The sequence below is a fragment of the Heterocephalus glaber genome, unplaced genomic scaffold, assembly GCF_053883595.1.
Source record: "Heterocephalus glaber isolate CG9 unplaced genomic scaffold, H.glaber_assembly_v1.0 deba00000937, whole genome shotgun sequence".
NCBI lineage: Eukaryota > Metazoa > Chordata > Mammalia > Rodentia > Bathyergidae > Heterocephalus > Heterocephalus glaber.
In genome coordinates this window covers 4,875,274-5,017,437 of record NW_028258173.1, presented here as the reverse complement: position 1 = coordinate 5,017,437, position 142,164 = coordinate 4,875,274, and the positions used below count along the sequence as shown (strand labels likewise).

The 142,164-nt window shown below is 47.5% G+C and overlaps 1 protein-coding gene, 1 long non-coding RNA gene and 1 other non-coding gene across 7 annotated transcripts; all 3 read left to right on the top strand.

Annotated features, from left to right (window-relative positions):
• The first annotated feature begins 37,385 nt into the window (after nucleotides 1–37,385).
• On the top strand, nucleotides 37,386–40,131 carry LOC110345095 (uncharacterized). Of its 2 annotated transcripts, XR_002388165.2 has the most exons (3): nucleotides 37,388–37,561; nucleotides 37,791–37,887; nucleotides 39,823–40,131. It is a non-coding gene; the product is annotated as an uncharacterized LOC110345095 (long non-coding RNA). The 2 variants fall into 2 exon arrangements; XR_002388164.2 differs by having other exon boundaries at nucleotides 37,386–37,887.
• LOC147828747 (small Cajal body-specific RNA 16) lies at nucleotides 37,926–38,112 on the top strand. The gene has a single exon (XR_015450307.1).
• A 34,893-nt stretch (nucleotides 40,132–75,024) lies between the features above and the next one.
• On the top strand, nucleotides 75,025–127,455 carry Sec14l1 (SEC14 like lipid binding 1). Of its 4 annotated transcripts, XM_087208418.1 has the most exons (18): nucleotides 75,085–75,202; nucleotides 77,176–77,268; nucleotides 91,855–92,047; nucleotides 108,549–108,698; nucleotides 108,815–108,946; nucleotides 110,072–110,200; nucleotides 111,026–111,257; nucleotides 112,829–112,938; nucleotides 114,615–114,804; nucleotides 116,592–116,680; nucleotides 117,678–117,748; nucleotides 118,176–118,347; nucleotides 118,659–118,793; nucleotides 120,826–120,960; nucleotides 123,163–123,414; nucleotides 124,505–124,683; nucleotides 125,103–125,204; nucleotides 126,904–127,455. In XM_087208418.1, the coding sequence occupies exons 4-18, from the start codon at nucleotides 108,588–108,590 to the stop codon at nucleotides 126,917–126,919; spliced, it is 2,055 nt and encodes a 684-aa protein (XP_087064544.1). In that variant the 5' UTR covers nucleotides 75,085–75,202; nucleotides 77,176–77,268; nucleotides 91,855–92,047; nucleotides 108,549–108,587; the 3' UTR covers nucleotides 126,920–127,455. The 4 variants fall into 4 exon arrangements, with proteins under 4 accessions (XP_004860844.2, XP_087064543.1, XP_087064544.1 ...); XM_004860787.4 differs by lacking the exon at nucleotides 91,855–92,047 and having other exon boundaries at nucleotides 75,025–75,202; XM_004860791.4 differs by lacking the exons at nucleotides 75,085–75,202; nucleotides 91,855–92,047 and adding an exon at nucleotides 87,005–87,056.
• Nucleotides 127,456–142,164: the final 14,709 nt, after the last annotated feature.

Below are 142,164 nucleotides of genomic sequence, written 5' to 3'. Positions count from 1 at the left end.
TTTGAAAATATTGAAAATTCTGCATTGTATCCCAGCTTCTGAATGCACTATGACTTATTTGACCAGTCTTAGTGGGGACAGCTCTGCGCATACTAAATAAGCGGCCTGTGTGGTGGGATATCTTGAGGCCCCTAGTGCTGCAGCTACTTTGCCTGCTGTATGTTGAGAAGAGCATAAGAGCAGTAACCTCTCCAGCTCCTGTCTGTGGTGTCTCAGTGTGCAAGCACACGTGAGCACATGTGTGTTCCCACACTTAGATGTACTCTCTAAGAGCTTATACCCCTTAGGTTTCTTTCCAGACGAATTGGAAGCAACCAAAACAAACACATGTATATGCCCATTCACGACAACATCATTAGCAATGCCCAGTGGTAGCACAACCCCAATGCGCACCAAGAGTGGACATGCAGACATGAGGTGGGGAACCATTATTCAGCCATAAAAAAGAATGAAGCTCTGACACATGCTACAATGTGATCACTGCAAACATGATGCTGAGGGAAAGAAGCCAGACACAAAAAGCCACATGTATGAATCCATCTGTATGAGAAAAACATCTAGAACAGGCAAATCCATAGATATGGAAAATAGATCGATGGTTGCTGGGGAAAGGGGAGTGTATTAGTCAGTTTTGTGTCACTGAGACAAAACCCCTGACATAAACAACTTATTAAAGGAGGAAGGATTTATTGTGGCTCATGGTTTCAATGGTTGCAGTCCATGGTCAGCTGGCTCCATTGCTTTAGACCTATGGCAAGGGCCAAATATCACAGTGGAAGGGTGTGACAGGAAAGCTGCTCACCGCAGGCCAGCCAGGAAGCAGAGAGAGGGAGAGTGTAGGAAGGGCCAGGACAAGATAGATCTTTCAAAGGCATGCCCCAGGGACCCCCTCATCCAACTAGGCTGCACCTCCTAATAAGCCCACGGAGCTATGAGCGCACCTAGAGCCCTCTTGATCCAGTCACCTGTCGGGCTCTAATATGTGAGTCTTTGGGAGACACTTCACATTTAAACCATAAAAGAGAGAATGGAAAGTGACTGATGGGTATAAGGTTTCTCTTCTGGTAGTGAAAATGTTCAGAAGTAGGCACAAGTGATAGTTACACAACATGGTGAATGTGCTAAATACCACTGGACTGTTTGCCTTAAGATGGTTCATTTTATGTTATCAATTTTATTTCAGTCTAAAAAAAGAAGCCGGGCTGGGGATTTAGCTCAGTTGTTCCACTGCCTGCCTTACAAGTGGAAGGACCCAAGTTCAATCCCCGGTACCTCCCCCCGCAAAATAAATTTAAAAAATAAAAAAAGAAGTCATCCCAGTGGCTCCTCTCAAGCCAGGCTTTCACATGAATGCTCTCTCTCTGGCCACATCATTTCCTCCCATCCCGCTGGCCCTTCCCTAAGATGTTGTGAGCCAAATTCCATTGTCAGTACCTGCTCTCCTCAGCCTTCCTCTCTCCTTCCCTTGCTTTGTTCCAGGACCTGTATTTGGCTGAGAAATGACTTCAGTCACCATGTGGGATCTGGATGGCCTTCGCTGAGGACTTTGGACCTTATTTTTAGACCATGTCCAAAAGGGAAAAAAAGCTCAGACAGCCCCGAGGCAAGGATTGGACAATGGCCAGGCTCTCTGGAGATTCTACTGTCCTGCTTCGAAGCGGAGAAAGGAAAGTGGTGATGTTAATCCAATAATGAGGGTTTGTTTGTCTCCTTAAGCCTTAGCCAGGAGCAGAAATCTCTGCCTTCTCCTGGAGGACTGTGAAGGAGCCTCTGCATATGAAATTTACCAGGAAGCAGCCCACTTCCTCCACCCCACTCCACAGGGGCTTGTGAGAGCACTTCCTGCTCCTCTCACATCTCCTAGTAATCCATGCAGCCATGACCTGGAAAGACTTCTACCCTCGGATGGTCCAATTGCTGCACCTCCTGGTGCACTGCAGCCCAAGGCTTGACTACTTCTAGGACCAGCTGCCAAATGGTCCCAGAGACCCCTCATTTTGACCCTTAAAACTTGGACTCAAGGAAAAAAGTCAGGATTCACTTCTACCCCACATCCTAGCATCTGCATTTTAACATCAACATCCCACCTCTGTGTGTGGAAAGCTTCCCACAACACAAAGGTAGCGGGCTGGGTGCTAAATGTCACCCATCCAGGGATCTGCCATGCTGTTTGGCAACCGCTTATTGGCAAATCAATTTAGATGCTTTGAGCTGCAGTCACCAAGGCCTGAATCAATTTGGCTTTATTAGGTAGGGGCATTGCTAGCTCACAAAGCAGGAACTGAAGGGCAGGGAGCAGGCTGATACCAGCTGGTTCCAATGTTCCCCTGCTCCACTTTCCCAGGGATGGCCCATGGCCCGGGCTGGCTCCCCTCAGTGTGGCTGGCTGGCTGAGGCCACTCTGGGCATCTGATGCAGACCCAGCAACATCCAGGAAGTCCTGGAAACTTTCCTAGAAGTGCTTCAGCAGACTTCTCCGCACTGATTGGTCAGAATGCAGTCACCTGACCATCCCCGACCCAATCACTGGCCATGGAAACAGGATGCCTTTGATCAGGTTACACCAGTGGTTCTCAAACTGAAGATAATTGTTTGCAGGGCCGGGGAATTAGCTCAGTGGTTTTGCCGCCTGCTGCACAAGCACAAGGACCCGAGTTCGATCCCCAGTACGGAAAAGAAAAAAAAGATGATCACAATACCTTATGATTTTTTCCTAAACAATTATTTTTATTTTTCCTAATTCACCCTTGAGACATCACTGCATACACTGAAATCTCCGTGTGTGTTTGTGTATCTGTGTGTGTGTTACTGAAGACTGAACCCAGGGCTTTAGCACTGAGCCACATTCCCAGCCCTTTGCATTATTATCATTATCATCATCATCATCATCGGGAGAAGGAGGAATTCTGAGACAGGGTCTTGCTAAGTCACTAAATTGCCCAGGCTGGGCTCAAACTTGCAATCCTCCTGTCTCAGCCTACTGAGTGCTGGGAGGACAGCCGTGCACCACCACACCTAACTGAAATCCACATATTTTAAAGATACAATTTGATGAGTTTTGACAAATGCATCTCCCAGTGTCTCCCACACTCTATCATAACACAGAACACTCCTCTGACCTGAGAGTCTCCTCTAGCCCCTCTCAGTCCTCCATCCTCCCCTCAGAGGCAACCTCCCTTCCACTTCCTGTCATCGAAGAGTAGCTTTGCCTCTTCTAGAACTTCACAGAAATAGAATCACACAGAATGTACTCTTTTCTGTCTGGCTTCTTTAACTCAGCATAAAGCCAAATAATTCTTTTTAAGCAACTTTAATTTTCCATGCAGCCTGTGTGATGGAGAAGGCTTCTCCATTTGGAATTTTTACAATGGAATTCAAAATAGCTTTGTTTTGGCCGTGCAGCTCTTCCCTGTCCCCCTTCCTCCCCCCGGAGGCTTCCAAGGCCCTGTTTGATACAGAGAACTTCAAAGGGGCCTCTGAACTTTGACTTTCAGGGTTTCACCTTGGATGTGCGAGTGCCCGGGACAGCTGCAAGAGGACTGGAGATCCTTCGGTCGTGTCTGGGACACAGGAAGGGCAAGACTCCGTGATGGACGAATGTGTTCCTTTCCCAAGGCCACTGCAACAAATGGCCAACACTTCGGTGGGCCTAAAACAACACAAATGTATTGGCTCACAGGTCAGAAGGCCAGGTGGCTCAGCTGGTTTCTCTGATGTAGGTTTTACAAGGTTCAAATCAAAGTGTCAGCCACGCTGGGCTCCTAGAGGGAGGTTCTGGAAAAGAATCATTTCCAGTGTTGTCAGTTGATCACCAAATCCAGTCCCTTGAGGTTAAAGGACTGAGGCTTCCTGCTCCGGGCGGGGTGTGAGCTGAGGACCCCCTGCTCCCAGAGCCTTCCCTGGGTCCCCTCCAGCTGTCATGCTGCAAATCCCTCTGCCTTACTCTTCTATATTTTAATTTTTTTCTTGAGACCAGGTCTCCTATGTTGCCCAGGCTGGCCCTGAACTGCCAGGCTGAACTGATCACCCTGCCTCAGCCTCCTGAGCCGCTGTGACTTCCGGCATGGGCCTTGTGCCCAGCTGCCCTTCTCTTCTGACTCCACTGGAAAGAAGTTCTCTGCTTTTCAGTGTCACCCATGTGACTAGATGACCCCACCCATAACGTAACATAATCTCCCCAAATCAAGGCTTTTAACTTCACTTATAACTGCAAAGTCCCTTTTGCCATATCCAAAATGCAAGAGTCACCAAGATCACTTGCCAAAAAGGGCCAACAAACACAGGAAAAATAAAAGTCTGTTTACCACAGTGCAGGACCCAGGTGGAACCAGCTAAGGGATGAGGCCAGGCCTGCCCTTCCATTGTCCAGCCCAGTAGGGTTGCCTGCCAAGGAGGCATCAACTGTCACAGCCCCAGGGACAACACACAAGGAGCGATGCCAGCAGGACGTGGTGTCCTTAGGTCTTAGGCACACGCCCGTGGCCCTCCGGAGGCCAAGTGGATAACGTGTGACCGAGGCCCCAGAGGCCGCACCGCAGCATGAACCTCCAGCTGGTGGACAAAGACACCACGTGGGCAGGACAATCCCAGGACTCAGAGAGCCCTTCCTGCATGTTGCTGATGTACTCCCAGGCCCCCTGGGATTCGGGAATAGACTTCTTTGCAGCAAGGAGACATTATTTTGTGGGCCACAGTGAGGACCGGCCGCCAGGGCCTAATAGTTGCACATCCTTTCCTGCCCTTCTCTCTGATCAGATGGACTTTTACAGGAGCCCTGCTACCTCCTCCTGCCTCAGCCTCCTGAGGGTCGGATTATGGCTACACCTCCGTGCCTGGCTTCCCAAATGATTTTATTTAGGGATCCCTATTTTCATGCAATCTTTTTATAAGGCTTCACAAAAGATATTTGGGGAAAAGCAGAGTTGGAGCATGCGCAAATTTTGCAGCCTAAAAGTTTTGGTCTTAAGCTGAGAAGGCAGCTAGTGCCAGAGCACTTGCCCAGTGTGCACAAGACTGTGGGTTCCATCCCCGGCACTGCCAAAAATAAAAAGGTTTCTTTTAAGCTCTTTATGATAATTTCCCCTTCTTGTCCTAAGGTTGACCATTTATACTCTTAGTGAGCATCTTTCTTGTATCCAGCGGGCTGGTACCTTGGGTTTTCATTTTGTTTCCTTTCCTAGAGGGATGAGAGAACTCGATCAGATAGTGTGCACTAAATGCTTGGCCCTCCTCTGTATGTGATAAATGCCAGCTCATATTACCATAATTATTTAAGAATGAAAAAGCCAGCCGGGCATGGTGGTGCATGCCTGTAATCCTAGCACTCAGGAGGCTGAGGCAGGAGGATTGCTGCAAGCTCAGGGCCAGCCTGGGCTACATTGTGAGTTCAAGACCAACCAGAACTACAGTGTGACCCTTTTTAAAAAAAAAAAATGAAAAAGTCTTCAATAACCTTCCCCTTTTGGCTTTTTGTCATTGTTAACACCAGGTGCCAGGAGTGAAGCATCTGACAGGATGGCTGTGATTTGGGCTCAGGAAAACTGAATGCGGTCAGGTTTGTAAGCCCAGTACAACTGGTGCACCTCCCAAAGTTCCCAGAAATCCAGATCAGCTACCCAAGAGGGAACCTGTTAAATAAAGGGCACTGTGCTCAAAGTGACCAGGACGCCTTGTATTCTGTCTGTCTGTCTGTCTGTCTCTCTCCCCGTTGACCTCACCCACAGCACCCCCACCCTCCACCCTGAGAGGACCCACACCCACCTGCTGCAGGCCCCCTCTCCGGTGTCCCCAACATGGTGGGCCCATCTCACCAAGCTGCCAGTGGCTAGGTACCCCCGGGGGAATGCTTGGGGCTCCGGAAAGCCACCTGCTTCCAAATGGGGAGCCCAAGTGGACTCCCCAAGAAACCGTTTTCCTCTTTCTCTTCGTGCTAGGAATCTTGCCCGGGCCCTGAGCGTGCTCAGCGCCCCACGCTGCCTCCCTTCTCTGAACCTGAGAGGCACCCCCCCCCCCATCGGGGTCCCAGCCATCCTGACCGCGCAGTGACTCTTTGGTCCCCCTGCCTAGGACCTTCAGGACACAGCTGGCCTTGCCGCCTTCCCTCTCCCCCTCCCCAAAGGCCAGGCTCCCTCTGCCCCTCCGGGCTTCCCACCCCGGAAGTGTACCCTCCGCCCTGAGCTTCAGACCCGGGCTCGGTCTCTACTGCCACCTAGTGGCCACGCAGCTCCCCGCAGGCAGGAGTTGCAGATGGGGCCTGAGCGGTTGGTAACAGGAGCTCCGGACCAGCTCATCCGCATCTGGGGCCAACTTCCGGGTCTCTAAAGGGGGCTCACCTCCCTCTCACCGGAGCAATAAAAAGACAGACATAGAGGTGGCTTGGGAGAAGACTCAGGGGATCCACGGAGAGAGGCCTGGAGGAGGGGTCTGCTGGAGCTGAGCGGCGGCAGTCGCCTTCTTTGGGGGGGTCCAGGGCCCCAGGAGGTGTCCAACCCGGGGGCCCCTTCTCCGGCCCGATCTGTCGCAGCCCAGGCAGGGGACTGGCGCAGGACGTCAAGGGAAGGACCTCCTCCCCACAGAGCCCGGACTTCAGGCTCTGGTTTCTTGGCCAGGGACCACAGCCTTGTTTAGTTTTAAGTGAACGCATCTCAGGAAAGGACTGGGTCTCACCCCCCTGTCCAGGGAAAAGACGTGTGCTGCTAAGCGGACGCTCTTGGCCAAGCAAGGGCCCGAATGTAAGAGCAGAGAAGATCAGCAGAACAGAGCCTCTGTCCTTGCTCTGTCAGCTGGGTGGGGACAGATGGTTGATGCAGCCGGAGGAGGGGCAGCAGCGGTGAAGGAGGGTTAGGGGTCTGCAGTAACAAAGACCACCCTGGGGTGGTCCACACAGGGTAGTAGATGCCAGTGGCTGGACATCCTGCTAAGGACCCAGGCTGTGGGCACTGCCTGCGGGGGGGGGGGGGGAGGAGGAGGAGGTGCAGCCCCATGGAGGTGGCACGTCCCCCCCCCCCGGCAGGCAGGCTCCACGCCTGCCCTGCAGAGCCCAGACCGGGCAGTGGGCTTCGTGGCCTGGTGACAGCGCAGGAGAGATGGTAAGGGGAGGCCGTCCCTGTCCAGGGGCGGGATGTGTCACCGAGGACGAGACCTCTGAGGGGCTAGGAGGAGGGCACACGATCGGGCAGGTGACCAGGCCTCAGGTCCTGACCTCGCTGCACACTCTGGAAGTGGAGCTGCACCTCAGGTGGTCCTTCACAGACCTCGGGAAGGAGTGCGAACCCTGGCAAATGGGGCCCCTGTGTTTGGCCCTTGGGGCTGTGGTAGCAAATGACAACTGAGAGGCTCAAGGCACCAGAATTTACTCCCACAGTGCCGGAGGCCGGAAGTCTACAATCCAGGCCGTGGCAGGGTTGGCTCCTTCTGAGGCTTTGAGGGGCCTGTGGCCCAGTGTTGGTGGCAGTCCTTGGCCTTTGTGGTCACACAGATGCTTCACCCCTTCTGCCTGTCTTTTCACGCCCGTCCCTGCCTGTCTCTGTCTCCTCTTCTCATACAGACACCGGTGATGTTAGACTAGACTGCGAGTCCCTTCCAAGTTAGGCTGCAGCACTCCCCACCTGGAAGAGGCTATGGAGGAGTCCCACAGAGTGTCCCCAGGTGCCCACCAGCCCCTGGGGACATATCGGCAGTTGCTAGCTGCAGCCACATGGCACCAAGTCAGGTGTGGCGTGTTCACGTGGGCAACAGATGCCCCAGAAGATGCCCATATGGCAGCTTCCAAGGGACCAGAGTCCTGACAATTGTTCTGCATGTGAAGGAATTTTCTGGCTTTCTCGGGTGAACCTGTCCACCTCTTAAAAGTATGTCAAGAAGGGCCAGGGATTTAGCTCAGTGGTTCCACCTCCTGTCTCGCAAGTGCAAAGACCCGGGTTTGATCCCTGGTACCACAAAAAAGAAAAGTATGTCAAGAAAAGTTTTCTGCAGGTGGTGATTTTTCAGCCAGGCTTTAGGGCTGTGGCACCCAGGGAAGATACTTGAGTGTCCCCAGGAGGACCAGAGCAGGTCCCCTGGTGGAGGACCCTGTGATCAGTGAGCAGCATCAGGGAGAATACACTCTTACCTCCCTGCTGGGGCCAGCATGTCCCCCGGGGCTGAGCCAGGCAGATGAGGGGACACTGGGAGAGGCCTGAGAAGTGAGGGCTGAGCAAGGCGCCCGTCTCTCTGAAACCTAGCTCCTGCTCAGCCACAGTGGGCAACTGAGGGAGCCTTCGGTACTCTCCAGACCACACAGCCTTTTCAAAGGCCTTTTCAGTTTCCTGTGGCCTCCATTCCACAGGTGCCACAAATCAAGAGGGCTTAAGCACCAGCCAGGGATTCTCTCGTTGTTCTGGAGCTGTGGTCCAAGCCCACTGTGTGGGTCGGGCTGGCTCCTTCTGAGGGCCTGGAGGGAGGGTCTGTCGCAGGCCTCTCTCTTCCCTATGTACCTTCAACATCCTCTTCTTTCAGTGCTCATCTGGGTCAAAGCTTCCCTTTTTTTTCTTCAGTTCTGAGGATTGAACCCAGAGCCTTCACACTGAGCTACATCCCCATGCCCTTTTTTATTTTTCATTTTGAGACAAAGTCTTTCTAAGTCACTAAGTTGCCCAGGCTAGGTTCAAACTTTTGATCTTTCCTGCCTCAGCCTCCCAGAGTGCTGGCTACCATGCCCGGCTCAGATTTCCCCCTTTTACAAGGACACTGGGGGGGGGGGGGCAGGATTTAGCTCAGTGGCACGTGCCCGTCTTGTAAGCGCAAGGACCCGAGTTCGATCCCCGGTACCAATAAAAACAAAAGTAGACTTACAAGGACACTGGGCCTTACCTTCGTAACCTCATCTTAATCTGATTATAGCTGCAAAGATTTTCTTTCCAAATAAAGTCCGTTTGCAGGTCTAGGCGTCAGGATTTCAACCTGTGCACGGTGGAGAAGGGGCACAGTTCAACCCACAACAGCTGCCCATGCCTTTTCTCTGACGACAGCCAGCCAGGGGTGTGCGGAGCTGCCCAGGGCTGAGCACCAGGCTGTCACATAGGTGGGTGGCCTCGCACGCCCCCTGCGGAATGGGACAGGCTCCTCTTCGAGAATGTTCCATTCGGATCAAAAACAAAGCGGCTTGGAGAGTCGCATCCCGGGCTTAACAAAAGACAGAGCAATTGGGTGACCAAGCAAGACACAGCTCTAATTGGCAGCTGCACTTTGTTTTCTCCCCCGAAGCTGCTTCTCGGAATTGGAAAACAACCGTACATGTTGGAGCCATGACATGAAACACTTTTTAAAAAACAAGCCAATGTTCTCAGAGACCATGGCTTTTGTTTCGTATGCTGGGTTTTCTCAGTCAGCAGAAAACACTGTTTGCAACTGACAGGGGCACAGAGGGGATGAGTGGAAGACACGGCCTGGCAAGCGTCCTGAGCGACTTTCTCTTCTATCATACCACAACCTTCAAGACACAGTGTTTTCATCCGAAGTGTGGTTCCAATTGGGGGGGGGGGTGCTTTCATCTCTCCCCCATTCCTCATTTTCTCTCTCTCCTTGTCTCGGGAAGCACAGGGAAGAATTTCGCTCCATGTGGCCCGGTTTGTGATCCCGTGGAACACCCTGGAGTGTGGGAACCCCGGAGTGTGGGGACTTCCGGCCCAGCTCATGACTCCTGTGCAGGCCAGGACGCACACCAAGGGTACAGGGAGCCCACACCCCTTGGCAGGATGCAGGGGGATGCAGAGACTTGGGGCAGGGACCTGTCTGCCACACTGTGTCCCTGACTTCCTGCCCCCAGAAGCTGAGCTTGGCGCCAGCCATGTGTCCCAAGTGCACTTTGTGCACAAGCTGCTGCACAAACACTGCACCTGCCTCACCGAGTCACCTGTTGGGCCAAGGGCTGACACCCCTACCCGATGGCATCGGCCAAGATGGACTTATTGCCCGGGCTTCGGAAGTTCCTTTTCCTTTGAACTCTTTCAAATGCAATTGGAGGCCCTGGAAGCTAAGCTCTACCCATCCCTTTCCATATCTACCTCCAAACCCTGCCCTCTAAATGTTTTCTTTTTTTAAACAGGGTCTGTCTGTGTAGTTCAGGCTGGCCTTGAACTCACAGTGATCCTCCTGCCTCTGCCTCCCAAGAACTGGGACTACAGGTGTGCACCACCACAACCAGAATCTACCCCTAAATTGAATGGAGGAGATTTCAATAGCAATTTTTATGGGTGATGGTGGGAGGTCATCCCAAGGCCACCAGCCTCAGGGATGCTCTGAGCTCCTGGACTTCAGAGGCCACCCACGCTATTTGGCAGAGAAGGGAGCCATATGGTACACGGAGAAGTGGGTGTCAAACTCTGGCATCTGTGTAGTGATGCGTACCAAACATGTCGGGAAACAATGCCTGCAATGCCTTGGGAAGTGTTTGCTGTCAGGGTTGCTCCTTCCCTTCCTCATTCAGTCAAAAAATATCTTCAGTGCCACTCAGTGCTGGACCCTGCTCTGATTATTCAGGATACCATACTAAAAACAAAAAACAAAACCACTTCTCTCCTGTCTTCATGGAACTCACACTGTACAGAGGCAAACAGACATAAACAAAAAATTCACACTGATTTCCCTTGGTGACTGCATGGATCTTGATGTTGTTCGTCCCCCAGGCTTTCTGTGTTCGAAGCTTTTGGCGCTGGTGGGACCTCTAAGAGGCAAGGTCTAGTGAGAATCCCTGAGGTCACTGCAGACATGTCCTCAGGACATTTGGGGGACCCGGTCTCTCTCTGGCTTCTGGTTTAGTGACGGGATCTGCCCCTCATGCACACCCTCCTGCCATCTACCCCGAGGTCCTCACCAGAGCTGAGGTGATGCCCACACCAAGCCCCTGGAACTCCAAGACTGTGAGCTGAATAAGGATCTTTTCTTTATAAAAGTATCCTGTCTCAGGTACTTTAGTAGAGTAACAAAAATGGACCAATAGAGTGACCCATCAGCAAGGTATCACTAATGGATGCAAGTGTGCCCTACCTGGCCATCGTGTAAGTCATGGAAACACAGGCTGTCATGTGACTCTTCACCTCTACCTGCTACTCCAGCAGGTCGTACCTTGTTCCGGCCTGTGTCACACGAACATCTGGACACTCATTGCTCTAGGAGCCCATGATGAGAGGCAGAATATCAGCTCCAACAATGGGATGGTGGTGACACACGAGTCTACGGGAGGCTTAGGGTGGCCCTGTGTGACCATCAGTCCTGATCTATCAACTCCACTGGATCAGAGAGTACCAGGCAGACCAGTACACATTCCTGGGTGTGTCTGCAGTCGTGGAGGCGTGGCCTTGGATACCTCATACGGTCCCCAGCCGTTCCTCTCTGGCACTGCTCCCCTCCTCTGCTTCCCACCTACCATGAAATGAGTAGCTCTGTTCCTCCACATCCTTCCCCGGTAATGTTTCTGCCTAGGAGCCAGCTGATTATAGACAGCAAATGTGACCAATTAGCCCACTCTGCCTTTTAAATTGTGGTGTCAGGCATTGTGTCCTGCAGCAGGAAAGCTGACTAATACACCCCAGTAGAAAAAGACCCTCGATGGCTTCCTTGTAACAATCTCTTTTGTGCAGTATCCATGCAAAGAGAGAGAGAGAGAGCCCTGGCTTCAGGTGAGGTGTGTCTAGGGAGCCTTATCCGGATTCAATTGTTCTCTCCCCCACTGTAGGGAACAGGGAAAGGGGACGTTACCAGAACCTCTGCACTAAGTCCTAGTCTCCTGTAAGCCAGGGCAGTACACAGCGAATTACAGGAAAGGTAGAAAAATGAGACTTTGAGAAGAAGCTGAGCTTTGGATCTGATCAGTGCTGCTCTGGGCAGCAAAGATGAAAGCCCTTAGCTTGCTGCACCTTTTATTCAGTACTCAGTACATCGGGAGAAACAAATGTAACAAATGACTTGCAGAGAGTTCAGTACATCCCCGTAAACAAGATGGTAACAGTCCAAGAACAAAGAGGAATTGAGTAGATGTTTGTTCCTCCCAGGATGTTTTCAGCTCCCAGGATGTTTCTTGTCCTGGACAATCACAGCATCACGGATCATTGAGGTCTCAGTTGTGACCGGAGGCCAAAATGCAATTATGTCTCGGAATTCCATAGCTGGGCTGTAGGCGGGAGAACTAAGCTAATCCAATGATTTTCCCCTAAAATTATGTAGCATTGCTCCCGACTTATCTCCCTTTCTTTTTGTTTTATGTGAGGGTGTTTTTAGGAAAAGCGAGCACACCCAACAATAGCTTGTCCCTATGTATCGTGAGGATCTGTAGTGTGTTTGACTGGCTTAGCTGTCTATAATAAGCATAATTTCTCTCCATTGGGGCTGTAAAAGGATTAAAAATCTAAATTTTTTTTGGTAAACATTGTTGGCTAAAAAACTTAAAACTTGTGTTGAACTCAAATAACTATTGTCTTTAGTTATACTTTTCTACTGGGTGTTTAAGACCAAGTTACGGTGAGACCTATATTAAATAAAATCAACCTCTTGCTATCTATCAAGGTCAATTAAGTCTCCGCAGGCACTGTCTTGGAACCATGCATAGAGCCTCCTAGCTCCTCTGTCAGTGTCAGCCATCAGGATATGTCTCGGCCTTGCTTGACCATATTGCTTTCTGCAAAAGCATGGGAGATTTTTTTCTCCAGGTGACATTCCTTTGGCACACTTTTTGTTGTACCTTTACTGTTTTGGTGTTCAGCAACCTCCCTGCTCAGGAGGTTGGGTGACTCACCAAAGATGTAGGATCTTGGAGAAGGTTCCCTCATGTCCTGGATCTTTTTGCTATTGTTGTTGACCTTGGAGGGCCAGGGCCAAAATATTGGCTGCCTTCTTAGCCCAGATACCTCTTCAGTTTTGGTCTCTCAACTTTGGTTGTTGAACACCTAGAAGAGAAGATCAACAACATTAGAACTGTAAGAGGAGTAGTGAACTCAACTATTATAATTTTACCTGGATATTAAACATTTTGGAATAAAAATACAGTTAAACTGTTATTATTGCCAATTATGGTTGTTCTTGTGGTTGGATCCCTAAGTAGCTATCTTTTTATAGGATGTCATCTAAGGAAAATATATGAGCCTACAAGTGTGCTTATTATCATAGCTGGCTGGAGCATAAGAGAAGGCCAAATATCTGAATCAAAAGGTTATTACCATAAACAATGTTAGAAGAGCCATACAAATAGAGGGCATGCATACATTTTGTACACCAGAAAAGGAGCAGTAATAAATATCACAATTATATAAAATCTTATGTTCTTCAATGTAGTTTTTTTTTTTTTGGTACCAGGGATCGAACTCGGATCCTTCCGCTTGCAAGGCAGGTGGTGGAACCACTGAGCTAAATCCCTGGCCCCACTTCAATGTAGTTTGGTACCAAAAGCATCTTTCTAATAACACTCTCTTGTTTATGCCACAGAAATTAATCTTTTGAAGATGACCAATGTAGACATATCACAATAACATTTTTAGAACTTAACCAATATAAACATTTTATAATAACATATTTAGAACTTAAACTTTAATGATAACCAGTGTAATCAATTTATAATAACATAGATAATATTTATTGTGGTGTGTCTCCCATAAGATTATGAAAATTACTAGGGGGTCCCTTTAGTGAATCAAGACCAGAATAATTATTTTCTGGGTGGCCGCTTCTTTGTTCACCAAAGGGAGTACCCACGGTCTCTATGTACTTTGACAAATAAATCTCGATGGCGCTTTGATCAGTTAGCAACCTGGGGGAAGAAGGGCATGCCTTTAATTTAATAACATTTATCTGTAAGCCAATCTAATAATAGGTGAATATCTTTTAAGGAAAAAAAAATTTTTTTTCGAAAGGTGAAAAGGAAGAGAGAAACAAAAATTTGAGCTCAACTGTACAGACGGACAGACAACGGACAAACATATAAGACAATTTATAAAACTAGAGTGCACTCAAATATATTTGGCCAAATTGAATTATAATATCCCTTTTATGATTTTTAAGTTTATAATTGTATATAAGACTGGTCAAAAACTTTTGTAGTCAATTAACAGAGATCTCTTGAGATTAGAATCAGAAGGAATGCAAGCACTTTTATATCTGTAAATATAAAAAGAACATTTTCAAGTTGTGCTCCCCTCCTTTTTTTAATCTATATTTATTCTTCCTCTGGGGACATCATCTCAATCCTGGACCCGGCTGTGGATTTGTTGGTCGTTGCTGGTGAGGTGGGTCGCTCAGGTGCAGCTGGCTCATCACTCTCAGCAGGGGTGCTATCACCCATTCTCCAAGATGTTGGTGGTTCCACCAGTGAGACTCACGGACTCACATTCCGGGAGGGCAGCCACAAGGTTTCATCATTATCTGTTAGGACACAGGCAAAACCTCTCCCCCAAGCTATTAAGGCAGGAGGAATATTTTTGACATATGGCCTTTTGTAATCTTAAAAACAAGTTTAATAATTTAGGCTCTGAAGTAGAGCAGACCATAGCTCCTTCCAGTCTTTGAGTCAACCAAACTGCATAAGAGGAATCACTTAAAATATTAAGAGGTTGGGGAGGGAAGTTTTCAATCACAAATATAATGGCTAGCAACTCTGACCTCTGAGCAGAGTGGGGAGCGTTCGGGGGGAAAGAAGATCACCCCTTTGCCAGGCCTTAAGGAGAATGGTACCTACACATTCCCATGCTATTAAATTAGTTGTCCCTTCCTGGGGAAAAGATGGGACGTACATTTGTATGTCTTTTAACAAATCTATCACAGCATCCTTACGTACTGGGTACATAGCTTGCTTTAACAGCGACTTACATACTTTGGGAAAGTTATGCTGCTCCAATGACAGAGACTGACCCATAGTTGTAACTCTGCCGAGATAGAAAATTACCCCCAGCTGAACACACTTACCACCAGTGTCCCTCGTCCGAGTCCAGAAATTGTCCTGGGAGATCTGTGTGCTGTCTCTCTTACTCCAAGTTTGTCTCACAGGTGAGTTCACCCCTGGATCTGATTCACATTCAAGTTGGGCGCCAAATGTAGGGAACAGAGAAAGGGAACGTTACCAGAACCTCTGCAGCAAGTCCTAGTAGCTGGGCTGTAGGCAGGAGAACTAAGCTAACCAAATGATTTTTCCCTAAATTATGTAGCATTGCTCCCGACACCTCACTACCCAGTTCCACTGCCTTCTGCCTACAGAGAGAGGCCTTTCCAGCCAGTGAGAGAGACGGTGCCTATGGGAAGTGTGGGGCTTAAACACTCTCCCCTTCTAAACAGGACCCAGAGGTGATGTGTGGCGGGGACCTGCTCAGCAGAACAGATGGGTGACGGGTCATCCTGGAAGGCTGGCATCGGGCAGGTGCTGCAGGGTCACGAAACTGAATTTGGCCATGAGCACTGACATCCACCAACATCCCCACCACAGCTTGAAAAGTGAGAGCCCCTGAGAGACAAAAACTGGACTTAAATGGTTATCTAGAGAGTCCTTCCTTGAGTCTATCCCCTTCTCTTTTGGTATTTCTTTCTCTCTTTCCCTCCACCCTTCCTGCCTTACTCCATCGTCTCTGTGAGGATGAACCTCCGTTCATGTTTGTGTCTTGTCCTCTCACCTGAATTGACAGAGGTTTCCCTGACCCCAAGGGTGAATCACCCAAGTGACTATCGTCAGACAAGAGTATTGTCAGCCAACTGGAGGGGGAAGGCCAAGATTCAGAGGCAACAGAAACCTCCCTTTCCCTTTCCTTTTTATACCCACTGTAATTCTATTTGGCTCCTAGATATCAACATAAAAAGAAAAAAAAAAGAAAGCAGGACAGTAGTAGAAGAATACCTAGATAAACATTTTTAGATTTTTTTTTTGGTACTAGGGATCAAACTCAGGACCTCACACTTGCCAGGCAGGTGTGGTGCCACTGAACTAAATCCCTGGTCCTATTTTTAGATTCTTTTTTTTTTTTTTTTTTTTGGTACCAGGGATCGAACTAGGGACCTTGCGCTTGCAAGGCAGGCACCAGAACCACTGAGCTAAATCCCTGGCCCAATTTTTAGATTCTTGAAGTAGAGAAAGCTTCCTAAGTGTGATGAATATAAATCCAAGTCAGCAAATTTAGGAATACAAGAACATTTCTTCCTTTTTTTGTAACTCAACTTCTATTTCAAGCAGGCCAGTGGGGCCTCAGCTCCACAGGCAGGGTTGTGTCTTAACCCTGGAATCTTAAGCAGTGCTGGCAGAGGGAGTCTGGTCTGTGGCCCTGAGTGAGGCGCAGTGCCACTCCCCAGCATCACCCCAGTCCTCCAGCCCTGGGGTTCCCTCCATTTGCCCATCTGCCTGGGGTCTTCATGTACAGGACTGCTAGATTTAGCAAGAATGAATGAATGAATGACACGCAGTTATTCTGGATTTTGAATATTCATGAAAAACTGTAGTATAAGTATGTCCCAAATATTGCCCCCCCCAATTAATTATCTGAAATTCAGATTTAACTGGGCTCCCTGAATTTTATCTGGCAGTACCACTCCCTCAGGATAGCGGTAGAAGCCAAGGTTGTAAGTCTGCACCAGCATCGTGGACAGAGCCAAAAAAAAGGGCCAGGAGAGGAACCAACAACAGGAACGGGCCAAGGACTGAAAACCCAAGCCCAGGCCTCCTGCCTAGGGAGCCATCTTGGGTCACGTGCTCACTCCGGAGCCAACCAGGGGATAGCCTGCCCTGATTTGCTCAAGCCTGGGGACTTGCACTAATTGCTAGCTTGGCTTCCAGTGCCCTGATTGGCTGAGACTCTGACCCACCTTTGAATCTGTCCGATGGGATCATGGGGTGCCAGGACTGTTGGAGAATCTCAGAAAGCGCCTGCTTTCTCTAAAGAGAACTAAGTCTGTCACAGCCCTGTCCAGCCGGTGCCCATCAGTCCTTCTCCTAGCTTACAAGAGGAAGGCCACTAGCTCTCCAGGCCATGCTTCCATCTCTCACTTGATGTTCAGCTTCACCTCTTACCCCATCACTCCTTACCCTATCCAGTGGCCCCAGTGGTTTTCCTCAGGCCCCTCTACATGGGCCACCTGTCTTCCCCTTCCTTCACCATCAAACCTAAGGCCTTTGCCCTGAGTCACATCCCCAGTTTTGTTTTGTTTTTTTCCATTTTGAGACAACCTGCCAGGCTGGGCTTAAACTTGCAGTCCTCCTAACTCAGCCTCCCAGAGTGCTGGGATTACAGGACTGTGCCACCACCTTCGGCTCCCTTCCCTTCTTAGGACCCAGCTCAGGAACCACTTCCTGCCTAACTTTTCCCCACGCAACGCCCACCCTGAGCAGAACCCTGTAGGGTCTCCTGACACACTGTATCATCATTGTTCTGCTCTTCCTCGCCAGATCTGAGGAGTCCTGGAAAAGAGGGATCGTGTTTACGTCACAGATATTTGTGGAATAAAGGATTAAGTGAACAAAGGCCTTTCCGTGGACCCGCAGCTGTGCCCCACCTCCTTCCTGTCCCCACCCAAATCCTGCGCGAGTTACCAAATTCTGTTCATTCTGCTTTCTCAATGTCTCTCTTTTAAATTTTTAATTTTTCTATCTTAACTCACAATAAACATCCTTAATATTCAAAATATTCCTTGTTTCCAAGAGAGACACATTTTCTTGTCCTGAAAATAATGTGCATGTTACAGTAGAGACAAAAATAAGCTAACCCACCAGATAGCACGGGTGCCGGTTACCCCTGCCTATTCTTGTACAAATTTAACCTTGTGTACAAAATATCTCACCATCCTCACCTTGTTGAAGTTATGTACATTGTTAACAGTAGGTAATGTTTGGTTGTATTAAATAGAGTTCACTTCCTTATGAAAAACATATCCTATCAGAGTGTCCTAAGGGGACACACACACACACACACACACACACACACACGCATAAAAGTGAATTTGTAAGGACACTAACACAAATGTTTCAGGCTACAAATTAAGTATCTCTGAAATCCATTGCCTCCTACTCATTCTGACCCCTTGAGTGAAAATATTGACTTTTCTATTGCAGCCTGGAGAACAGATTGGGGCAACAGAGACAGAAAAGACCCTAAGAGGCTATTGCAAAACTCAGCCAGGAAAGCAAAGCGAGCTCGTACTGTAAAGCCAGTCCCATCCTTCGGTGGTGAAGGTGAGGGCCTCAGACAAGTCTTCAGATTCGTCTGAATTTCAAGATCAAGATACTTTTCAGCAGGATGAAAAGAAAAGTGCTCTTTGCCCAAGAAAATGGGAGGAAGAAAGTTCTGGGTCCTTTCTGTAATTGGGCTGTTTCCTGATATCTCTTGACCTTGACCTTGACCGTGAGTCTATCTCATCCTAACTGTGCCTGAAAGGCTGGAAGAGAGTGACTACCGGGAGTAACGTTTCTCCTGAGAGCAGCTGTGTCCAACCTGCAGCCTGTGGCCTCCTCTGGCCCTGGATTGCTAGTAATAGGACCACATGAGATTGGAAGCTTTGAACAGGATCATGAGGTTTTTAGAGGCCTTTTCTGTGACTTGCTTGTGTGGTTCTTGAGTGCAGACTGTGTGGGTGAGAGCAGGAAGCTCCACTGGGAGGGCACAGTGCGGGGCTGACTCCACCTCCTGTATCTGCCACACGTGGTCATCCAATCAAAACCTCCCCCTGTATCACATGACCTGCATACAAGTCAATTTGACAAAGAGCAGCAGTTACTGAGAGTAGTGTGTGCCTGGGAAGACAGGCATTTATTATTATTATTATTATTATTATTATTATTATTATTATTAAGCAGACATGTATGTTTTCTTGTTTAATGATTAAACTTGGGCTTGTTGGTTTTGTTTGGGGTTTTTTTGGTACCGGGGATTGAACTCGGGACCTTGTGCTTGCAAGGCAGGCAGTGGCACCACTGAGCTAAATCCCCGGCTGTTGGGGATTTTTGTAAGTAATTTAGTAAATTAAAATATTTTAAAAAGGAGCCAGGCATGGTGATACACTGCTTTAATCCCAGAACTCTGGGAGGCAGAGGCAGGAAGATCACAAGTTTGAACTCAATCTGAGCAATTTAGCAATTTAGTGAGACCCTGTCTCAAAAGTTTTGAAAAAGAGAAGTGGGACTGGAGATGTAGCTCAGCGAGAAAGTTCTGGGTTCAATCTCAGTACTGAAAACAAAGGTGAGTTGGGGTTTATTACTCATATACATTAACTGTATCATTATTTTATATGCAGCCCAAGGCAATTCCTCTTTGCTCCGTGCACTCCAGGCAAAAGTCAGAAGGTTGGGCGTCCATGTCTTAGAGTCTAGAAATTGGGACTTTGACAAATCTGAAAGGTTTGGAGATGGAAATAAAGGATCTTGTTTCCTACTGTGAGCATCAACGACGGAATCCAGTTCTGGGTCTGGAGATGTGGAGGAGACCTGACCCTTACCCTTGAGGAACTTATAGGCAAATTGTAAAACAGTAACCCTGACACAACGTGCTGAGAGTGAAATTGGAATCCCCAGGCCCCAGAGTAAGCGCTCCAGAAGCACAGGAAAGAGGAAACAAAGTGTTTGAAAGTTGGGGCAACAGCCAGGAAAGGTTCAAACCTGGTCTTCCATGGTGCATTTCAAGGTGCAAAGCCGGGGAAGGGGAGCAGATGTCTGGTGCCCCCGTGTGTGGACCTTAAATGCCCCCAAATGCCTGTGGGTACAGGCTTGGTCCTGGTGCCGTTTTATTCCAGTGACAAGGAGGTGGAGCCTGGCGCGAGGTCCTCAGGTCCTTGCTTGGGGCACCCTTGTGGAGGATGGTGGGCCCCAGCCCTCCACTCTCTATTCTGCCCTGGTTTTGTTCGGCCCTGCGCGTCCACTGTGCTGCCCTCACCACAGACCCGGAGCAGCAAGGCCAGCCAGACTGGGAGCCAGAGTGAGCCGTGCACCTCTCAAGTTGGTACTCCGGTATTTGTCCACAGGATGGAAAGCTGACTACTACGGGTTCCTTTGCGCTTCTCTTGAGAGCTGTGTTTTCAGTCTCCTAACCTCTGTAGATCACAGGTGAAACCTCGTGAACCTAACTCCAGGCAGCTGCAGGTTCACCTCACTCACAGAAGCCCCAGAAAAAAACAGCACATGTGGGGCCAGTGAGTCTCCTTGCAAGTTGCCTTTGCTCTCTGGACTCTTCTTTCTTTCCTTTCCTTCCTTCCCCTGGTGGGGAAAAAAAGGTTCAAAACCAGCCTGTAACACTTCTCCCTGCAGGGGAGGAAGGGAGACTGGATGGAGGGAAAGTACAAGGATTTTAACCAAGTATTTGATGGTGTGCTGAGCAGTCTCAGACTTGGGGGACAGACATAAAATGGTTTTCTACAGTATTTTCTCTAATCAATGCTTTCAGCCACACTCTGTCACATTCCACTTTCCATCACTAACCGATGTCTCTGGCAGATCTCACTGTTCTTTTCTGATCGATTTTAGTTATTAGAAATCCTTCCAGTTTTCAACCACAACTTCCTGTCTAATTCGAAGCTCGGGAGAGTGAGGAGGTTCCATCCCCTATACCCCCATATGAGCAGCAACAAGGGCTGCCCAGCTCTCCCACCTTGGTCTGGTACCATCGGCCCAGGAAGTGCCTACTCTCCTGGGTCTCCATGGAAATGCCAGGTCCATCCTCCTACCCCACGTTTCCTAAGGTGACATTCAGACTCATGCTGAATGTCAGAGAGGGATGCTTTGTCTCCCTTCAAGCCCTGCCAGAGGTCCAAGCCCTTACTACCTTCCTGGGTCGAGTGTCTGCTTTCGTCCATTTTTGCTCCCGTATGGAATATCTGAGACTGGGTAACTGATCACAGACAGCAGCACATTGGCTTGTGGTTCAGGGGGCTGGGAAATCCAGATCCAGGGCCTGACATCTGTTGAGGGCCTCCTAGCTGAGTCATGCCATGGTGGGAAGCAGAGGGGTCTGGGAGGCATCGGCCATTCAGACCATAGCAGCGCCCTCTTGAGGACAGCCTGGGACTCCTGCCTGTCCTCCCAGTCTGGGACATTGACTCGGAGCCACAGGAAGCAGTGAGAACGCAGGGTGCCTTCCATCCCCCGGCACCCAGTGTCCACAGCTGCCCTGGCCACCCTTGCCCTTTGAGTGCTCCAGAGGTAGGCAGACCAGAATCTAAGCTCACACAGGTGCCGTACTCCAGAGAGCTCAGCCACAGCCCGTGGCCCACCTGCTCCATTCCCCACTGACCTGAGACAGGAACACAGGCTGGGAGTGGCTGCCCTCCCTGCTCACCTGCACCCCGGTGTCTAAGGGCCACCCTCCCTCCTCGGGAGCCCCCTTGTGTAGTGGTCAGTGGGGAAGTCCTGCTCCTCACCTCCCTCTGCTGGAGTGCTGTAGGACAAACACTTGGGACACTTACTAGCCATGTAAGACAGAGCCTTTGTGTTATTTAGTTTACCCTGAAAGAAAAAATTCCACTGTCTCCCCCATCTGACAGTGAGAAAGTTGAGATTTAGGGGTGACACGTGATGTATCCAAGATCACACCATCAGAAGTGTGCATTTGGGCCCGGGGATTTAGCTCAGTGGTTCTGCCGCCTGTCTCGCAAGCGCAAGGTCCCGAGTTTGATCTCTGGTACCAAAAAAAAAAAAAGAAGTGTGCGTTCGTCAGCACAGAAGGGCACTGTCACAGCAAGGATGGGCCAAGTCCAGCCCCTGAGCTGAGAGTGTGTTTGTTGCTGCTGCTGCTGCTGCTGTTATTGTTGTTTTGGGGGTTTTAGTTTTTTGTTATTTTTTGCAGTGCTCACACATGCAAGGCAAGTGCTCTACCACTGAGCTATAACCTAAGCCAAAGGTCTATATTTTTAAAAAAGAGAGAGAAGGAGCTATTTGGGCGCTGCGGGTGTAGCTCAATGAGTGGTGAAGCACGTGCATAGCACAAGTGAGGCCCTGGGGACTATTTAGTGGTACGGGAGAATTGTGTATGTGAAATTCAACATCTGTGCATCCACAGAGCTTGCAGGGATGGGGCTTGCAGGCCCCTCTGCGCTGGCCTGGCAGTGTAGATGCTGCACCAGTGGAGTTGAGAGCAGCAGATGCCTCCAGCCCTTTACAGAAGTTTATCACCTTCTGCCACTGCCGACTCTTCTCTTTCGCAGTCCTGTGGGTCGGTGGGGGCTGTTGCCAGGCTGTGCGGGGAGGGGGAGGTCAGCTCGGCCCCATCTTCAACATTCTGAGACAACAGCTGCCCAGGGCACATTCTGGTGGCAGGTGGAGAAAGCAAAAGAGGGATGAACAGACACATGATGTCACTGAAGGCCAGCTCACAGTCAGCTCCTCCCGTGTCCCATACACTCTGTCAGTCCTGCTAAGTCACATGCCAAAGGGTGAGAATTAACCATTCTGCTATCAAGAGGAAGTAAAGAATTGAGCCAGGGGTGGTGGCGTGCACCTGTAATCCCTGTACTCCTGGAGGCTGAGGCAGGAGGATGGCAAGTTTGAGACCAGCCTGGGCAACTCAGTGACTTAGCGAGACCTTGTCTCAAAATAAAAAATAAAAAAGGACTGGGGAAGTAGCTCAGTGCAAAAGATCTCACTGACCACAGTTGGGGACCAGATCTTGAACCCAGGGCTGTCCCACTGAAGAATCAGTGAGCTTATCCTTCTGCTGTCCTGACTTCCAGCCTGGGAAAGCTATTAGGTGCAAAAGAGGGAAAAAAAAGAATAGAAAAGAGAAGGCAGAAAGATTCTCCCATTATCCTCCTGCCCACCAGCACCAAGGGCTCTTCCTGGGCGTCCCTGGGCACCGTGTCCCAGCATGTCACCTTCTGCTGGCAACCCATAAAGCCAGCGACCTTAAACAAAACCAAAATGGCTTCTGAAGACTCTGGATGGCCTCCTCGAATGCTTACAAGATCAATGCATTCTTCTGAGATCCCACTGTCACTAACAATGTCCAGGGACAGGAAGTTGAAAGATTCAGAAAGTCATCATTTCAATTACCCAGCAGGCATTTTTGGAGCTGGCTCCTTGCAGAGTCGAGATCTCAGTAAGCTGTGTGTGTCTGGAAGCCCTCGCAAATGACTAGGAGAAGACGGGAGACTAAAAGTTTACCATTCCCCCTCCACTGGGTTTCTCTCCGCAGCGGCCAATGGTGGTGAATTCCAAAGGCTCCCAGAAGCAGGAGCAGTGAGTATTTGCTGTGCTGAATGAGGAGGCTCCAGGGAGAGGATGACGAATTAAAAAAACCAAGCATTATGGCAGGCAGACAGCTCATGAGCCCCTGCAGCCGCAGCTGATGCCGCATGACACAGGGAAATCAGACACTTGCTAAGAACCTGACAGAAGGGAGCGAGGAGTCATAAAACATCTACCCGCTGCTCATTCTGTGGCTGCTGCGCTTAAAGAAAGACAGGAGGAAAAAGGAAAGGTAGCAAATAATACAGCGGCGCTGACATGTTGTAGGATGCAGAAGGAGTGGAGTAAATTTTCTTTTCAAGATCCACTGAAAATCCAAGAGGCCAAGAAACAGTGGACGGAGAGCCTTTGAATAAGCTCATGTCAGAAATTTTGTACTTGACGTCTCCTGGGTTCAAATCTCTCTGCACACTGTCCTGAGTGATGCTCCATAAGAAAGCATATTTTGCTGGGCAAATGTTTTTGCTTACACGGTAAAGGAATAAAAATTACCATTTGATGAGAACAGACCTGTGCCAGCCACAAAGCAGTGCAGACGCTGAACATACCGAGGCCCTGCTACCCAGCAGGAAACAGGAGGAAACGGGAGAAAGGTTCACTAATTCCTAAGAGGTCGTGCTGGTGTAAGTAACAGAGAAGGCTTAAAAATCGGGTTTGGCTAAGTCCAAACTGCTCTTTTTCATTCGTTACCCAGCCTCCTAAAAGAGCAGATTAAGATACTTCATCTCCAAGCAGACATCGCTTGGCTAATTTGTGTTGCTATAAAATGTTCTTCGCAAGGTTAAAGCTCCTCCCAGTTATGAGTGCCCCGAAGCTCTGGTTCACCACACCAGACCAGAGAGGAAATCAGTCCCCACACGCCCTGCTCCCATTGTTACTGTGGTTATGCTGGACTCCTCCGCTCAGCAATCCCACCCCTGCCTGTTTTCCCACTCTCCGCCCACAATACTTTTACGAACATTTTCAAATGTACAGTAAACTTGAGAAAACTCCGCCACAAACTCCATAAACCCACCACCTGGATCTCACCATCAGCATCCTACTCCGCTTGCTGTATCGTGTGTCTGTCCTTCTAGCCCTGCACCTTCTTTCTGATGTCTTTCAAAGTAGATTGCTGTCATCCATATAGTTCCCCTGCATAATCTAGCACACCTATAATTAGCTAGAGCTTTATTTTTATTGATATTTTTGCAGGTAAAATTTACATGCAGTGACGTACTCAGCTCTTAAGTGTCCATTTACTGAGTTTTGAAAACTCATACACTGTGTACCCCAGATCTCTCCTGCCACAGTGTGACCATTACCCCAGAATGTCCCACCCCGTCCCACTCAATCTCCACCTCCAACTTCCAGATAAAAGAGGAGTAATATGTGCACCCGGATGGGAGATCCATTGGTCTCACCGTATAACATCGTCTGGAAATGTCAGGTATGCTAGTACACGGGGCCGTGTCTACAGACACAGGAGGAGGAGATACTGGCTCAGGAAAAAAGTGGGCCTTTTGACAATTCTGCCAATGGGGGCTTTGCTGGTGGGGGCGGGGGTCGCTGGGATTTCTTCCACTAGAGAAGTTGTGAGAGTTCTACTGAATTGTATGTCATTTTGGGCCTCCTTAGGCCAGGGGACCAGAGGAGAATGAAAGGATTTACTCTCCCGGCAGAAGAAATGGATTTACCGCGCGGTGCTATGGCTGCCACAAGCCCATGTAACGGGGAGGGAAGAGTATGTCTGGAAACCGAGTATTTGCTTGAGTACCTCTAGGTCCGTGCATTCCTGTAAGGGCTGTGCACTGGCAGTTTCAACAACCACAGCCCAGTAAGAGTAAGGCGAGTAAGGACTCGCAGCTCTGTAGACGCACGTCTGGGTTGCTGCGCTAAGAAATAAACCTGGAGGGGCCAGGGATTTAGCTCAGTGGTTTCGCCGCCTGATGAGCAGACTCAAGGACCCGAGTTCGATCCCCGGTACCAAAAAAAAAAAAGAAAAGAAATAAACCTGGACCAGCTGGAGTGATGGTGGAGAGAAAGTAAGAGCTAGAGAGTCGGTGGGGACGCCTGAAGGATTTAGCTTTGCCCTTGGAACCAGCTGCAGCCGCAGGGAGGAGAGCCTGCTCTCCCGACCCAGCAGTACAGAGTCTCCTCAGCAATTCGGCTGACCACAGCTCAAAGGGACTCTGATGAACTGGATGGCAGGGAGGAAGGCGGCTGGACGCATAGTGCATGGACAGCCGGCATCTGCACTTCTGCATCAGCCCAGTCCCCAGCTCTGGCTCTTTGCAGACGCTGAGCAGTCTCCTGACAGTGCGTCCCCGCAGGCTGGGAATCAGGGCAGGGGCCCTGCCGCTCTGGTGCAGGGCTTCGGGCTGTTGCAGTGAAGATGTCCCCCCAGACCACAGCTATCCAAAGGCTCCAGGGGGGCTGGATGTCCCCTCGAAAGATATCTCACCATGGGTGCCACCCTGGCACTTCTGCTGGCAGTGGGTCACAGTCCCGGCCTGGCGAACCTTTTGCCAGGCCACACAAGAATCTGTAGTGGAGGCAAATGCTGGAGGAAGTCACAGACTGAAAGCCACAGTGTCCCGGGCGACCCCAGCTCTGCAGTCACCATTGCTTCTGCCTATCTTCTCGTTACACCGGTCAGCCCTGCCAGGTGCAGGAGGGGACTGCACAGGGTGGTGAATACCAGAAGCACCACTCACTGGGGACATCTTGGAACTGTTCATGGCACCTAGGAGCAACCCAGAAGGACCAGGGAGTCACCGTGGACCCAGTGGGGACAGGAGCTGATGGGTAAAACTTCCCCTCTGCTCTTCCAAGCAGGTGGTTTGGAGATGCATTTCGAAAGGTTTGGTTCCTGGGAAACTAAAGCACCCATCACTATGGTGATGGGAACGAATGGGGTAGTTTTTGGTACTAGGGATCAAACCCAGATCCTTTACACTGTGCTACATCCCCAGCCTTTTAATATTTTTTATTTTGAGACAGGGTCTTGCTAAGTCCCTAAGTTGCCCAGGCTGGGCTCAAACTTTGAACCCTTCTGCCTCCTCCACCTCCCAGAGTGCTGGGATTACAGGCGTGCCTGGCACTGTACACTCCTGTACTGGTTTTGTCTCCTCCCTGCACCTTTTTTCAGTCCCTTACTCCTGCTTGCTGTGGTCTCTTCCCAAATAAACAAGATCTGGCCTCTGACTGTGAGTGAGTGTGTATGTGTGTGTGAGGGGCAGGACTCCGGCTAAGACAATTATGCATTATTTGATGGTGGTTGTTCAGTTATTTATTGAGGGACATTTATCTATACTAAAATGCAGAGCTTGTAAGTGTACAAATGCACACACATCCGTGTGACTCCCAGCACCAATCCGTCAGTACAACATGGGGTACAGCATGTGGTTAGCATGTGCAAGGGTTCCATCCCAGCCTCCCAAAGTAAAATAAAATAGTAAAGGTACCATTAACAGCACCCTGAGAAATTCCCGTGTCTTTTTTCTGTCTTTCTCCCTCTGCAGAGAGGCCACCGCTATTCAGGTTTTCATCCCTATAAATTAGTTCTGCCTGCGTTTGAACTTTACATAACAGAAGAGCTATGCAATGTTTTTATTTGTGAGAAGGATGAAAGGGCGGCTGCACGGTCTGCGTCATTCTTGTCTGGAGGCTGAGTCTACCCGCTCTCTCACCTGCCCTCTCGAATCCAGGCAGCCCTGGCGCTTGTCAGACGGCAGGACGCTGCAGAGAGCTGTGGTGGCCACGAAGGCCTCACGTGTTCAGAGTGCGGCTTTGGAAGCTGCTTGGTTCGCCGGGTCGCCGAGGAGCTCAGAACTAAGCGGTCAGAGGAGGGGGTCAGTGGCGGGGGTCAGTGGCGCGGTGACCCGGGCGCATCTCCCTGCTGCCTCCTCCCTTGGCTCTCTGCTTCTTGACCACCAGGACGTGAGCAGCCGTCCTCCGCCCAGGCCCCTCCACCACGCCGTCCTGCCTCCGACCCGCGCGGACCATGTACTAAAACCTGAGCCAAAATCAGCCTCTCCTCCCTTAAGATGCGAGTGTGGGGTGTCGGGTGTTGGCGACCCTGGAGACTAAGACACCAGGCCCGTGCCCTAGGAAGTTCTCCGCTAGCGCATGCGCTGTTCCGCTGCTCGCTTTGGGACTGGAGCTGTCGGGAAGGCTGGCAGCAGCTGGGGTGACAGGGCAGGGAGAACCTCGGAGGCCCAGCGAGGAGCCCTCGTAGGGCAGAGCACTCAGAGCCCGATTGAAGGTCATCGAGAGGCTCTAAGCACCTGGATTAAAATCAAGAAAGCTGAAGGGCTGGGGATTTAGCTCAGTGGTTCTGCCGCCTGCCTCACAAGTGCAAGGTCCCGAGTTCGATCCCCGGTACCAAGTAAAAAAAAGCTAGGGTGATGCTGGGCATGGTGGTGCACACCTGTAATCCCAGCACTCAGGAGGCTGATGCAGGTGGATCACCAGGAGTTTAAGGCCAGTCTGGGACACATAGGGAGATCCTGTCTTTAAAAAAAGGAAGCTGGGGGAAACATAAGAGAAAAAGGTAAAGGAGGTACTAGAATAACAATGATTCTGGGCATGGTGGCCTACACCTGTAATTCTAGATCTCAGGAGGCTGAGGCAGGAGGATTGCAGGTTCAAGTCCAGTCTGGGCCACTTAGTGAGACCTGTCACAAAATGAAAAAATAAAAAGGGCTAGAGCTGGGCATAGCGCACACCTATAGTCCCAGCACTTAAGAGGCTGAGGCAGGAAGGTTGCTATGAGATCAAGGCCAGCCTGGGCTACATTGCAAGATCCTGTCTCAAAAAGCCAAAATTAAAATAAACAATAAACAAAAAAAGAAAAAACATAACCAACTGAAGCAAGAAAAAAGGTAAAAAGACATCAAGAATGAGAAAGAAAAATTGGATTACTAGAGTAGAGATTTTTAAATTATGTATAAATGCTATGAACAACTTTACATGAACACATCTGAAGATTTAGATGAAATGGCAATTTTTAAAAAAAGACTATAAATTATGAAAATTGACATAGGATAGAAAACCTGAAAAAAAATAATGTTAAAGAAATCGAGTCCAGGGCTGGGGATTTAGCTCAGTGGTTTTGTCGCCTGCTGGGCAAGCGCAAGGACCCGAGTTCGATCCCCAGTACCAAAAAAAAAAAAGAAATTGAGTCCATATTCATATATTTCCTTACCTCCTACTCCGAAAACACCAAGGAGCAGAGAATCCTTATCCTTAAAACATTTGTTGCAGGGAAAAAAAAAGAGAGAGAGTCAAGAGAAGGGAGCAAGATCTCCCAATCTAACCTAAAACCAAATCTGGACAAAGGCAGGAATGAGAAAGGGAAATTAAAAACCAGCTCACTTGTGAAGGCTGATGAAAAATACCCGAGTTAAATAACAGTGAATTTAACACTGCAGATAAAAAACAGAACTTACCATGGATCATTCCAGGAATACAAAAATAATCCACCACATTATCTCTTCGTGTTGTTCAGATCAAAGGAGAACAAACATGTGACCCTCTCATTAATCGTAGAAAAAATACGCAACAAAATTTATAGTCATTCGTTCTGTCTTTCGAAGTCCTGGGGACTGAATCCAGGGCCCAGGGAGTAACAGCCAAGTGCTCTGCCACTGAGCTGAATCCCCAGGCCTTTAAAAATTTTATTTTGAGACACAGTTTTGCTAACTTGCCCAGACTGGCCTCAGATTTACAATCCTCCTGCCTCACTCTCCTGAACACTTGGAATTACAGGTCATTTTCGATTTAAGAATACTCTAATAAGGTTGTGGTTGTCACTTAGCTGTACAGAGCTTGCCTAGTAGGCATGAGGCCCTGGGTTTGATCCCCAGAACCACCAAAACCAAAACAAACCAAAAAACACTAAGAAACTTGAATTAGAAAGGGTCTTTCTGATAAACAGGACTCAAAAAAAAAAAAAAAAAAACTCTACAATTAAGCTGGGTGTGGTGGTGCACCCTGTGATTCCAGCACTCAGGAGGCTGAGATGGGAGGATCACCATGAGTTTGAGGCCAACATGGGCTACATAGTGATACTCCTCTCAACACCCCCCAAATGTTTACAAAGTCAGTGGTACCTCCATATTAGTAATAATTAACAGAGCAAATATACAAAATACAGGTGGTCCCTGACTTAAACAATACTGCAACTTATTTTATGATGGTGCGAAACCCATGTGCATCTGGGAGAAAACACTTGCGATTTCGAACTTCGATCTGGCCCTAGGCAGTCACTTGCCAGTGCTGGACAGTGTCATGAGCCCTCTGACAACAAAGGAGGCTCTGCTCAGGCTGTGTGGCTAAGCGATGATATCTTCTGGGTCCAACACACTAAATGCACATTCAGTTTACAACATTTTCCACTTACGATGGTTTAGAAAGCTGTAATCCCATTGTAAAGTGAGGAGCAGCTGGAATACATACAAATCATAACCCACGGAACTATTGGAAATCAGAATTCAAAAAATAAGTTCCTATGATTTGTTTGATTATTTTTCCAGTATAGGGGATTGAACCCAGGGCCTTTGCACTGAGCTACCTCCTCAGCCTTTTTTTATTTTTTATTTTGAGACAGAGTCTTGCTAAATCACTAAGTTGCCCAAACTGGGCAATCCTCCTGCTTTAGCCTCCCAGAGTGCTGGGATTACAAGCACGGCTGCCATGCCAGGTTTAAGTTCATATTAATAATGATCAGTTGAAATTATTTGCAATAAAACTTGTAGAAGCTACACCACACACATGGAGAACATGAAGTTGTTTTTTTGCTGTTGTTGTTTCAGACAGTGTCTCACTGTGTAGCTCAGGCTGGCCTTGAACTTACTATATAGCTCAGACTGGGCTCAAATTTGCATAGATCCTCCTGCCTCAGCCTCCCAAATGCTGGTATCACAGGTGTGTAGCACCACACCTGGCACGAAACAGCTTTTCAAAGGGCATAAATGAATAGAGAGAGACTCCATATTTGCTCATGGGAAGGGACACTCAAGATAAATAAATGTCATTTCCCCAAAAGTAATATAAATATTCAATGCAATTCCAATCAAAACTCCAATAGAATTTTTCATGAAACTTGACGAGGTGATGATAAAATTCATAAAGTAAAGCAAAAGGGAAAAATGATGGAGACATTTCAAAGATGCAGAATAATAAAAGGTGTCCCTGAGCAATGCCAGACTGGCAGAGGGCGCTGGCACCTTGCCTCATGGGACTCCAGGCCTGGTTTTACGGGGTGCAGTAAGGAGGGCTCTGCCTGGCTTCTGGGGCCACCCAGACCAGACCGGCAGGGTCTGCTCCAAGGCCACTGCTCCATCCTAACAACGTGCACATCCCTTGAGTTGGTTACTGTTCCTACCACCAAATAATCCTTAAGGATAGAAAAGAAAGTATGCCATAAGGAGACCGGGGAAACAGCTCACGTTCCTGAAAGGAAAAAGAAGAACAACAGGAAGAGAAAGAACACAGCTGTGTGGCAGGGCAGAGGAGCTTTGGAGTGGACACTTGGGGTCACAGGCATGATGGTCTTGGCCTCGAGATCTTTGAGTGATTTTTTTGTTGTTCTTTTTGAGACAGGGTCTCCTTATGTGGTCCAGACTAGCCCTAACTCTCTATGTAGCCCAGGCTGGTCTTGAGCTCACGGTGATCCTCCTGCCTCAGCCTCCTGACTGCTGGATTATAGGTGTGTGCTACCATGCCCAGCTCTTGAATGGATGTTTAAGAAGTGAATTTGGAAGCCATTAGACAGAGGTGACTCCAAAGCCTTAGTTTCCTGAGTAAGCAAACTGAATTCAACTCACTGTAATGATAGAATTTAAGTTTAACCAATCAGAAACCACCCCTAGCTACTGTTCCACTTTAACCAATCAAATGTTTTCTTTATCTTGCTTCCCCAGATACCTTATGAGATTTCCCCCATGCACGCTTATCCAAGCCCTGAACCACGTGCCTGTGCTGAGTTCGTGCTTTAGCAGTGAGTGGGGTGCTGGGGTGGTGTCCTGGGGACCCCAAGGGATCCTCAGAAACACTGGGTGAGTGCCTGCCCTTCACCCACAGACACTGTACCAGGTGCAGGGACACAAACGTGCCACCCAGCCGGCGGGTAAGTGCTGCCCTGCGCTGTGCTGAATACAGCTCGGAGGCAGCAACAGATCCCTAGAGTGGGGGTTGTGCTGAGGGATCAAGGAAGGAGAAGCACCCTGCTCTCCCCAGCTCATAATTTTCAACAGAAAATTGAAGACATTACTCTCAAATAGAAAATGACCATAAGAGTCGGTGGTGTAGCTCAGTGGTAGAGTGCAAGCTTAACATGCACGGGGCCCTGGGTTCTACCTCCAGCCCTATAAAATGTAAAAACAAAATAAAATGGATATGTGTAGATAATTTTATTCAACTTGTTAATTAATGAGGGAACTGATAAATGGGGGGGGGGCTGTTTTGTTGTTATTGTTGTTGTTGTTGTTGTTGTTTTGAGACAGGATCTTGCCATATAGTCCAGTTTGGCCTTGAACTCACCAAATACCCAAAGCTGCCCTCAAACTGTGACAGTCCCCCTGCCTCAGCCTCCCAAGAGCTGAGATTATAAGTGTGCACCACCACGCCTGGCTTCGATAAGATGCTAAGACCAGCTGAAAGGAGAGTTTGAAAATCAGCAATGTGTCCGAACAGTCAGGAATGCTAGAGTGCATTTTCCAATAGAACACATCTGGCCAGTGACCTACAGCCAGGTTTAATGCCACCTCGTCTAGAGGACAGAAACCAATTGTGTCTCTGTGGGGAAGAACCTATTTGCAGTGTTATGGACAAGAATTTTTATTTCACCCATATCTGAGTTGTCAAAATAGCTTAGCCTATAGAAAGTCCATCAAAGGGCCAGGCTCCCATGGAAACAGACAGCCCTGAACCCCAGCCCTATGCCCCGGTCTGGGCAGCCTCTTGTGACAGGAGCTTTCCTGGTCTGTTCACCTGCAGGGCCATCCAGGACACTTTTCGTCTGCCACACGGTCACCCAGGGAGCTTCTACATTTCCTGACTTCCAAGCCCCACCTGGACCCAGAAAATCAAAACTCCTGGTGCCTGGCTTCAGCATCCTCTCACATTCCCAGTTGATTCCTGCTCTGCGGACTTCATATTACTTCACTTTCCATTGCTATACAAATACTTGAGGCCAGATACCTCGTAAGGAAAAGTCCAGTTCCAGAGCTTCAGGAGCCTGGCACTAACATACACTTGGCTCTGGTGAAGGCGTCATCACCAATGGCACCATGATGGTGGAACCATGTGCGAGAGTGGACAGCAGGCACAGCTGGAGGAGCAACTCGGGAAGACGCCAGGCTCCCTTGCCACAACCCATTCTCATGGGAACTAACCAGGGTCCCATGATAACTACACTAATCCCTCCCAAGGCCAAGGGCAGCGCCATCCATACCCCAAACACCTTCCACCAGGTATCACCTTTTAAAGGCTTCCACCTTCCAACACTGGCACATTGGCTTCCAGCAAATGGACCTTTAGGGTACAAACCAGTCCAAGCCATAGCAACAGCCAAGTGTGTGCTACAGGCTGGCTGTCCTCCTGGCTCTGCTCCCTTGGTGTCTTAGCAGAGGGTACTGCAGCCTCTGGGGCTCCCAAAAGCTCCCTACTAGCTCCTAGAAGTGGCTGAAAGGGGTGGGCAGGACAGCCCCCCTTCCACTTCCCCTCCTCCTCTGGCATCTTTTAAAAGGATGAACCCACAGTTTGAGGGCAACAGATGAGAAGTCTGTTGTTCTCAGGAAATTGGATCTGGGCTGTCTCACAGAGTGACAGTAATTAGAGGCCTCGTAAAGTGCCCAGCTAAATAAATTGCTATAATAGCAAGGAGCCAGCTGCCAGCCAGAAGCTTGCGACCACCGTGTGGGGGCTTTGGGGCTGTTCTGTGTGTTGCCCTCCAAGCTGGGTCCTTTTGATAGACGAACTCTAGATGATACAAGGGAGATAATAGAACTTGAAACCTGCTAGATGTCAGATATGCTGAGTTCGTGTTCCCCAAAATAGGAGAATGAATTCTAAGGAACAACAGAGGTTAAAAGTAGGAAATATTTATTGAGAGGGAGATATTTTAGCTCCGGAGAGAGACAGGAGGGGACCCCACTTCACAGGGGAAGTTTTATAGGATCATGAGGTGGGTACAACATGGGACAAAATTATGATCAACCAACGAGATTATTATAAGTATAGTCACTTGGGCAATATCGATCCACTGGGGAAGCAAGTCACATAGCAAGTGTACATGGCAAGAACAAAGAACTTTTTAAGAAAAAGATGGATCTGGAGGTCTTGCTCACCCACCGGGGTGACTGATGTCTATCTGGACTTCAGTAGACCGGGTGTTACCAGTTATCTTGTCCTTTGGGGAAGTATGCAGGCCTGGTCTGCATCTTTATCTCGAGGCCTGGCTTCCAACAGATGTGTCCCGAGCCACAGTCATATTCTTATCTTCTGCACTGACTCTGTCGAAGGCCCAGCCCTTTCTGCCTGCCTAACTAGTGGTCTATAATAACTTACAATAACTTCCACAGGAAGTGTAATGGACCATGTCCGCTTTCAGCTACAGATATGACTCCGCCTGGGCCATCCCTGCAGGCCTCCCCCAGAAGATCACCCCCAGGGAAGTGGTCTAGCAGACAGGAAGTGGACTCAGCCATTACTGCAACTGGCCCATTTTCCTGGTAGCCACAACCCTGAGGAACCTGATGAACCAGAAGGTGGGGAGGAAGTGGTAGGAGAGATGTGAGTTAGGTGACAGGAAGCAATGGCTGAGTGGGATTTGGCCTCTGCAGTGACCTTAAGGACATCATTGGGTCCAGCAGACCCTGGCGGCAGTCAGAGAGCCAGGAGCTTGAAATCCTTACCCTGTTTCTTGTTTGCAGTGACCTCAAGGAAATCATTTGAGTTTTTCTGAACCTTTAAAACCCAGGCACAGAAATACCTAGTTCCTAGGGCTGCTTCAAAAGGAAAGTAAGGTCAAGAGGTTGAAAGGAAGGAGCCCAAGGCCAGGCACCTCGCCAGTGGGCGATGATGTCAACTTCCTTCCCTTTATATCTGAAGAATTCAGGACTTGTTAAGATGAGCGGAAATCACTCTGCTGGCTACTAAGCAGCACTCCGGCCACCCGGGGACGGCCACTCCTCTCACAGGACTTGTGCAAGATGCCTGCCTGCCTGGTGGGTGTAGGGTCCTGTCACTCAGCTGGCCATGCCCGGCCTGCTGAGGTCAGAGGCTTGGAAAGGAAAGGCACACAAAGGTCCTGCTGAGACCTGGACCCCGCCCTTCAGCCTCCAAACTCCCGGGCTTGCATCTGTAGCAGAGACACAGTCGTGTCCACAGCCATTCCCCTTCCCAGAAATAGGGACACCCACAAAACCAGTCCCCCAGCTATGTTGCTGTGTCCTGACCCAGAAACCCAAAGTTCCTGGACCACTCTGACTGACCAGCTGCACATGTCCCTGAAGGCTTAAACCTGAGTTAGGGCCTGCAGGTTGTTGATGGAAACACTGAAGGATCATGCAGGTTGTTAAACACATGGGAACCAGGCCTGGCCCTGAGCTGGAGTCCTTAACCTCATAAACCCCTATCCCAGCCCTCCGTCATGGGCACAGCTGGGGGACACTGCTTCTGTGATGTTCATCTGTATGTCAGTCCCCTAAGAAATTCCAAGGACACACCACACTGGCATTTAGGGCTTCTTTCTTTGGAATCACAATGGTCCCTTCTTGGGATGGTTTGGGACACTCTCCCGCTGAAATTCCCTTACAGCCACTTGGGGGTGACTCTAGATGCATGTTCCAGAATTGGGCAGCCTCACAGCTCATCCTTGGCTCATCCTATACCACAGTTAAAAGGCCACATGTCCTGGGGTGCAGCTCAGTGGGACAGCGCTGGCCTAGCATGAGGAGGCTCAGGGTCTGATCCCCAGAACTGCAATAAATAAATACATAATTAAGAAGCTACATTTGCCAAACTCACCTGTAGCTGGGTGTGACAAACCAAGGTGTTGGCGGGGCTGGTTCCTCCCGGAAGCTCCAGGTAAAAATCGATTTTACTTATTTTCTAACATCTAGCAGCAGCTGCATTGCTCAGCTTGTGGCCTCTCCTCTACCTTCAAAGCAGTGCACAGTGTCTTCAAACTGCCCTGCCTCTCTCTGCTTCCCTCCTCACATCTCTGTCCCTGACTCTCTTCTAGTACCCTGTGATGGCACTGAGTGCATCTGGATGATCTAGAATCCTCTCCCATCTCAAAGCTTCTGACAGCACCACATCTGCCGCACCCCTTTCCCCGCGCCAGTGGTGACCCACAGGTTCCAAGGATAGGGAATGGGCATCTTTGGGTGACTGTTATTCGGCCAGTACAGGAACCGCTTTTTTCTCTTCCCAGATCCGTAATACTGGCACCTCTGTCCCTCCTGACCTTGCAAAGACAATAAACCTCTGGCCGTGGGGCTCTGCTTGGATACAGCCCAGCCTCGGGGGACACACACCAGATCTCCCCCAAGGGCCCTCTCTTGTACACTGCAGGAAAAGCTCGCAGGGTCTTTGGCTTAGCAAGAATCTGGCCGAGGATAAGCCATGGGGCTCCCCAATTCTGGGAATTCTCCTGGAGTTCCACCCCCTTGCCTTGGTTGGGGGCATAGCTCCTCTTCCCGTGAGGCCAAGGGGGGTCACAGTGTCCTGTGTGTAGAGAGACAGTCCCACTCAACAAGGGACCAGAAATGCTCACTGAAAGATGCACAGCAGAGCCATGCACCACTGCACACCTGTAATCCCAGCTATTCAGGAGGCTTAGGCAAGAGGATCACAAGTTCAAGCCCAGTCTGGGCAACTCAGCAAGACTGTCTCAAAGTAAAGTTTCAAAAGGGCTAAGGATGTACCTCAGTGGTAGAGCACTGGTCTAGCATGTGGGAGACTCTGGGTTCCATCCTCAGTACTGCAAAAAACTAAAATTAAAAAAACATGATGTGTAATAAATTGCCCCAGGTGGCAAAGGACGCATCAGATAAGAACAACAGAGGGGCTGCATAATCCCAGCACTCGAGAGGCTGAGGCAGGAGGGTTGCCATGAGTTCAAGGCCAGATTGAGCAACATAGGAAGACCCTGTCTCAAGCCAAAGCAAACAAACAAACAAAAAATGATAGAGACTTGACACCAAAGAGGAAACCATCACCAAATCTGGCCTGGAAGGACATGGTCTCTACTGAAGGGAAATATCTGAGATGGTGACCAGAGAGTGGGGATAGCAGTGATGATCCAGGTCGTCAGAAGAACAAGGCAAACGGGGCCCGGCTCTGGAGAGCTTGAGGGCCAAGTCGATGCTGAAACTATACACGGGGCCACAGGTAGGTCGGGGGCTCTGCCTGGCCTTGGAGAAGGCCGCGGGGGGGGGGGGCCCGCGGTGAGCTCCTCCCTCACGTCTCTCCACAGGTACTGAACTCGTCGGCATGCAATCTGACTTTTTTCCCTAATGAAGTAGAAATGCAGACGAAGGAAAAGCAATCGTTTGGAGCCTGTTCAGCAAGTCACACAGAGGACAGGAAGACCCTACAGAAAAGAGCGTTTGGACGTTTCTGATCGGATCTGTGACCGGTGGCACCACCCAGAGCCACCACCAGGGCCACGCGGGACCGCAGAGTAGATGCCTTTACTGTCGGCTGCCCAGGACACCTTCCCGGCTTCAGGTAGCTTCACCCCTGCTGACTTTGGGAACTGTTCCTCCTCTGCTCCAAGCGGCAAACTGTAGTACAGCAAAGCCAGGCATGGGGACACACGCTTGTAATCTCAGCACACGGGAGGCTGAGGCAGGAAGATCTTAAAGTTCGAGCCCAGCCTGGGCAAGTGAGCCACTTGGTGAGACCCTGTTTCGGGAAAAAGAGAAAAAGAAAAAAGGCTGGGATGTAGCATAGTGCGAAGGACCTGGGTTCAATCCTGCCCCGAAGAAAAGAAAGAACGAAAGAAGAAAAGAAGGAAGGGAAGAAATAGGATGTTCCTTCTTCCTCCAGAGGGCCTTCCCCTCTAGCCAAGTTTCGCTCCCTATCACCCTATCTCGCCAGCAGCGGCCCCTTTAAGGCCGCCTTGGAGGACCCAGATTCACAGAGGGCATCCTCTAGCTGCTGTCTCGATGGTTAGTCACCACTTCCGGTAGGAAGTGCAATTTCAGAGCTACTCCTGCCGGTAGTGGCTAGTGAATCAGACACGTGGTTTATCCGGAAGGAGGGGCAGCCCTCTCTCGCCTCCTGCTGGTCGCCGACCCTGGCCCGCAGGGCGACCGAGGTGGCTCTGGCGGAGGCCCTCGTCGGGCCCGGCCCTGGGACACTGAGACCCCAGGGCTCTGGCCAGAGACCGGTGGCCCCTCGGTGGGACCGGAACTTCCGGGGCTGCTCCCTTAGCGTCTGGGGTTGGGCGGGAGATACAGAGGGCATCGGGCCGCTGGCAGCCACCGAAATAGGCCTAAGGGATTGTGAAGAGGCGCGGGGCCAGCGGACAAGCCTGCAGTGCCCCCCGGCTTTGCGCGGGTTTTCTGGATTGTGTAAGCAATGAATGAAACTGTCTTCGTAAAGCACGTTTTTTCACTCTTTTCCCCAGGGTTCCTCCAGAAAATGAGAACTATCCATTCCACGGCAATTGGATGATTGATTCCTCCTGATGAGTTTTCCAGGTGACCCCAGTTTGAGTGACCCAGGTATGTCCGGCACGGAGTCAGTGCCCCAGGGTGGAGGGACGGTCTGGGGAAAGGCTCCTGTGTGGTCGAACCCGCCCCGGGGTGGGTGCAACCTCGTACCAGGCAGCCCCACCTTGACCTAGAGTAAATTCCCAAGGGAAGCCTTCCCTGGGTTTTGAATTTGCAGTAACAGGTGTGAACATTCTAGCAGCAGTTTGATGATCATGTATGATACTGCAAACAGGACCTACCCAGCGAGGAGAAAAACATTTTGTTTGTTGGTTTGTTTTTGTGGTACTGGCGACCGAACTCAGAACCTTACTTACTAAGCAGGCACTGCGCCACTGAGCTACATCCCCAGCCCGAGAAAAACATTTTGAACCGGAGACCAAGTAGTTTTCAAAATCCTGTAAACCGTATTGATGTCATTTGTTTCCTTTAAACGTTTATTGATATTTTTGGTCAGGCACCATACCAAGTATGAGGAATATAGGGACGAGTAAAACAGTCACAGCTCTTGTTCTCAGGTAGCAATAGCCCAGCTGGGGAAACAGGGTTAAATGATCACACGTAAGAGGGTGTAATTCAAGCCAAGCTGAATGCTCTGAAGGAAAGCACTGCCCTCTAGGGATCTATGTTGCAAAGAGCCTGGTGGAAACTGGAAAGCTTTCCTTAGGAGGAGACTTGAGCTGGACTCTGTTGGATGAGTAGGAGTTGGCTGGCAAAACGGGACAGTGTGTGCGAGGGCCCTGTGGCCTTGCAAGTGTGGCTGGTGGAGGAACTGAAGGAAACCACTAGCTCAGAAGGCAAGCTGGAGAACAGTGTAGAACAAAGCCCAAAAGATGGGGAAGGGCCAGACTGCACAGGGCCTGTGGCTCATGTGAGGATTTTGGGTTTTTGTCCTAAAAACTGTGAGATACCACTGCAGGTTTTAAGTAAAAAGAAGATATGTGTAACTCTGATTTCAAAAGACTGCTGTGTAAGAACAAAAGTGCTGTCCAACAGAACTCCCAGTACTGGTGGAAATGGGCTGTCTGGGCTGTTTAGAGCAGCCACAGTGACTGAGCATTTGAAGTGTAGCTGGTGTGGCTGATGTGCCGAGTTTTTAAATTTTAACTCAAATGTTAATACCCAAACATGACTGGTGGCCTCTGGGTGGGACAGTACAGGTCTGCACGTGTTGGAAGGAGTGGTGACCTTTGGTAGTGACAGAGACAGCGTCCAGTTCCCAGAGAACCTCATAACAATTTCTCCTTGGAAACAGTGGAATTTTTAACGTTTATTTTCTTGGCTGTAGTACAACCTGCTTCTCCATGAAGCAGCATCCTTCCTTCTCCTGGCTGTTCATTTGGTTGTCAGCACCCAGATCGAGATGTCCCTATCCACAGCAAATTTAAGTACTTAAAGTGGCCACATTCTCTGTCAGACACCTTGGGAGGAATGTAAAGAAAAGTACAGTCCTCCCTGGGGATGTATCTCAGTGGTACAACCTGTGGTCAGCATAGGCAAAGCCCTGGGTTCAATCTCCGGCACCAAAAAAGAAAAGTATGTCCAGGTACAGTGATACTGGTCTCTAATTCTACTACTCAGGAGGCTGATGCAGGAGGATCACAAGCTTGAGGCCAGTCTAGGCAACTTAGTGATACTCTGTCTCAAATTAAATTTTAAAAAATACTAGGGATGTTGCTTAATGGAAGAGCAAGTATGGAGACCTGGGTTCAATCCCCAGTATCACAAAGGTGGGCGGGTGCCTGATGTTGGAAACTAGAATCCATTGAGGGAGATATCAGTAAATGCTGTGGGACAAGGAGCATTTTCAGTGGGGCCCATCCCAGACATCACAGTCTGGGTGGAAAGTGGATTTCCAGCTTGGGAGAGTGTTCCATGGCACCAACAGTTTTAAATGTTCAGACTCAGTAAAGGAGGATAAACTGACAAAGTGTACTTTCTTTGCAGGTCAGTTTCCTGGGAGATGGGTGCATATGCTGCGTGAAAATATGGTTTCGGTTCTGCTGGTTCTGTGTCATTGTTTTGATTTAGGGCCTTCCAGGTTGGTTTCTTTCCTTGAGACGGGGTCTCTCTGTGTAGTCCAGGCTCACGTCAAACTCATCATGTGGCCCAGGCTGGCCTCAGACCCACAGTGATCCTCTCGTGTCAGCCTCCCAAGTGCTGAGATGACAGTGTGCACCACCATGCCTGGCTTGGTTTCATTCTTCACCATGTGCTCTGTGAGACGGATATAAATAAATGGAGTCCAAACCCAAAGAGTCGTTGTGCACTCTGTGATTTCTAAGCCCAGTGGTTCTGTGTGTGTGTGGCCTCCACTGCTGAGATACACACTCAGTAGCACTGTCTCCAGCTTTTTTTTTTTTTTTTTTTCTTTTGGTACCGGGGGTTGAACTTGGGTCCTTGCGCTTGTGCAGCAGGCGCAGCAGGCGGTGAAACCACTGAGCTAAATCCTCCCCCCCAATAAATGACTGTCAGGTGCGGAATTCATGCAGCCTGGGGGCCGGGAGCCCAGCACTGCAGGACCAGATGGTGGGAGCTGGGTTCTCCTGGGAGAGCACTATTTTTTTGTGTTTGTTTGTTTGCTTTGGTACAAGGGATTGAACTCTGGTCCTTGCACTTGCGCAGCAGTCTGGGAAACCACTGAGCTAAATCCCCCTGCCCTTTTTTTTTTTTGGTACTGGGGATCGAACTCCGGTCCTTGCGCTTGTGAGGCAGGCGGCCCTCCAGCTGTTGTGGAGAGGGACTTTGCCACCTTCACACCTGGAAGTGTGGGCACTGGAGGTGCTCTTTGACCTCAAGGACCGTGAGCTGTTGGGAGAGACAATGCATGTGGGCAGATGGCCAAGGTCTCAGACCACTGGGAAGGGAGTGGCCCCCATGCCTCTGGGTGGTATTAATGCTTCCCTTTGGGTGGGAGCTGCCAGGAAATGACTTCTTGGACCTGGTCCCACCGTGCTACATCACGGTTACTGGTAGCTGCCCCAGCTTCCTCAGATGCATTTCTAACCCCACACAGGCCCTGCTTCAGCTCGCTGGCCAGGGTCCCAGTGTCAGCAGGGGCACTGCCAGCCTGCTGCAGGGGTAAGCTACTCCCTCCCTAGGCCCTCTCCACCCCTGGCCCAGGGTCCTCAGCAACAGCAGAACCACTACCAGCACCCATTTCACACATGGGTTTCTGTTTTGGTTTTTTGGGGGGTACTGGGCATTGAACTTGTGTCCTTGCGCTTCTGAAGCAGGCGGCAGAACCACTGAGCTACTTCCCCAGCCCCTCCACGTGGGTTTCAAATCCACACCCCAGGAGCTGTCTGCTGTCCGTCAGTCACTTTGCTGTTTGGGCCTCGATTCAGTAAAGTGGGGACAAGGACAGGCAGATGGCCCCTGAAGGCATGGTGAGCAGGTCCATGGTGCGCCCCTCCAGGTCGGTCGCTGTGCTGGAGCTGCTTCAGGCTTCTGGGTTTTACCTTCAGCAGCGACACCCAGGCATGGCGAGCAGTTACTGTGGTCTCTACCTGCTTACCGGCGGGGGCACAGGCTGACTGCCTAAATGGCCTAAATGCACACCTGTGATACTGGGACGACAGTATGGGCCCATATTTCTGGACTAGACCTCTGAGGGCCAGTTCGGGACACATCCTGGTTGCGAGTGTTTGTCCTATATGCAGAACCTTGGCTCCCGACAGCGGCCCCAGGCACTGCCATGTCTGTCCTCGGCACTGAGTCTTCACACAGCTGTGGCACTGAGTCTTCACACAGCTGTGCGTCCCTGCGCCAAGGTCATCCACCAGCTGCTTAGTCTTTGCTGGAGGGTTCAGCTGGAGCCTCTACAATGGGTGTCCGACCTTTTGGCTCACCTGGGCTGCAAGGAGTGATGAGGAATTGTCTTGGGCTGCGTATAAAACGTGTAGTTAATATATATAAACAATAAGACTGCCTTTCTAAAAAATATTTTTTATTGCATGTTTTAAAAGGGCAAGCAGCCTCTGGGCCACTGGAGGCTGCCCCTGCAGTCCTAGGCTTCTGGAGCAGTGACTGATTCGGGCCTGGAGAATGCTAGTGATGCAGGCCCTGCAGGCCCTTCGGGTGGAGGGTTCAGAGCCTGAAGGGCTTTCCTTGCTATCCACCGAGGCTCCCATGAGTCTGCAGTAGGCAGGGACATTCTGGGGAGAAAGAGTGCCAGGAAAAGGGAAGATCACTGCCTGCCTGTCTCTGAGTTCCTGCCGGTTCAGCTCTGCTGAAATTCTGCCCCGAGGTGGCTTTGTACCGTTCATCTCCTCTGCCTTTCCAAGTGACACCGTGACAGCAGCTCCATTGATTCTCCCACACAGTAATGGGCTCTGCTGACTAGCACGCTGGGCGCCCTCATGGTGACAAGGACACCCACACTGCCTAGGAGGCTCAGGAGTGCGCTCCAGCGTCTCCTGCTCAGTTCCCTTCCTGCAGGCCTGGACGTGGTGACAGGGACTTGTCTACTCCAGTGACCATGTGTGTGTTTCAAGTTGGCCACAGCATGTCCTGGACAGGCCTAGGTGGTGACTTTTTGTTCCTCTGGATTATATAAGGGGGTTGCCATGGGCGGGAGTGCCATCTTTAAAAGGGAGAGTGCCTTCCATGGTAAGAATGGATCCTGAAATCTGGGGGTGTTTTTAACTGTGAAAGATCACCGAGGGACACACAAGGCATGTATCAGAGAAAGTATAAAAGTGGAACTGCAGAATGCTTCCAAGTTAGGAGTTTGAACTTCTCTCTTCGTCCACTAGAGGATGTACTCCTACACCAGACTGCTCTCCGGTGACTTGCTACACAGTGTGGGTTTGGGTTTTTTTGCTCTAAAAAAAAAAATTCAACCAAGACCTTTTTTCACCAGAAAGCTATGCAGAAGATTCATCTTTGGGGTGGGGCTCTTGTTGAGGAATTGTCAGCAGGTTCCAGTTGTGCTGGGCTCCCAGGAAGTGCTTATCAGGTCATGAAGCAGCTGAAGCCAGCCTGGGCACGTGCATCTGGAAACGAGCATGTTCTCATCTCCCTGCAGAGCCACTCCCGGGGCCTGCTTTCGGGTCAGTCACCAGGAGGGTTTTCCTGCTGAGGAGTCTAGGGCCATACAGAGCAGTCTGTGAAGTCCCAGCCAGTGGGTTAAGGTTTTAGAAGTATCTCTGGCAAAGAACATTGCTCTTGCTTGAAATTAAAAGGTACATACCACCAGGGATTTAGCTCAGTGGCACAGTGCCTGCCTGGCAAGCTCAAGGTCCTGAGTTGGATCCCCTGTATCAAAAAAAAAAGGTACAGGGCTGGGGATTTAGCTCAGTGGTTTCGCCGCCTGCTGCGCTGTGCTGTGCAAGCACAAGGACCCGAGTTGCATCCCCAGTACCAAAAAAAAAAAATCAAGGTGGAGCAAAGTTAGTACAGAGACACCATGATTTAGATTGCTGATTGTTTTCCATTAGGAAAGTGCTGCTGAATGGGTGAAAAAGTAAGAGTACTATGTGTCATCTAAGCCAGATTAACAGCTTTCTGATGGATTAAACAAATGTTTAATTGAGCACTTACTGCTGGCTGCTTTAGATGAAGGCCTGAACAAAATAGACAAACCGGCTGCCCTCAAGGAGCTACCATTCCAGTACAGGGAAGACAGGAAATAAGTCAGAATACAGAGGAAGAGAAAGGAAGTAGACTAGGAAGAGTGGGGAATGGTGTTTGCAGTTTTAGATAGTGTGGCTAGCAAACACCCAGGGAGGTGACCTTTAGGAGAATCTTAAAGGCAGGAGCTGGACAGGAAGAGCCCTGCATGCTGAGGGGGCAGCGTGCACGCTGGGGCATGGACACGAGGGGTTTTAGAAGGTGTCGGCGCAGTTGTAGGGCCTTACAGTTAAGGAAAGTGGGGGCCTGAGCTCACTGAGCCGGCCAGGCTCCACGCGTTGGGAGCACCGCTTTTCTCTTCGCGGCTGTAGGAGCTCACCCTGACCCATGAGATGTGGGACACGGGAAATGTCTTGTGCATGTGACAGGGAAAGCTCTGGGGACAGCTGGGGCCACCTTACGGCCTCTGCCTTCACTGTGTCCACAAAGCCAGAGACCCCATCTCCACTGCAGAGCTCAGCCCGGGTCTTGTCATCGTTTTGCCCATTTCCACCTCTACAGCAGCCCCGAGGACAGGAACCCTGTACATACTTCATTTTTCCACAAAGGATAGATTTGTTTCATTTAAGTCATTTAAATTGCCAACAGGAAGATTATAAACAGCGAGTTCTCCTATAATCTTTACAAGTGGAAGCCTGTTTGGGCTTTACATGGTTCACGTAAAACAGTTATTTGTTCTGTGTTTCTTGCTAGAGCAGTTATGCAGCTACAGCAGGAAACTAGTTCTGTTACTGCAAATGTCATTAAAGCAAATCCGAGTAAGTCGTTGGAAGGTCACTTGACTCCAGACTGTCAGCTCTGGACAGTTATGTAATGGTTATGCAATGCCAGCAGACCACAGCCACTGGCAAACATTTAGGTTATTGTATTGGGTCGACATAAGACTCCTACTTTCTTTCAACAGCACACCCTTCTTAAACAAACGAAGACTTGGATTTTCAGTGCCAGCTTCCACTAGAGGCCCGGTTAGCCATATTCTCCCTTCTGTGCAGGGCTGTCCCCGTGTCTTGGTTTTCCTAAGTCAGATTTGTGACATGAGTCTACTGGACAACTTGGAGTTTTGTTGTTTTTTGTTTTCTGTGGTTCTGGGGATTGAATCGAGGGCCTTCACGCTGAGCTACAGCCCCAGCCTGAGACAAAGTCTAGGCTGGGCTTGAACTTGCAGTTCTCCTGCTTCAGCCTCCCAGAGTGCCGTGGTGACAGAAGTGTACCGCCGTGCCTGGCGGTTGTCATCTTATATTGAGATGAGCAATGGCAAAGGCACACATCAGGCGCCTTCACTGATGTCCCGTCTTCACCCTTCTGAAAGTTAATGGGAAAGACAAAAAGGAGATATTAAGAGATCAAGGTGAGACAGAGGTTTTACTTCCGGTGACTTGGCATTTGTTTGGTTTTTAATTCTCAGCACCACCACCCGCAGATCTTTCTGTTTCTGAGTAAAGGGCAGCTAGGCCTCCTTTTGACTCTTCTTGGTCCTTGCCTGCTGACTTCCTTTCTGGTGGCTTCAGAGGGTGTCTCCCTGGCCACCCCAACTCCCCTTCCCCACACTTCCAGTGCACCCATCCTTCTGCTTTGTGCTTCGGTTGAAACTGGCTTTCGGGGTTCCCTTGTGATGCAGGCCCAAAGATCACCCACCATCCTCACAGCAGTGCTCCCCCCATGTGCTCCCTCCTCATTTTCCCCTGTGTCATTTTGCTTTTTCTTTGGGCTTTGAGCCTCCTGCTTATTCCTTCCCACATTTCCCAGGGACCTCACAGCATTACTTTAGACAAGATCAGTCACATGAAGTAATCTGTCCATCCCAGTGTTTTCTTCAATGCGTGAAAGACTTCTCCAACAATTTAATTATGAGTTAAAGTTTTATTACAGCCTTGTGTGTAAGGGACACTGCCTTAGTAGACCAAGTCCGAGGTTCATTTTAAGGTAGGAGTATTTTATAAGAGAATATAGGGGCTGGGGATTTAGCTCAGTGGTGCTGCCACCTGCCTTGCAAGCGCAAGGTCCCGAGTTCGATCCCCGGTACTGGAAAAAGAAAAAAAGAAAAAAAAAAGAAAAGAAAATATAAAGGCGGGCTGGGGTTGTAGCTTAGTGGCACTGTGCACAAGGTCTTGAGTTTGATCCTGGTACTAAAAAAAAAAAAAAAGAAAGAAAGAAAATATAAAGGCATTATCGTGCATTATCGTTGTCAGGCTAAATACAGATGGAATCACTAGGCCTGGGGACGCAATTCAGTGGTAAAACGTGTGCCTAGTATGCGTGAGGCCCTGCGTTCAATCCTGAACACCACCAAAGAAAATGAAGAATTGCTGGCCAATCAGCCAAGAGAATGAAAGGATAAATAATTAGATAACTGGTTTCCTGAAAACTTACAGGTTATGCCAGTTTCTTCCCAGAAGGAAGTTATAAATTAGACCGGGTAGGAAGGGCTCTGTCACAAGCCTGTTTTAGGCCAATCTTTTATTTTTAATTTTTGTTTTCATTTACTTATTTACTTATTTATTGACTTTTGTGGCTCTAGGGATTGAACCCAGAACCTTTGCTTGGTTACATACATCTCCAGCCCTTTTTATTAAATTTGGAGGATTTCATTAAAGTTGCCTAGGCTGGGCTCAAACTCAAGATCTACCTGCTTCAATCTCCCAATTTATGGGTTTACAGGCATGCAGCATCACACCTAGCTAGGCCAGTCTTTTGCAGTGCCTCATTTTGACCAGGCGTAACCACTGTCTTAGTTAAATCTCTGTCTAGAAGGCCCATCTTGTGTTTTGGGTACAACGTGCAGAAAAAGGCCAGACATCTTGTTAGGAAGCAGCTTCTTGTCAGCAGGTTTGGGCCAGGGCCTGAGGGGATGCGTTTCTCACCAGCTCCCCGGCCAGGCTCCCCGATGGCAGCCTGGTCATTCTGGACAGGTGGCAGGACTCCCTCAGACCCAGGACACGTGCCGTCCTCCCCACGAGCTTGTTGAGGTGCGCATTCATGCGGTCGCCTTGCAGCCACATTTCTTGGCACTCTGTTCCCCTAGGCTTCTGCATGGTGGGGTCTGAGGCTCCTTGTTCACAGGAGTGCAGGAAGCGGCGAGGAGGAGCATGGGATACCCTGCTGTTTGCAGTCAGGTGACAGCTCAGGTTGGGCTCATCTCTGAGTGATAGCAGTTCAGAGGGTAGGCTCTGGAGTATTGGAGGAAACATCCCTGAGCGATGAGCCTGAGAGACTTAGCCACTAAAAAGATTTACACACATATGAAAAAGCTGAATGGGATGGCGCAGACCTGTAATCCTAGCACTCTGGGAGGCTGAGACAGGAGGATTGCAAGTTGGAACCTAGCCTGGGCAACTTAGTGACTTGGCAAGAAAAAATTTAAAAAATAAAAAAAAATTTAAAGGGCTGGCTATGTAACTCAGTGTGAAGGCTTTGGGTTCAATCCCTGGTATTGCCCCCCAAAATAAATAAGTAAATAAAAAGATTTATACACATTTGAAAAGGACTCAGAAATTCTGAAAGAAAAGGGAGGAGGGTCTTATCCCTTATGCTCAACAGGGAGAATTGTGCTGCAGTTTCTCTGCTTGCCTTTACGTGGTATGATTTCTAATGCCGGCGTTCACTTTCGTCTGGACCTGAGAAAAACAGGACTGTCCTAGACTTTCTTCACTCACTGCCTTTCAACACCGTGTGCCCTGAGACCACGAACCACCTACACGGCGCTAAGCCACCGCTGTGGCCGGCTACCGGAAGTGAAGTCACTGTACGGTTGCTACCCGGTGGTTTCTCGTGGGAAGTACAGTCCTTCCCGGTGTGACATTCCTGGTACAAACAAGATGACAGATTAGATGTGTCTAATTTTATCCTAGGAGGGAGGAGGGCGGTTGTCATGGAGCCTTTGCAGTAGCTGCTTTACCAGGAAAGGAGGGAGTTCAAGGACTGCAAGGGCCTGGGTCACTGCGTCTCCACCCTAGGCATTATTTCCTAGGTAGCACCAACCTATGTGTTGTATTTTTACCGAACTGTGACAGACTGCAATGTTCTATTTAAAGTTTAAATTTAATTTTGCTCCAGGCCGGGGTGGGAAAGCCTAAGTTACCAAATCTGAGGGCCCCTTTCCTCACTTGTGACACAGGCTGCACACCCACCTTCTACAGAGGTCACAGGGACTGTGAAGGATGAAATGTGTAATGCTCACTGAAGGGCATGGGGCGGAGCCTCCACAAATGCTAGAAATAAGGGGTTGGGGTGACAAGGCTTAGTGGAAGAGTGTGTGTCTAGCGTGTGTGAGACCCTGGGTTCTATGCCCAGCACCAAAACAAGAAACATTTCCAATAAAAAAAGCCCCACCACCACCACCCCTTTTTGAGACAGAATCTCCCTGTGTAGCCCAGGCTGGCCTCAGACTCATAGCAATCCTCCCGCCTCAGCTTCCTGAATGCTGGGATAACAGGTGTGCACCACCACACCTGGTTTAAAAAGGACACTTTTGTCTGCCTGGTTTATATAGGAAGGAGAGTCCAGGAATTCAGAGGCTAGGGAAGGAGCTGGAGCATGGGGTTTGGAGAGGTGGGGTGGGAGCAGCTCCTGTCCACAGAGAGCTGTCAGGAAAGAGAAAGCTAAAAAGTGGTTTTTAAGATAATTTTGAGACATCTAATCAGCACAGGGTTGTCAGATTTAGCAAATAAAAGTGTAGGGCATGCAATTAAATTTGAATTTCGGATGAGCAGCCAAGGATTCTTATAGTACAAGTAAGTCTTAAATATTGCATGCAGCATGTCTGCACTAAAAAAGTACATATCTGAAATTCAAAATGTCCAACTAGTTGGCTTTGAGTGTCACTCCCAACTCTAATTCAGTGAAGCCTAGGTGATTTTCAAGGTTTCCCTGGACAGCACTGCCTTTGGCACCCTGCCAAGCTGAAACAGCTCTCAGTGCTGCTCCTCTTGAACAGGAGGTGACCCCCTATTGCAGTTCATCTGTGCACCCAGCTCCTGGAAAGGGGTGATGGTGGAGAAACAGCCCTCTGCTCCTCCTGGGCTTCAGAAAACAATTCAGTGACTTAGGAGGAGCCCCACAGAGCCCCACAGATGCCCGGCTCCTGGCGTGCTATCACCCTCCAGATTCCGGTTCCCAGGCTCCAAAGTGACCCGAGGAGCCGCTGTCCCAGTGCTCCTGGCCCAGCCTCAGTGCAGGCAGCACACAGTCCCTCCCAGGGGCCCTCCGGGGAATGGGGCTGCCCAGCCAAGGCCCGCAGATCTGCTCTCCACCAGCTCCCCTTCATCTATTTCCGCATGCCACTCTATTCTTCCTGGGCTTCTCACTCCTCCAGGAAAGTTTGCTTTCAACTAGAGGCGCTTCCAGGACTCAATTTCAAGTTTGAACCGTTGTTTCTGTGACAATCCTGGCCCCGTACCTCCCTCGTAAGAATCAGATGGAGGCTCATCCCAGGCCCCTCTTTGTTCCTCTCCCTTCCTCTCCCCTCCCCCCTTTCCCCTCCCCTTCCCCTCCTCTCTCCCTCCCCCACCCCTTCCTCCCTCCCTTTCTCCCTCTCTGATTTCTCTGGAGGTCAGATAAGGTCAGTTTTGGTGTGGTGACCTGAAGTTTTAGCATGGTGACTCCAGTTGGTCTGGTCCTTTGGGGCCTAATACACAAGCTCCAACACATCAGTGGCCTCTTGTGATTTTTATTTAACAGCAGCAGGAAACCTAGCCTCCCATGACCATCAGGGGCATCCTTTTTTGTATGCTTTGTTGTTGTTTTTTTTTGGTACGGAGGATCGAACTCAGAACCTCACACTTGCAAGGCAGGCACAGTGCCACTGAGCTAAATCCCTGCCCCTGTATGCTTTGTTTTTTTCAGTCTCCTCTTGCCTAGAAAGGAGACTCCAGGATGTGTTGACCACTCACTCACCCCTGTGTGCCTGGTGCACCGCACAGCACCCAAGTGTGCACACAGTGTTTGTGAAAGAGAAAGCAAACAGTGGCCTGCGATATTGGGCGTCCCTGCCCCTGGCTGACCCATTTCCCGGTAAAACAAAGGGTTCTGGGAGGTCATGCTTGAAAACTGTTCAGGACCTAGTAGGCTTGTAATAAATTATACTGATGGGCTGGGGGAGGGCTCAGGGGTACAGTGTTTGCTAAGCACATGTGAAGCCCTGGTGAAATCCTCAGCACCATAAATGAATAAATTATGCCGACCATCCCCTTTCCATCATATATTTCCCATTCCCCCATATTTTACAGAACATTCAAATTAACTTCCAAGGATTAAATGAAGGTGTGGCTACAGTAAAAAGATATTATCTTCTCTGTCATTCTGTTCATTCATGGGGGGCCTGGACATTAAACTGACAAAAGCCAGATTAGAAAGAGAAAAGACTGAGTTTATTATTGAATTACACAGGAGTTCATCAAAAAATGTGATTCAAGGACGGTTTAGAATTTGGGCTCTTATATTCCACCTTAGCAGGGGAGAGGACTTTTAATGTGGGAGCTGAGTTCATAACAATGTCTGTTTCAGTGATATCTTATCCTGGGGAGTCCAGGTTAGGTCGTAGAAGTCAGTCTTCCTAGTTGTAAAACTCCTAAAACACTCCAAGGAGGGATTTATGACCCTTGGGACTCTTGCACCCTTATCTGCTTTTAGGCAGATAAGGGGAATTTGGGAGAGAAAAAGAAAGGGGGAAAAAGACTTCTTATTCTTTATTCTGGATATTCCTTCCCCTACTTTATCCTTTTTAAAAGTTTTTTGGTGCTGGAATTGGAACCCAGGGCCTTGTGCATGCTCTACCACTGAGCTACACCCTTGGCCTTTAAAAAAAAAAGAATCTAATTTTGCTATGAATCAAGGAAATCACCCTCTACTTCCCTTCCTCCAAGTAAGGGGAAGTTGAAAGTTCCTGAATCCTCTTCTGGGTTAGGAGAGTAGCAGGCTCGGGCCTCCAGTCCTGGAGTCTCCACCCTGCTGTGCCCTTACCTCTGCCCGCTCTGTCCCCTCTGTCTCCTCTGTCCCTGCTCCGGTGAGTCCTTGCCTATGACCGGAGCAGTGATGTATGTGTCACCTGGAAGAGTTCACTTATCCCCCAAGGTGTGTAATTTACCACCCAGGAAGCGCTTATGTGCTGGAGCAAACAGCTGATCAATGAAGAGTTTTAATGACTTCAGATTCTGGGGTAGGATGAAGAATCTTATTTATTCAGCAAGTCACTGCAGACCCACAGGGGAGAGAACAAAGCTACACGCAGAAAATAGCTTCCACTTAAGCACCACTTAACCGGGGCCACTCCACTCTCAGGCTTTGCGTTCTCTTCATTTAATCCTTGGAGCAGACTGCTGAGGCTGGTGTCCTGCTTGCCTCTGCCTTGAAGATGAGGACACGGGGCAGGGACGGTCACCGCCAAACTCACTTAGCCAGTGGGTGCTGGGCTGTGCATGGGGGCGCCATTCTCTCTGGACCTAAATAAAGAGTCTCCACGACTACAATCAAAGCTGTTCTAGAGGCTGAGGCAGCAGGACTGTGAGTTCGAGGCCAGCCTGGACACCTTAGCAAGAGTCTGCCTCAAAATAAAAAATGAAAAGGGCTGGAGACATAGCTCAGTGTGAGAGTACCCCTGAATTCAATCCCAGTATCACACACATACACACACACACACACACAAATGTCTCAGTCATGTGGGGTTTTTTTGTTTTGTTTTGTTTTTTGGTACTGGGGATCGAACTCAGGTCCTTGTGCTTGCGCAGCAGGCGGTGAAACCATTGAGCTAAATCCCCGGTGAGTCACGTGGTTTTAACAAACAAAAAGTGTACAAATATTAAAACTATTTTAAGTACAAACTATCTATATTTCCATTTGTGTTTTGCTCAGTTAATGAAGCCATGGAAGGAGAGGGGATTGAGAAAGCCCAAGGGCAGGAAAGACAGAGACATCCATAGCCCAGACCAGGAGATACCGCGGGTGTGAGTGTGACCCACCTGTCCCTCCACGGAGTCCCAGGTGATGCCCAGTGGTCCAAGGTGCCAGCCTTAGCTTTCCAGCTGGCAACAGCCTGGGTTTATTCCACAGTGCAGTTCAGGCTCAGCTGGTTTTCAAGCTCTCCTTGGTGTGTACCAACACTGTCAGCAACACCTAATGTGCCTTTGGTAAGGGACTTTGTCCCCTGGTTGTATGTTTTCCACAGTCACCAAACGTGATGATTTGAAGTTGACATTTATGTCATTTTTGAGCCCAGCTCTACCACACACACACCACCAGATGCGTGTACATACACTCAGTCAATTTGCCCCTCTCAACAGTTCTTCCAGCCTGTTGGGTAAGTGTGAAATGGAAACTAAATACGTTCAATAATTTTCTTTTCTGCCAGTACTGAGCATTGAACCCAGGGCCTTTGCACTAAGCTATGTCCCCAGCCTTCTTTATTTTTTATTTTGAGACAAGTTCTCACTAAGTCAATAAGTGCCCAGGCTGGGTTGGAACTTTTGATCCTCCTGCCTCAGCCTCCCAGAGTGCAGGGATTACAGGCATGCACCAACATGCTTGGCTCAATAAATTCTTTTGATGATTAAGAGTCGGGACTGTCTAGCTCTTCCACTGGCTCTGTCTGGTGTTGTGGCTTTCTGTGCTAAACCAGGTGATCACAAGCCCCTTCCAGCAGGTGGGAAGCCTGGTTACAGGAGCCGGATCTCCTCTGGCCTGAGGCAGCTCTCCAGTCCTCCTCACAGGCAAGTGAAATGCAACAGAGGCTAAGACTATTGAATATACACGCATCGCTTCATATTCCAAATGACTGCTCATCTCCATCCTGCTAAAATTGTGGTCATCCCGAGAATAAATTGTTTGTTTGTTTTTGGTAACGGGGATTGAACTCTGGACCTTGCGCTTGCAAGGCAGGTGGCAGAACCATTGAGCTAAATCCCCGGCCCCTCGAGAATAAATTCTGATGGCTCAGTAGTAACTGCCTCCCTCTGAAAGAAAATGAGCTGAAATTAACTGTTCAACAGTGTATTTGCTCTTTACCTTCTGTACCTTTTATTTTATTTTCTGGTACTGGGATTGAACTCAGGACCCTGGAATTGCAAGGCAGGCATGGTGCCACTGAGCTAAATCCCCGGCCCTGTACCTTTTATGTTTTTATTTTATTTATTTCGTTTTTGGTGCTAGGATCAAACTCAGGGTCTTGTGCATGCTAAGCACACATTCTATTACTGAGCTACACCCCAGTTTGTCTTTTTTTTTTTTGGTTCCAGGGATCAAACTTGGTAGCTTGTATGTTCGAGGCAGGCAGCGGCCCCACTGAGCTAAATCCCCAGTCCCGGCTTGTCTTTTTTATGCCTACCTTTGGAAGTATGTGGAGTTCCACATACCCTGAAACAAAGGAGAGTCCAAAAGTACTTAGTGTCTGCTGATTTCCAGTCATCAGACAGTTCACAGGTTGTGCTGCTATACTACTTAAATGCGTAAGATGCTAATCTCATAATACTCCTGTTTTTAGAAAGTGATGTCACACCAGGTAGGCTTGCAAACTTTTTTTGGAATACACTGTGTCCCCCAGGGTTCTTTATTCCATTATTTCTATACAAACAGTGCAATAGTTGGAACTAACTGCAGACCAACAGCTCAGTGGTTCACTGTTGTCATGTTACCCAGAACAGTGGCGTGTCCGTGTTCTTCTTTACTTGGTTTTCATTGAGAAACATCCTTTGTCTTCCAAGGAATGCATAAGAGTTCCTGTCTTAGAACTCAAAGCCCTGAATGGTGACTTTTCCTCCGGAACAATTGGGCCAGTTGATGGTGCTCCGAGCTCTGAGCTCCAGAGAGGAAATGCATTTGAGTTGCCAGGTTTCGGGGAGAGGAAGCCACCTGTGTTGTGGGACTATAAGAAAAACAACTATTTCCAAGAGTAGTTCCCTCTGTCCCTTTTAGAGAGCCTCGTGGTTATGGTCATGGTTATGGTTATGGCCCAGCTATCGGTTATGGAAGTGGCGCTGGGAACAGGCACTTGCCGGATGAAAACGACACTCAAAGAGCCAGCCAGCAGGTGGTGTCATGGATTTTTACCACTGGCAGATGTACTGCTATGGAAAACAGAAGCCTGATGCATCTTGGATATTTAATCCTCAAAATAGCCAAAACTTGGAAGCAACCAAAGACAATCAATTACGGAAATTATGGTATAGCTGTACAGTGGAAAGATGCTGATATTTTGATGAGTGAGGGGAAAAAATGGGTTTTAACACACCGATTCTATTTATACAAAGTCCAAAATCAGGTGACAGTGAGAGACGTCCGGAAAGAGTTTATTTGAGGAAGAGGCCTGTGGGCCAGTTAGGGGACAGGAAGCTGTTGGGGCTCTCTCCCTATATTGCTGCACAGGGCAGTTAATGTGGTGTATGCGTGTCTAGAAATACACCTAAAATGTGTGCACATCAGTGTAATTTATAAAGAAGGAAACGCTGTGTACCTATGGTGTGATTTCACTGACAATGTGTAAGAGCAGGAAAACTAGGCTAGGACTTTAGACATTGCAATAAAGGGACTGGATGTGTAGCTCAGAGACGGGGTACCTGCTTCACGCGCGCAAGGCCCTGATTTTGATGCTCAACACTGGGGAAAAACAATTGAGTGAGGAGAATTCCAGAGGGTAGCCAGCTCTGGCCCATGTGATGTTGGAATTTTTTATTGGGGCTGTGATCGTGTAGGTGTGTATTTTCTGTGACACTCTAGCTGTACACTGGGGCTTCGTGTGTGTCTGCCTGCATGCTGGGGATTGAACCCAGGGCCTTATGCATGCTAAGTACATGCTCTACCATTGAGCTACACCCCCAGCCTCAGATTGTGTTTTTCTATTTGTATACTGTCCCTTCATGATATTTTTTGAAAAAGTATTATTCTGGGGTTTGGTGTGAAAGTATATCAACAGAGAGAAAGGACCTGGATGGGCACCTGTGTTCCTTTCCTGTGGTTACAAACAGCACGCGTGTGTCATCTTGCAGAAGTCTGACTGGGTCTCACTGATCTACAGTCATGACTCCCTCATGATTACCCTCGGCCCACCTAGCTAATCTAGGCTAATCTCCTTTCTCTGGTACCGGGGATTGAACTCTGGGCCTTGCACTTGCAAGGCAGGCACTGGAACCACTGAGCTAAATCCTAGGCCCATAGGATATTCAGGATCTTTTTTTTTTTTGGTACCAGGGATGGAACTCGGGTCCTTGCACTTTCAAGGCAGGCGGCGGCGAATCTCCTTTTACAGTCGGCTGATGGGCAACTTTAATTCATCTGCAACCTTAATTTTCCTTTTCCTTATGATCTAACTTAGTCACAAGTTAGAGGACGTAGACATCTTTGGAAAGTGGTAAATAAAAATTATAGGAGGCCACTGTTTGGAACTAAGCTCTCACACCAGGCCCCGACAGATCAGACTGAAAACCAAAATGGAGTCACTCATGTTAAATTCCACTTCATCAAACCAAAGCCAAGTTCTTGTCTGGCCTGAGAAATCAGAAGAATGAGAGACAGCCAAGTTTTCCTAAAAGGCCAATTGGCCAGGCAATGAAGTTTCTTCTGCCTTTCATCTTTACATCCTGATTTAATCCTTATAAAAAGTAACCTGAAGTATCCTTATGTTAACCAGTTATTCTCCTATTATCCTCTTTGTCCCTGCCTTAAAATGAAAGTAACTTTGAAATGATCGACATGCCTTTTTTTTGTTTTCATTTTTTGCATGCTGTTGGATTGACCTTGAGGCCGTAGAACTGCTAGGCAGGTGCTCTGCCACTGAGCTATTCCTCAACCCTGATCATCATCATCTTCTTCCTCTTCCTCCTTTCCTTCTTCTCCTTCTCCTTCCTCTTCCTCTTTCTCTTACATGGGGTTGAACCACTCAGGGCCTTCACACTGAGCTACATCCCATCCCCTTTTTAAATTTATTTATTTATTTTGAGACATGGGTCTCACTAAATCACTAAATTGTCTAGGCTGGCTCGAATTTCCGACCCTCCTGGCTCAGCTTCCCAGAGTGCTGAGATCAGAGTCCTGAGCTTCCACAGCTGGCTTGCTTTCTGTTCTTTGTCCTGCTTGCTTTCAGCCTTTCTCTGTCTATAAGACCAACTCATTTTGCTCAGCCTATCAGAATACTTTTTCTATTTTACGGAGTGAAGAGTTGCTGGATTCTAAAACCACAAAAGAAATCCGATTGAGATGGGTAAAATAACTGTCATAATTTTTGTCCTTGGAAAGGGGACGTTATTCTGCAAACCACAGACAGGTACACAATAAAAGGCTCAGAATGATCATTTCTAAGTGGCAGCATTTTCCTCTATCCCTTTTTCTTATCTGTATTTTCAAACACTTTCCTGGAAATACACATATTCTTTTTGAGATGAGACATGTTAAATCTAAGTTATCTATACTGAGTATTTATTTAGGTTTGTTTTTTGTGTTTTGAGACAGGGGATCACCATGCCATCCAATTCAGCTGGCCTCAAACTCATTGTGTAGCTCTGGCTGGCCTCAAACTTGCAGCAATCCTCCTGCTTCAGCCTCCCAAGTGCTGGGATTGCAGGCAGGTAACACCAGGCTTGGATGAGGATATCTTTATAAAGTGTGCTGATCTACCTCCCAGGACATCTCTGAGCAGCTAGTAATGAACCTGAGGTATGTTTAATATTTTAAAAGCCCTTTAGGCTGAGGCAGGAGGATCACCGTGAGTTCAGAGGCCAGCCTAGACTATATAGTGAGACCCTGTCTCAAAAAACAAAACAAACAGGGGCAGGGATTTAGCTCAGTGGTTGCAGTGCCTGCCTCACAAGTGCAATTTCCCGAGTTCAATCCCTGGTACCAAAAACAACAACAACAAACAAACAAAACAAACAAATAAAATAAAAATCCCTTTAGGGGTGGGCGAGGGGTAGCTCCCTGGGAAAGCCCCTGGGCATCGCCAGCACTGCAAAAGCTAAAAATACATAAACTAGAAGCCTTTTCGCCTTCAGCAAATCACCTGTTGTGGGCACCCTCGCAAATGTGCTTTTTTCCCAAACAGAGTCATCCTTTCCAGAACAACATGTTTCCTGCTTCAGTTTTTCAAATGGTAAAGTTTAAAGTTTTGAAACAAAAGCATGCTTTACTAGAGAAGATTAAAAGCACATGAAACAAATGAATTCTACTCTGAAAATGGAATATTGGTAAATCGTTGTTAATATCGTCAAGTCCCTTTGTGCCAGCAAGGAAGGCCACCTTTGTGGCATCTCTGAGAAGTCGGCACCACCTCAGCCCATGGCTCTCCAGGGCCTCCCCATTTTGCCCACGAAGTCCACCCTCTCTCTCGTGTACTTCCTGGGACACAAGCTGAATCTACCTTAAAACACATCTGCTGCAGCAGACCGAATAAAGAAGTGGGACATGGTGGTGCATGCCTATAATCTCAGCTATCCCGGAGGCTTGAGGCAGGAGGATTGTGAGTTCTAGGCCAGCCTGGGCTCCTTAGCAAGTTCAAGGTCAGCCTGGATTATGTAGCAAGACCCTGTCTCAAAAAACCCCAAAATCAGGGATTTAGCTCAGTGGTTCTGCCACCTGCCTTGCAAGCACAAGGTCCCGAGTTCAATCCCCGGTATTAAAAAAAAAAAAAAAACCCAAATCAAAAACAAAACAAAAATAAAAGAACTGGAGATGCAGCTCAGTGGTAGAGCTCATGCCTAGTGTGTGTGAGGGTCTGGGTTCAATCCATAGTACCAAGAAGAAGGAGGAGAAGAAACATCAGCCACGGCGAGTGTGTCTCACTGCAACCACCCTGAAATGCTGTTGAGAAAGGCTGAGGTTTCCCTGTCTTTGGGACAAGTCACCCTTGTTTTCCCCTGGCATGGGAGACTCACCTCCGATTCTGCTCACAGGCCTCATATATCCCCAGGCAGTGCCTCCCTCTCAGGGGAGCCACTGTGGCTGCCAAAAACAGGTGCAGGTAAAATCAGCACCGGGGACCTGAGGGAAAGGGCTGCGGCATCCTACACAAAGCTACTGAAGAGTCCACCTGGCCCTTCCCTGCAGGCACAGATTTCCCATAAACCATGCATCCCGGTGGTGCTTTACACCCCAGATCCCCGCCACAAGCAGCAGGAACGGGGTCTCTTCTCAGTTCCGGGTCTCATAGTTGCTTTCTTGCTCTGTCTTCAGTCACTAGTTTCCGAAAACGGTCCCGCTTCCGGCTCCTTCCCATGCCTGACCGTCCACCAGTTACAAATAAAACTGTGAAATGCAAATGTGGGTGTTTCCTTTACAAACTCCAGCCAGGTGTCTGCAGCTGTAGGTTTTGGTCTGTGCTCAGCCCTGTGGTTTACCCTGGGCGGCTGAATCTGGGTGGGGGCATTCAAATCAAGGACTCCACTTGCTCCAGGCCCTCTGGGGCTTAGCTATTGTTCTCAGCTCTGTGGGGGGCTGTGGAGGGGTCTTGGGCATTTCCTGGGTGGCTGCCACTTCCTGCTGAGGCTGCCCAACTCCAAGAAAAGGGACATTTTCAGCATTGGTGATCCGGGGAGTTCCTGAAACTGAAGCAGAGTGTTCTCTTGCTTTCAAAACACAGCGAACAAATCTCTGTTTCCTAAATGGAAAGGAACAAAATCAGCACTGAGAGAGGTCGTGGGAGATGTTTTCCAAGTACCTCAGAGTACTTGGCAGGAGGAAGCAAAAACACTCATATTTAAAATACTCCTTGTCAAGGCTAGCCTGAAGTCAGATCATTGTGTGGTAAAGAAAAGAGAAAGAAATGTAGACGTTTGGCTTTTATGTTTTAAAAGATCATAAAAATTCACATTAGGGCTGGAGGTGTAGCTCAAGGGTAGTAGAAAACTTGTCTAGTATGTGGGAGGCCCTGGGTTCTGCCCCTAGCACTGCAAAAAAATTTTAAAAATGCATATCAATATAAGCATTTGAGCCCGGCCTTGTGGCGCATGCCTGTAATTCCAGCACTCAGGAGGCTGAGGCAGGAGGATCATGGTGGTGCATACCTGCAATTCTAGCACTTGAGAGGCATGAGCTTGAGGCCAGCCTGGGCTACATAGCATGTGCAAGGCTAAGCTGAATTATGTAGCAAGACCCTGTCTCAAGAAAAACAAAAACAAAAACAAAAAGAAAGAAATTGGTGTACCCAAAGAAGTCCTAAATAAGGCAGAACTCTGAGACCTGTAAGAGCGACCTGAGCCAAACCCAGACACAGGTCCCAAGAAGAATTAATCCTGACCTTGGATCTGGGTAATACAGAGAGGAGCTGAGCCACAAGGGATGGTGAAGGGCTCAGGAGGTCAGGGCCAAGAGAGAGGACTTTCCAAGAGAAGGGGGGCCCAAGGCGGACTTCTGGGGACAGAGCTGGAGAGAAGCGGGTGGGGCTCCTCTGACAGCCCTGGGCTCCAGGGTGGGCGTCAATAAGCTCTCATAACCTCCCCTCCCCTCCCCTCTCTCTGAGACAGGGCCTCTCTGTGTAGCCCAGCCTGGCTTTGAACTTGACATCCTCTTTCCTCAACCCCCCAGTACTGGAATTACAGGGGGTGCTCATATGTTTATTGATTTATTTATTTTGTTACTGAGAGTTGAACCCAGGTCCTTCACACTGAGCTGTATGCCTAGCCTTTTTCTTTCTTTTCTTTTCTTTTTTAAAAAATTTTACTCTGAGACAAGGTGTCTTACTATGTGATAAATCACCAAGTCTGGGCTTGAACCTTTGATCCTCCTGCCTCAGCCTCCCAGAGTGCTGGGATTACAGGCACACACCACTAAGTCTAGCTTCATCTGTTTTCATACTGTGCTTGCAAGTCTTACAACTAACACACACACAAAAAAGCAAAAAATAAAAAATAAAAAAATAAAAATTTAAGACTTTTTATTTAGAATATCAGAATGTTTATTTGTTTGTCTTTGTGGCTTTAGGCTTCACATGCTGGGCAAGCTCTGCACCACTGAGCTACACTCTCAGCCCCTGGAAGGACATTTTGAAAACAATAACAGGATGTTTGAACAATCTTGGAATTTCGCAGGCTTTTCCACAGCAGCGCAGCCTCCCTGTCTCTCCCAGGAGTCCTCTCACAGGATACTGGGTATCCACCGGGTCTCTCGTCCTGCTATAGAAGTGAGGGGGCCAGGGGCCGTGGGTGGGAGGATTTGGGGGCCGTGTGGAGGCCAGCACCCATCTTTATAAAACTGGATTGAAGCACACTTTTCCTTTGCTGTGACTGGCCATCTCTGGTGTCTGTGGACGACTCTGCCCAGCAGGCTATCTGCGGCCAGGGCCGCAGACCTGAGCGTGGAGCTGCTTTGTGAGTGCACTGCAGAAACCCAGTCCACACCTTCGCCAGAGACTGGTGTATTCAAAAGCCCTAATAAGCTATTCGCATGCACGGGCTGAAGGAATGTTTTGACAGCTTAATGGTGATTGATGTGCTCCATAGCTTTTTGACAGAGCTGGTGAATTATAGAGCAACTTCGCAGATCAACCCGAGATGAGATGAGAGCTCTCCCTGTGCAGCTGGCTGTCACCAAGGAATTGCTTGAGAAAACCCAGCCCCCCTTGACCCTAACTATCTCCTGCTGGAAGGAGCATTCAGTAGGGCTGAGGGATAAGACAGGTTTTGTTACAAGGGCATTGGGGGACATCTAGGTCTTTGGGACCTCTCTGAGACAATGGGTCCTTCTCTCTCCATTCTCACCTTAGGGGAGACTCTGTGTACAATGACAGAATGATTCAGCCTTGTACGATGGACCCCAGCATGGTGCACCCAGCATGATAAGACCCCAAATACAGGACTGGCCTGACAGACAGCAACCTCCCCGCACTAGGCAGGTGCTGAAGCCCCTTTGAACCCAGCACCAGGGGCTAAAGGTGTGGAGGCCAGCGGCATTTCGTTGGGGTCACTTCAGGACCAACTAGATGCCAGGGATCATTTGGTTTTTCCATCTGGGCACACTGAGCGGGCCATGTCAGTGCCCTAGGGCTGGGGGCCAGGGCACCGGTGCCACTGAGCTGCCCAAGGCTCTTCAGGAGGGGGTGAAAGGCTGCTTTTTCCTGTTTCTCCTTCCTCCCAAAGCCCTCATAGCCCAGCAGTCTCTCAAGAGGGTCTTTAGCTTCCTGGCTTTATCTCCTGCTCCTCAAAACTTGACCCCAAGTGGGGTCCCTTCTGAGCATGAAAGGAGCATTGGTGCAGGTGACTTTTAGTCAGTGGGTTGGCATCACCCGAAACTGAATCGGGCCAACCAGGCTGCCTGAGACCCTAAATATAAGGGGCGGAGAGAGGAGGGAATATGACTCATTGATGAAGCCTCTAATCTCCACCCAGCATAGGACTGTCCTCTGAGCCTCGCACGTTCCTGGTGACAACAGACACTCTTCTGTTATGTAATGCTCTCCTGGGTGTCTCCAAGTTCCACGGTAACCCAAATACAGAGCATGCCCCGGTGCCCATCCAGGAATGCCATTTAACACAAGGACAGCCTCGGCCCCAGCCAGAGAAGAGTGTGCTTTTCCTAAGTCAAGGTCATAATTCTGCCTCCTTCCTGTAATTGTGCTAAAGTGCGTGCAGGTGGGGCACCTAGAAGCTGCCGTCTATATTTAGCTCCTGTTAGCGCTGCATGCCTATACAGCATGCCTTTTTTATTATGCAAGGAGAGCAGACAAGGTCTGGCAAGGTAATCCCGGGGGGCTTATAATGGGAAAGGAATAACGAGTACCTTCCAATAACCATCTCACCACTGTCGACAAGATGAAGACAGCCCTGGCTTTGCTGGCTTCCCAAGGAGGCTCTAGAGAGCTGGCTTAGCAACCAGAAAATCAAACCTTTGCACACAGTGATACAGGAGGGGAAATAGAGTCCAGAGAGGATCTTGAGGCCACCTGTTCTCAGGGGCACAGGTTAATCCCTGTGGAGAACACCTGCTGCTTTCGGGAGTCCAAAGGATGAGTCTTAAATCACATGTGGTCTTTGTCAGCATTGCATTAAGCAGACAGTCAGCTGAGAGCAAAGCCCAAGGAACTGATATCCCTGGAAGACAGCAGACCGGACCGAGGTGGAGCATGCGAGCTCTCTGTCAGGATAAGAAGCAGCATTTCTTCTATCCACCTGCAGTATAAAAGAATATGTACTTGATGAGACCATTTACACCGAGTGAATGCAAAGTATCATCATCAGCATAACTGCAGGTAACTGAGAGCGTCGTTATCCCTAAGAAGAAGGCCACAGTATAGCTTCTCTGAAGGGGCCCTCATACTCCAGCAGGTCATACTTCATGCCTGGATTACACAAGCCAACCTGCACTTATGCCTGCTCCTTCTACCATCCTTGCAAAGGCTGCACTTATTAGAGAAGTTGGAGCCTTCATAGGCACATCCTGATCCCATGCTAGGGGAAAAGCAACCACTTAGAACCTGAAGAGCAACTTCAGGAATCTGACCTTGGGTTGACCCTCCCTCCGGCTGGATTTGCCCTTACTAAAGCTTTCTTTGACTGCACTGGAAACCCGTTTTTGCCTCGTTTGTTATATTGCCTGGGAGGTTATCAACTGGCAATTGAAGTTAGCAAGGCTCTTCTTCAGATGTGAAACTAGATGGGTCTGTGAAACAGGCACACCAGGAATGGGCTCTTCAGTCGCCCACAGTGCTCCTCCTACCCATCTCTGAGGGAGAGGACAGATGGACGCAACTTCATGGCAGGCATGCTTGTTGGGCTTCCTAAGCTGGGAAAGCACCCCTAATTTTAGGCTGCCCCAGCACTTTTTTTTCTTTCTTCCCAGTGCTGGGTCCAATCCAGGGCCTCACACATACCAGGCAAGAGTTCTGCCCTGAGCCTCTCGCACACTCCCTGCCCCAGAGTTCTTGGGCTTCTCTCCTCGATCTGATTGTGTCACTTTACCCTGCAGTAACAGGAAACCTGCTAGGGTGCAGAAGTGTGATTTAGAGTCAACTGATTACACGTTCCTGCAGGAGACCTTGTCTCACAACTGGCTGTGGAGGAGGAGGAGGCAGGGACAGGGCATCCACCGCATGGGCACGGATTGCAACACACAGAGCATGGTCCTGGAGCAGGGCCGGGGCAGCCAGCCCCTGGCTTGTCCTCTCTCTGGGGGAGCCAGTGTGACACGGTATGTAAGTCATCCCCGAGGCTGCCTCAGGCCTGGATTTCCAGCCAATCTGCGGCCTCTGCATCCCTTCAACTCTCGGCTTGAGGTAGCTGAGTGGATCCTGTGACAGCAACTAGGAACCCCTGGCTACAATAAAGACAACAGGAAGCAGGAAAAAGAGATATCAGGAAGTGGTAGATGAATCCAGAAAGAGACAAAGGAAGTCAGCAAATATTTCTGCACAATAGCCATCATTTGTTGCTGCTGTACAATACGTATGAACTCTTACAACTCTGCTAGGCATTATTACAATATTCCCATTTCATGGATGAGGAAATCAGCTCAGAATGATTAAGGGGCCTGCAGAAGGTGTGAAACTGCATTACCCATTCCTTTTTCTCCTCCTTCTTCCGGTTCCAAGAGCCCAGGCATTTCGCTAGACTGAGTAACACCATAGTTCACCCGTCGGAGCTTAGAAGGTCAAGGTATTCATCAGACAGGAGCAGACTATACATTAGAAAACACTGACACACTGGAGAAAGATCCTCAGGAGTTCCTTACTAAGGAGATGTGACTGCAGGAACTATTTACTTTGTGCTCTCAGGAATCAGGTTCTTTGAATTTTTTTTAAAACAAATAGTACGTGTATTGCTTTTGTAGTCAGCCATTATCTTATGTGCCTCGTGTAGGAGGAATGAAAAAGCAAGAAAACAAATTGTGGTTATGATTACATGGTAGGATCGCACGTGATTTTTATTTTCTCTTTGGCATTTCCACATTAAATTTGTTTCTAAAATGAGCCTGTGCACAGGTTACTTTCAAATACAAGCAGAAGAACCCTCTGGTGCGGACTGAGCTGCACCATAAGGGTACTGAAGAGGTCACATGACTGGAAGTCTAGTTCGGAAGGAAGACCCAGGCATGGCAGGAGCCACAAGGTCACCAAGGACCTGCTCTGCTCCCTACCTCTCCTCTCTGCAGTCTGAGCCTCCCTTTGTGGGTGCAGCATGGCTGTGGCAGCGCAGCAATCAGAGTGGGCCCAGCAGCATCCAGGAACAGAAACGAGGCCTTCTTTCCTGGCGTCTCTTTTCTGGGAGTGTGGGAGCCCTTCCAGAACTGCCTACATGAGGTCACATACCCATGTGCTCCCCACTCACTCCTCAGTGGGTCTCTCAGTGGGGGACGTGGCTCAGGGATAGGGCATCCGAGAAGCCCTGGATTCAACCCCCTGCACTGGAAAAACAATGTGCAGCCCCTGGCAGGAAGTCCATGTGATGGAAGTGGACAAAGTCACCAAAGTCGTGGCCTTGGAAAGGATGTGGGGAAACGGAGACAATCTGAGTGTCTGCTATAGAATATATTATTTTATAATTTTAAAAAATGTCAGCCAGGTGTGGTGGCACAAATTCTAGCACCAGGCAGGGAGATCACAGGTTGGAGGCCAGCTTGGGCAGTTTAGTGACACGCTGCCTCAAATTTTAAAAAAAGGGAGGAGGTGCACGGGACATATAGCTCAGTGCAAAGCTCCTGGGTTCAATTCTGAGTACCGGACAAAAAAAATCAATTTGAAACATTTTTAAAACACTCTTGTTCCTCCATTCATGAAAACTTCTGCTTTTCTCGGAAAATAATCATCACCTAGGTGCGGACAAAACCCTGCCCTGTTTCTGCTGCAGGAGCTGTTCTGCCCCTGGGAATGTAGGAAGCAGACAGGTCCCTGGCAGCCACGGGCCTGCATTTCCTCAGGGATTCCTGTGGGTCACAAGAGGCAGGCCCCTGGCCCAGGCACCCTACCTCTGCTAGCAACCTGCCTTTCTTAAACTGTGGTGGCTCAAAATCAAGTTTTGTCTTCAGCTATGCAAAGTGCTAAGCTTTAATCCACTGTGATTCAGTGCAGACTTAAACACTGACTGGCTTGACCAAGATAAATGAATAGTCTTGCAGGGATCGCAGCTCTGCACTGTAAGTCCAGGAGGGCTGGGTAAGTGAAACGCTGGAGGCAGCTCAGGTTTCAAACCCATAAACCTCGGTGTCCTTTCTGAGGGTTGGAACTGGCTGCAGGAGAAAGCATTTATTTCCTTCCATTTGCCGCACAGTTGTTGGGCTGCTTAAAGCAAGAGGTAGAGAAATTAAGAGACCGGCTTTGATGTCTTCCACCAGAGAATAAGCTTTGATTTTCATTGAGATCCTAGAAGCTTTTGCTGCTGGGACATAAGAATAAATACATTTAAAGAAGAAAAAATAAGGAGGAAAAGAAGAAGAAGAAAAAAACCTTAGTGTTCTCAACATATTGAGGGCATCTCTAATTTCATTCATCATTCTAAAACTTAAACTTTATCTTTAGGTTCCAAAGTTGCAAGGGTTTTGCTTTATTTTGTTTTCTTCCTTTTCCTCTGTTACGTCACAAACAAGGCACTTGGGAGCTCTTATAAATTTCAGAATACTAATCAGGTGAGCCAATAATGGAACATGAAGTTGTACAGGTTATTGCCACTTGGTATTTAAAGAATGTATGAGTCAACCAATTCAGCTGCTACACAGGAAACCTCTGGGAACCTGTAAGGCCATTTGGAGGGGTGATCAGTACTGGGAATTGAATCGAACCCTTCACACTGAGCTGTATCCCAGGCCTAATAATTTATTTATTTTTAAATTTTAAGACAGGGTCTTGCTAAGTTGCCCAGGTTGGGCTGAATTTGAGATCCTCCTGCCTCAGCTTCCCAGAGTGCTGGGATACAGGTGTGTACCACCATGCCCAACTCCAAACATATTCTTGGTTTGTCTGTGCACTAGAGTGTGCAGCCACCCACAGGTACCTACATCTGCAGGATTTCACACTGGGCCTTCCTGAGCAGGATGATGCCTGCTTTTGTCCTATCTTATATACTTATGGGGGTAGGTTTTTCTTTTTTCTTTTTTTTTTTGGTACCAGGGATTGAATTCAGGATCTTGTGCTTTTGAGGCAGGCGGCGGAACCACTGAGCTAAATCCCCGGCCCCTAAGGGGTGGATTTTTCGCCATCACAACCAGAAAAACAGATCTTAAAACTGGTGAGCTGGAAGAAGGAACAACACCAACAAAATCAGAAAAAAAATGGCGTGGGACAGAAAAAAGTGAATGCACTAGAAATATCCCATATGTTCTGTAGACTGAGTAGTAGGTTCAAATCCTCCCTTGGACATTCTTTATCCATTTACCGTGTCTGTGCCTTGGTGCTCCTGTCCGAGAATTGGGTTGCTATGAGGATCCTGCAGTGGGCCTGATACCATTGGTACAGAGTGGAAAGAGCTATTTTCACCCTTGAGGGAGCTGCTAATCATCTGTAACTAAATTAAATGGGGTACTGCATTTAGATGTCATATGGAAAGAGAGTAGCTATCAGCTGGCTCCAAAATCCTGAATTATCCGTAGCGATTAAACAATCAGACCTCCCTGTGCCTCAGTGTCCCTAGGTGTGGAGTAGCTCAGTGTCCTAAAAGTGGGTTTCTTACATGCTCTCCTGAACCACAGAGAGGCCAGTCCTCAGTGGAGCCCTGTGCATGCCCGAGTGGTCATGCCAGGTGAGCGGCACTCCTCTCCAGGTGCTTATGAAACTGAACAGAGGCTGGCTTTTGCTGCCAAGGACCATGGTGGCTTTGTTCCCAGGTCCTTTGGGGCCAGGATCTCCAGTGGGACAAACAGGCCAGCCTTGCCTTTCATAGGCCTCACTCTGCCTCTTGGGCAATGGTGGCAGGACTGCAGCCCATCTGTACCAGAGGTTGCCCGGGGACTGCGGGGCTCTTCTCTACCCTTCCTGCTGGCAAAGGGTGTCCTCTCCCCCAACAGAGGTTTGCTTCTAGCCAGCTCGACAGGGTTGGATATGGGCTCCCAAGAGACATGCATACCCAACTCCTAGCCCCCCCTGCCCCCCCGTTGTGATGATGCCCTTATTTGGAAAGTGTCCTTTAGATGTAAATTAAAGATCTTGAAATCTTGAATGAGATCATTGTGGATTTAGGGTGGGTCCTAAATTCATTGGTTGTTTAGCTTTATAAGGGAGATCCAGCACTCAGGAAATTGAAGCAGGAGGATCACAAGTTCTAGCCCAATCTGGGCAACTTAGTGAGGCCCTGTCTCAAAATAAAAAATAAAAAGGGCTGGGATGTAGTTCAGTATGAAGGCCCTAGGTTCAGGGGCGGGGGTGCGGGGGGAGAGACAGAGAGACAGAGAGAGAGGAGAGAAGAGAGAAGACAGAAGAGGGACGAGGGAAGAGGGAAGAGGAGAGATTTGGCCTAGGGAGTCATAAGGAAGAAAGCAGAAGGAGAGATTCCAATGATGTGGCCATAAGCCAAGGAACACCTGTAGCCACCAGAAGCCAGATAGGGAGCTTGTAAAATAGTGCATTTCTGTTGGTTTATGCCACCAAGTTTGTGCTCATTTGTTACAGCAGGTATCAGGAGCCAATGCCCCAACTGTGGGCACTTACGGAGCTTTGCAGGGAAAGTTCGGAGAGGGTCCTTGTATCCTTGAGGGTACAGAGGGAGGTCACATGGGCTCTGGGTTTTCTATCAGTGTGGTTATACATTTTTGGGACACAGCAAAGCCCCTCACTAATGACTGTCCTGCAGGAAGCTGGAGGTCATGCGTTGGCTGTTGCAGGAGGCAGAGCTGACAGGCACAGCGACATTTAGGACGAGTTACACATTCACACTTTAGCATTTTAAGGTTGAGTGCACTGCCTGACCTTGGAGGGTCACAGACTACGGTGAACTGCTCTGCTATGCTAGATGACTGGCTCTTGTGCAGCCTCTGAGCCCTGGAAGTCCATGCAACTCGTAATTAGTGGAAGGGAGTTTACCAAGAAAGACTCCAGTATCTTTTCAGCCTCTCTGTATTGAGAGCTATATACATGAAGATTGGTCTTTTAGTTATATTTTCCCATTGGTCTTTTACACAATTTTCAAGTCATTTTTCTGCTTGGGGAAAGCCTAAGATGGGGAAAGGACTTCTCTAAATATAGAGGATGAGACTAGTAACTAACAAGAAGGGTAGGCAGGATGATAATAATAATCTTTGCACACAGAACACTTCGGAGGCAGAGCTGGAGGATGCTTGGCTGTGGGAGGTATTTACAAAATGTTTTCATAAACATTTTCTTATCCGAGATTAACAACCCAGCGAGGTATGTTTCCTGACATCAAATTCCATCAACATCCAATTAGAATTTTTTTCTTTGCCTATGGAAGAGAAAAACCCTGAAAGCTGCTTTGGGGTGTGGAGATCACTCTGTCAGGCATGCAGGGCCCACTGAGGTGGGCAGGGCCGGCAGACGGAATTGTTGGGGAGCCGTGAAATGAGCAAACGTGCGCCTCTTTAGGAAGACTCCCTGTGTGTGTAAGGTGGTAGAGCCATAGGGTGTCTGCCTGCGAGATGCCCCCAGATAAGGACTGGACCTGAAACTGGAGGAGATTTGGGGGCCTCAGGTGTCCTCTCTCTTCCCCATGTGAATTAGGAGGGTGCTAGCCTCACTGGCCTGGCATGTGTGCCCTGGGTGGTCCAATCTCTGTCCACAGTACTGAAGGTGGTCTTCATGGTCAGTCTTGGGAGACTGCTTTAACTAATCAGATTTAGGGGGCCGGGGATTTAGCTCAGTGGTTCTGCCACCTGCCTCGAAAGTGCAAGGTCCCAAGTTCGATCCCCAGTACCAAAGCAAACAAACAAACAGATTTAGGATGTTCTGGTTTTTTTTTTTTTGTCCTGCAGGACTGTGGATTGAACCCAGGACTCTTGTACTCACCCACAGTCCCCACCCTTTTAAAATTTTTCTTTTGAGACAGGGTCTTGCTAAGTAGCTGAGTTGCCCAGGCTGGGCTTGGACACCCAATTCTCCTGCCCCAGCCTCCCAGATTGCTACGATTGTGGAAGTGTGTCACCACACCCAATGGGATGCTGGGATGCTTTGGTTTTTTATTCCTCACCATCCTCCTTCTTTATGTGGCTTTCGGTCTGTCCCTTGTCAGTGCTCCATTCTTTCCTTGAGGTCCATTAGAAGCTGCAAGTGCAGCTCCACCTCCAGCCACATGACCATAGCAGCACAGCATGGCCTCCTGCTGGACTTGCATCCCTAAGTCCCAATCAGCATGCAAAAAAAAGCATCACACAGCTGCACCAGAGCAGACAAAATGAGGACTACATATTACAACACAGAACACCAGCCAAAGTGACCTATGCTCCGTTTTTCTATTTTCAATTCTCTGAACTGGAAGCTAAAAGGCCTTGGGGTCTTCCTTTGTTACCCTAAATCTCATCAGATGCACACTGTGCCTCCCACTGCAGAACTTCTCTGCCTAAGCTGAGCCACTTCCCCTGGCTTGATGTCCTTGCTCAGTGACACAGTGTACAGGAGCTGTCTAAAGGTGGGGGTGGGGTAGGGTATGGGGAGCACCATGCCTAGAGGGTGCTTCCGCTCAGTCCTTGTGATGGAGAGATGTGTTGAATGCACTCAGAATAAAGGCTTAATTGAAGGCTCATTCAGTTCAACCCAAACGGTATTTAATGGGATTCTTAAAAATGTCACAGGCTATGAAAAGTAGAAGGAAATGAGTGGCTATGGTCTCAGTATCCAAGCAACTTACCATATCACAGAAGAGACAGACCCAGTGCTTATACGGTCAGTCTAATTTAAGGTGACACACCATGTAACGGAAGTGGTGAGCACATGGGCCAGTGGAAGAGGAAGAAGGAAAAGCTTCAGAGAGCAGCAAAGTGGGCTGCTCTAGAACTTGACATTCTGGGTTTTAACTGTGTCCTATCATGTAGGCTGAGCACCTTAAAGAGAAATCTGCTTTTAATTTAGTTTTGCATTTCTGGGAATCAAACCTAGGGCCTTGTGCATGCTAGGCAAGGGCTCTACCACTGAGCTACAGCCCCAGCCCAAATACCTGTATTCCTGCCCTGTTATCCTCCTATGCTCTGGTGCTTAACATGGTGTCTGAATAAGGTAAGGTGCTCAACCCACGTTTACTGAATTTAAAAAGGAATGAATATGTGAAAAAATAAGAGTGGAGATGAAAATAAAATCATTCTGGACAAAGGATAGTTGGGGACAAGATTTATAGAGGACTTTGAATGACTGGCTTTGGAGCCTGAATCTCATTCTCTAGTCAGCATTGTTTGGAGCAAGGGAGTGAGTTCATTTTTGTGTTTTTGATAGAGAATTCTGCTGGCACTGCTAGGCAGGGAAAATACTGGACTTATAGGAAGTTTGGCCCCCTTAACTGAAATGAAGTATTTTAGAAATATAGGAAGCTGGATGACGATGCTTAGAGAGCTGGCTTCTTGGCCCCAAGTTTTCCCAACTTGTGAATGATGCAAAGTATTAGCTCAAGCCCACTGGATTACTGCCAGGGCTCAATTAGGAAATTGTGCCTGTAGGGTAACCTAGATTTTCAGTACTTTTCCAGTCTGGAAACCTTGCCAGATGGCCCATGTCAGGAGACTCTGTCATGCTTTGCAAGGCTGCCTTTAACTCCTTTACGACCAAGTGGGAAAATGGTCTCTTCTGGAGGTGTTTCTGCCACAGTTCATCTAAATAGTTGGTCCTGACTCTTCACATCATTCAGAGGGAAATTCAGGCTTGCCTTCTTTTCTTTTGCTGTGGTGGTCAAGAAGTTGGGCTCTCTCTGGAGGCTGAAATTTTAATTATACCATCACTTGCTTCCGGCATCTATCCTGCAGTGACTCTACCCTTGATGCTCTGGTGCCACCAACTTCCCAGGCTTCCCTTGAAGTGACTTCACCATTGCACTAAGAGCAATGGGGAGGAGGGGACTGAGAAATTAGTAATAATGTTCCCAACTCAGGTTAACCCTGTTGGGAAAGATGTCATCTGCCTCAGTGCTTCCTGTCCACTGATGCTGGTGTCCACATGGCTATGAGCAGAGTGTTGATCCTGCATCCTGATGTTAGCCAGAGGTGACCAAATAGATGACAGCTTCTGATTCAGCCTCCTAACAGGTGACTCAGCTCAGCAACCCACAGGAGTCAGAGTGCCTTGCTGTGGATACTGGGACCTAAGGGATCCTTGGTCTGTGTCCTACAGGCACCTGAAAAGTGGGGCCTTTTCACAGTATCCATCTGCCAGGTGAGAGCTGGTAGCAGACGTGGAAAGTTAACCAATAAAAGTGCTGGTCAATGGGCCAGGGATTTAGCTCAGTGGTTCCGCCGCTTGCCCTGCAAGCACAAGGACCTGAGTTCGATCCCCGGTAGCAAAAAAAAAAAAAAAAGTGCTGGTCAAGCTGGGTGCCATATCACATGCTTATAATCTGAGTACTCTGGGATGCTGAGGCAGGAGGATCACAAATTTGAGCCCAGCCTGGGGAACTTACAGACTTAGTGAAAGCTGTCTAAAAAGGGGCTGGGGATTTAGCTCAGTGGTTCCGGTGCCTGCCTCGAAAGCACAAGGTCCCAAGTTCGATCCCCAGTACCAAAAAACCCCCCCAAAACAAAACAAATAAAAAGGGGAGGTGAGGATATAGCTCAGTGCAAAGGTCCTGGGTTTAATCCCTATGCTCAAAAAAAAAGAGTACTTGTCAAGTTGTGAGCATGGTCAAGTGCTCAAGATGTTTGGGAATCCTCTCATAATAGCAGGCCTGGGGAGGAAATGGGAGGAGGCAGGCCAGTACAGATGAAAGTACAGTACTCTTGTCTCTGCTATGGGGCTGCTCACCCATCCAGCCTGCCCTCCCTGTGCCTGATATGTGATGCCTTTCATAGGCTTGGTGGAGGGACTTGCACAAGCATTAATTCCACCCTTTTCAGCCCACAGGTGACACTATTAGCCCAAGGAATGGAGATAGGAGTAGTATCACTTGAGCAACTCTTGCAACCCATAAACAGTTCTTAGGCTTGTGCTTCTTTTTGTTGTTAGAAGATTGCATTCCAGCATATTGACTGAGTCTTCATGCCACCTTCCTTGTGTCCATTCCTTCCTCAACCCTCTGTGGCTGTCTTCTGTTTCTGAATCCTCATGAGTTTGTACACACACACACACACACACACACACACACACACACACACTCTGCCTCCAAGGAAGCAGTCTTCAAAGCAGGAAGTTTGACCTTCACCCTTTCTTCCTAGTAGCTAGCTCAAGGTAGAAGATAATAGCAAAGCAGCAAGACCCGAGGAACCTATGTTCCCAATAATGAGACACCTACCCCCCATCACTTAAGTATCAGGACTGAGGCCTAAGACTTCCTTTGCAACTATTTGATCCAGACTTCTTGTTCGGAAGATTAGACTATAAACCAATAGTCTAATCCTGTTTCAGGAAATTCACGAAAAAGAATTTATTCTAACAAAGATTGCTCATCTTGGCGAATAATACCCTCCTCAAGCTGATAGATTGCTCCCCGGGACAAAGAGCTCACTTATCAAATAGCTGATTACTTATCATGATTCAAGGCCTCTTTGTGTGCACCAGGCCTGAACAATTACACCAGAAGCTTGGCCCCATCCTTTGAGATCCCTGCAGTGAGAGGCCTGCTTTCAACTCTGGAGCCACAATGCCCAAACCTGGAAAGAACTGCCTGGACCCTGGCTTCTGACACACCAAGAGTGTTCTCAGTACAACTGGTCACTTTAGCGCTGGCTCAATAGGTCACTCTGGTTATAGCAGTTGACAGTGACTGTGGGGGTGGCTTATCAGCCCTGGACCTCATTCACTTGAAAGGGACCTAAACTTCTACCTCATCACTCTTACTTTGGGGTTCTGGTCACTGGCAGCCTAAATGATCTCGGCACACGTCCCTCTGTCCCCCTCCATGCCTCACAGTGACTAACCTGTAGTGAGAGTTCCACACACATATGCGAAGAGCATAAGGACTAGGTCGATTCATGTAACTCTAGGGTACACTCATCTGTAGAAATGCTTATAGATGTTGGATACCAGCCCAATAAAGTTGATTTAAAAACAACCAAGCACTTAGTTTGGGCCAGGGATTTAGCTCAGTGGTTCCGCCGCCTGCCTCGCAAGCAGAAGGACCCGAGTTTCATCTCCGGTACCCAAAAAAACCAAAACCAAAACCAAAAACCAACCAAGCAGGGGGCATGAATGTAGCTCAGTGGTAGAGCAACTACTTACCATGCTTGAGTCCCTGGATTCAATATCTAGCAGCACCAGCACCACCACCACCACCAAACAAGCAAAAACAAAAACAGAAAATAAAAGTATCATAAGTTATACATCTAAGCAAGCGTTGTTGCCTTCAAATCTTTCACCTTAGAAATTTGTTCATGTACCTTAGAGATACAGCTATGTTTGAAGCTTTAAAAAAATATTTCTTTTGTAATTATATCTTGAGTTTTCCATTTTGGTGGCAATAAACTGTTTTTGGTTCAAAACCTTTTTGCATGGATAATTTCATGCATATTCAAAAGTGGATAGAATAGTATAACGAACAGTTATCAACTTGTGGCCAATCCTGGTTCATCTATACTTTTTTTTTTTTTTTTTTTTTTGAGACAAGGTCTCACTATGTAGTTCAGACTGGCCTTGAACTCACTATGAAGCCCAGGCTGGCTTTGAACTTGAGATCCTTCTGCCTCAGTCTCCCAAGTGCTGGGATTACAGGCATGTGCCACCATGTCCCGGTCATCTATACTGTGATGTGTCTTTCTCTATCTGAATTATCTTGAAGGTAATCTCATGCATTGTTTTATCATTTCACCCAAAAATATTTCAGTGTGTATCCCTGAAAGATAAAACTCATTTAATTTTTTTCTGTGGCGCTGAGGATCTAACATCTCCAATTAAAGCTAGTTGGAGCCACATGTCCAACTAAAGTCTTCTTTAAAGAATACTAGATATAATTCCATTATCTTACCTCAAAAATCAATAATAACTTCCTAATACCATTGTTTGTTCAAATAATGCTTGAATTAGCCTGTTTAAAGTTATTTCTACCAAGCCAGGTGTGGTGGCCTATGCCTGTAATTCCAGCACTTCTGGGAGGCTGAGGCAGGAAGATCACAAGTTTGGGCCCAGCTTGGACAATTTAGCGAGAGCCTGTCTGAAAATAAAAAATAAAAAAAGGCCTGGGGATATAGCCCAGTGTGGACTCTGGGTGCAATCCCTAGCATCAAATATTTAAAAAACCCCAATTTTTACTATTTTATTTATTTAAATCAAGATGGAAACAAAGTTCATATATTGCAATAGGCTGATGATTTGTTTTTTCTTTAAAATTTGAAAGATAACATACATAGAAAAAGAATATAAATCATAAGTTTATGGCTCAATAAATTTTGCAGTCTCTTATTTTTATTTATTTTAGGGCACTTTTTGGATTGTTTTCCATGGTGTCATTCAGCATGTTCCTCTGTTCTCTATTTCCTGTAAACAGGTTATTGGGTCTAGTAGGGACTCAGATGAGGTCAATTTCCCAGCCAGACTATTTCAGTGGATGTTGTTCAAACCTACCAGGAGGCTCATCATACCGGAGCTGCCTCTTTTTCAAAGCATCTTTTGAAGGTGGATGTGATTTGTACACAGGCAAAAGTCAGTCAAAGTTTAGCAAATTATGTGGGTGATCAAGCTAGAAAATGACGGTTTGAGTCGAAAAATAAGATGTGATCAAGTAATGAATGATTTGCTTGTGTGGCTGGTAAACAGGCCCTGAAGGAAATTCCAAAACAGTTCTAAAAATGTTCTGTGCAATGGCTGCCTCCAATGCACAGCCACCCCGGGTGACTAATGTGAACGGAACAACAGTGAAATTGAGGGAGAAACTGTTGGTCATGGAAACAGCTTAGCTGTGTGGGTGGGTGTGCCAGGTGTCCCCTCTTAGGGACTCCTGAACGTCTCGATGTGTGTCCTGACACCAAGGTTTTGCAATGGAGCCAGGACTGATGCGCTCTTGCTGAAATGCGAGAGTGCACAGCAGCTCAGCGAAGACCCACGTCTCCGTGTTTCGGTCCCATCCCACAGCCTCATCCCACAAGAGGCGTCCACACGGCAGGCAAGGATGCCCCTGGGCTCCGCAGTCCAGCCCCGCTGTCTGCTTCCTCCCCATCCCCGGCGAGACTGTGGTCAGAGCACGAAGGAACACAGGGACAGCAGCAGAGCGGGAGGGCCGAGGTACTCGGTCGGCCGCAGACTTACAGTCCCGGCTCCGCTGCCCGGCTCCCAGCCTTTGTGTCTCGCGCCACCCCCGCCCGCTAACCGCGAGGCCGCCCCTCGCCATCGCACCGCCCCGTGATGCACAAGTGGGAAGAGCCGCGGTGCCTCAGAGCCGACGTCCTCCAGAGCGTCTCCCACGCCCTCCGGAGGTGCGCTTGCGCAGTTCGGATCCAGCGCCGTTGCTACCCTCCCCCTCCCTAGCAACCGCCTCTCGCTCCCCCCTCCACCTACTCGGCAGCGTCTGCGCACGCGCGCTTTTTCCGGCGCTCGGCCCCGCCCTCTCCGTCACCGTAACAACCATTCGAGCCTTCGCCGCGCCCCTCCTTGCTCCGGTCCCAGTTCCCTCCACCGAACCGGCGGTAGAGTGGCGGCCGCCGAACTGTGGAACAGCAAGAACACCGCGGAGCCGCCGGCATGAGCGTCCCCCGCCGCCCCGAGTCCCCAGCCCGGCCTTTCTGACAAGAGGTAGGCGCGCGTCGCCACGGCGGGCTCCGAATGCGCCCCCGGCCCTCGCCCGCCGGCCCGGCGCCCCCCACGCGGCCCCGGGGCTCTCCCCGCCCGCTCACCCGTGTTTCTCGGCCCCAAGCGCGAGCCAGAGCGGGCCCTCCCACCCCTCCCTGCGGATCCCCACTTCTGGGAGCCCCTTCTCGCGGAAATAGTTGGGGTCCGCAGCCGGCTCCGGCCCATCGCCGCCGCGGTCGGCCGCTCAGGACCCTCCGGAGCCCCTTGAGGCTGCGGGCAGGTGGCCCCCGCCCGGGTCTAGTCCTTGCTAGATTTTGTAATAGGGGCAGCCCTGGTCCTGGGTGACACCTGGTCACTCCGGATGCCCGCGCAGGGTGTTTATCAGAACCTGAGCATCCGAAGCTGGGAACTGGTCGGGGTTCAGAGAAGCTGGTGAATTAGCAGGTTCTTCAGTGTAGTCACTTTGGGCTCCGCCACGCAGTGGAATCCGGAATGGATGTCACAGTTGCTTAAGCGAGCATCGCGCATTCTTGCACCCTCTTCCCAGCCCTGTCTATACCCGGTAATCATCCTCTTACCTGGGAGGACCCTTAAAAGTAATTTTCCCAATTAAAATTTAAAAATCTGACTTCATTCCCGCTGTGTACCAGCATTTGTAGGGTTGGCAAAAGTAAATAGAACGTGGTCCCAGCGCACCAGGACGTGTCAGTCCCAGAATCAAGATTAATGTAGGCTTGGAGCTGAGTTTGGAGGAGAGCTTGGAGTTTCGCTCTGATTTTCATTCACCATGTTGGAGCTGGGAACTGTTTCAAGATCGTCAGTTCCAAACCTCGCTTTTCACAGAGGAGATCAGGGAAGAAAAGTAGTTTGCTCGAGGTTACTCAGTTGATCCTTAGCCATTTTCCGACCGTGGAATAGTTGTTTTCCAGCATAACCTGCTCCTGAGAGATACAAAGAAAGTTCCAGATCAGTTTGAAGTAAACATTAATAATACAGATAGCAATTTTCTGAAATAAAATACATCTTCATCACTTTAGTTTTACAGCTAGACTTTGGGGCCCTTGAGGATATTCAGTTTTGTACTTTTGAATATCCTCTCACCATATTCAGTATAAGATAGCACTCTTAATGATTATCCTCGACAGGACAGGTAGGATCATTGGATTTATTTTTGTTCCTCTTTTTTGTTTTTCTTTTTGTTTTGTTTTGTTTTTCTTCCTCATTTTCAAATAAAGAGTCCCAGATGACTTCAAACACAAGTGTGTTTTCAGAAGAATCCATGTAGGCTGGCCCTGGAGAGTGATTATGTAGTTTCAGGAGTGTTTCTGTACAAGTAGGCACGAGCAGGGGAGTTGGTTGACTTACACCACTGCTACAGAGGTTAGAGATTCCAGGGAGCCCCTGTATCCAGGGTGCTGGGCCCCCTGCCATTTGATGACAGTCTCTGATACTGTAGTGTACACAGAAAACAAGAAACAACAGTTCTCTTTGAAGCTAGCTTTCAAGGTGAATTCCATAATTTGAGATAACAATAGTGGGTTTTTTTCCCTGCTTTCATTTTTGTGTATTTTCCGGAGCTATTATGGTAATATGTTACCATTTCTATTTGGCTCTTAGTAGAAGTTGTTTGAGAGAAAGTGATTAGAATAATAGAATCCTAACATGTTATTGCTGGACAGTACCAGCTCATTTAACCCACTGCCAAGAACCAGTGCTGCTGCTGAGGGGGAATCGGGGCCTCTACCCTCAGACCAGTTTGCTTTCCCTCATTCCGCTTGGGCTTTCTTCATTTTTCTTTCACTGTTGTTTTATCACTTCCTTTTGCTCTTGTGTATTTCAGTATCTCTTGATTTTGATTTTTGTGTGGTGTGTTGTGGGCCTGTTTTCATCCTTAGAAGGTGAGGTATGATATGTTAATGCAGACTTAATATTTTCCTGTATCGTGATTATTGATCACATGTGTTTATGTTTTGCAGGTGTGAGAGGATTACTATTGTACTGCAATCATGGTGCAGAAATACCAATCACCAGTGAGGGTGTATAAGCACCCCTTTGAATTAATTATGGCTGTAAGTACTCTACATTTCACTTTATTCTTTGACTCCTATTTTTCTCAGTATTAGACTTTGATTATCTGTAAACTTATATCCATTGTCTCCATTACTTCACTTAATTCTATTCTTATGCTTATGAACTGTATCTAGAATATATAACACATTTTTAAATATAAGCCTCTGAAAATCAAAATCTGCAGTTTTTAAAAATGCATATCAGAGTAATGTGTGGATTTGTGTTAATTCTCTTTTTGAAATCAAAGAAGTGGGATTCTTAATACTTCCTGTGAATTTTGCCATTTTTCTTTTTTTGTTTGTTTGCTTTGTTTTTTTCATCAATTTTTTGTTTTTTTGTTACTGGGGATTGAACTCAGGATCTTGCACTTTTGAGGCAGGCGCTGGAACCAATAAGCTAAATCCTGGGCTGTTTTGTTTTTTTGAAACAGGGTCTCACTTTGTAGTCCAGGCTGTCCTTGAACTCACTAGGTAGCCCAGGCTGGCCTAAACTTGCAATGATCCTCCTGTCTCAGCCTCCCAAGTGCTTGGGTTACAGGTGTATGCCACCACGCCTGGCTCATTGTTTTTCTTTATCAAAGTAGCAAAGGGATTTGGAGTGTGGTTTCTTCCTTCTGCTGCTGGTGTGGAAGAGTGCTCTGGTCATGGATGAATTCAGGTTGGGGGCCTCAGAACTGAGCCTTGTCGGGTAGAGTTTTACTGGGGCTATCAAGCCACCCTGTTTGAGTGAGTTTTCCACTTAATAGGCCCATGAGTCAATTTAGAATCCCACAAGTAGGGGAAGTAAGGTCTTTTTATTACCAACCTGAAGAATTTGGCTGAAAATATTTTACTAGAGATAAAAAGCCTTTCCCAGTTACTTTTAAATCACTATAGGATATTGTTTCTCTTCTCTTTTGTGTTATTACTAAGGGGATATCTCTGTCTCTGTCTGTCTATTGGTCTGTCTCCAAATCAAATTCAGTGGTTTAGATTCATTGTTGACCTTCTGGGGAAATTTGATTAGGTTCTTGTCCAGTTCAGTTTGCGACCAGAATTATGGGAAGAATTAAGTTCATGAACCCTGAGGTACCGCTGTATATTCATGCAGGATTCATACAGAAAAAACACTTCTATCGTGAACATACACATTACCTGAACACACACCTGTGCTCCTTGTGCTAAGATCAGCACACAGAACAGGAGCAGCCCTCCATGAAGTCCTGCTCTACTCCTTTGGGTCCCTGCTCCTCACCCTTTCCAAGTGAGCCGAGATCTTGACTCTTGACACTGCAGGTGACTCTTGCCTGTTTCTGTTCTTTACAGAAACTCAGGTGTTTTTGATCTGGCTGCTTCTCCTTAGCGTTATATTTATGAGATTTGTCTAGATCAATAAAGTCTTGAAAAACACAATAATGGGCCGGAGGTGTGACTTAGTGATAGAGCACCAGCCTAGCATGCACAGGCCCTGGGCTGCATCCCTAGTATCACAAAAAAGCAAAAGAAAATTCAGGTCCTCTCAAGGGAACAAGGGGAGGTTTGTTTGATTACTTTTAAAATTGGAGTATAATTTGCATATAGTGAAATGGTCAGTTATTAGCTGTACAGATTCATCAGTTTTAACAAAAATCACCCATACCTCTCTTAAGACAGGACACATTTACATCCTTTAGCCAACAAGTTTTTTGGACCCCTTCCCTGTGAGCTGGGAGACTTGTTTGTGTGGGTGGTGTGAATATTTCTTAAAAACAGTTCTGCCTTTCCCTTAAATATGTTTAAGTCGGGTTGCCCAGTGTTTTACTGAATGACTTTATCAGCAGGGTGCTTTCCTATCGGCATGCTCTGTGTGGATTTAGCTTTGATTTCATGGAGTAGAGACCCACTGCAGCCAGTTTGAAAGGGAGGTTTGTTAGTGGCAACACATGTGGTATGACAGGAATCACACACAAGTGCAGGAGTTCTGGCTGGGACAGGCTGGAGCCTGGCGTTAGAGGGTGGTTCCTGGCGGCTCGGGGGCTCCTGCAGCAGTTGTCCCTGGAACCTCACCCGGTCGCACTCCATATGCAGAGCCTTTTTGTCCTGCCACCAACTGGCTTCTCTTTTCCCTTGAGTTTCTCCTGCCCTGTGGCTCCAGCTCATGTGCTTTCTCAGCTGGCCAAAACCCTTCTGGCTCTGGTTCAACTTTGTGGCATTTCTTGTGTTCTTCTCTGCTTCTAGGTGACCTGTTCTGGTCACATTTCCTAGTTCACATTCATGAGAACCTCCACCTGGTTCACTTCTTTCCCTGGACCATGCCAAGGCCAGAAGGCTGTATGGGGGCTGCCTGACCCTTGTTCATCTCTGCAGGCTGTGCAGAAAGGGGCAAGAGGTGTCTGACAGTAGGGCAGAGGCTCTGTGCCCTCTGTGTGAGGGTTAGGTGCTAGCATCGGGCTGGCTGTAGAGGCAGCCGTAAGAGTCCAAAAGTTGGTCTCTTATCCTAACACTAGGTTTAATAAAGAGGTATTTTTATTTTCTAATGTTCAGCGCTTCCTTGTTTCCCTTACTTTACTATATTCAAAACTGAAGTTTGCATTGCAAATTTTATGGATTAATTTACAGAATTCAAAATTCAAATTCTGAGCTGACCTCAGTCTTATCAAATTAAGCCATTTACAAATTGGCTTTTGTCTTAAGCAGTGGTTAATTTTCTTTTGAATTGTTAGGAAATATTTTTGTTTTGGTACCGGGGATCAAACTCGGGTCCTTGTGCTTTCAAGGCAAGCAGCGGTACCACTGAGCTAAATCCCTGGCCTAGAAAATATTTTTTAATCTGAAAACGAAATATAGTTACCTTTCTCCTTCCAAAACTAAAATATTTGTTAAGTGGTTATGATTTTTGAATGGTGTAATTTGTTCCTTTTTCCAACTGTAATTGTGTGGTGTAACTTCCTCAGTATTTAGTTTACTTTTTTCTCATTAGGAAAAACAGTGGTGTATTAGAGTTACTCTGAGGTGTCCTTTTCAGCTCCTTGTTCACCGTAAGGAAAGAAGTACACAGTTAAATCGAGGACTGCGCTAATGGCTTTGACCGAAGTGTTTTTGAGAACCTCAAAAAGTAATCCTAGGCATGGTGAAGTCAGAGCAGTGTTTGGCAGCTGGTAGGCATGCGGTAATGGGTAGGTACATCTGAGTCCTAATTTATATGGGCTCTGAGAGGAGAAAGGCTGGGAGAAAATGAGCTCACCCAACTTAATGCTCTTTTTGATTTTTTTTTTTTTTTTTTTTTTTTGGTACCTGGGATCAAACTCAGGACCTTGCACTTTTGAGGCAGGCGGCAGAACCACTGAGCTAAATCCCCGGCCCTCTTTTTGATTTTTTTAAACAAGAATTTAATTGTAATTTAAGATTGCCAGAAAATTGTTTAGGTAGAAAGTGCCTAATGCAAATAGGTGAACAGTAGGGTCAAACATGTGAATCGCATCGCAAATGATTTAATGAAAATTTACTGTTTGGGATTGGTAGCGTTAAAAATCAAGTTCTCATGAACTCATTTGAATTACAGAATGGTATTTAAGCAAGCAAAACTGAGGTGGAGATTTTCAACAGGCGTCTGCGGCCTTCAGAGCCTACCTTTTGTTAGATGTTAGCAGGGGAGTGGAAAGCTAGAGCGGTAAGGAGTTGGAGAAATCACTGAGCTCAACCCTGCTTTGTTGGTTGTGGTGTCTGAGACTGAGGAGGTAAAACTTGCACATTGAGTGGCAGAGATTTGACTGTTCAGTTTAGTGCTGTTTTTATCACACTGGTTCTCTCTGCCCCCTAGTAATGTGTATCCTGAAGCATTTTATGAAGGTTCTTATCCATGAAGGTGTCTTTGAGTCTTCTAGTGTCAACCAGACACGTTTCCCAAGGCTGCTTTTCCTGGCTTTTGAGGGGGAGAAATGAGCCAGCGAAGGACACTCCAGCTGCTTGAGCCTCTAAAGGGTTTAGGGTCTCACTGGGCATTGGGATGTGCCCCACAGACTAGGAGCTTAGGACAGGAAACACATCTGAGACACTTGGTTGGAGTGTTTTATCTTGGAATTTCTAGGATAAAACACAGGTTTGAAAGCTCAGGCCACTGTGGCCCTTTCTCCTTGTTAATGGCTCCCTGGCTGAGAGTTGTGTAAGAGAAGGGAAACCTGAGCCCACCTCCATAGGGCTCTGCCTTGGTCTCTTTTTTTTTTTTTGGTACCGGGGATCGAACTTGGGACCTTGTGCTTGCGAGGCAGGCGGTGGAACCACTGAGCTAAATCCCCTGCCCTGGTCTCTTTATCTTTTTTCTGCTGAGAACAGCTGACACATGGTAGAAGAGGCTCCAGTGGCCTCTGTGTACTGAAGACCTCAGAACCTTGTCCTGTCCCTTTCTGTCAGGCCTTCAGTGAGCAGAGCAGGTTTGGTCACCTCATTCCTTCCTCTCCATCTCGCCTATCTCAGTTCCCCTGTTCTCTCCGTCCTGCTGCCTCCCAGAACCCCTTCCTCCTCACTGTCCCTGTGAGGACAAGCGTCTGTGTAGCCTGAGAGCTTGTCTCTGTGGAAAGAGTGATCAGAGGTTACCTGATCGCTTTCCTCCTCATATCATTGAACCTTTGGTACCCATCCTAAAGGAATGCACACACTTTGCATGCTGTGTAGGGGATTTCCTGCTACCTGGCCTCTCATTTCTAAACCCCTTTACCTTTTCTTCAAGGCCCTTCCTCCCTGTGTTCTGCCGTGCCTGTTTCACTTTATTTCACACATTGTGCAAATTTCCCAATGCGAACATTAAAATCTATTCCATGCTGCCCTGGTCTGCTCTAATGCAGTCTTCTCTGCCTGCCCCCACCCTCCCCTTTATACTTATTTGCCTCAGATGTTTGCCTTTCCCCATCTGTCTCTCCAGCTCTTCTTCTTGTCCTACCCCGCTTCCTGACGCCTTTGAAGGGGTGCCTGGTGTTTCTCCCCTCCCTCTGATGTGTTCTTGTTTTTCAGTGCTGGGGATGGAACCCAGAGCCGCATACGTGCATGGGAGGCAAGTGTGCTACCACTGAGCTACACCCCCGCCTCTGACGTGTTCTTGATAGTATGTCAGCATTAGGTGTTTTGGCTTGTAATTGTACTTGGTTTTCTTTTTTAGGTCCTGAATGTTGTTTTCCAACTATTTTTCATGTTCCTGCAGGGCAGTGGATTGATCCTTAAGGTGTTGATACTAAGCACATAGGCATGCAGATGTGTGTGATCAGCCGGATTTCTATTTTTCACATTAACTTTGAGTATAAGGTCTTTGTCAGTGGAAACTCAGATCTAAAAAGTAACTGCAGACCAGGTTTCAGACAAGAGATGTGTGTTTCCATGGACAACAAGTAACATACTGTGATCCTTCAGTTAGACAATGCCTCCTCCTCAAAGGGCAAGGCCCTTTGTGATGAAGTAGATTAATTTTTTTATGTTCTTCATAAATTACGCAAAACCTTGTTGACAAACACTAATAGCAATTTAAATGGTATGTCTTTCCAGGTTGAGTAACCAAAAAACCTATTTGCCGTCTAGTTGTTAATTAAATGGCATAGTAAACAAAACTTGGTTTTGCTCTTCTTGTCCTGTTTCATTTTGTTTTTCTGTCTCTTTAGGGTCTTCCTTTTTCCTCTCAAGGGTCTTACGTCTTCCCACTGAGGCTAGAGGGAGGAAGGAGGAGAAAGAGATTTGCTCAGAAACTAGTGTAAATCTGGGCCTGCCACCGACTAATTCTGTCCCCTAGTAAGTAGGCCAGTGGCCAGCTGAGCTGTGAGGGAGTGATGGGATGAAACAGACTCCAGGGGTGAGGGCAGGTGAGGCAGTGCCAGGTGATGGTCCTTCCTGTCCTCTTTGTGACATCCTGCCCTTTCCCCACCTCCTAATACCAGACGAAGGGAGTCCCTTTATATGGAATAGCGACTCTGCTGTGAATGCATGTATCTCTTTTAGGCCAGTAGGCATTTAGATTTAGATTTTATTTCACCCGTGCCAGTTATATAAAACAGCTAGGGAGACATGTGGAGACTGATAGTCTTACTTTCCCGTAGCCTGAGGAGAGCTTGCTCTTCCTTAAGTCTGCTCTGGTTTTGTGGGGTGAGGGAATAATATGTAGAAGTCTTTGGGGTGGGATGGTGTGGAGAGATCTGAGACAGGAGCACCTCCGGAGGAGATACCCACTCCCCATACAGCTGTGTCCAGCTGTTCGTCTGGCTGGCTGGGTGCTGGAATCATCCTGCTTTCCCCCTTTCTTACTCCATGTGGCAGCCAGCTGTGCTCTCAAGCTCCATTCATTCATCCATTCCTTCCTTACCTGAAAATATTTTGAGCTGACAGTCCCCTTTTCTTTCTCCCTCTCACCCAAGTCCCGTGCATATCAGATTCAACATTGCTTTAGTTACTATGATGTATTTGTATTCTACCTTAATTTTCTCAAAGTACATCTTCTTCCTCTTGTCTTAAATTTCATCTCTGTGCCTGTTTTTCTATTTTGGTTTCCAAGTCCCTGATGGCTAGGTGTGATACTAAAATATTACCTTTTTCGGCCTGGGGGTGTAGCTCAGTGGTAGACCGCTTGCTTGGTGTGTGGGAGGCCCTGGGTGTGATCCCCAGCACTGCAGAGTGGAAGAGAGAGACAGAGACAACTTTATCTTTTATTGAAGTATCATTAGATCTTCAAGCAACCTAGTGTACAATAAATGTCTTTTTTTTTTTTTGAGACCGGGTCTCAGTAGTTTGCCCAGGCTGGCCTTGAACTCAATCCTCCCACACCACTTAGAGTTCATTTTTGCTTAGATAAGCACTGTACTCTGCGGGGAGGCTGGCTCAAAACCCAGCTTTGTTCAAACCTGGCAGTGAAGGAAAATGTTCAGGGTCTCTGATGGGGAACTCAGGGTCCTGGTTGTCTTTATTTGTTTGTTTTTGGTTTTTTCAGACAGGGACTCACTATGTAATCCAGGCTGGCCTCAAATTTATAACGATCCTCCTGCCTCAGCCTCCCGAGTGCTGGGATTATAGGCGTGCACCACTATGCCTGGGTGTCTGGTTGTCTTTTAGTGGAGGCTCTTCTCACTTATAAAGGTTTTGAATGTCTGTAGTGTGAGTCCTGTTGCATTTAATAAAAGCTTGGTGTTAAAAAGGGGCAAGTACTGTCGGTGCTCAGTGCACACCCTTCACTGAGAGCTGGACATCCCTTCCTTCCCCTCCCAGCCTCCCATGGTGTCATAGCCCTTGCTTTGAATTGTATCTAATGTGCCAGGGAGAAGTGGTGATGGTGCTGAAGGAAAATACGTCAAGGAGAAATCAGGTAGGATCAGACTGAGCTCAGTGTCTCTCTCATTTACCTGCTTTTGTTAAAAAGTAAATAGAAAGGGCCAGCTCAGTGGTTCTGCCGCCTACCCTGCAAGCACAAGGACTTGAGTTCAATCCCTGGTACCAAAAAAAAAAGTAAATAAAAAAACCGAAAGCCTTGTACTATGGATAATTTTAAGCATACACAAGTAGAGAGAACTGTACAAGTATCATGTGCCTATCACCCAGTTCCGATACTGTTATCATCTTGAAATAATTCTCATTTTTTCTGCCTACCTTTTTTTTCTAGTACAGTTAAAGCCCTCAGATATCTTGTTAATTCATTGATTAATATTTCAGCATGCATGTCTGACCATTAAGGACTTTTTCAAACACAACCCCCATATTATTTTCACACCCAATAAAGATATTAATAATTTCTTGATATCTAATATCATATCCTTGTTCATATTTCCTCACTTGTCTAAAAAAGTCTTTGTATAAATTGTTTAGATCCCACTTCAAGTGAAGTCATTTGCATTTGGTCAGTATGTTTCTTAAGTCTCTGATTTTCTCCACCATTCTCCCTTCCCTTTCATTTCCTTGTAGGCCATTGATTTGTTAGAGAAACTGGGACATTTGTCTTGTGCACACACCTCAAGCTTTTGCGGATTTAGTTGTTTCTTACACCTAATAGGCAGAGAGGGCCAGGCCTCAATGCAATCAGTTCAGCCACTTTTCACCAGTTCTGTTTAAGCATAGCTGATAGAAATTGACACTGATAATAGTTAAAATGGGCTGATGCTCTTTTGTTCCCATTATGGTTCTAGGTAATTTTGCAAATAAGGTGCAAAATATCTTTACCCAAATTAAACTGGGGCATTCTGTTTGTAGTTCCTTTTTAACTCACTGACTTGAGCCACACACCGTATTTCATCCAGAGAGGAGTGAGTTGATTGGCAGGTTTCTGTGCAGTATGTGCCCCACGCACTGGGCAGAATGTAGCCCTCGAGGAATGAGCAGCTGGTGTATTGCACTGGACCAAGCTTTGCAGTGGTGCTGCTCACTCAGTCTTTTCCTTTCCCATGTTTCTTTCATTGTAGCTTTGAATGGGGATATTGAGCTGCATGGGGGAAGGATATTCCGCTCCCTTGGAGAAGTCTACTGTAGAGAGGGACTGGGTTGCATCTATTACAATTGACCCATCTTTCTCTCTTGATTTTTAATTTATACAAGAGTGAAACAGTTCTAGTGGAATTCACTGCTAATTAAATGCTTGCTTGTTGGGGCCAGGAAACTCAACATACACAGCTGGGGGTCCCTAGCAGCAAGACTTTTATTTTACTTACTTATTTATTTATTTTGGTACCAGGGATTGAACTCAGGACCTTGCGCTTGCAAGGCAGGCACGGTGCCACTGAGCTTAATCTCCCACTTAGCTAAATCCCTGGCTATTTTAAATGTCATAAAAGAAAGCATATATCACATGTGATTCTCTTTGAAAGGTGCAATTTCATGTTAGAAATACTAGCCTTTTTTGTTGTTGTTGCAAAGAAAAGTCTGACCAGGTGTGGTAGTCCCAGCTAGTACAGAAGGACTGCCTGAGCCTAGGAGTTCGTGATGCTCATGGTGGGTCATCTCATGGTCACTCCAGCTCACCATGTTGCCTCTTCACCACCAGAGGGTTTTGGGTGTGAATCAAACCACCTTGCTCATCCTGAACATGCATGAAGCTCTCAAAACTGGATTTGTCTAAAGTATAAGTAAGTCTTGGGATATATACCTCCGTGTCCTGCATTACTTCTGGGTATGACAGTTTTGACAAAAGGTTTTGTTGGAATGTATTATTCTTTGGTTAGATTTATATACTACTTAGATCATGTTTCAGAAGTTGCAAATCATGTTTTGTGAGTAAAATAGGGAGCACATTAAGTGAACTGCAACTTAATGTGTATAATTACTATGGCTGCCTAAAAAACATGTCCTGGATTGTGGTGTGACTTTTTTTTTTAAACGGTATTGGGGATTGAACCCAATGCTGTTACACTATGCTACATCCCCAACCTCCTCACCCCCTTTTAAATTTTCAAGACAAGGTTTTTGCTAAATTGCTATATTGACTAGGCTGGGTTCAAACTTGCCTGGCAGAGTTCAGACTCCTAGAGTGCTGGGATTACTGGCATGTGCCACCATGCCCAGCTTCACTTAGTGTTCTGAGTGACGTTCTCTCACAGTGATAAATATAGAGGATATCAAAATTACCATTTCTACAATTCTCCTGCAGAACATAAAATTATTTTAAGTAAAATTCTTGAGTCTGATAAAATGGTAATTTTCTTTTTAAGACTTCTCCACGTTTAAACCTGAGAGGTTGCTTATTATGTGATTCTTTTTTCTTAGTAAGTTATTCTGTGACATGAGGTAGCCCAATCATAAAATGTGTTTCTTTTCTTTTTCTTAGTTTAATTCCTGTGTATGTATTGAAAACCAAGCCCAGAACTAAAGGCTACCAGGTACATATATTAAGAAATAAATTGATTTAGGTAATTGTTGGTGTGTTGCAGGACACACTTTTTTTTTTTAACGTTAAATTCTTTTATTGGTACATTGTAGGTATACAACACAATTACATTTCTCATTGGGAATTGTACCTTTACATAATGCATCTTGGTTCTTATTTTTTCCCCATTCCTAGCCCTCCCTTCACCCCCTCCACCCTTCCCTATTTACAAAGACTTTATTTCCATTTCTCAGCATTTTTCCTTTCCCTTCATTCCTTTCCCCTGCCCCTCCCACTACCCCTTCCCCTTTGGACCTTTTCTTCCTATTTTGCATTATCGATTATTCATTCTAACCATTGGTACATTTTAGGTATACAGTATAATGATGTTCATCGTTGGAAATTTGCACCTTTACATAGTCTCTCTTGGTTCTTATTTTTCACCCTTGCCCAGCCCTCCCTTCAACCCCTCCAGTCCTCCCTATTTACAAAGATTTTGTTCCTATTTTTCCATTTTCTCATATTAATCCCATTCCCTTCTATCCTTTCCCCTAGCCCTTCCACTTCCTTCCCCTTTGCCCCTTTTCTTCCTATTTCACATTACCTATGATACATTTTAGTCCTTATTTACATTTTCAGTTTCTCACACCAGAGAAACTATTCGGTATTTATACATGTGTGTCCTATTTATTTCACTTAAGAGTATCGCCTCAATGTGCATCCACTTAGCTATAAATGTCTCTAATTTCTCACTTTTTATGGCTGAGTAGTATTCCATTTTATAAAAAAACCACGTTTTCTTTATCCAGTCTCCAGTTGATGGGGATTTGGGCTGCTTCCAAGTTTTAGCTATTACAAACTGTGCCGCTATGAACATGGGTGCACGTATATCACTGTGGTATGATTCTTTTAATTCTTTGGGGAAGATCCCCAGCGGTGGAATAGCGGGGTCAAATGGGACTTCTAGTCCTAGTTCTTTGAGGTATCTCCATACTGATTTCCACAGTGCTTGCACCAGTCGACACTACCACCAGCAGTGGAGCAGGGTTCCTCTTTCCCCACAGCCCTGCCAGCATTTGTTATTGGTTGATTTCATGATAGCAGCCATTCCTTCTGGAGTGAAGTGGAATCTCAGCATTGTTTTCATTTGCATCTCTTGAATGACCTGTGATGTTGAACATTTTTTCATGTATTTATTTGCTATTTCTACTTCTTTGTCTGAGAAATGTCTGTTCATTTCAGATGCCCATTTTCGGATTGGGTCTTTAAATTTGGAAGGTCTGATCTTTTTAAGTTCTTTATAGATTCGAGATAGTAGACCTTTGTCTGAGGAAAAGCAGGTGAAGATTTTTTCTCACATTGTGGGTTGTCTCTTCACACTGCTGGTGGTTTCTCTTGCTGTGCAGAAGCCTTTTAATAAGAAGAGATCCCATTTGTTGATTGTTTGTGCTAGTTCACGGGCAACTGAGGTTTTGTTTGTGAAATCTTTTCCTACACTGTTGAATTCAAGAGTTCTACCTAACCTCTGTTCCAACTGGTTCAGGGTTTCTTTTTTAATATTTAGATCTTTAATCCATTTTGATTTTAGTTTAGTGCATGGTGAGAGATAGAGGTCTGGTTTTAATCTTTGGCAAGTTGAAACCCAATTTTTCCAACACCATTTATTGAAGAGGGTATCTTTCCTCCAGTGAGGGTGTTTGGCTCCTTTATCGAAGATGAGATGGCTGAGTGAGGACACACTTTTTTTTTTTTTTTTTTTTTTGGTACTGAGGATCGAACTCAGGTCCTTGCGCTTGCGCAGCAGGGGTCGAAACCACTGAGCTAAATCCCTGGCCCCTACACTTTTTTAATATTTAGAAAGCTGTTCTCCAGGTACTTAGCTAACTGTGTAGCTCGGGCTATCCTTGAACTCACTGTGTAGCCCAGGCTGGCCTGGAATTCTCAGCAGTCCTCATGCCTCAGCCTCCCGAGTGCTGGGATTACAGGCGTGCATCACCATGCCTGGCTCTGTTTTCATTTTTCTTTCTTTCTTTTTTTGGTAGTGTTTGGATGGAACTTAGGGCCTCATGCGTGCTAGACAAGCACTTTATCACTGGGCTGTATCCCCTGGCTGTTTAAATTTGCTAACACAAATTTAGTTTAGAATGAAAATACTTTTTTTTTTGTATCGGGGATCGAACTCGGGTCCTTACACTTGTGAGGCAGGCAGCGGAACCACTGAGCTAAATCCCCGGCCCTGAAAATTCTAATTAATCTAAATTTTGATTTTTTACCAAATCAAAAATTTCTTCCCTCCTTCTTCCTTCCCTTTCTCTCTCCCTCATTCCTTCCCTCCCTGCTGAAGCTCAAACCCAGGGTTTTTCTGGTATGGTATTTCTTTTTTTTTTTTTTGGTACCGGGGATCGAACTCAGGACCTTGCGCTTGCAAGGCAGGCGCCAGAACCACTGAGCTAAATCCTGGGCCCTAAACCCAGGGTTTTTCTAATACCAAGCAAGTGTTCTACTATTGAGCTATACTCCCAATCTATTTTTGTTCTTCTGAGTGTGATTTAAATAATAAATGCTTCAGGGTCTGTGATATTAACTTGTATAATAGTTATTTAATAAACAGTGTATGAATTTTCCTGATGGATTAAACCAACTCCTACTGTCAGCCTACTGATTCCATGGAGCTTTTATTCTGGTTCATGAAACCAGATAATATTTCCATAGCTCATTGCATTCTTTTATGTGGGCAAACACATGGCATTTTTAAAAAGCTGACAGCTGCAATTCCCTGGAACACCAAATGCTTTTCTGAAGTCCATGAATTTATCTTTTACACTATGAAAAGTAAAACAGATCTCATCCAAGTCCAGCTTGATTGGAAGGAATATATAAAACTTCTATTTTTTGTCAGAGATATATTTATAATCAGCTTGTTCTTTATTAGACCAAGGGCCAGGGATTTAGCTCAGTGGTTTTGCCGCCTGCTCTGCAAGCGCAAGGACCCGAGTTCAATCCCCGGTACCAAAATAAATAAATAAATAAAAAGAAATCTTTATTAGACCAAAAATTTGGGTTGAGAATGGGTTTTGAAAGTCATGGCCTGTTTTGGATATCATTAGATTTTTTTCATCATCTTAAGATTGTTTTAAATACAAAAGAAAACACATGAAAAACAGAAGAAAAACTTCTAACACTGTAGTCTTGCTTGCCTAAGGCTTATGTAATTGTGACACATGAAACATTTAACATTCAAGATTGACAGAGACAAGGTATCTTATGTATAAATATCTCTTCAAAGATGTGTACACCTACTTTTTTCTAACTAGTGTCCTTTAATTCTCCAACAGGGATTGGCCAGTGTTGTACTTTTATTTTAATATCAACAATAAAAACTAAAAAATTCTGCAAAAACAGATCCACATCTCCTGGATTCCATCATGCTGCTTATGGCTAGCAGACAGAAGTGGTTTACTTTACGTTTTATTTTGTGGGCACCAGATGATGCCATTTTAATGGTTGAATGCAAATACACAAAGAATAGAGGTAGAATTAACATGCAAATGAAGTGTTTGGGCCAAGTATAGCCTAAGCTACTTCACAGACCTTGAGCTGTACAAATGAAGATTTAAATAGAGAAAAGCAGTGGGAGCAGTGAGTCATTAGCCAGCTCCTCTAGAACAGGCCTGCCCACTTGAAGGCAGCTGTGCCCTGCCGGACAGCTCCCATGTTGGTGCTGAAGGAGAAAATCGTCTTCAAACAGGTCACCTTCCCATTTTGTTTTTTTTGAGATGAGGTCTTTGCATGTTCTTAACATTGCCCAGGCTGGCCCAGGACTCCTGGGTTCAAGCCTCCCAAGAAGCTGCTACCTGCCTCTCTTCACCTAGCTTGTTTGCACCTATGTAAGTAACACAATAAAAATAACCAGTCAACACTAAAGGTTCATGGAAACCTTTCCTTTTTTTGGCGGGGAGGGTGCTAGGGATCAAACTCAGGACCTTCCACTTGCGAGGCAGGTGGTGGCACCACTGAGCTAAATCCCTGGCCCTTAAAAGGGTTGTGTACATTACCCAAGTTTGGTAAGTGATTTTGGAGTCATAGAGGTTTTTGTTTACTTTAGTGAATCCAAATCAACCAGGTCCTTAGCTGGGTTTTATTTGATACCCAACCAGTGATTGAAACTACCAGTGATTGAAAGAAGGGGAATAAACATTCTTGTATTAGCCTGTCTATTTGTGTTAAATGTGAGTGGTTTGTTGACTTAACTGTTTCTAAATCTGCGAAGGCAGCTCTTCTGACACTGGGTGGTCTGAGGAGGTCGCCTGGAGAGGAGATGGGGACCTCAACTCACTCCTCACAGGGTAGGGTGTAGGTTCATTGACTTATTTACATCACAGAGAAGAATTACAGGATGCATCATTGAGAGGCCTCAGAAAGGTTTATTAGGCAGAATGAAAGAAGTTCACACTCGGAATAATCGCAACCCCTCGAAAGAGAGAGAGAGATACATGATTGTCTGGGCCCGGGGATTTTGATGTGGTCTTGGTGTGTCCTCAAGACATACAGGATGTGTATTCTTAGTGTCTGTCAGTGTACCATCTGGTGGACTGGTTAGAATGCAAACCACTCCTGTGCACTTGAAGTTTAGAGATGTGCTGCCCACTTAGTAGTGCTGCTGCTTTGAGGATAGTGGTCTGGGAGGAAAAGGGCAGGGTCAGTTTATAGGCGAAAAACACGGACTTATTTACAGTAAGTCCCAGACTTAGGCACATTTGAGTTGTGAACTTTCACAGATACGAATGGACCTCTCTTTCAAACATTCACAGATGGAAGCAGTTCTTCCATTGTGCTAGCTGTGGAATGTGCAGTGGCAGCAGAGCCATCTCTACATCCTCCGCTCTCAGAAGGCTGGTCTGATGAGAAGAGGACTGCCCAGCAATACAGCCCCAGGCTCTGGTGTGGCTGACCGGAATCCTACCACTGAGCCACCTTTTACACAACAAGTAACGTACAGAAGATGTAAGAACAGTAGATAGCATTTGAGGAATGCTTAAGCTCTCACTTAACTGTTGATACTGAACTTTGTGGATGGGCTCTTCCTTCATCCTCCTTTATAGATTTGTCAACTGAGCTGTGAGGTGCTTTGCCAAGGGACCATGCCTGGCTTGGTGAGAGCTGACTGCATGTATGTGACAGCCTGGAGCAGGCCCTGGGCACACTGTCCGTGCTGGCCCCGGCACCTCCAGACATGGGCCTACAGCAGACAGACACGTGCTTCCTAGTTCCCCCAGGGCCCAGTTTGCAGTCTGTTTTAAAACATCTCCCCTTTTTTCTTCCTCTAACCTCTTTCCCCCTCTGAAGTGTCTGGTCTGATCCGATTCCCTGCTGGGCAGTAAGACTGTCCCCATGGCTTCTCAGTCTTTCCGTTCTCTTGAACTGGAGGCCATAGCTTCTAGGCAGTGCAGCTGGGATTTCAATCAAGGTCCGGTGAGAGCTCAGGCTCTAATTTAGTCTTAAAATGACAGTGGTCTGAGAGGACACTTGGCCGTGAGTCATATGCATGGTAATTGGTTGGGTGAGGATAGGAATGGTGGGAGGGGATTGGATGGAAAGCTACTAGGAAAATGGATTTAAAATAGCTCGAGCTAGGCGTGGTGGCAGTGGCACACACTTGTAATCCCAGCTCCTGGAGAGGCTGAGGTCCAAGGATTGTGAGTTCAAGGGCGGCCTGGGCAATTTAGTGAGACCCTGTCTCAAAAAATAAAATGGACTGGGAATGTAGCTCAGTGGTAGAGCACTTGCCTAGCATGTGTGAGGCCCTGGTTTCCATTCTCAATACTGCACCCATCCTCAAAAAAGAAGTGAGGCCATAGTGCTGGGTGTGCCTGTGGCGCACAGTTGTGCAGGGCTGCCCTGAAGGCTTTTGTCCTCCGCACAGTGGATGACTCCCTGTGGGGCTGTGGGAATTAACATTTATCCAGGCCACCATGGAGCCCAGCAATTGTGCTCCTGACATGAATTCCTTTTCCTCCAACTAGATTGTGTTTCTTCATCCTGTGGAAAGTGTTTCCATTAGCATGAGGCCTAATTCAGGGCTACCTGCAAATCGGGAACTTTTTGGGAGAACATTTTCTTATACCCCTTCTCTGTTTCATGAAGTCTCTTCATAGTTTGTTTGAGTTGTGTTTATCTTCAGGGCCATATTTTCTTTTTTTTTGCGGGGGGGTACCAGGGATTGAACTTGGGTCCTTGCGCTTGCGCAGCAGGTGACAAAACCACTGACCTAAATCCCCAGCCCCTAAGTGCCATATTTTCTACTTCCAGCAACTGAATATAGTGTAGCTAATTAATGAAGTAAATAACTAACTCACTCTGTGCGTTTCCTGTGTTCATGTTATAAAGGGAATATTTTGATCTCAGTGTCTAAATTGAAATAAGATCATTTTTCTATCTTTATCTTCTGTTGGCCTTTACTGAATGAAAGAGATCCATATGCTGTTATTTGTACTTAGCTCATTTTACAAAAAATAGCTAATTATTTTTATTATTTTTTTAAAATTTTATTTTGAGGTAAAAACTCTCTGGGTTGTTCAGACTAGGCTTGAACTTGTGATCCTCTTGCCTTAGCCTCCTGAGTAGCTGGGATTACAGGCGTGTGCCTCCAGGCCTGGTTTATAGTTGTTTAATTATAAATTTAAATCAGCTGGTTTCCAATAAAGCCACATGACATTTACATCTTATGTTTTTAGTGTCATGGGGTAATAATTGTTGTCTTGGTTTAGTGAACACATGGATTTTATTGGTGGATTTCCAAAGTATAGTAGAAAAGCTGAAGTGCCTAATGAAAAGCTTAGGGGTGTGTGTGTGTGCGCGCGCGCGCGCGCATATTTGTGTGTTTTGGCTGTCTTTTTGTTTCGTTTTGTTTTTGAGACAGGGTCTCACTATGTAGTCAAGGCTGACCTTGAACTCACTTTGTGGCCCATGCTGGCGCTGAAGTCTTTCTTCCTGCCTCAGCCTCCTGCATGTGCACCACCATGCCCAGCAAAACCTCTTTTTTAAAGCTGTTGCACTATAAGGGCTCTCTTTGTTTTGTTCAGAGCTCAACTGCTTCCTGGCCTGTCCGACTGGCAGTGTCTTTACTTCTTCCTCTGTGCTTTCTTCCCTAGAGACGCTGACGTGGAGCAACAAACAGCAGCCATGTTTGTGGAGCGTTGTGCTCGTTCTGTCAGGGCTAGTTGAACAGTTTACCTTTAACCTTTTAACAGTGCTGCGGGTTGAAGAAGATGAAGAAACCAAAGCCCCCTGAAGTCAACTTTCCTAGGGTGCCACTGGTGGTGTGACTGAAATGCGAAGCCCTGTCTCTTTCCCTGGCCCATGCTCTGGAATAGAATGTTTCCTGTCTGTAGGGGATAGACCCATTCAAATCCTAGCTGGCCTCACTTCTCTCAGCTTCTGTTTCCTCATTTTAAAATGAGGAGAAACCCTCATTCTGTGGAAAGATTAAACCTATAAACCCATTCATCTGTGAGTTATGCTGTGTAATTATGGTGTGTGTGTAATAGACTCTCAGCAAATACCATGTTGGTTTGGTAATCTCCTCTGTGACTTGTTCCCTTGAAGAACGCTGTTCGTGGAGAGGCCCTCATCCTACACTTAGGCATCCTCTTTCTTTTTGTTTTCTTTTAACATGAAGAATCAATCAGTATTTACCTTTGGCCAAAGTATTGCTTGATGCCTTTTTTTTCTTTCTTTCTTTCTTAGTACTGGCATTGAATCCAGGGCCTTAGTGCTGAGCTGCGTCCCCAGCCCTTTTTGTTTTTCAGGGTCTCACCAAGTCTCTAGCCCAGGCTGGTCTCAAACTTGCAGTCCTCCTGCTCTCCCAGAGTGCTGGGATTACAGCTGTGTACCACTATGCCCAGCTTGATGCCTTTTTCCAGGTTTACTTTTTTTTTCTTTGGTACCAGGGATCAAACTCAGGACCTTGCGCTTGTGAGGCAGGCGGCGTCACCACTGAGTTAAATCCCCAGCCCCCAGCTTGATGCCTTTTTAAAAACTAAATAATAGATTTAATTTTTTAGAGCAGTTTTAGGTTTGTAGAAAATGGAGGGACAGTGTAGAGAATTTTTATGTAACTAATTTTTTCCCTTTACAGTTTCCCCTATTATTAACATTTTGTGTGGTATGTTTGTTAAAATTGATGAACCAGTATCAATAACATTATTTTTAACTGAACTGTAAAAATAGTTTAAAAATAGTTCAGTCTTTGTATATGCCTATGGGTTTTGACAGATGTCCAGTGTCTTTAGCATTACATAGCCTTATAAATAATCATAGTTATTTAAGAATAAAATATTTTTCTTTCAACTTAAGTGTATTTTTTCAAATGTCACACAGTTATTAGGACACAAATGCTTTACAAATTGTTTGGACCAAATAAAAAGTTGCTGAGACTTAAAGGGTGCTGTGGACCTTCTGACTTGGAGCACCATGTGACAGAGCTCAAGGCGAGATGTACCCAGATAAGCTGGTCAGAAATGTCCTGAGCAATTATTTTAGCACAGTGAAAACCTTAGAGCAGGAAGCCTGCAGGCTGACCTCCACGCTGCAATCTTGGGGTTGTTAAGAAATAGAACAGACACTTAACCTAGTGTGAGCCTTATTTTTCTAATTTTAATTAAATTGCAGAAGATGCAGTTAAGCATACGAGATTATAGTATAATGTCCTGTCAGTCTGTTAGTATTAACAAAAATTTCCTAGTGGTCTTTCCCAGAAATTCTTGAGGAGGAAGACATTACAAGTACTTCAAGATAAAATATTTTAGGAGACTTTGTTAAACCAGGGTTTCACCTGTGCAGTTAATAGATAGGTATTTGGTTTAGCAAAGTGAGAAGAACTATATTGTGGTTTTAACTTGGGTCAACCTGGAACTTTTATCTAAAGTGAGATATGAGAGGTAATCTTGCTCTAACCAAATGGAAACTTGCTAATCTTTTAGTTGATTTAGGTGATTATTTTTATTTTGAGCATAGTTCTTTGTTTTCATACTCATCTTGTGCTTATAGCCATGATTCAACTACTTGAAAGCCATGAAACTGCTGAATACAGTGAAGTATTGATACACACTTAATTATCCCCTGTGAACCAGGATCTGTTTGGTAGGACACGTGACTGTCATGCGTGCAGTACTTCCCCCTGGAGTGTGTAGGGTGCAGGGCTGACACAGTGCTGTGTGGGTGGTGTCTCGTTTCTGCTGTACTTGCCTGCTGCTTCTTTGTGCCCACTCCTCTGTTTCTTTGCTCTCTGCTTGGGGCGGTGGAGGGTGAGGGTGGTGCTACTACTTGTTTCTAGGATCCAAAGGGCCAGTAAATATATGGAAGGAAATCTCGAAATGGCTAGAACTGTATTTAGTACCAGTTTCTTATGCTTCTAGGGGGAGACTGTGTCAGTAATTTTGGTTCTTGGTCCTTCATCTGCCTTGCCTGTCAGAGCTGGGAGAACACTGCCCTGCTGGATGGAGCCCTGCGCAGCATGGGGATCACTCACCTCAGTCGTCTTAAGAGTCCAGGAGGAAACTCTACTATTAGATGATGATTTTTAGTTTTTGTTGTTGTTTAACACAAAAAAAACTTAACGTGGATGAATCAGATTAGTGACCTTTCCATGGAACTAACATATTCTGGTGGGGAGGGTTGCTGGGGATGGAACCAGGGCCTCATGCAAGCTGAGCACCCTGTGTGAGCTGAGCCACACTCCCAGCTCCAGAATTAAAACTTTCATGTGTGAAGTCTTTTAACTTGGGGGGTTTCCTAGGTTGGTACTGTGTTACTATTGTCTGCCAACCAAATCACGTGGAAGTGTGTCAGAGGGCGGAGGCTAAGGGTGGCATTCCTCCGTGCAGGGTGGAGGGTGGACTCACTGAACATAGCTACCTTGCCTTGGAGTTTGAGTGTTTTAGAAGAAATGTAGAAGTTTCTTTCTCCTATCCACTAACACAAATATATCATGTTAGAATTGTTGTGTAACTGGGAATGTAACTCAGTGTTTACCTAGCAGGTGGACATCCTGGGTTCGATTCTCAGCACCAAAAAACAAAGAAGAGGTAAACAAAGGAGTAGGTATGTGAATGGGAGAGACCGATGTGTTGATGCATAATGTCTCCCTGTTCGCTCTATGTGAGACATACTGAAATGGCTCCTTTATCAAAAGTAAAACTAGTTTGTACCATTGTGCGATAAGCTGAGAGTGGGCATTGGGAAGGAGGGATGAAGAAAGGATGTGCTCCTGGCCAGAATGCCTGACATGCTGGGAATTGCCCACCTTTGTGCATGATGTGTGAGCAACACATTTTCCGTCAGTCCTTCACCTGGACTGGGTGCCTTCCACAGTGCTCATCACGCTCATGCTTAAATTTCATACATAGCTCCTAGCTGAGCCTGCCATTCTTGAGTTCCTCTGGCCTCCACCTTGAAGCTCTTGGGTGCCATTTCCTTAACCCTGACCACCTCACTGGCCGGCTTTAGGGTTCAGTCTTAGTTTTACAGGCACAATCTTACCTCTGAAAAGAGGTTGTAAGGATCATGGAATTTAGATCTTCCAAGATGAAGTCCATAATATAAACTTACCATGTTTGACAGTAGAGGAAATGGCTTGGAGTCAATACAATTTTTATGTATTTCTATTTAGTTTCAAAATAGCACTCATATTTTTTCATTTGATCTCACCAGTGGACATTCCAGAGCTGGTTTAGCTGTAGCACTCCTGATGGAGTCGTGCAGGCTGTTTTAGGGCTGCAAGAAAGCCAGCGGTGCACTTAGACTAGTTGGGGAAAGGCTGCTGTGGTGCGGCTTTCAGTAAGTATTTGGATGCATAAATGAAGTGTGCAGTAACTGGATTATAGCTTTTCCTTAAAAGCACTCAGGTTTTTATGAACTTTAGTTTCTATTAATACTTTATTAAGTGTGAATTCATGTATTCACTAAGAGCATTGTAATTTGAAACTTGAGTTTACTAGGGGAACTGAACCAAAGAACCAGTATTTTCTCCTAGGAGCCTTCTGTCAGGGGACAAGAGGTGGGACACCAGAGCCCACTGGGGACTGACCTGTGGTCAGATGCAGTCTTCCCTGGGCAGTGTCCCTCTCAGTGTCTTGGGTGTTCATATGCTTTTGGGTTGCAGCAGTAGAACGTGGCACTTGAAGCTGCTCCTGTCCCTCTTCTTGTGATTGAGCCTGCTTCTGAATGAGCTGTCGTTTCATGTCCGGGTCTGGCAGGCCTCTCCTGAGCTGGTCTGGGTTTGCTTCCTTTTCTTTGCTGGTGCTTCTCCTATAGGGCCTTCCTTTGCCCTGAGTTCCTTCTTCTTCCAACCCGCCTCTCTTCAGGGCCCTGGGTGCATGTGCTTTTTCACAAGCCCAGCCTGGAGTGATTTTTCCCATGGCTTGAGCCACGTTATCACCAGCACATAGAGTTGATGTGTGTCAGTCACCTCCTCCCTCAGCTTCTTTTTTATTGTCCTATGCAGTTACAAATTTCCTCATCTTATGTCTAATTAGGGCACGTTCCTGTATCTACAACTGTTACTGGGATCTTTACCATGGGGCCTGCATGTGACCATTCTTCAGACATCAGTGAATCATAGAACTTGATCTCTGAGGGATTGCGGTTAATTTGCCACATTTTTTTTCTTTTTTTTTGAGACAGGGTCTCCCGATGTAGTTCAGGCTGTCCTCAGGCTCATGGTGATCCTCCCAGCCTCTGCCTCCTGAGTGCTGGGATAAAGGTGTGTCCCACCGTGCCCAGTGGGTTTTGCCACACTTTCTTAATTTGTTGAACATTTGTTTCTTTGTGCACTGGTAGCTCCTAAAAAGAGATTTGAGGCATAGTTTGTTTTGTTTTGTTTTTACTACTGATTCTTTCCAGGGTAAAATGAGATATATCTATAAATGAGTTTGATGGTCATGTCTAGTGCCGTAGACTATCCCAGTTGTTCAGTGAAAAACAGCTGGCTTGCTTTGCTGGCTAAGTTGGGTATGAACATAGTTCAATTTAAAGGTTGGTCCTTTAAATGGAATTTTTAGGCAGAATGCAGCATTCAGCTCATTAATTCTCAAGTTGAAACGCCTTCACTAAAATATGGTTTTATTTAGCACAGTTCTAGCTTTTAATATGTCAAAATTGCATTCAAAGGTTGGTGTAAAAAACCGAAAATAATTTTGCCAAGCTTCCAAATTGCAGGCTCAGAAACGCTGAAAGGGAAAGAGTTGTGGGCGTGAGGAGGTGGTGGAAGCTGTTTACCCAGAAGGCAGCTTTCCTCTCAAGGGGCAAGTTGATAAGAACCAGTTTTGTTTTCATTATTGAAACAATTGCTGTGTTTAAAAAAAAAAAAAGTGATTACAGTAGTTTTCTCTTACGAAAGTAAGTTTTCCTTTAAAATGGAGACATCAAAGAATATTCTTCCTCTGAAGAAATTATTTCTGCAAGGTTCATTTTGTTTTAGCTTGTCCTGATTTTGTTTCCATGGATGTTGGGTGTGATCAAGGATTGGCTGGATAACATCACAGGGAGTTTTCAAACACAGAAGATATTGGGAATTGCTGCTGCTCTTTGGGCACAGTGACCTGGGCCGGGGAAGCATTGCAAAGTGGGCCTCTCCTGAGCGGAGATCAGAATGCAGGGCATGCTGCTATGGTTCCCTGGCTCACACAAGTTTTTAAAAGTAGCGGGTGCTTCATGAGGAAGAAAGCCCAAATTGCTGCCTTCCCTTCGGGGGGTGCCTGCTTCTCTCCTTCACACCTGGAAGGAGGCATGCTGCCCCTCCTGTCCCACACACCTGGGCTGGAAGAGCTTTGAGCAAACCAGTGTTTGTGTACATTTCCATGTATAGAATGTGGTGTGTTGTGTTTCATCAGTCACATGCCAAAGACAGTAAAAGCTGTAGGTTGTTTTCTTGATTTGTACCAGTCTGTGTATACTCTTTGTGTAGTAAAAGCACTTTTTGTTTCATGTGGGGACTTTTTCTCCTAATGCTACCATTTTCCTCTTATTGTTTTCCCAACTTTTTATTTTGAGATTTTTATTTTTTAAAAATTGATAGAAAAAAGCAGTGCACACCTGTACACATTCACTCAGATAAGCACATCTCCTTTATCTCTCTCTCTCTCTCTCTCTCTCTCTCTCTGTCTCTCTCTCACATACACACACATTTTTTTTAGTAGAAACATTTGAAAGGAAGTTGTACATATCCTGTACTTTACCCCTAAATATTGAAGTATGTGTTGTCTAAGAATAGCTGTTCTCTCACATAACTGGGATCAGTATCCTACCCAAGGAATTTTACACCGGGAGAATAATTCTTTACTGTTTAATACATAACACGTAACACATGGTCCTCTTTCTTCATTTGTTCCTCAAGTGTTCTGTGTAGCTGTTATTCCAGTCCAAGAGCTAATGGATCATTGGTTTGGGCAGTCCTGTCTCTTTAGACTCAAGACATGTTCATGCATGTTTTTTCATCTTTTAGGACACTAACTTTTGGGGGGCTTCTTTTCTAAGAGTCCTCTTTGAGTGTTCCGGAATGTCCGTAATTTAGATTTGCCTGAGGCTTCCTCATGGTTAGCTTAGGGTTACTGTCCTTGTTCCAAGGACTGCATGGGTCATGCATGTGTCAGTTGCCTTATGGCAGGTTATCAGACTGACCCCTCATGGGTCCTATGTCCAGTCATTTGGTTAAAGCCATCTTTCCATTATAAAGGCACCTTTGTCTCTTTGTAACTAGTGGTCTGCAGCATGACAGTTGGAGTTTTGGTACTGGTGATTGAACTTGGGACCTTGCACTTTCAAGGCAGGCAGCGGCACCACTGAGCCAAATCCCCAGCCCTCTTGTGTTTCAGTAGTGTCCATTGATGATCCTTGCCCACATCAGTTACTGTGCATTGAAGGCTGCAAAATGGTGATTTTCTGTCTTTCCTTCTGTGTTTATTAAGTGACAGTTTTTTCCACAAATTTTCCTCCCCTGGCCCTTTTTCTTAGTATCACTGTATTTTTTTTTTTTTTTTAGTACTGGGGATCGAACTCAGGACCTTGCGCTTTCGAGGCAGGTGCCAGAACCACTGAGCTAAATCCTTGGCCCTATCACTATTTTCTAATGCTCTGCTACCTTTTTACTTTGTATCCCAGAATTGGTGGGTGGAACTCCTTTCACCTGGTTCCTAGTTTTGGATATGCATGTTCCTATCAGTTGCTCCTCTCCTTCTGGTAGGAAATGTTTCAAATAGTTCAGGCTTGTGATCAGCTATTTCTCTAAGAAGTACTGGCTCCTTTTTTTTCACAGGGAATGGTATTTAGAAACCTAGATCTGGCTGCCAGGTTTGCTCATTGCTACTGAATGTCATTACTTCTCAGCCCTTCCAGTAGATAGAGCTAGGACATGTTAATGTTTTTAATAAACCTAGAATGCTTATATGTGTAATTTTCAGGGACTGCTTACATACTTTGCAGAAGTTTGTAAGTTGTAATTCATGCTGAACATGAGGGCACTGGTATCTATAAACAATTCCAGAGACTAAAGTTCTGTCAGTTTTTTGCAGCCTTGCTTTCCTGTATACCTCCAGCAAGCTAGAGTTTCCTGTGCTAACAAGATGCAGGATTCATAGGCCTTACATAGCCCTGAAAGACAGGTCAAGGTAAATGAGCACAGAAACAAAAGCCCGGATTCGTTTATTTAGTAGACTTTTAGTCTATAATTTAAAAAGTATTTTTTGAACAAAGACCTTGTTTTAGGCATGTGAGGTCTTGTTCTCCTGGGAACAAAAAGAGGAGTAGAACTTGGCCTTTGCTCTGTGCCCACGTAACACATTTGGTGACGGTGACACCACTTGGAAGCAACCATGCAGGGAGGAGGAGATGTTTACCATCCGCATCCGACTTCACACAGCTTTGCGTTCACAGCTCCCTTACCTGCAAGGGATAAGTGCTGTCTGGTTTGGCATCCTGGGGTACAGGTGACCGTCTGCACTCATGCATCTGTGTGGGTGGATGATTTCTTAGGGAGCTGAAGGTTTCTTTACATACCGGTCTCTTTCGTGAGGGTGCCTCAGGCTGACCAGTCCGTTTCAGTGATTTAGATGATATAGTGGGTTTTGGAAACTGATCTAATTTAGGCATTTATGGTATCTTGTTTGAAGTCCTTGCATTCTTAATTTCTTAATATGTCATAGTGTTGAAATGTACAAAACCAGGAGTTTTATTTGTTGTTCTTGTTTATTTAAATGTAATGTAGTTTAAAAGTTAGTTTAGAGGGTTTTCAGTGTCACTATGGAACAAATAGTAGCAGGAGTTTTTTGTTTTCCTAGAGTTGTTTATTTGTTCTGTACTTAACACTTTAACAGATTCTCAGGGCCTTTATATGAAGCTTATCTGTGGTGTGATCTGGGCAGATGTTTATCTCTTTTTTTTTTTTTTTTTTGGTACCGGTGATCGAACTCGGGACCTTGTGCTTGCCAGGGAGGTGCCAGAACCACTGAGCTAAATCCCCGGCCCTTGAGCAGATGTTGATGATGATGAAATGAATTGAGAAAAAGGGACAGTGTGATTTATCAAGATTCTAGCAGTCATGAAATTTAGAATCTAGTTGAATAGAGGAGGGGTGTAGATAAATATGAAGAGCATATTTTTAACTCCCAAAGTAAGAACATTTAAAAATCAAATATAATCAGTCACCACACATGGGTTTGCCTCTGTCCTGACCATCCTGCACCGGATTTTTATGTTAGTTTTCTGAAAATGTGACTCTCCTCACATTAGTGTTCCCTCCTTCCACCCCTTGAAGAAGGGGTGGGCAGCGCTCAAGAGGGCCCTGCTGGATCGGTACATGCCTGGAGCGAGCTGCAGCTTCCCCTCCCACCACTTCCTGTCCCTGCTTGCACCCCAGGTTTTCCATGGACACGCTGTCCTGTCACTGCTGACTGCAAATGAATTTGGCAGCTCTGAGGCCCAGTCTAAATGCCTCCTCTCTCATGAGGCGGTCTCTCTGCTCTCCCTTCCTGCTGAGGGTTTTCTCTGTCTCCTTTGGCCTTTGTAGCACCTATGTGGTCTTTGGATACTGTGTCACTCACTCCCTCCTCTTGTGAGTTGTCTGACATTTCTGTATGCTGCCTTACATGGCACCTTATAAATGGACAGCAGGTGCGCAGTGTCTGCGTTCAGGTGGTGCACCTTGTAATGTTAAGGAGATAAGCAGGGTCTCTGAGAGGACCAAGGATGACTTTGAGTGGGACTGTAGGTAGAGGAGGTCACGTGAACCTCAGGTGCTCTGTGGATCCTCGTGGCAACTCCTGTGATGATGGGAGTTCTGCCAACACTCAGATGACCAGGCCTGCTTGAGGCAAGCAGCAGGAACTTCTCCACTAAGGCTGTGGCTTCTACTGTAACGGTGCCTTTAAAACCATTTGCACCTTGTAAGAGGTAAAGTGGTTTGTGCTATTTCTCTATTAGCACTGTAGATTTCTTTCTTAAATTTGTTTTTGGTTGTGATTAATTTTAGATGGGAAGGGACCACGGATTTAGCTCAGTGGTGCCACCGCCTGCCTCGAAAGTGCAAGGTCCTGAGTTCAATCTCTGGTACCAAACAAACAAAAATTTTAGATGGGAGGACACAGTAAGTCCCTTGCCCCTTTGAGTCCAGCTCTATAAAGGAGTGGCATCCTGGCATCCTCAGCCTGGCATGGATGTCATCCCGCAGTACCTTCCTCTGTAGAGGGGCAGACTGCAAAGGCAAGCAGCAGGCTTCCTACCACCTGGATTCTGCTTTCCTTTGTCCTGTGATTTTTCTGTTGGTGTACACCTGTGAGCCAGGGGATGCTTGAAATTTAAGTGCCCTCAGCAGTGTCTTTAGTTTGGTGATCTTTGTAGACTGCTGCAGAGTAAACTAGATCTGCTGCTTAAGTGCATTCTCTAAAAGACTCCCCCGCTACCATTCATCCCCATATGAGAAACTGAACTCAGGCCCTTGCACTGAGCTACATCCCCAGCTCTTTATTTTTTGTTTCAATACAGAGTCTACGTTGCACAGACTGGCCTTGAGCTGCTGATTGTCCTCAGCCTGCTAAGTAGCTGAGATTACAGATATGTGCCACCACACCCAGGTCTCATTTTCTATGAGTTTTGCTAAGTTACATAGCAAGTCTATTCCTTTCTCTTTTTTCCTCTTTTTTTAGAATATTTTTGTGATACATAGTAAATTCATCATGGGGGATTGGTACACATACATATTACATCTTGGTCCTTTTTACTTCCCCTTTCCCTCCCTTCCTTCCTGTTTCCCTGACCCCAGATCACCTTCCCATCCTTTTAAAGAGCCAGCTCTTTTGATTCATTGAGGCTTTGTATTTCTTTTAGTCTCAATCTCATCAATTTCTCCTCTGACCTTTTAATTGCTTCTCTTCTATTAATTTCAGATTTGGATTATTCTTGTCTTTCTGGGTCCTTGAGGTGCATCATTAGGTGATTTATTTGGTATCACTTTTTTTTTTCCATGTGCAGCTATAACCTTCCTTCCCTTTTAGAACTGCTTTCATTGTGGCCCGTAGGGTTTGGTATATTGTGCTTCTGTTGTCATTTGATTCTATTGTCATTTTTAGTTTCTTCTCTGTTTTTTTTCTGCGATTCATTGATTATTCAATAACATATTACTTAATCTCTATGTGTTTGCATAGTTTCTGTGGCTTCTTTTGCTGTTGATTTCTACCTTCATTCTGCTATGGTCCAGTAGTATGCGGGGGATTATTTCAGTTCTTTACTTAGTCATGCTTTATGATCAAAGATATGGTCTGTTTTGGAAAAAATTTCTGTGCACTGCTGAGAAAAATGTGTTTTCTGTTGTTGGATGAAACACTCTGTAGATAATCTGTTAAGTACATTTGCTGAATAATGTAGTTAACTTTGATGTTTCTTTGTTGATTTATCTTTTTTGGTCTGGCTGACCTAATTGTGAGAGTGGGGTATTGAAGTCCCCCATGGCGATTGTCTTGGTGTCTATCAGTCCTTTCTATCCAGTAGATTTTGTCTAATGATTGGGTGCACTTATATTCCCTGTATAGATATTTGCGAGTGTTGTCTCTTCCTGTTAAATTGTTCCTTTGACCAGTATGTAGTGGCCATCTTTATCCCTTTCGTTTCTTTTCTTTAGTTATTATTTTGAGGTAATTGTAGATTCACACTATATTAATAATATATTATTCACTAAGACTAATGTGGAAAGATGAAGTGTATTCTTCACCTGTTTCTCTCCAACGGTAACATCTTGCAAAACTAGCACAACATTAGCGAGGAGCTGACATTACTACAGTTCCCAGGGCTCACTCTCGTTGCCCCCTTATGGTCACACCTACTTCCCTCTTGTCCAGCCTCCACCTTAATCCCTGGCAATCATGAGTGTATTCCCAATTTCTCTAATTTTGTATTTTCAAGAATGTTTCAGCTGGGCTTGAGATGCATGCCTGTAATCCCAGCTGAGAGTCTGAGTCAGGAGGGTATCAAGTTCAAGCCCAGTTTGGGCATACTGGTCATATAGCTCATTGCAGAGGTCCTGGATTCAAACCCTAGTACTAACCAAGAGGGAAAGAGGATGGGAAGGAGGGAAGGAGGGAGGGAAAGTGATAATGAGAGAATGTTTTTGTAGGCCACATGTAGTGGTACATGCCTGTGATGCCAGTGCTCGGGAGGCTGAGGCAGGAAGATTATGAGTTTGAGGCCAGCCTGGGCTACATAGCAGGTTCAAGGCCAGCTTTGACTACATGTGAGACCTTGTCTTAGAAAAATCAACAACTGGGCTGGGGATTTAGCTCAGTGGCTCCACACCTGCCTTGCAAGTGCAAGGTCCTGAGTTCGATACCTGGTACCAAAAAAAAGAAAAAAGAAAAATGAACAAAAACAAAAACCTTCATACATGGAATTGTGTAGAATGTGATTGTTTAGGGTATTTTTGCCCAGGATAATTCTCTGGAGGTTCATCCTAGTTTCATAATAGTTCTTGTTTATTGTGTATGGGTTTTTTTGTTTTGTTTTGGATGTTCTTGTTGTTGTTGTTTGAGACAGGGTTTCAAGTATAGTTCAGGCTGACCTTGAACTCACTATAAGCCAGACTGGCCTCGAACTCATAGCAATTCTCCTGGCTCAGCCTCTCGAGTGCTGAGATTACAGGCGTGTGCCATCATGCCCAGCCCCAATGGTTCATTCTTTTTCGTCACTGAGTAGTGTTCTGTGGTGTGCATGGACCACAGTTTAGTCACTCACTTATTGAAGGACATCTGAGTATTTCCAGGTGGGAGCTGTTTATGGTGAGCAGAGCTGCCATAAGCATTGGTGTACTGGTTTCTGTGTGAACATGTCTGTGTTCCCCTGGCACAGATCGAGGAATGCTGGGGATGGGTTCTATGCTGATTCCCTGTGTAGGTGGATTTTTTTTTTTCATGTACACTACACTTTAGTTGGGAAGGTAAATGAGTAAACTATATTAATAATATATTTTCTTTGTCTTGAAACCAACCAAAATTTTGCTGAAGGAAATTTTTTTGTTTGTTTGTTTTGTTTTTTTTTGTACCAGGGATTGAACTTGGGTCCTTATGCTAGTGCAGCAGGCGGCGAAACCACTAAGCTAAATCCCCGGCCCAGGAAATTTTAGATTTTATTGTGCTATTCCACTATGGTTTCTCAACATGAAACCAGAAATATTAATAAGGTACATTTTCTTTCTTTTCCAGTCTAAATCTGATGGCAAGTCATGCCACACTCATCCCAGTGCCAGGCCTTTGCATACATGTTCTCCTTTGTGAATCCTGGCTGTCAGTCGGTCTGCCCCCAGCCCACCTGGGGGTTGAAATTCCACATGCATTCTGTGTTTCTGAATGACACTGATTTTTTTCTCAGTTTTTCTAGAAACAGAAAAAACTTCCATCCTTCCCATGGGTCCTTGTTAGTTATTAAAAGCATATGCATACAGAGTCCCAGGGCCAGCTGCTGCAGAGTCGACACCCCACTTTCCATTCCTATGATAATCTAATCACAGAATCCAAGCGATTCTGTTCTCCACACCCCTACCTATGTTTGCTGTTGTGCTCTGTCTCTCGGCCATTCTGACAAGTATATGGTAATACCTACTTGGGGTTTGAATTTGTATTTCCCTAATAGCTAATTTCTTTAATGAGCATTTCTTTGTATGCTTATTTGCCCTCTGTTGTGTATGCTCTTTGGTGAGATGTCTAGTCTGTCTTTTGTGCATTTTCAAATTGGATTGTTTTCTTTTTGGTACTGGGGATCAAACTCGGGTCCTTGGGCTTGCGCAGCAGGCGGTGAAATCACTGAGCTAAATCCCTGGCCCCGCAAATTGGATTTTTTAACAGTTGAATTTTTAAAAAAATTGTGGTAAAACACATCAAAAAAATTTACTATCTTAACCTTTTTCTCTCCCCTTTTTTAATTCTAATTTTGGCACTGAGCCTGCATTGAACCCAGGGCCTTACACATAATCACAACCATTTTTAACTCCAGTATTACTAACTATATTTACAGTGCTAGCTGTGTTCTGTGAATGCTAGCTATCAGTCAGTGTGGTTTGTGACTATTTTCTCCTATTCTACAGCTTGTTTTCTCATTCCCTCAACAGGGACTTTAATAGAGCCAGAGTTTTAATTTTGATGCCATCTATTTTATCTCTTTTTCCTTTTAATGGATTTGAATTTTGGTATAACATCTAAGGAGTCTTTGCTTAGCTCTAGACCTGAAGATTTTTCTGCTGTGTTTTTTGTTTGTTTGTTTTTGCTTTTTTCTCAAAGTTATATAGTTTTATGTTTTGCACGTAAGTCCGTGATCCCTTTTAGGTTAGTTTTTATGTCTGATAAGAGATTTGGGTCAAGATTTTAGTTTTGTTTTGGGCCTGGCCATCTTTCCTCCATTGTATTCTTTTGTACCTTTGTAAGGGATCTTTTGTGTGGGCTGAGGATGTGGCTTAGATAGAACATGTCCTTTAGCATGTGCAAGGCCCTGGGTTCGATCCCCAGCACCAAAAAGGGAAAGAGTCAGTTGGGTGTACTTGCTGAGTCAGGTTCTGGGCTCCATGTTTTAGCCAGGTGATCTATACCAATACCATGTAACTCTAGCTGTATGGCAAGCCTTAATACTCACTATGTTAAGTAAGTATTCCTAGCTTGTTCGTTTTAAAAATCTTTAAGCTATTCTAGTTCCTTTGCCTTTCCATGCAAATTTTAAAATAATCTTGCTTATAATGACCAAAATGTTTTCCTGGGATTTTGGTAGGAATTATGTTCAGCCTATGTATCTGTGTGGACAGAATTGACCTCTTTCTAAATTGTCAAGAACACAGAACGTCTGTTCCTTTTGAATGAAAACTGCAGATGTAAAGGCACAGTTGTGATGCAGCCTGTTGGCATCTGTTGAGAGATGCTTTTTGTTCTCTAAGATTGGGTCTTCAACTTTCTTCCTTTTTTTTGTTTTGTTTTTTGATTCATAGGCCTATGAAAGGAGGTTCCCTACATGTCCTTTGATTCCAATGTTCGTGGACAGTGACACTGTGAATGAATTCAAGAGTGAAGATGGGGCCATTCATGTCATTGAAAGGCGCTGCAAACTGGATATAGACGCACCCAGGCTGTTGAAGAAGGTAACTGAAAAGGACTTATTAGTAGGCAGTACTCCCAAAGTCAAAGTGAATTTGGACTTAGGCTTCTATGCAACTGGGTGTTACTAAGAAACCTTTTCTCTATTTCTTTTTTAAAGATTGCAGGAGTCGATTATGTTTACTTTGTCCAGAAAAACTCACTGAATTCTCGAGAACGTACTCTGCACATTGAGGCCCACAATGAAACGTTTTCTAATCGGGTCATCATTAATGAGCACTGCTGCTACTCTGTGAGTAATCGGCCCTGGGCACGGGGTGGCAAGAACACACTGGTGTACAGCTTCTGGGATGGTTTGCCCTCTGCTGTAAACAGGGCATCTCTTTGTCTTCACCAGATACTGCCTCATTTCTGCCTAGTAAGATCGGCAGGGTGGCAGGCTTCCTTTCCTGGAGAATTGTGGGTTGCATTGTGGTGACATGCAAGGCAGCCAAGGGATACCTTGATTTCTTTTTAGATATGGCTTCTTCTCTGGTCCCAGTTTAATTCTTTAGAAATGTACTTTGAGGGACTAGTATACTCTGTATCTTTAAGACTAGAGCCAAGAGCATTTATCTGTCCTGTCAGCATCACTGTTTCAAGAGCTTCCCTTAGCCAGTTACTAGAGACTTACTAGGTCTCTGTTTCTGCCTTTAACCTCGTCCTCAGTACTGAATCTAAAGCCATCTATTTAAAATATTGTGTCAGTTTGTGTCACTTCTCAGCTCAAAACCCCGCGGCCTCTACATAGTCCTCAGGGTCTTTATAGCAGCTGACGAAGCCTGAATTCTGTCCTGCTTGTATCTTCTGCCCCTGCTTTGTTGTGCACAAGCTGCCAACCTTCTCGTTGCTCCCTAGACACAAGGCGTGCTTCCCTAAGGACTTTGTCTCTCTCTCCTTCAGTCTTTGCTCCCATCTCCCTTCTCAGTAAAGCCAGCTGTGGCCACCCCGTTAAAGATGCAGCCTGCTGTGATTCCTGCCGCCGGTCCTCTCACCCATGCTCCAGGCTTTTCTTCCACATTTTAGTGCTGTATAATTTTCTCACCTTTTATGTTCATGGCCAATAGTCTGTGGTACAAGACAAGGGTGTTTGTTTTGTTCCTAGTCGAGAGTGCTGCTTCCTGTGTTGAATGAGTGAGTGGACCGCTGGAGAGTGGGAATGAAGCACTCTTTGTGGTCCTTTTTAGAATATCTTGGAATTATGATCTGGACTTTTTGAGGATTTGGAACTCCTCTGTGTAAGTTTTCCATTTGCTCTTTTCGTAATAGTAATGTCATTAGTCAGAAAGTGTTTCCTCTGGCTCCCAGGTAGCTGAGGAGCAGACATGGCTTATCGGCCAGCTGCGTGTTAGAAGGAGTGCCTTTTCTGTACCTACAGGTTCATCCTGAGAATGAAGACTGGACCTGTTTTGAGCAGTCTGCAAGTTTAGATATCAAATCCTTCTTTGGTTTTGAAAGTACAGTGGAAAAAATCGCAATGAAACAATATACCAGCAACATTAAAAAAGTGAGTCTCTTGGGGTTTTATGGCAGGTGGGGTAAGAGTCTCTCCAAGATGATCATTTGAGCGAGCTGTCTTTTGGGAAGTAGGGAATGGGTCAGTCAGGGATGCCCAGCCATTTCCCAAAGAGGAAACTTTGATCCCCTGCCTCATGCCTCCTCTCCGAGACAGAAGGGACTTGGGTAGTACTGGTTGCTGATGGAGTTAAGGAGGCACAGGAGTAGCTCCTGGTCCCAGCATTCTGCACTTGGACTTGCTGGGAGCAGTGAAAGTGGGGGTGAGGCAGCAGCCACCAGCTCACAGCCTCTGGGCTGCATAGGGAGGCCCCGTTGTGTTGGGACCACCCTCCCTCAGCCCCCACACCATCCAGGTTCATCTTCCTGGACTTGCTTGTGGTTTGAAGCGTGGCAGTAGGGGACGACAGCATGCCTTTGGAAGGCTTATTTTATTTTCAGGGCCTTACATTAGAATTTGGATTGGGCCATAAAGCATGCTGAATGTAAGTATGCATGGTAAATCGGGGTTTTCGATTAGCCACATAAGAATTCTAATCTCTTCAGATGCTGTTTCCTAAACCTTTGGAGAAAGGAAAGTAAAATAGTTAAGAAAAACAAACACCACCACCACCATCCCCGCCGCCATGAAACTGTAGCAGTTTTGTTTTCTTTTAGCCATTCTGGGATGTGAGCCCAGGACCTCAGGCACGAGACGCGGGTGCTCTACCACCGAACCACATTCCTAGCCCCCAGTTTTTGATAGTATGTTATAAACTGGTGAGTGATGAATAATTTGAATGTTGATTGTGCACTCACCTTAACATTTTCTTCTAAGGGGAAAGAAATCATCGAATATTACCTTCGTCAGCTAGAAGAAGAAGGCATCACCTTCGTGCCCCGCTGGACCCCACCTTCTCTTGGGCCGTCTTCAGAGATAGTGCCTTCGAGCAAGAGTCAGGTGGCATCCTCAGCGGCCGTCGTCCCGGATACTGCCCTTGAAGGGCTGAGCAGTGAGGCGCTCAGCAGCCCTGGCGGGGTGTCCGAGCCCATGGTGGGAACCCCTGACGGTGGGTCTGAGAGGTGCTCTGTTCTCCAGGCAGGGCACAGGGATCGTTTGGGGTCTTTTCCTCTCGCCACACTGCCCGTCTGTGCTTCCTTGAGAGATCAGATGCTACATGAACAAAAGGCCACCTCCTATTTCTCATCTAGTTTCCTTGTCTTCAGCTTATTTAAAACACTCATTGAATTTTTTCTTAGATTTCTTTCTATAAATAGGAAAGGTTATTTCTAGTTAATCTTTCATTGAGAACAGAAAATGTTTTACATATATATTAGCCAAAAGAATCTTTAACAAATGTTAAGACAACAATCCTTTCAACACAGAATTTCATCATCATTAAACTCTTTTTACACTTACTGTGTGCCAGGTGCTATCCCGAGCACTTTGTGAATATTTATTTAATAATGGGTCCCTTTAGGAGGGAAATGCTTAAGCTCTCATTTTTATGTTTGGGCTTACTAAGGCTCAGAGAAGTTGAGGGACTTACACAAGGCAGGGATTATGCCCAGGTAGCCTGGTCCTGGTCTCCTTTTAGCCACCATGCTGCTTTTCACGTTAAATACCCAGGCATATAAATGCAACTCTAATTTTTATTATAATGTCCCATTAGAAAGACTTCAGAAAACATGGAAAAAGACGAGAACAAAAATTCTGCCACTTGGAAATTTTGTTAAAATATCAGTACTTAATCTTTCTGTATGTTATGCTCTGCAACTAAACTATGCCATTTGTTTGCTTTCAGTAATTAACTGTTAACTTGGGGGGCAGTTGGGAGATATGTTTTATTTTTTATTTTTCACCATGTGACGTTTTCTTTGTTGTACTTATTTTGCTATCGCATCCTTCCAGTTTATGTTACTTTATCACGGTGGAGATTTCTTGTGCTCTTGAACACAGTAGCTCTTTTTGGAGGACTGGGCATTTAACCCAGGTAGCAATGAGCTACATCCCTAGCCACACCCCCCACCCACCCCCGGCCCTTTTTTTTGGTACTGGGGATCCAACTCAGGATCTCTCGCTTGTCAGGCAGGTGCTGGGTCACTGAGCTAAGTCCCCTGCTCCCCAGCCCTTTTTTTAAATTTTTGAGATAGGGTCTTGCTAAGTTACCCACACTGGCCTTGAACATGTGATCCTCCTGCCTCAGTCTCTGGAATAGCTGGGATTACAGGTATACACCACTGTGTGTCCAGTTTCACTCTGTTTAAGAGAGATTTAGACCCTTTTTTTTTTTTTATAGTTTTATGTAGTGTAAGATCTCTCGTTAGCTTGGAATTAAAGCAGTCATTAAATATCTATTATAACTATCATTCTGGCATAGATAGTACTGAGTACTGCAGACGGTGGTAACTCTGTGGTAATCAGGGAAAGGTAATTGCGTCAGAAAGCTTACCTGTAGTTTATCAGTGGTTTGGTCTTAGCCAGCATCCCCAAAGTACTTGAGGGCAGCTGCATTAAGCTGGCCATCTCCACAGTCTCTTCTTCTCCAGGACCACACAGTGACATCACTGAGAAGGACTCTGGAGGCCTCAAGATCTTGAGCTGTGTGCTGTGAATAATGCCATGTAACTTACATTCCAGACAAACTTGACGCAGACTACATCAAAAGGTACCTGGGCGATTTGACTCCACTCCAGGAGAGCTGCCTCATCCGCCTTCGCCAGTGGCTCCAGGAGACCCACAAAGGCAAAGTGAGTGTCAGGCTCCAGGTGTGACGGTGCTGTTTGTGTGCAGCCCTGCAGTCTCGCATCCTGCTCCTGTTACCGAGACTCTCCCAGGGTGACCGTTCCTGACTGCTGTAGCTAGATGTGTCCCTTCCCATCTAAAAGTTACAGAGTCTGTGTGGCGTTGAAGTCCTTCATAGCACTTATGATGCCCTTCTACATATAAGTAGCTAGTTTTTTAGGCTTTACTGAGAATGGTCTAGCTTAGAAATAGATACTAAGTTCAAAAAACATTACATTTCAGGCATTCAGACATTTTAATTTTGAGATGGTTTGGAAGGAATTGAGATTTTTTATTTTATTTTATTTTATTTATTCATTTATTTATTTATGTACCGGGGATCAAACTCAGGACCTTTGCGCTTGCACAGCAGGCAGTGAAACCACTGAGCTAAATCCCTGGCCCAGGAATTCAGAGATTAGAAGTGTTTCTGAGAGCTGTGGATGTAGCTCAGTGGCACTGTGCCTGCCTCGAAAGCGCAACGTCCTGAGTTCGATCCCTGGTATCAAAACAAAACAAAAGAAATGTTTCTGAGGTTTTAGGTGAAATCTTAGTCTCATAAGGAATTTAGTCTTCATGATAAGGCTTACGCAGCAAGCAGAGCCTTGTTACTGTGTTTTGCTAGTTATGGACATTATCTAGTAAAGGGAAGCTAGGTATTGCATGTGGCTGGCCTGGTCTTTACTTCTGTAGTCCTGACTGCTAGAAACCAAGTACCTGAGAACTGTTAGGACTGGTCATCAGGAAACAGGCACAGGAGAATAGCTGCCATGTGTAGGCTGACTTTGTGTTAGTAACTACTCTCAGCTCTTCGTTAAATTCTCCTAACATTAATAGTCCTAGAGGTGAGAGCTGTTTTATCCCCTCTTCTTTAAACGAAAGAAGCTGAGGCACAGAGAAGTTAAGCATTTTCCCCAGGTCCTACAGCTAGTGAGTGAGTTTGAGCCCAGCACCCACATTCTTAGCCATTTCTGTGCGACTGGTTTTTCTGAGGCCTCATACTTTGAGTTGTGTTCCCCCCAGTGGCATAGTGAGCAGGCTTCTGCTCCCACTCACTTCCTGATCTCCTGATGGTCTAGCAGCCTGCAGTAGGAATAGTCTGGGCCTTGTTCTTTCTTCTGGGGACCCAGCCTATTGACAGTAGTGCAATTCAGTGAAGGTTCTGTACGTCAACAACATTACCACACTAACCAGTGTTTTGTATTCCAACTTTTACACTAAGTGTAATATAGATATAGAAAAGTATATAGATCATAACAGTTCATACACAGATCAGTGCGTAGGTTTAAGAAATTATGTCTCTGCTTTACTTTGCTGAAACTAAAATGCAATACTATAAAGATTGTTCATACTAATGCTGGTTTTCCAAAGCATCAGGGAAGATTTTTCTGGAAGTAGCTATTTTTTTCCTTTTTTTGTTTTTATAGTGCCGGGGATTACACAGGGCCTCATGTATTGGTAGGCAAGCACTGTAACATTGAGCTACACCCTCAGCCCCAGAAACAGCTAATTTTAAACAGTGAAATAATGCAGTTCACTGTTGATAAGAGGTGGGAGTTGTAGAGTTTTTTTTCCTTAGCAACTTGGTGTTTTTCTTTAACAACTCTTAACATTGCTTAAAAATATCTTTTCCTCTTCCTAGATCCCAAAGGATGAGCATATTCTTCGCTTCTTACGCGCTCGGGATTTTAATATTGACAAAGCCAGAGAGACCATGTGTCAGTCTTTAACATGGCGGAAGCAGCACCAGGTAGACTACATCCTGGATACCTGGACCCCACCTCAGGTCCTTCAGGATTACTATGCAGGAGGCTGGCATCATCACGACAAAGGTAGGATGAAGCCGACGCCCTCCATGTGGTGTCACTGAACATCTTGAGACCTCCTGCCATAGACCTGGGAGTGAGGGCGGATAGTGTGTTGTCCCTCTTTGCTCTGAGGATTTGGAAGCTGTCCCCAGTGTGAATCGTCTCGTGAGATGTTTATGGGGGCAGCCAGCAAGGGGCTTGTAATGGGTCACTTCCTCCTTGAGGATTTACGTTACCCTGAGGCAAATGACTTTACCTCCTTAGTTCAGTGGCATCTGGTTTGACCAATTAAACCAAAATGTTTAGAAGTAGTTTTTTCAGTAGTACTGTGCAAATAAAGGAGTTTTGATGGTTTAAACCTTCGCAATTGGTACAAAATGTCCGGCCAGGTTTCTGTATCACAGCCATGGAGAACTTAATTCTGCTTTGGTGAGTATACAAAGCATAGACTGAGGAAGACACTGAAAATGGAGATGTTTCAGTGAGCAGCTGCATTGCTTTATATACCAAGCCTGCAGGAGCTCGAGAGCTGGGCAGAGTGGAACTCACATGCTGGAGAGAGGCGCCCTCTTCTGCTCTGAACAGGTCCTTTCAAGATGGACTTGTCTTGCTTTTTCTGCCTTCAGTGATTGCATTTCTCCAGATTAATTGTAACTTTATTAATTTTTACTACAAGCCTGGTATTTATATTTATTCTACTTCCTGACCTAATCCTCAAAAGATTAGAAAGTTTGGAAGTAAAAAAAAAAATAAATAAAAAAGTTTGGTAGTAAAACATTGACAAACATGTCTTATTACATGTCAGAAGAAACTTCTTGTAAATTTGCTTTTCTGTGAGATTTGGAAGCATAGAAAGCATTTTACTTTGTGTAAACGGATCTAGGGCCAGATCTTCCTGGGAGGTGAGGTTCACCAGGTGGGAAGGCACCTGGACAAAAGGTGGCAGTCAGTCCTCCGCCAGGATGGATCTGCTGCCCCGTTTGTCTCTGCTGCCCCATTTGTCTCTGCACCTCCTCTCTGGTGCTGAGTAGGAGTCCAGAGAGTGTGGCCTGGAGGGACAGGCTCTGGTCTCAAGGGCCTCTGCCCTCTGAACAGCTGGTCTGGGAGGACAGGTCATACAGCGTGTTAGGGCCTCCCAATTCATCCAGTAGACCTGCAGGCTCTGAAGACTTAGCGCCATGTGCTGGCTGGTGTGGACTTCATGACTTCCAGAACATTTTCGTTTCTTTTGGTTCTTCGAGTAGAAATTGAAAACTGGATTTTAAAAAAGTCTTGACATTAACTTTTTAGTAACCTATGAAATGAAAAAAATCATTTTCCTAAAAAAGGAAATTTTATTTTTTTATTTTAATTTTTTTTTGGTACTGGGGATTGAACTCAGGACCTTGGGCTTGCACAGCAGGTGCCGGAACCACTGAACTAAATCCCCAGCCCAAAAAGGAAATTTTAAAGAGCTCTGCATTCATAGAAAACGTGTGGAGGTGGAGCTGGGGCCGGGCTAGGCTCCCTTTGTCCCAGCAGTGCTGCCTCCAGGTCTACAAGGCCACTCCATCAGTGGCCTGTTTCTCTTTCATTATTTTGTTGGGGGGAAATGTTGGGCACTCACCCTACATGGAAACCAGTTGCTGCTTCTAAGCATAGGAAAGAGCATCCAGCTTACCTACGACACAGCGGCACATGTTTGCGGAAAGATCTTTGTCATGGTGCCAGGGCTGGAACAGGGCCTTACCGCATGAAGGGGGTTCTTGGAGGTGTGTCCCCTGCCTCTATGGGGCAGTGCTGATAATGGCTCTCTCTCCCCTCCCCTGCAGATGGGCGGCCACTCTATGTGCTCAGGCTAGGGCAGATGGACACCAAAGGCCTGGTGAGAGCCCTTGGAGAGGAAGCACTGCTGCGCTACGTAAGTTATCTGTGGGTACCAGGTGCAGGCTGGCCTGGCCTGCTGTTTCTCCACCAGCAGGACTGTAAGTCTGTAACTGGCCTGCTAGAACAAACTTGCACTGCTTTTGCAGTTAGAAAGGAAAATCTACTGGTACATATTTAAAAAATTTAGAAGACACATAAGTTATAAAAATGTCTTCCACCATGGAAGCCTTAGTGAAACAGGTGCGTAATGGGAGCTGCACTTAAGCTGTCCTTGTCCTTCACCCCGAGTCTGACCCTCCCGGGAGACTGTCCTTTCCACTGGCACTTCCCCACGGCATGCTGTGGCCTCTCTCCAACCTGCTGACCTGACACCTCCCGACATCAGGCCACCCCTGCCTTCCTCGGACCTTTCTCTGCAGCCTCCGTCCAGTGCTGGCAGTGGGGTTCCCATATCCCAGAGAAGAATCTATGCCTTAAAAACAAAAATGTAAAAGGGCACATCCAGAATCCCTTTCCCTAAGTAACCATTGTTGGTGTTTTGTACTATCTTCTGTTAGGTTTCTCTCTCCCCTCCCCAGCTGTGTGTTTATACACACATAAACACACACACATTCGTGTGTGTGCACACACTTGAAGATATGGAGGGAATTCCTGCATAGGAAGGCCTTGCCACTCCAGAGCCTCACTCCAGGCTGTCCTGAGACTGCCCTTCCCAAGTGGGGCTCTGGGCCAGGGTGTTCCCACACTCCACTCTCACCTCCTGCCCTCCCCAAAGCATCTGTTCTGAAGACTCAGCCCAGAGCCATGTTCCCTGCTCATCTGGTGACTCCCCGAACTACCATAGGTGGCAGTGTTGTTTTCTCTGAGTAAACTCTTCTCCCGTGTCGGTGATGTGCTAGGCGAGTGTGAAGACTCCCTTGGTGTTCATGCTCACGTGTGATCTGCTGCGTCAGTGCCCCATGCTCTCACGGCTGACCACGGTGCTACCCTGAGACTAACTCTGGCTGTCTTTTACGGCTCTCTCTGCGCAGGTGCTCTCTATAAATGAGGAGGGGCTGAGGCGGTGTGAAGAAAACACAAAAGTCTTTGGTCGGCCTATCAGGTAGATAGAAGGTTTTGTTTTTCCTTTCAGCTCATTAAGATATGAATTAAATGATTCTAGTTGAACCAAAATCTGATAATTCCCAATTTTTCAAGGTGTTCTAAGGGTGAATTAAGATGCCAGACATGCACCCTGTTGGGTTAGCACATGGAGACAGGGTGTCATGCCTCACTTGCTGGTCACGGCACGTTTGTATTTGCTGTTAGCGAGCAGCAGTTTCTTTGGTAATCTGGGATTTGTCCTACCCCAGTGAGTCTAAGTGTTTTACACAAGTGTATATAAATAGAGTTCCTAGCACTGATTAAACTGGTATATATTTGGAAATAGCTATAAATGACTGTTTTATAAAATCAAAAGAAAAAATACAGAATACAGTTTGCCAGGTATGATGCCTGTTGAATAAAACACATCTCCACACAATCTGCAGTTCCTGGACCTGCCTGGTGGACCTCGAAGGCCTGAACATGCGCCACCTGTGGAGACCTGGTGTCAAGGCCCTGCTGCGGATCATCGAGGTGGTGGAGGCCAACTACCCGGAGATGCTGGGCCGCCTCCTCATCCTCCGGGCTCCCAGGGTCTTCCCTGTCCTCTGGACACTGGTGGGTTCGGGTGCTGTTCTACAATAACTTAGCCATTTGGAGAACATACTCATGCATCCACAGGCCCATGCTTATGACCGTAGGTCTTAACTAGTTAGGAAAAAAAAATATGCAAAGGTATAAAAATTTTCAAATTTTTAAGACAAGCAGAAAAGCACAATTTTCCTGTGTCTCTTAATCTGTGAAATAGACCTTATTGAAAAAGTACATTAAACTTGAGCCCCCCACACACAATACCACATTGTAACTTTAATCTTTGCAAGTCAGCAGCGCAGCATATGAAACTGCACAGTCTTTTCCATTACTTATAGGTCAGTCCATTCATTGATGACAACACCAGAAGGAAATTCCTCATTTATGCAGGAAATGACTACCAGGGTCCTGGAGGCTTGCTGGATTACATCGACAAAGAGATTATTCCGGATTTCCTGAGTGGAGAGTGCATGGTATGTATCAGGCCGGGAATTGCACATTTCACTAGTTACAGCAGTGGGAGAAATCATTTATGCAATTATTTTCACAACTTTTAGTTTGAATTGTTTATTTTAGTTTTGTTTTCTTGGCTGTCATCTTTGATCTAGGGTTGAACTAAGAAGAACCATTTAGGTAATTGTTAATAATGCCCACTTTTTGTGTGTTAAATACTAAGAGAGTTTGCTGTAGAATCCAAGTTGAGCTTGCTTTCTCCCACAGCCTTGTGTGAATTGAGGCTGGAGCGTAGTTCAGTGCTAGAGCATGTGCTGCTCATGTGCAAGGCCAAGTTCCGTTCTGACACGGCAGAGGTGGAGGGAGCCTTGATTCGTGCTTAATCGTTCTCCCTTGACGGGAAATAAGCCGGGATGCCATTTTTAAAGTGGAAAATGAAGAGAGCCTAGTTCTCTTCTATGCAAGTTTGGGCTTCTAAAAAAATGGGATGCTGGATATTAAGAAATTGAGGCTCTTGGTAATCAGCCAAAGGCCTGCATGTTCAGACCCTGTGCTACCCAGCACTGCGGGACCAGGGAGGCAGAGCTGTGGGGCTTTGCAGCCCGTGCACAGTTTCCTGGCATGAGGGGAGGACACTGAGCCTTTCGGGGTTCCTGCTCTGGGGTCCACAGTGGCGGCCATCGGGTCCTCCTCCACACGGGACTTACCCTTCGGAGAGGCTCACACACTAGGTTTGACTCATTTCTCTAGCTGAGGAATTGGACTTCCAGGTTAATCTTTGTAAATGGTTAAAGGAGTTTGGAAAACATAAGATTTTAACTCTCAGTTCATCAGTTGTGCTTTACAGAAATTGCAGTCGTAATCACAGTCCAGAGCAGAACAAGTAAATTACAGGACTGTAGCTTCACGAGTGCCTCTGAGATTAAACCACCGGGCCAAGTTTGTTGCTATCAACTGCTTTTCTGCTAAAAGCTAACCGTGCCGTGTTGTAATTATGACCAGAACAGAGCTAGAGCAGGGGAGACTGGGCCCAGGGCGAGTCACGCCTCCTTCGCCCTAGGCTGTTGCGGCACTGCACCGGCGCTGTTCTCAGTCAGGCAGGTTGTCCACACACTGCCTTCTACAGTGAGACCTCTGTGCAGCTCCCCAGTGTGGCCGCGTGGGCTGGCTGTGTGAGAGGAGGCTGTCGTGTCTGCTTTCCGGTGGCTGAGGGGCCGCAGGAAAACCGTGGGAAAGGCTGGTGTTTTTACATTATTGTTGGGACATTGTTCCATGCATGCTGGACTGTAAGCTAAGGACCTGTTGGGTTTGTTTTCTGTGTAGTTGTTTTCCCAGGCTGATGTACAGAGAACACTTGGATTTTTATGAACTCCAGGCATGAAGTCATTATATCAAGGTTAATTAAGAAATTTATCATGTGTACAAATTCTAATTCAACTTAGCCTATTTCAAACAAATTCAAAAGAAGTTGCCTTTTATCAGTTTTCAGCTTATGTCGTAGACCAGTCATTTGGATTATATGTGATGCTTTATTCATTAGTTACATATCTTGAGCATAATTTTTTCTTTCTTTTTTCCCTTCTGGTGCCGAGGATTGAACCTAGCATCTCATGCCTGCTAGCCACATGTTCTACCACTGAGCTACATACCCAGCTCCAATTATAATTTCACATAGAAGTAATTCCTGTAGTAGTTGGGAATAGAACTCTCTTTCACATGTTTCTCCTTTGCAGTATAATATAAATTTTTAAAATTCTTACATAAACCAGCTTTAATAATGAAATCCAGTACCTCATGCATATTAGTGTGAATTCTGTGGTAAACCAGTTTCAGCTTGTTCTCATTTATTCAGAGTAAAACACATGTATTTTAGTGGTTTTAAAAAATATTTTGCTAAGCAGTACAGATTGTTTTATGACCTCACCAGTGTTTTCCGTTTTGTGAGCTGCTTCCAGGAGACGAATGCACAGGGATGCAGTGCTGCCCGGCATGTTTTGTGTGCAGAGGGTTGGTTTGTTGGCACCGTGTTCACCGGTGTGTTTACATTTCCAGTGTGAAGTGCCGGAGGGCGGCCTGGTTCCCAAGTCTCTGTACAGGACGGCAGAAGAGCTGGAAAATGAAGACCTGAAGCTCTGGACGGAGACCATCTACCAGTCTGCGAGCGTGTTCAAAGGCGCCCCGCACGAGGTACCCCTTGGGCTTCCCTGCCTCCGAACCCCCAGACCACAGGCAGCTGTCTTTTCCAACAGCCAGCTTGCTTTTCTGGTCTTTGTCTTTGGGTTCTGTTGACCTAGGAGATGCAGTCTAGTACATGCTGACATGGAAGCACAGCCTGTCTCAGAGTAGAAAACCACTGTGTTTGACCAGAGTGCCTTAATAGGAAGCTTGGTCTCCGGGCCTCTGTTTTACCTGGAGACCCTTAATCAGGTATGAAGAGTGAGTCTTTCCACGTGGGAAGGTTGTTTTCAACTCCTGAGTTTAGTTTTGCTTTTTGTTTTTTGGTACTGGGGATCGAACTCAGATCCTTGAGCTTGCACAGCAGGCGGCGAAACCACCGAGCTAAATCCCCGGCTCTCCTGAGTTTAGTTTAAATAGCGGTGATACAGAAGTTTCACTTGGTATTTTTTCCTTGACTGAGCTTTGGTTACTTATGTTTCTTAAGGACTTTGGTGATTTTTGTCAGTCTAATGGAGTTAGGAAGAAAGAGCACATCTCTGCTTTGTCCTCTTGCTGTCACATTGTGGTGCCAAGGCGAGGGTATTCCTGTTTGATTCTATCACCCGTCTGTCCTGTAGCATCATGTGTGTGTGACTTGGAGCGTGAGGGCTGCGGCGGCCTCATTCTGTCTTGAGCTCGAGGGCAAGTGTGTGGCTGATGGCTACTGGCGGAACATCAGCACTTGGTACAGAGGAGGCTTTCGTCACAGTGTAGGCTGCCCGGCCCACAGTGCTGCCTAAGGGCTGACCCTTGCTGCTTCTGCCCGAGTCCCTGGCTTGGTCCCCTGCGGGTCATCACTGCTTGTGTGCCTTTCTGCACAGCTGACTCCTCACTGGGGCGTGTAGCTAAGGCAGTGCTGCTGCTGTGGTCTGAACAGCGCCTCTCTCGTGGGTCTCATAAGGGGAATCAAATGTACGGAACTGTCCTGAGAACCCTTGCATTAATTTCTTATTTGGAGGGCAGACTGGGGAAGAGCCCTTGTTGCTGTTTATCAGATAACCGTCCATCTTGTCTGTGTTACAAGAGCTTAGCGGTGTAGCATGTCTCCTGTGGGTTACAGGGCACCTGGAAACATTGGAACAGCAAAAGGAAAATTCAGTTATGCTTTGGGGAATGAGTAAAGCACAGATGTCACAGTTTGTGACCCCTAAATGGAGGCTGACTTCAGTGTCCCCCCTGTGCGTGCCGGGAGGAGAGTGCCTGGGGGGTGAAGGTCTCAGGATGGATCTGCCCCCGGGGAGCCACTTTGCGGAAGAGCGCTTAGTGCCGCAGCACTGTGCCACCTGCTGCTCTGAGAGGACTGCTGCGCTTCGCTGAGTCTGCTACTGAAGGACATCCGGAAGTGGCTTGTCAGTGTGGGCCAGTGGCAGCGGCAGTTGTGGAACTGAGGGAGGAGCCCGGCCTGCGGGGCAGCCAGGCACTGAGGAGCAGTGCAGAGGCTGAGGCTTCACAGAGTGTCCTATCCCACAGGCAGAAGGGGCAGAGACTTCAGTGACTACTGCTCTCCACACAGCTGCTTTTCATTCTTTCACCTTCCCCAGTAATCTTTGAAACTGTAACTGTGATCATCCCTGCTGGAAAACCTTATATTGGCTCGGGATGAAACCCAGGTTTGGAACTGGCACTCAGCATCAGGCACTTCCCCTTCTTCCCCCAGCCATGGCGCATCCCCTGCTACCTGGCTGGTTTGCTTCTGCTCCCTTAGGCAGGTTGGCGTCAGCCGCAGGCTCCTGCCTGCCTTGTGCCTGGCACGAGGCCTCCCTGTCCTGCTTGCTGTTCATCTTGTCGCATCTCCGCAGAGTTGTGGCTTCCCCCTCACCTAGAGCAGTCCACTGGATCCCTTGTCCAGTCCCGGGCTTCTGCCTTGTGTTGGGAACCCCCTTCCTTAGAATGCCGTCTCAGATGGTGCAGGGTGATCTGGGCCGTGGGTACCAATCCCGAAAAGCACAGACATGTACACGGAACATAACAAGAACTATTCTTGGAGAGGGTGAAGAGCAAGTGGCACTTGGATGGTTGGGTGCCCTGAGTACAGAGAGCCACTTACTCAGGTCCATCCTGTCCCCTCCCCACACACAGACCTCGGGTGTGAAGTGCCTGGGGAGATGTCCTGTCCACATTGCCATGGGCCTGTGCTTGTGGACTGGCTGGCTGATGCCTCTCTTTTTCCAGATTCTCATCCAGATCGTGGATGCCTCTTCGGTGATCACTTGGGATTTCGATGTGTGCAAAGGGGACATTGTCTTTAACATCTATCACTCCAAGAGGTCGCCACAGCCACCCAAAAAAGACTCACTGGGGGCCCACAGCATTGCTTCTCCGGGTGGGAACAACGTGCAGCTCATAGACAGAGTCTGGCAGCTGGGCCGAGACTACAGCATGGTGGAGTCGCCTCTCATCTGTAAAGAAGGCGAAAGTGTCCAGGTAGAACCATGTGTCCGGGGTTCACGGCAGCAGGGCAGTACTGTTTTGTCAGTGGCCGTCCTTTGCATCTTTCCAGCCCCGTGGTTTCTGGAGGTCTTTGCCATCTGTGGAGGGCACAGGTGTGCCTAGTTACAGTTATGAGGAAGACCCAGAAAGCCAGATGAGTCTCACAGAGAAAGGACTCACACCTAGGCAGGGTTTTTAGACGGAACTCAGGATTTGCTGAAATGCAGGCATCTTTAGACAACATGTGACAGGGAGAGGCGTTCCGTGTGCGCACAGCTGGGTCTCATGACATGCAGCGAGACCTGCTCTGCCCTGTCATGCTCGCCTCCTCCGGGAAGCATGGCCCTGGACAGATGCAGAGGAACGAACACTGTGGGCGACTGAGTGTTTCCAAGCAGGCGATCGTGTAAAATGCATGGGTTCATGTCTGACGTCCTGGCCGCTGTCTCGAGTGCTTGTGCCTGGCCTGGTGGCCCTCCACCACCTCTGGCCTTCATAGCAGCGGTAGGCCTTTGCTGTTCTCAGGGATAAGCCTGCAGTGTGCTGGTAGTCCTACATACAGAATAAAAAGGAATGTTTTTAATCCCATTTTAAAAATGAGTGAGACATTTTAAGGAGTAGCACAGCTGTTAATTCTAGAGCTAATGGAGAAAGCCATTTACGCAGGTTGACCTCTTACTTTAGATTAGTGTCCTTTTGACCCAAAGCATGCTGGTGAGGAGTCGGGAAGGGCTCCTCCTGAGCATCTACCTGCCAGGCACTCTTTCCTCATGGCCTTTGTCCCAAGGTGAATAGCTTCACGAGGCTGTGAGCCCTTGGAGGTGACAGGTATACTATGTTCCTGTGACTTTTCCAGCGCCTGGCAGAGGCCTTGCCGCAGGGTCAACACAAGCAGGTGGAAGGACATGTCAGGCGTTTCCTGATAATGAAGCAAAGTACCAGGTCTCTAGTCGTCTGGAGATGGTCCTGGAGTTACTGTTAAGTCCTAGTGAGATCGGAGGCAGCTCCTTTGGCACTTGTCAGACCCATTTTCAGTGAGCACATAGCAGGAAGTCCTCCAGCCACTCCACCTCCCTTGTTCTAGGGCTCGCACGTGACCAGGTGGCCGGGCTTCTACATCCTGCAGTGGAAGTTCCACAGCATGCCGGCATGTGCTGCGACCAACCTGCCCCGAGTGGATGATGTGCTGGCCTCCCTGCAGGTCTCCTCCCACAAGTGCAAAGTGATGTACTACACCGAAGTGATTGGGTCTGAAGATTTCAGGTACTGGCTTCCCTTGCTGCAGGAGGTACCCAGGGGGCTGGGGAGAGAGCTAGTAGTGGCCTTGGGGGGCTTGAGTCCCTGGCTGTGGACAACAGGGACAGCAGGTCCTGGGGGCACTGGAGGAGCAGCTTTGGACACATTCATTAGCTCTGGCTCTGCATAGCTGTAGTGGGGAAGCAGCAAAGGATGGAGCTGACTTCGCCCTAGTTTCGTGCATACTGTTAACCGTGTGCAGGCCATGGAGGCTGTGTCCAGCAGTGGGATACTCACAGCCCTTTCTGACCTTGTATGTGCTGATGGGGAGGAGCCAGCGGGAAGCAGGGATCAAGACGAGCTTGGCAGCCCAGCAGCCAGTATGGGCAGGCGGGTGGCTGGTGGCTGGCTTCTTACACCCTGTCCTGTCCCCGTGCCGGTTGCAGAGGTTCCATGACCAGCCTGGAGTCCAGCCACAGCGGGTTCTCCCAGCTGAGCGCCGCCACCACCTCTTCCAGCCAGTCTCACTCCAGCTCCATGATTTCCAGGTAGTGCCGTGAAGCCTGTGCCTAGTGTTCCGAGGGGACAGCCACGCCTCCTGGACAGCCAGCTGTGCTCCGCCTGCCTGCCGCCCAGGGCGACATTGTGCAGACTCCTGTCGCCCTCTAGGTAGCACATGCTCTCCAGATGGTAAATGTAGTCATTTGATCCCCAAACTATCTTGACAGGAAGTTTAAACGCTAACCCTAATTTTAACTCAATAGCCATAGATTTTGTTTACAGCGTGCACAAAATCAAACCAGAGCACAAGGGCTCTCTTGAAAGACAAGTAGTTTATATTCTGGTTAAGATTGACTTCGTCTCAGATGATGCAAAAATTTTTTCCAACAAACCACCTTGCCCGGTGGTGAGTGACTTACTCTGACGTCCTGCAGAGATGAGCCCACCTTCTCATCTGGCTGCCACCAGAGAAGCCTTGGCTGCCGCCCTCAGCTGCGCCACAGTTCTCGCATCCCTCTGTTAGCCAGCATGGTCTGTGGATTAACGGCAGCCCCCAGGTTCCTTTCCTCTGAGGACTCAGACAGCCTGCGCTGGTCCACCTGCTGTCCCCAAGTGGGTGCTGGTGGCTCAGGAGGGGCTGCCAGGGCTCCCCATGACTCCAGGAAACACCGCCATCACTAAACATGACTCTTTTCCTTCCCACGTCTTTTGATATTTTCCGAGCAGGTTCTTCTGACTGTGGACCAGGGTGGGGTTCTCTCCCTTCCCTCTGGGTGCTGCTCTCTCCTGCAGGGAGGCATCTGCACCCTGCATATTTTCCCCCCCTGTGCTTGCCAGCAGCTCGCCCTCTTTGGCCCAGCCAGTTCCCCGCCACTCTGAGCGTGTTTTGGAAGTGATGTGCTGCATTTGCCATTTCTGAGCTGTGGGCACCATGTGTTTTAGCAACCCAGCAGGTTACCACAGTGCCATGTGGCTGGTGGAGGGTCTGCTTCTTTGCAAGTGAAATTGTGCGTGTGCAGGTGCTTGTGTGCGTGTGTGTGTGTGGTAGTGGGGATAGGCAGGTAGAAACGTAGTTTAAATGGCAAAGGAGTCTTCATAGGAGCCAGTCAGAATATGAGAGGATTTGCCCTTTACATTTTCTTTTGATTGCCAGTTACAGAGCCTGCTGTCTTGTGCAGGCCCTTTTTTTTTTTCCTAGCATTTTACAAGAAGAGCAGATTAATTATGAATATATCCAGAAGTTGCATAGGGCTGATCTTCATAGACAGGCGATGCGTGTTTTTGTGCATGCCAGGAGCTTTTAAAGATGTGTGCCAAAGCCCATACAGCCATCGCAGTAGGCACACGAGTCCTAGAGTGCATTGTCTTGACTCTGAGGCATCGGATAGGTAGCCTTGTGCCTGGAGAGATCTGGAGAAGTCAGGTACATGCCCCATGGGGGTATCTGGTGTGTGGGGGGAGAGACCAAGCAGCCCCTCTGCCAGTCAGGTGAGCCCCTCTGGCTCCCTGCACCCGGAGACACAGGCGGGCCTGCTTGCCTGCCCACCTTGCTGCATGGTTCCCATACAGGGCAAGCTCCCACTGGCCCAGAAGCCTTGTTTCCAGAAGCATGGCGGGGCTAGCTTGCATGACTGCTCTGCTTCTGGCAGTGCTTTCCATCGCCAAGTTATAAGGACCTGAAGATGGTCCCTTCTCTCTCTCTGTCTCTGTCTCTCTCCTTCCCTCCCTCCTCTCTCTCTGTCTCAGATGGCGATTTTGCTGACAGCTGCCAAGAAAACGCTTCACTCAACAGTCCACTTGTGCCCAGAGATGTTTATAGAATTCTTTGAATTGCAGCCATGTCCCCACCCCCCAGGCTGAAGATCTGTTCTTTTTAAGTTGATTCAGAAGTGGCACTGTTTTATCCCCAAAGACCTGAATGCATCTTTAAGAGTTCAAAGCACATGACTGCACAGATGCTTACAGGGTCCCCCCAGGGACATGACACCCTGTCCTTCTTGCAAGGAGCTACAGGACGTGTGTGATTTGATCATGCAGTCTGCTGTGTTGTTTAGTGCCCTGCCACTTTTTAAAAGATGCTGCTGTCCTTTCCTCTTTTTCAGTACTAATGATTCTTTTGGTTCTCCCCTCTAATACTAGTATCTTAATTCACTTTTCTTCCTAAATTCAATATTTGCATATCAAATTCTGTAAATGTTTTGTAAACATATTACCTCACTCTTGGTAATACAATACTGATAGTCTTTAAAAGATTTTTTTATTGTTATCAATAATAAATGTGAACTGTTTAAGAAAAAAGTCTTTTTCTTATTGTGAAAATCTCCCTTGGAGAGTTTGATATTTATAGGACAGAGATGGAGGAATGAAGAATGTTTCTGAGGCCGGTGGACAGGTGTTCTGGAAGTTCAAGACAAGGCTTAGCTTGTACGGTCATATTTGGAGGGCCGGGGAATCCTGCAGACATGCTGTGCCTTTACATTTGCGGCCGCAGAGGGCAAACCCAGCCCTGGAATGCCCTACTTCTCTAAGAAGACATGCCATATTTTGTCTTAAGTCAGCCCGATTGAACGTGACTGTCGTGGTGTGATACCCGATGTGATGCTCCATTAGTAATAAAATGGGTTGCTTTAAGCAAGGTGCCTCAGCAGATAAAGTAGGCAGGTATGGACCTGCCAAAGCCTGAGTACCTCATCCCAGCTCTGCATCAGGCATCTGCAGGCAGCAGAGCCCAGGGCTGGGGCAGGCTGCTGGCTCTGTGCAGCCCAGGACGGATGGGAAGGGTCATCGCCAGCTTGTCAGGGTGCAGACCCGGAACTGTGAGGTCACCCACCCACTGTCCTTGTTGGGATCTGTCCTTCGCGGGACACAGCCAAGGGGTCTCCCTGGCACAGGGATGGTAAGCATCAGGTGCCTGCGAGCCCCTTGCAGCCAGGCAGTATGTGGCTCAGCCCAGGTGAGGAGTTTGCACAGAGGCCATCCAGCAAGGTAACTTCCTAGCCTCAGCAGCACCCAGACACTTCCTGGTTACTTAACCAACCTGTTGCTGAAGCTGGGGAAAGGCTTTTACACAAATTCCATTTGTGGTCTGTCGTTTCTGTGTTGGTTATCAGGTCGGGCCTGTTTTACCAGCCTTTGCTAGAGGTCAGGTTCTCTTGGTGGAAGCCAGGAGGCAACCTGGGAAATAAGCAAGGGTCCTGAGCGTCTTACCTGCAGTCCAGCTCTGGACTGTCTTCAGAAGGTGCCATCCTGAAATGAAATGACTTGAACAACTCTTAGCATGTTTCCCCTGGACCACCCTGTGTGACACCCTGTCGTCTTTCACGCAGGCCCCCTGTAGCACTGTGTACAGTCTAAACCTTGGGATGCCTTCCAGCTTAGTCATGGGGGAGGCATTCTCACTGACATTGTCAGGGAACCAACTGGATCCATTTTGCTAGAAAAGTGAGGATTTGATGAAGGGAGGGCTAGGAATGGGGAAAAATAAGAACCAAGATGCATTATGTGAAGGTACAATTCCCAATGAGAAATGTAATTGTGTTGTATACCTAAAATGTACCAATAAAAGAATTTAACAAAAAGAAAGAAAGAAACTTCAGGCTCCTGAGTCAGCAAAGACAGCTAGGAAAAAAAAAAAAGAAAAGAAAAGAAAAGTGGGAATTTGAAAAGTCAGAGTTCTGGGAAGGTGGTAGGGGTATTTCTGCATAAAGAACAAGGTTTCCATACCTGAAGCCTGTCGACAGTTGAATTGTACACTTTAAAATGGTAAAGTTGGTCACATGTATTTTACCACGATAACTTAAAAAGCCTTGACATCATTGACAACAAAACAAGGTGATAGGGTATCCCCAGGACCCCCAATACAGGTGTAGGTTTTCAGTGTCTCGGGGAAAAGCAGAGCTTAAACACTGGAATGCCTGACACGAGAACAGGCAAGCGTCTGTGGCCCAAGGGTCCTTGTGGGAAGCTTGTCACCTAGTGCGACCTCAGCACGAGACCCCAGAGCCCCAGAGCCCAGCTGGCCCTAGAGCTCTCCACCCTGCCCTCCCAGGGCTCCCCTTTCCGAAGCTCCCCATCCCCTTGCTGAGGTGCATACCACCAAATCCAGAAGGGGGAGCTCCAAGCCAGAGACAGGGTCTTCAGCCCACTTCCTTGTAAGAGCTTAGAATACTTCCACATAAAAATGAGTATCAGAGGGGCCAGGGATTTAGCTCCGTGGTGCTGCCTCCTGCCTCGCAAGTGCAAGGTCCCGAGTTCCATCCCTGTTACAAAAAAAAAAAAACGGATCAGAAAGTATCAAAGTCAATTCCATACAAAGCCAAGAGGAAACAGGAGCAGAGTGACACCCCACCATGTTACCCGCCAACAGGTGCCAACATTGAGAGCTGACTTTTAGCCAGGCCTGTGGTACATGCCTAGTCCCGGCTATTTAGGAGCCGGGGGCAGGAAGACAGCAAATTTGAGGCCAATCCGGTCAAGTTAGCAGGACCTCATCTTGCAAAGAACCAAAATATTTTAGAAGCAAGGGACTTGAAAAAATGAAAAGCATGAATGAGTATTAGAAGAACTCAAAAATAAGGTGACAGAACTCCAAAGTCGGAAACAAATGAAAAACTCATTTCGGAAATTGAGATTTAATGAGACGGAATCCAAAAAGTAAACAGCAAATAATGCTGAGCGAAAAAAAGGATGATTTTATAAATCAAAAAGGAAGAAAAAGAATAAAAGACTGTGACAATATTGAAAATAAGCCAAGCTCTGTGTGGCGGTACATCCCCATAATCCCAGCACTCTGGAAGGCTGAGGCAGGAGGATTGCAGCTTCCAGTCCAGCGTAGGCAACTTAGATCCTGTTTCAAAATACAAAAAAAAAAAGCCAGGATCAAACATGGATAATATTGAAGGAGCAGTGAGCTGAGAATGACTGGAATCAAGATTTTAGTAAAAAAAACAAAAGGTGAATTTAAAAAAAACACACCTTGGAGCAGGTACAGAGGGGAAAAGCTTTTCAAGGACAACTTTTAGGCCGGTAGCAAGTGGAACAATTATAATTTCTCAACAAAACAGTGAGCAAGCGTTTTCTGACCAGCAAAACCGACTGGAAGGGACCTGGCACACTGTTGGGGTGCCTGGACTTGGGTAGTGTGGTCCCCCAGTCCTTCCTGGGGCTTGCAAGGAGCTGCAGACACCCTGGCTATGAGGGGACCGAGGAGGGGAAGAGGACGGATATGCCCTGTGCCCCGACGGAGGAGCATGGCAGACATTCGCTGATTAGCGACAGCAGTAATGCTGTCCTGCGGTGAGGTGATGGTGGGAAATTTCAAACCCCAGCATCCCCTCTGTCCCAGGTCCCAGATTCCACGTGGGAGCACAGTAGGGGAGAAGTTAAATAAAAGCTCTACTGTCCCCAATCTGGATTGGAGGGTGAATATGAAGTCAGGAGGGATGGCACGTGTCCATAAACTAAAGGCACTTACTACCCTTTTAATAAATGGGCAAGACTAAGTTATTTTACCTAGAGACACACGCTTGGGTGACAAGGAGCTTGAAAACAGGAAGGGATTCCTGTAGCCATCAGCACGGGGCAGCCCCACATTTGACTTGTGCTGTTTCTGAGTCTTTTTTAGTTTATAGTAAAAAGGTGCTGTGTGTGTGTGTGTGTGTGTGTGTGTGTGTGTGTGTGTCCGTTCTCCTTACTTGGGCTGCCCTCTGTCCGATTCCCAGGACCCCACAGGAGCTCAGCCGCCCCCGAGTGTGCTGTGGCCAGGCCCAGGACTGTGGGACACAGCGGCGGGTGCTGCGCTGCTCCTCGTTTCCTGGTCCCCGGGAGAAAACCAGACTGCTCCAGTGAGGGCTCAGAGCAGTCTTGTTTTCCCTGTGCACGCCATCTGCAGGAATTGCAGGTTAAGCCCAGGCTGGCTGCCAGGCTCGGCCCCTTGCCCGTGACCCCACGGTCCCCTGACCAAGCGACGGCCTCAGAGAAGCCTGTGAAGGGGTCCTGCCTGTGAGAGGTGCTCCTCCCCAGCTCCTGTCTTCCTCACCAGCCAAAGCCCTCTTTCCAGACCACACCACAGTGCCTGCCCTTCAGCTTCTCGCCTTAGAGGGGTGTGGTAGCTAATTCTAGGCATCACCATGGTTTGAGTCTGGAATGTTCCCCAAAGGCCCATGTGTCAAAGACGTAGTCCCCAGGGTGGCACTGGCACTTGGAGGAGGCTTTAGGTCGCGGGGGGTGTGCCCTGGAAGGGATAGGGGGACCCAGGCTGCCCCTCACCCTCTTGCTTCCTGGCCAGGAAGTGAATGGTTTTGCTTCATGGCTCCTCGATGTGACCACAGGACCTAAAGCTCCGGATTGGAGCCAACGAAACTGAGCCAAAATAAACCTTTCCTCTTGTAAGTTAACTACCTCAGATGTTTCATTAGGGTAATGAGAAGCTGACCGGCGGGTGAGGGGAGGCCAGTTTCTGTGGAGGTGGCTGACTGTACACCTGCAGCCTGAGTAAAGCAGACACCCTCCCTGATGCAGCCGGCCCTTTAGACTGGGACGCTGGATTTTTCCTGCCTTTGGACCTGAACTTTGGCTCTTCCTGGGTCTGGAACCTGCTAGCTTTAGCTCAGCTCTCCTCGTCTCCAGCTGCCAACTGCAAAGCCCCCATAACAGCATGAGCCATCTCTCCCCTGTACTTTAGTCACATGCCGCAGCTTTTTGGTCAACAGGAGACAGCAGACCTGGTCGTGGTCCCACAGCATTATCATGGAGCAGAAACAGTTCTGTGGTGGAGCATGTGCTTAGCATGTGCAGGCCCTGGGCTCCATCTCCAGCAGAACCCACATGATCCCAATCACCTGCAGTAGCTGTCTCAACATTGCGTGTGGCGCAACATGTTCATGACACAGGTGGAAACCAACCTAGGCATTTACAAGGACGGCACACACTGCTAGGTACAGGCCAGAATACTTGATTATGGCAATGTGACAATGTTCCTAGTTTATGTCTTTACTTTTTGTTGTTATTTTAGAGCATCCTACTTACTGAAAGAGAAGTTGCTGTGAAACAGTTGTGCCAGCAGCAGCCTCCGACATGCATGTGACCATCTCTCTTTGCCTAGGTTGTGTGTGTGTACAAGTACACAGGTGTTCACTTGGCCAGATTACCTCCCAGTGTACTCACGGTGGCTCCCATCACGAAGGGAGGTGACTGTGTGCACAAACTGTATTTCCCCCCAAATAAGACTGGCTCTTATATTAATTTTTGCTCCAAAAGATGCAATAGGGCTTATTTTCTGGAGATGTCTTTTTTTCATGTACAACAATCTACATTTATTCAAGTACAGCCATGTCACCTTCTCAGACATCATCCTAACTCTCCAAACCCTGAACTCCAGGCTGAATTTCTTGGGACTGCATTTCCTGTAGAACCACTGGCCCCCAACTTTCATGTCCAGCAATAGAGCTCTCTTCTTGTCCATGTAGCCTGCTTGTAGTGCATTGGCTGTGCAGCAACCAGGGATTTTATCCCATGAATTCTTCACCTAAGTCATGACCTCTTGCAAGGTGGCTTCACAAACCAGTATTGATTGAAGACTTACAAGAGTGGCAGCAAAAATGATGACAGTTAAGAACAGTGGTCCAGGGCCGGGGATTTAGCTCAGTGGTTTTGCCGCCTGCTGCGCAAGTGCAAGGACCCGAGTTCGATCCCCGGTACCCCCCAAAAAAGAACAATGGTCCACACAAAAGTGACAAAAACTTGCAGGGACCAAAATTCAGAAGGCCCTTATTTCACACGAGTACATTAAGTACATCCATTATACCACATAATGTATTGAATTATGCAGATTCATATTAGACACAACTGCATCTGTTCGCTATTGAGTATGCATATTATTCACATGTTGTGTCTGTGCTCCGTTGGTCATTTGGCACTAAGTCTCCAGTTCATCTGTTTGTTTGGGTTTTTTGAGATTTTTTATTTTTGGTACTGGGGATCGAACTCGGGTCCTTGTGCTTGCAGGGCAGGTGACGGAACCACTGAACTAAATCCCCTGCCCCTCTAGTTCATCTGTTTGCATAAGTGTCTAGCTCTTGTCCAAAGGCAAGTATAGGTATGTACAACTACTTAATTATAATTTATGTTACATTTAAGTATTAATGTCAATATTATTTATTTGTATTTATATGTTAATATTATTTTATAATTCAGTGTGTCTGTCTTGTATTGCAATGGATGTACTGAATGCATCCGTTTGGCTGATGATCTTCCCAGAGGGGAAGGGAGGGACCCCTGAGCCCTGCAGAGCCACCTCATGATGGTGGGGAGCAAAGATGAACCCCTAGCCCTTGGGGGAAGGATGGGGTGAAGGATGCTCTTCCGTGAAGGGAAAGCGCCTCTCCCAGAGCCTCTCGTGGCTCAGGGGTTGGCAGGGACTCTGGTTGGCTGCCTGCAGCGCCCTCCCTGTTGGTCTCACTGATTGCTCCCAGCGGGTGATGGGGCCCAGCCCTTGGCCACCGGAGGAGCAGAGGCCCAGCTGCTTCTAGAAGGCTCCACGCTGCGGGGAGGAGGTTCCAAGGGCTCCGGGAGTCCGGCTCAACCTTCTGCACGCCACTGTGTGGAAGGGCCTGGAACTGGGGTTGTCGGGCTCACGTTCCCTGCCCTGAAGGAGGCATTGGCAAAGCCTGAGCCACCCTTTGCCCTGGGGGTCTCCTGCCCATGTCTGTCTGGCACCTCTGTGCCTCTTCTTAGTGTCCCATTTCTGGCCCCAGGAACCCCAGCACACCCAAGGGGCCCTGCTGAAGAGGGCTCAGGGGAGCAGCGTATGAGGAGAGGCTGCACAGGGAGGCCAAGCTGGCCAGGCAGAGCAGGGTTAGGGTGGGTGCCTGACCCTCGAAGCCCTCCCTGCCAGCCCAGGCTGGAAGGTGCTGAGGGGGGACTGCTGGGCCTCCCCAGTGCTGCTGCCTCTGGTGCCTCATGTGCACCCACCACGACCCACAGAGTCATCCGGGGTGCACACTGGATCCTCAGCTGCTCTGTTGTTTTGTTTTGTTTTCGTTTTTTCCCAGTGTAGGGGATTGAACCTAGGACCTTTGCACTGAGCTCCATCACAGCCCTTTTCAGTTTTTGAGACAGGTTTTTGCTTAATTTCTACACCTCCTGCCTTAGTTTACTGGAGTGCTGGGATTACAAGGCATGTACTACCGCAGCCTGCTAGCTGCTCTGCTTTATCCGCAGCCTCCAGAAGTGGCTGAGCCCCAGGTAGGCCCATTCTGAAGGAGCTGTTAGATGAATTAATTTCTCCTCTGTTGACTCTGAAGGTCTAGAGCTCCCAGTGGAACCTGAGCTAATCTGTTTCCTGCCGGTGCCGAGTTCTTTGTGGAAGGATTTGAGCTGGGGAGCATTGGCTGCTGGGAGCCTGCTGCTGCCTCCCCTGCCTGCCCAGCCCTGGCCACACCTGCAGGCCTTCACCCTTGCTGTCCCCTGTGCCTAGAGCACCAGGCCCTCTGTGGAGGGGCCTGGGAAGCTCTTCCATCACAACATCATGGGTGGCGGCAACTCTCTTGTGTCCCTCTCTGTGAAACAGACCGGTCCAGGTGTCAGTCACAGACTGAAGCCTCCAGGGGAGAAGACTGAGGCCGTGGTGTCCGGCTGCCATCCAGCCTGACACTCCCGGTCCGGGGGGCAAGGCTGCCTGGCAACACTACTCACACACACTCCCTGAGCCCCATCTGGAAGGCGCGGGGCCCAAAGCCCCACCTGCACCCGTCACCTCGTGACCCCAGCTCCTGCTCTATTACACAGATGGGGAAACTGAGGCTCTGAGGGTCGGGGAATGAGCCTGCTGTCTCAGCTGAGAGCCTTGGACTGCTGGTTGAAGTTCTATAATCCGCTGGGCCCAGTGGGCAGGGCACCCTGCCACCTGCAGACCCTGGTAGGATTGGTCTGGCTGGGAAGGGAACCTCAGCTAGAAGGCCACCATTTCCTCCCTGGCAGCCCCAGCCCGGCCTGTCCCAACCAGCCCTGGGGTGCCATTTGTCGCTCATGGTCACTATTCCTCCTGGGCTGGATCTACCTCAGTAATGTGGAGACGCTGGACTGCAATTTCCTTCAGATTCTAACACCACCCAACCCCTGCTCATCATTCCATGAGTCTTTGTTGAGCTCCTACTGTGGACACTGAGTATGTAAGGTGGTCCCTGCCCTGGAGGGACAGGAGGATGAGAGGTCCACAGGGGAGGGCTAAGTGCTTATGGGCATCGGGGGGGCTAAGTGCCTATGCCTCTCTGCCTGTCCGGGGCTATGTCTACTCTAGGTCTGGCCAGGTCTCCCCTCCCTGGGACTCAGGAAGCTGGAGCCAGCAGAGGCACAGCCAGCTCTGGGAGATGGCACCCTGCCTTGCCCGAGCAGGGGGTGCAGGCCGGGCCTCTGCAGGCTGCCACAGGGTTTAGTGGTGGCCTTGCCTGCTGGACCTAGGTGGGGGCTGCCAGGGTCATGTCTCCATCAGCTGGCTGGAGGGAGGCCTTTGGGGCAGAGTGGGGACCCCAACTAAGAGGGACAGGGGGCATGGGGAGACAGCTTGGGCTGAGGGGCATGTGGCACGAAGGTCAGGGTGTCATGAGGACAAGCAGCAGATGGGGCACCAATGGGGGCCTTGGGAATCACATCCAGTGGGGGAAGAAGCCTAACATGGAAAAGGCAGGGCCACCCAGGGCCAAGGCCAGCAAGGCTGATGACCCGGGCATGGGGAGCAGATGTTCTCAGGATCAGAGCTGGCTGATTTGCTGCTGGAGGAGCTGTGTCCCCATCTGCAGGCCAAGGTGGGCACTGTCTGCTCCGTGAACTGACTTCTTGATCCCCAGGGGTCCCCACAGGGTGGCCCAGATTCCTGCTCTAGGACACCCCTCTTGTCCGGTACCCAGCCTTGGGGCTCTGCTGAGACTTGCCCAGGTAGCAGGAAAATGAGCTGCTGGCTTTGGGCTTGTGATCTCAACAAGAAGACGTCCAGGGTGTGGGGAGAAAAGGACCCCTGAGCTATCAACCCAGAGGCATTTGCTTCCCCTGGCTAAGTGGATCCCTCTGGAGGGAGAAGGGAGTGCGAGGCCCTGGGGTTTGGCAGCAAAATAGAGAATGTTCAAATTATGTAGAAGAGCAAGTCTGGGAACCCACTGTAATTTGGGGTCCCCTGTTGATATTTCCTCTATTATTGTGCAATTTGATTTTGTATCCACGGGACTTAGCTAATTAGGACTTAGCTAGGCCCATAAGCTGCATACCAAGCACTCAAATGGCACTGGTGATGTGTATGATGAAGACAGGGACTCAGAGTCTTTGCTCCAAGTTTTCAGCCAGAGTGGATTCTACGAGAGTACAAGTTTGTTCGCTAATGATGTCACCTTGGTTTAATTCATTTTTCTTTAAACAGCAAAAACAATGAGGCAATTGAATCAGGTTTCAGAAGACTGAAGGAGGAAACGTTTATCTATTTTTAATTGATTTTTTTTTCAGTCCTGGGGCTGGAATCCAGGCCTTGTGGATGCTAGGTGAGCACTCATTACTGAGCTACACCCCCGGCCCCTTAATTGAAATTTGTATTGAGGTAATCTTAGGTTCACATGCAGTGTAAAAACAATGCAGAAAAATCTGTTATGCCCTTGACTCTGTTCCCCCCAGTGGTAACATTTTGCAAAATCATAGTTCACGGTCATGATTGGGCTACTGTCATTGGTACAACCTGCCCATCTGATTCCGATTTCCCCAGTTTACTTGTGCGCACTTGTGCGATGCAGATTGAGTTCCACACAGTCCTGTCACCGCCACAGTCAAAAGGCAGGACGCCTCCATCACCACTGGAACCCCTCATTGTCCCATGCAGTGCACCCCACCTCCTCCCACCTCCTCTGCCCGTCCCTAACCCCTGGCACCCACTCTTCTCTGCTTCTAGAATTTTGGTGTTTCAGAAACGTGGTACAAATGGGATCTCATGGCATGTGTGAGGGTGAATCTTATGTCTTCTGGACTGGGCTCAGAGCGGCCCACACTGCTGGAAGAACAGGATTTCTGGGTATGTCTGAGTGTTTTCAGAAGAGATTACTGAATAGAGAAGATTCTCTCCCTCCAGTGCTGGCCTCATCCAGTCCATCGGGGCTGGGGACTGGGAAAGAACAGAGGCGGAGGGAAGGCCAATTAGTTCTCCCTCCTCTCCCCTCCCCTCCTCCCCTCCCTCTCTCTCCTCTGTCCTGGAGCTGGGAGGATCATCGCGCACTCTCAGACCCTCGAGCTCCTGGTTCTTGGGCCTTTGGAATCAGACCAGGTCTTCCACCGTCTCCTTCACGGCTCTCAGCCTTGGGCCCTGGATGGGACAGCACCACTGACCCCTCTTGCCCTCCAAGCTCACAGTCCTGGGCCTGGGCCTCCATAATCACATGCTCATAAGTCTCTCCCTGTCTCTCTCTATCTCTACCCTATTGGTTCTGTTTCTCGGGAGAACCCTGGCTAATAGGATTTGCAACTGGATGGAAGTAGCTTTTTTCACTCAGCAGATTCCCTGGAGATTCCTCTGGGGATCGTGAGCCTCAGTGGCTCGTGCCCGGGTAGTGCCAGGGTGTGGTCTGCAGTATGGGTCGACCACAGTTTGACTCTCCACTCATCCGCTGGGGGATACCTGGGTTGCCTCCAGTTTTGATTATAACAAATAAAGCTGCTAGGAACACTGGTGTGCGAGTTTTCATGTGAACATAAACTCCCAGCCAGTGCTGGGTCATCTGGTACTTAGCTGCATGTTTAATTTTGTGAGAAGTGGCCAGCTGCTTTCCAGAGGGGCTGCACTGTGTCACAGCCTCAGCCGCAGAATGGCAGCCATCTCAGGTCTCTGCATCCTTGCCAGCATTTCCTTTTAGCTGTTCTGCTGGGTGTGTTGGGATTTCTCCTGGGTTTGCATTCCCTTAATGGTTTATGGTGTTGGACATCTTTCATATGTATAGATATTTTACCATCTGTAGATTCTTTTTGGTGAAATGTTGATTCGTATCTGCCCATTTCCTAACTAGAGTTTTACTGTTGAACTGAGAGTTCTTTATATATCCTGGAAAGTAAGTCCTTTGTCAGATATTTGTGACACGCTGGGTTTTAGTATGGGACAGATACATACCTTGTGAATCAAAGCTGAAAGGCTAGGGATGTAACTTCTTCATGTCCCTTTCTCTTAAAATTCTCAGATGCTAGTAGTATGGTTGTCCCACTGTATCCTTGGGGACTGGTTTCAGGACTGCTTCAGACACTGAAACCCACACATGCTCCAGTCCCCTCTGTCCAATGGCATGAACCAAGTGAGGTGGCACACCCTGTAGCCCAGCACGGGGGAGGCTGGGGCGAGAGAATCCTTGGAGCCTGTGAGGCCAAGCCCATAGTATTTGCTCATAACCTGTGCACCAGTACTTTACATCACCTCCAGATGACTGCCATACCTAATACAACACTGATGCTATCCAAATAGTTGTTGTACTGTATCGATTACAGAATAATGATGGGAAAAAGTCTGTGCCTCCTCAGGACACACACAGTTCTTTTCCCGACTAGTTCCTACTACAGTTGGTCGGAGCTGCAGGCGTGGGGCTGGCTGTGTTGTGTTCACACAGGCCTCTCACGAGTCGCTGGAACCAGTGCTGTTGGAGCACTTGGCAGATCACAGGCTGCGCTCCTCGGCTTCGTATATGAACACAGATTCGAGGTCTGCAGAGTGATACCTCCCTTTCATCTCCAGGAATGTGAGTCACATCTACTCCTCCCCTCCCCGTCTCTCCTTTCTTTATAATCAGTTCTTATCCTAGGAAAGTACAGGCTCACAAGGAATATCTCAGACAACAGAATGGGGTGAAGTAGAAATCAACATCTCTTCCCCGTCTCCCACCATGCCCGCTCCAGTCCCCAGAGGCGACAGAGCTCACAGTGCCAGGTGATGCCTCCTGGCCTTTTGGAAAGCATCTGTGTGTGTGATGAGGTCTTTGTTCTGGGCACCCGACCTGTACTTGCTCTGTCTCCCTTGTGGGGCTCTGAGGTCCTTCTGTGTGGCTCTCAGGGGTCCTTGTTGTCCCTCAGTGTGACCCCCTCCTATGTCCAGTTCTCTCTTGGCTGTTCGTCCTTTTCTTCCCAAGCTGAACTCCCCCTTACCCAGGAAAGTGCCCCCTTGGCTTCCTGGGGTAGATTTTCCCCTTCACCCAGTTCCCTGCTTGTCCTGCGGGTGTTTATTGAGTGTCTGCTCTGTGCGGGTGGGATGCAGACAGGGCCACAGCGCCCAATTGGAAAGGGACACTTTGCCCTCTGGGGCCGGCATTCCACTCTGAGGGACCGGCGGGACAACCCAGGTCACCACGCTGTGTGTGGCAGCCGCTGCTGTCATCTCCAGCCCTGAATGCGCCTGCTTCTCTGTGTGCCGGGCCCGGGGGAGAGCCCCAGGGGTCCCTGAAGAGGAGAGGGGAAAGGCAGCAGGGCTCAGCGCCCGCTTCCCAGACCCCAGCCTCGACACCAACCTCTGTGGCCCCAGGAAGCTCATCTGCCAGCCCACACTCAGCTGCTGAAGGCTGCCCCCGCCGTGCCCCTGGAGCTAGGAACACCCTCAGGCTGGCCCCTCCTTGAAGGCCCAGAGCCCTCACAGCATCTCCTGCAAGCCTAAGCCCCCGGCCAGGCTGATGCTCCAGGCCTGGCTCCGTGCAGCCAGCTCTGTGAGTGCTCCCACCCTGGAGCCAGTAGCTGCTGCCTGTGGTGTGGACGCCTTTGTTCCTTCTCCTACACTGCGCAGCAGCTTCCTCTAGTCAGTCCCCGTACTTGGCGCCCCTGACATGAGTTACTTCTCCTGACCGCCTGGGAGCAGCGTCCTCTGTCAGTCGGTGGTGGGTGCTATGGGAAGAAGAGACTGGAACGGGAACCGCAGGAAGGGGAGAGGAACACGCGTCTCCCACAGAATGACCAGGAAAGGCCTCATGAGGAGGCCATGGAGCCAGCGTAACAGATTTCTCAGAGAAGAGCATTCTAGAGGGAGAGAGAACAGCCAACACAAAGGCCATGGGACAGGTGTATGTCTAGTGTGTCCAAGATATCACCCCCAGCAGGTGCAGTGGTGCACGCCTGTAAAATCCGAACTACCCAGGAAGCTGAGGCAGGAGGATCACAAGTTCAAGGCCAGCCGGGGCAACCTAGTGAGACCCTGTCTCAAAATAAGGAAATAAAGGGGCTGGGGATTTATTTAGCTCAGTGGTGCCTCATAAGTGCAAGGTCCTGAGTTCAATCCCTGGTACAAAAAAAAGAAAGCAAGAAAAAGAAAAATAAAATAAAAAAGGGCAAGGGGTGTGGCTCAGTGTTCTCTGGGTTCACTCTCTGGTCCTAAAATAAAAATCAGTGCCGTGGGCCGAATGAGCAGAGAAATCTTCATTCACCAGCCGAGGCAGCCCCACACCTCCCTCAGGGAGCCACGAGCAAGAGCAGGTGCCAGTGTGCACAGAGGCCCTGAACTGCGGGTGTGTGCCTCAGCCTTCCCTCTCCGGCTCAGGGATTGTGCAGGCCACGAGCCCAGGCGGGGGAGTGGGGGCGTGGCTTGAGCTTGGACCCGCGTGAGTCACCACATAGAGCAGCCTGGCTTGCACTGCGTTTAGCCCAGGAGATAGAGCCGTGCTGATAATGCCTCGGAGGAGTCAGGGCTTTCATTGCCACTGAAAGCTCATCCCGACAGACATAGGGACGAGGCCAGAGGTACACGAGACAGAGAGGTCCTGCCAGGCCTTGCAGCGCTTGCTAGACACTGTTTTCTTGGCCCGAACCCTGGACAAGATGGGAAGCAGCTGTCTCTTCTTTGCCATTTGGCTTTGACCTCACTCCGGCTCCCACACATTCTTGAAGAGGTATTTAATCTTTATGAGGTCAGATTTATCATCTTTTCCTTAACAGCTTCTGGATTTTATTCTTTTCCTGAGGATTAAACCCAGGGCCGTCCCACTGAGCTACATCTCCGGGCCTTTTACACTTTGAGACAGGGTCTTGCTAAGCTGCTACATTGCCCAGGCTGGGCTCAAACTTGCAGTCCTCCTGCCTCAGCCTCCCTGAGAACTGGGATTACAGGCATGCATCACCACACCTGGCCCCAGGTTTTATTCTTGTTAGAAAGGATTTTGTGTTAAATTATCCTTCATTTTATTGTTTTACATTTAAATCTCTGATGCGTGTGATGCTGAGCTGTGTAAGAGTTAAAAACTTCAATTAATCCTAAGTGGCTTCCTGGATTCAGTGGCTGTGACAAAGCTCATTTCTAGCTCTTTGAAACCCCCTTGAGAAATCCTTTGGGGACTGATCCTGGATCCAGGATAGGAAGGGTGTGGAAGGAGAGGCAGATGCCAGCAGACCCCAGGGAGGGCCAGGCCTACTGGGCAGCTGCCTGTGGATAATTACACAATTAGAAAGCATGTTGAAATATTATGGAGACAGATCACAGCGCTAAAGCCAGTGAGCTCAGGTGTTTCCTCAAGATGCCTGCACAACCCCAGTGCGAAGCAGTTTCTGCCCCCCTGCAGTAGATGGTGCCCTGCCGCCCTTGCATGGACTGGATGAGGGTCCTTTTCAGGGTACTGTCTGTGGGCCAGGCTGCCAGTGCCCTGCAGGCCCTGGCGTCAGCACCCCTGTGTCAGCATCTAGTCAGCTGAGATGGGCTGCCAGAGAATGAAGCGGCTGTCTTCCGAGAACAAGTGATTTATTTTTATTGCTTCATGTTTAAACACTTCAATGTGCTGCCCAAGAACTGTGTGGTTTGGAAAATCAGAAAAAATGCAAACTAGAGAAAAGTGAGGAGTGTGTTGCTGATGCTTCTTCAGGAGCACCAACCCGGCTCGGCGGCACGTGTGCATGGTCAAGGCTGTCTCCGGAGGGGTGGGTGCTTCTTGTGCAAGGTCCGAGAGGCAAGCAGAAAATTAAAAATAAAAAAAAATAGAGACAAACAGCTTTGTATTCAAAGAAAACAAGAGTATTGATTTCTCTGTCTCT

Excerpts from the sequence above, each read along its gene's own strand:
- Sec14l1 (XM_004860787.4), top strand. The coding sequence starts at position 77,206 with ATGGTGCAGAAATACCAATCACCAGTGAGGGTGTATAAGCACCCCTTT. Across the intron at positions 108,699-108,814 it reads CACCCAGGCTGTTGAAGAAG|ATTGCAGGAGTCGATTATGT; the intron begins GTAACTGAAAAG and ends TCTTTTTTAAAG. Across the intron at positions 110,201-111,025 it reads ATACCAGCAACATTAAAAAA|GGGAAAGAAATCATCGAATA; the intron begins GTGAGTCTCTTG and ends TTTTCTTCTAAG.